Source organism: Lipophrys pholis (genome assembly GCF_963383615.2).
Source record: "Lipophrys pholis genome assembly, chromosome: 6".
NCBI classification, from domain to species: Eukaryota; Metazoa; Chordata; class Actinopteri; order Blenniiformes; family Blenniidae; genus Lipophrys; species Lipophrys pholis.
The window spans coordinates 27,670,397-27,814,575 of record NC_137629.1 but is presented as its reverse complement, the minus strand read 5'-3'; the positions used below and the strand labels follow the sequence as shown (position 1 = coordinate 27,814,575).

Sequence of the window (144,179 nt, the reverse complement as noted above, 5' to 3'; positions counted from 1 at the left end):
GTAACCATCGCTTGTTATTTATGCAGTAGATGTTTGCACCGTGTGAGTAATACTGGCACGAACAACACTGAGACCTGAAGAGGGTTATACTATTAAGATGCTGCAGTGACTTCCGGCTACCTTTTAGTGAAATTACATTGGCGTCATAACAATGCTGTGAAGGCGAGTTTGTGCAAACGTGCATGCTGCAGAAATTGTGAAAGCTGAGGCTTTGAGGCCAGAAGACAAGAGAGAAAAAGAATGGGCCTCAGAGGATTTCAGACAGCACTTATTTAAAAGACCTGTCAGGTTGTTTGATACATGTCCTGTAAAATGTGCAGCGAAAGGATGCGGTGCAAAAACTGTTTTGAGGGAATTTGTGACTTTGAATTGCCTCCAGGACTGAGTGTGAGTGTCTGCTCGTACTGTGACGGACTAGTGAGCTGATGGTGTCCTGCCTTCGCCTACAGTCAGCTGGAATTGGTTCCCTGTCGGAGTTGGTCGAAGAAATGTGCTACGCATGGACAGAAAAACCAGAAGGACTAAGACACCTGGGCTCTGCGTGTCCCCCGTTGGTCACACGCAGCCAGGTCCCTGAGGGGTCTGTGACAAATTGGAAATCTAGACGTTCCTGCAGAAATGAAATCAAGTCATGACTAAGCCCTGTACACACGTTTTCAAGGAGCCCCCTTGGGAAATTATTTTGCAGATCCAAGGACTAAAGTCATATAATTATCCCCGTGTCTTTGAGGTACTTGATTAAACGGGTGTCAAATCAAAGCCTGATAACTGTCTGTATATGAGGACACGTTAGAGCCTGAAATTTAACAACAACCCAAATTGTTATAGAATACAACCTGAAATGTTGGTCAATAATGTAACAAAAGTGCTGAGCTCAAAATGTAAAAAAAAAAAAAAAAAGGTAATAAAACCATAAAATGAAACTGGTCAATAATGTAAAATGATTTAACACAAATCTAAATGTAATCTTAATATGTTTAATGTTTACACTTTTTTTTTTGTAGTGGAGAAATTGATTTCTTCAGAGAACAGAAGACTAGATATGACTAAAGCAACAGCAATCACACACAAATACCATAAACTGTATATAGATACATGTATAAACAAATAATATAAACTTTTACAGTTCATTGTTTCAGTGTTATTCAAATTCAAGCAGTTCAAGTTTAAACCATCAATCATTGACTCACTTTATGATATAATAAAAGTATTACAATATGATGGGAAACATATTTTGCCTGGCCCATAATGCAATATTAAAGGTTTTTCACGTTACAGGTTACATTATTGACCAGTTATTACATTTTATTCTTTTACAATTCGGGTCGTTGTTACATTTCGGGTTGTCGTTATACATCGGTCACGCCGGGACGTGAGTTGACCCTCCAGGGTCAGGATTTCATACTTTTGCTTTCTGTTTATTGTTCTCACTTTCACTTTCGTCCACTAGATGTCAGTTAAAGTCCACAAACCATTTAAAAAAGCTTGAACACTTTACAGGTAGTCGTAGTCGAATGTTTCATTCAAACAGTGAATCTCGATACTGCTATTATCGTCCACCGCTGTCTTTCAGAAGATATTACAATCTCAAAAATGAACAACAGCGTGTAACAAGGTGGAGAGCTACACAACCAAATTTTGTGTAATGTGATTACCTGACTCAGTGTAGTAAGCAGTATCCGAGTAGGACATATTCTGGAATTGTTTTCAGAGGAGAGGAGAAATCATTCATAATCCTACATCAAATAAAAGCAGGGAAAACATGTAGTGTTGATGCGATAATGTATTTCCTATATCGGGGCTACATGGTTGTGCAGTCCTTAGTACTCATAAGCAAGAAGACGCTGGTTCGATTCTGCACTCGTGTGAAGATTGCATGTTCTTCCTCACACCGTCCATCGTGTGATTGCCTGGCAACCTGTTCGGAGAGCAAAATGTCTTTCGCTGAATGTTAGCTGAGATCAGGCAACCCTGAGTTGGATAGATTATTAATAAAAGATGGATTCATGGATCAATGAAAGTTAATTCAAGAAATTAATAGATGTCCACAATTCTACTGAGAAACCACTGGTGCTATTTATGTTTTGTAGTAAGCTCTTGGATTAATGGGAATTAAATAAACAACAATAACAAATAAACCAAACTCAATAATGATTAATAACAGTGATAAAATACACAGAGTCTCTAATCTAATAGCCTAATCCTGAACACCCGACCTGAACAACACATCATTCAAAAGGAGCTGCACAAGTGGTCAGGAACCATATTTCTTGCAAGAAGGCAGGTGCAATGATAACAACAGCCCACTGTGATTATCGCAGATTAATATTTATGAGACCTTTCATGTGGAGACGTGTCTGTGTTGTCTCGTGTTCTGCGCTCCGAAACTAGACGTCTCCCCCGGGACAAAAGAGTGTGTTTGTCCATTTTACAAACAGGTTCTCCTCTCAGAGGAAGACAAGGGGAAGCTTTTAGTGTGTGTGTGTGTGTGTGTGTGTGTGTGTGTGTGTGTGTGTGTGTGTGTGTGTGTGTGTGTGTGTGTGTGTGTGTGTGTGTGTGTGTGTGTGTGTGTGTGTGTGTGTGTGTGTGCAGCTTCTGACAGCAGGCAGAGAAAAGAGAGAAAGAAAAAAAACATTTGTTTGTTTTAATAGGATAAGAGAAATAAACTAGACGTACTCAATGTACTTGATCCCAGGGAGAAAATAAAGTAATTGCACTTCACTTGAACTTGAGTGCAGATGAGTCGTCACCATGGGGACAAAAAGCAGTTTTGCACATGAAAGATTCATTTTTGAAAACTCGCCAACCACATCACAGCTGTTCCAGGTTTGCCATTCCCATGAGAGAAAGTGTGAGGCGGCGTAAAGTACCAGTGCGATCATCTTATACGGAAAATGCATTTATTTATAGAGTTTACTACAAGGATTCCATTTCTGTGTTATACAGAACCACAGTGTGTGTGTGTGTATCCAGATTAGTCTTTTGTGTATGCATCCCCCCCTTTTACCCACCCCTCCATCCTCTCTTTCTCTATTTGTATCCCCGTCAGGACTCCTCTGACATCGATTGATCTCAGTGTGAACACTCTGTTGTGTATCTTTCTCAAACCCCTCATTTCTCTCATCTGTCAAGGGCAAATAGAGACTCACAGAAGTTCTCAATATCCTCATATGCCTCGGGTCTGTGTCCTCTTTCTAAGAAACAATGATGAAAATCTTCTCCGTTCACGCAAAGATTAGAAAGTTAAAATGAAAGAAATGACTTTTAGGGTTATCATTAGATCCACTTTCATGGAGATTTTGGGGAGCAATGAGGGGATGACAAGGCGGACAGTGCAACTGGCTCCATGCCTCCGTCCACATGGGAGTCAATTTCTTTTGAAATGGACCCCGGGAAAATAGACGGGCCGAACATGGCGATCAATCCTGGTTGTGTGTGGCCATGCTGGAGATGCAGTGAGATGGCCGGACTCAACTCTCAATAAAGTGCTTCATCTCAGGATAAAGGGGGTTTCTGTGTTACATCTGCTGCCAGAGGGCCGGCAGCTGGAGCAGAGAGCAGAGAGTTTGCTCACATGGAGAATGCATAGGGAAAAGCCTTGATTATTTAAACCAACTGTAAATCACTGGATTTGCTCTCAACATGTTTTAGCTGTTTTTAGTATTTAAATATTTTTGCCACTGCAGTATACATTATAACATTCATCACAGACACAAATAATCAGATGCACAAAACAGACTTCAACAACTAGCAGGAGAGAAAGACATAATTCTTTACATGCAATGGTTGATTCATGAATACATGATTAGAGGAAAGCAGAGCGAGGCGATTTTTCAAATGAGTACACCAAGGGGGGCAATCATAGGTTTAATTTTGGCTTACTGGATACAAAGGGTAAAAATATATAAAAGTAAAGGAATTTACTGCGATTTTTCCAATGAGATTAACAGCTGTTCCTAAATGGTCTCCGGGGGGGGGTGTCACACAGTTTCAATAAGAGAAGAGGAGATCCCTGTCGTGGAAAGATCAGTAGCACCTATTTGCAACCTGATAGTGACTGAAATGTCTTCAGCATCAGAAGCATAATGTGAGAGTGAGTTTGTGAAAACATGCCGAAGGCTGCAGAAATCATGCAGCCGGAGACGCGACAGGCTTTTACAGACTGAATAGAAACTTTGCGGTAGAGAGGATATTAAGCTATGGTTTTTACGAGTCAAGGTAGATTGAAATATGACCCCTGACCTATAAAGGGTTTGATGTAAAAAAAAATAACTCGACAAATAACTGAGAAAAATCCAAATAAGAGCCACACTTCCCTGTCGAAACAAACCTATGTCGGTTAACTTTTTTTAATCATAATAAAAACTTACAGAGTTTAACATTTTACTCTCTTTTTTTAAAGCAATCATAAAGTTTCCTTTAATATCCCTCTGGTAATTCTTCTTAGCACATATCTAAAGTTAACCTTAACTAGAGTGGGCTGCCGCCAGGGGCCGCCAGGGTGTGAGGCCGGAGCCACACTGGTACAGCCTGTCAGCAGTGGGATTCAAACTTCTAATTCCTAACTTTCCAGCCAATGCTTCCTCATAAATACATGTCATACGCTTCAGTAAAAGACTTATGTGAATGAAAAAATAAAGTCAAACTGCCAGTATAATGTGCATATCTTTCCAACTGAGGTGCAGATAGAAACCTTCAAAAAAAAGTTCACTTTTATCTCCCCAAACTAAATTGGCAGATTCTAAATTCCCGAAGCATAATATCAGTGGGGAAACTCTGTCTGTTCAAGCACGAAGACCAAATATTGTATTAAAAAAAAAAAAAAAAAAGATATCTCTGGAAACTTCTTACTTAATTGGCTGACTCGTAAAGCCGGGCTTCATTGGAGCTTCGGCTCGACTTTTGCGGAGAACAAACACATTTCGGCAGTTAATCTCGAAGTTATGCTGAACAACCGGTGGCTGTTTCATCAAGACGACGGCTCTGTGAGCATAGTGGTATGACCTCAGAAAAAAAAATCTCATTTCTTTACTTTGATATGATGACACTTGAAAAGCGAATGCTGTGAGGTCCCGTCAGAGTGGCATGTCAGCAAGCCTTTGCGGTGACAGCAGGTGTGTGTGTGTGTGTGTGTGTGTGTGTGTGTGTATCCCGGCTGAATGAAGTGGCAGGACTGTGAAACATGCCTCAAGAGGCCGGCATGCTTCGTGAGCATGATTTGATGCATGGAATAAGACTACCTGTTGTGGCAAATCCTCACCTGCCTAATCCGTCGCTGAGGGACTAAAACTGCAGACAGCGTGGGGCCGGTACTGGAACATCGTGGGGGAAGAGTGAGGAAGCATCGTTCGGTGCAGGATTTACCCTCAACACCCAAGAGAAAAGAGACATCTTAAATTTATGAATAGATAAATACTGTTCGCTTCAAAACCTTCTCTGCTGGACACGGGAGTTCTGTTATTTTGCTGACAATTTTTTTTCTTTTTATTTTCTCAGTGGATTGATGATTTGTTTCCACATTTCAAGTTGTGTAAAAGTTGCTGAAATGAAGGAAACTTGAATTCAGGACGGATTCGTCCATTTTCAGGCCAAAGAATATATACAGGTGATTCATCTGATCCCAGATGACAATGGGTGATGCCAGGTTATAGCCTGAACAGATCAGCAATTTAGAAATACACATGCAGAGTCCTTCAATATATTTGTTTGCAGGTTCTGTCTCCGATCGTCACCGGACACTAGCAGTGACGATGAAACTGATGATGATTTTGACGGCATGAGAAAGCGGAAGACATGAAAATAATGGCCATGGGGAATACCATAGAAATAAGGAATAAGGACAGAAAGTGCACAAACAGATCCTTCATTGCGAGGTTATGCATATGCCTCATTTGTATACGTGCATAGAATTTTAAAGGAGAAAACTGAAACTTTTGTCGAGCAGATCAACGTGAAAACCTGATTTTAGTGTCAAACTGTGTTGTAGATCATTCGGCACAACATCAAACTGTCGAGTCAAACCAAGAACAAGCAGTGGAAAGATATAAAAAGTAGACTTGAGAACAGTTCTCGCAGTAGCTGTGGAGCTGTCCCCAACATCTCTGGAAAAACAAACACAGCAACAAAGCTTGAATAAAACAGATTTCCTCAGATGTCCGTTGTTTCCTCTCGCACACTGCTGAGGTTGAGCCAAACTTCGAGGCCTACTTGCCTCACCCTGAATGATCCCATATTGCATGTTTTATGTAACGACAGAACTTTATTCGATCTTAACATTTGACTTCATACATTAATATACAAATGTGAATTGATGTCAAATGTGAAAAAAACCTTTTTGACGCTCACGAGTATGAATCTGAGCCAGGCTCTTCTATACGGCGTTGCGTGTTGGCAGCCCCTGTGAGGTGTTTAGCTGGGATTGGCTCCAGCAACATAAACAATGTATAGATGAATGGATGTTGACATAATAGGAAGATGCATATTTCAGCACAGTAGGTGGCAGTGTCCACCTTTACCTTGCAACTGCTTTCAAATCCCATTGAGAGGAGCACAACCGCTGCTTTATTGCATCTGCTGGGTAATTGCAGCAGTTATTTATCGCTCCAGATGAATCATTTCACGACCATTACGGCATGAAACTGTTTGAAGCAGTCTCTGTCCTCCTCTTTTTATTCTGATACCTAACTGATACCTGCTTCCTGAGAGAGAGACAAAACAGCACACACATCAAACAAGATTTACATTTCGTCAACATGGGGGGGGGGTTTCACTCTGAAATTGAAATCCCAGTATATGAGCGTGAACAGTGAGTCGTCATCGCTGCACTTAATATCAAAGTGTACGCTAGAGTGTCTGGTTGCAAACATTGCAGAGACAAATGCTCACAGCATCCGTCCATCTATTTTATGCAAACTATTGTTGCAGAGCCTGGAGCCCATCGCAGACAGGTGACACCAGACAAAAGAGTGCTTCTCGGGCAAATTGCCAGTCGATCACAGGGAGACAATCAGACGCATCGCCTGCATTCGCACCTACGGACATGTTAGGATTACAAATTAACCACAGATGCATGTGTTTGGACTGTGCGAGGAGGCGCAGAGAGAATAAGAACAACATGGAAAAGCCTCAACCTGGATTACAACCCTCATAATACGCAATTGAACTTGACCCTGACAATTAAAACAAAGAGAAAGCTTATTCTCATTATTTCTTACCGTCAGCCCTCTCACCCTTCTCAATTCCTCTAATCATTGCACAGGTGAGCGCACGTTGTTATATTCTTGGTCTGAAGGGAGACTATGCCTGCAGGAACAATAAATGGACAAATTAGAAAAATATAGAATAATGTGCGACTTGGACATTTCAGGTCAAATGCAACCCATCAGTCCCAATAGCCTCCAACGCCTTGTAAATGCTACATTTATAGGCTGAATATATCACTTTGTCAAGGTTTTGCAGTTTATTATATTTAGCAGAGCATGATGTTTAGTCTGAATCCAGAGCTTCAGGGAGCACAAGACCTCAGAGGAAACAGATGACCTTTGCCTCCTGGCATTCAACTGAGTAAATGAGTTTTAACACTGCAGGAGTTTAAGTGTGTGTGTGTGTGTGTGTGTGTGTGTGTGTGTGTGTGTGTGTGTGTGTGTGTGTGTGTGTGTGTGTGTGTGTGTGTGTGTGTGTGTGTGTGTGTGTGTGTGTGTGTGTGTGTGTGTGTGTGTGTGTGTGTGTGTGTGTGTGTGTGTGTGTGTGTGTGTGTGTTACTGTGTGTGCAGGCTACTGCCTCTGTGAGTCGGATTTAATCATCCCCCCCTTTGGTGTTACCTGCAGCCCTTAACCTTGCAGGACCTCCCCCTTTCTACTGGACTGGATCAAGTTGAGCTTGTATTTATATTGCCCCTCATCATAAATGTCAGCTGCATCCAAACATCCACAAACACAACAATTCTGGATTGATAATAACAACCAGCTTTAGGACTTGGAAATCTCTGTTACAGGCCAGGGCCACCGGGGCAAAAGTAATTACACAATCTGTTTAGGTGTCATCAGCACATAATTTCTGTGGTCGCTCAGACATGAAGGAGACCTTGTGCGTGCGTGTGTGCGCGCGTGTGTGTGTGTGTGTGTGTCTGTGTGTGTTTTCAAGTTTTCAAGTCTTAAAAGCTGCTGTCAAGGTGGTTAAATCTAAAAAGCAATAGGAGATGCTGTCTTTACTTATATTGATTCCAGATGCCCTTGGAAACAATCAGATTGAACACCAATCTGATATAGTGAAGGAAGAAGAATGATGACAGAATGACAGGAGGTCTCTAAAGTTTCTCATAGATAAGAGAAACACTGACCTCTTGCTCTGACCTCAATAATCACACCTGATTATCCAACCCTAACCTTGACGTGACCTTAGTCTTAGAACCACATCGTGACGCTCTAAATTCATGTTAACCGAAGAATAAATTCCATGTGAGATTCATGCTCTGCATATAATCCCTCCCTGAGGTGTTGCTGATATCCACTGTGTGATGCCTGGGGTGCAATGCAGGAGTCTGTGAGGCCTTGCTCGAGGGCTCATATTAATGGGGATTAGGTTGGGGACAATGGCTGGATTTTTTTTTAACGCCAATAAAATTTCTATTAGGGTGCAAACTCATCACGCAAATCTCTATGTCACCGCTGGTCTGAAGTGGTGTGGCGTCCTGCATTTCTGACTGAAATAATATGTTATCTATTTTAACAGTGAGAATTAAAAATCTCTAATCTGTTTCCAAATGCCGGTGTCACTGAAAACAATAGGATGTTAAAGAGACATGAAACAGTTTTCACATTTCGTCACGGTTGCCATTCGTGTTTGTGGCTGGCAGCAGCTGGCAGGCTGAACTCAACTTGTAGCTGACAAGCCACAGGGAGACAATATCAACTATACGGAACGACTGCAGCACTACAAGGAATCCAAGGAAATGATGTTACTGGCAACTCTAATTTGCCCGTAGGTGTAAACGTGAGTGTGTGTGTGTGGTTGTTTGTCTCTCTACGTTCGACAGTCACATAAAGTTGTGTTGAAAATGGATACATGGAGAAACACAAGAGCAACAGCCAGAATAATAAGGCTCTTTAACTAGAAACGCAAACTCATCAGTATTTATCTGTTGCGTGGAAATTGGTGTAACTGCGGCTATGCAGTTTAATGTGAATATTAACCATGGTGTGATTTGTTTTAAGTGGTCTCTACTAAAGTGGATAAAACATGTGCGTTCACACCGGGAATGATGACTATACCTTATTGTCGAAAATTAGCTTGATCAAATCGAAAGTCCTCATAAACTTTGTTGAGTTTAAGCACAAACTGTCGTAGTGAAGGAGCTGATTGATTTCTCACCTTTGGACCAGAAGTGGACCACAAGCAATCTCTTGTTTTATGTGAAAATCAATTTTTACAAAGAGTGTACGAAATCTTTCAGGATTTATTACCCTGTAATTTTTTTTAATCACATTTTCCTCCCATCAGGATTTTGAATTACTGGCTTTTACGACAATAGCCACTCAGAAGCTTTCGTCCAGAGTCCAGACCGACCCTGTTTTGTTGATATCAGTTTTCCCCCTGATTGGAAACTTCAAAATCATTAAAAAGTACACGTCACTGACAAGGGAATATAATTCAAAAGCTATAAAAGTTTTAATTGGCAGTGGTATTTGCACAAACATCTTGATATTTATAGCTGGAGCATCCTCACTGAAATTGGTGGAACTGCACCTTACAACTAAAGACCAACTAGTTCTACCGTAAACAAAGCAGTAATCTTTGCCCTCCATTGGTTAACCACTTGTGAACTCGATGGTATTTCAATATTTCCGATTAAAAAGCAAAACCGGGCAAACCAGGTCTGATATTTAAAAGTTGCTTCAGGTTTCCAGGGCCTGGAGGGCAGCTGCCTCTACTACTACGTCTCTGAAAGCACATGGCCAAGCTTTTCCTCATGCTTAAACTGACACCTGCAGACTGAAGCCCGTGATAACGGCGCAATGAATCAGGCAGTGAAGCAAACTAAAGGCACTACTTGAAGCCCGCGTGGCAGCATAAATCACAAACCTCGGGTAATTATTTTTTTTCTCCCACCATTACTTTGAAAATCAGTACCCTAGGGGTGGTTTTCCTGTCTACAAGTCCTCCATCTTCAACATGCCTAACATTTAGCACCTTCCTCGCCCTGACAATTCAAAGATCTAATCCCATGAAGTGCACCCCCAAGGTTGGCAGAGATGACAGTTTTTGGCAAATCATAAAAATGTAGTGAATGGCTTTATAAGGAGAGAGAGAGAGAGAGAGAGAGAGAGAGAGAGAGAGAGAGAGAGAGAGCGATAGAATAAAGAATGAATAAGGAATGCAATTGAGCATGCAGGAGAAAGACTGACAAATAAAAAAAAAAAGGCAAATGGTTGAGAGAGGAACAAAGGATAAACAACAAGTCAAAACAAATCAGAGGAAAGCTTCTACATGGATCAAACTCCTGTCAGCACTAAGGTCAAGGAGTAGGCTTAGGAAAGATTTGAGGTGCAGTGCTGGGTGATCTTAGAGTGTATCCGGAAGTTTAGAAGAGCACTTGAAAGGTGTGTGTGTGTGTGTGTGTGAGTGTGTGTGTGTAGGGGCACCTGTGCTTGCTGTGTGCTTGTCTGGGGTTGGTTTGTCTTTCCGCAGGCATGTACAGTACGCCGTTTGATTTTCTTTCGTCTGAGGGATACACAGTTCTTTCCGGGCCATTTCACACAACTAAGAGAAACAGGATGAAGGAATGAAGTCATGTGAAGTCTGTTTAGTCTGTTAGGGATGCTCCTTTTCACTCAGTTTTGTGACACACGGCATTCTGGTAAACAAGCGTGATAGTAAACAGTCTGTGGTTGGTGGCAAGGTGGTTACACATGCATTGTTAAATAAACTCTCTGGCTCTTTGTTCATTGGTTCTAGCGCCAACCATGAGGCACCACAATGCTTTTGCGCACATTGTGCCAGCTTTTCTACAAGATGTGTGAGCCATAAGAAAACCCGTCACCACGGCGATCATCAAAAGCAAAAGTCTTTCTTTTCAGCTACAAATAAGTTAATTATTCATATGTAACCCAGGATTCAAATACCAGCCGGGCCTTTCTGTGTGGAGTTTACATGTTCTCCAGTTTCTTCACACAGTCCATAAATATGCATGTGAAGTTAATTGGTGACCCTAAATTGTGTGACTGTGAGTGTGTGGTAGTCTGTCTCTTTGTGTTTGCTCTGTGATGAACTAACAACCGGTCAGTGGGGTACACCTTACCCTCACTCATAGTTAGCTGGGATTGGCTCCAGCACCCCTCAACCTTGAATAGGATATAAGAGGTACAAAACATGGGTAAATGGAGGGTTTTTGTTTTCCCATCAACTGGCCAATGCTCTGCAAGTAATAGTTTTTTCATTATGTTCAATCTTAACACCATCAATGTGAATATTAATGTAGTTAGTGACCTACTCTGTGATCTTTCATTGTCAGGGTGTTTACAAAAGGCAAGATAACAACAAATGGACTTAAGGAGATAATAATAATAATAATAATAATAATAATAATAATAATAATAATAATAAATACTGATAATAAGCAACTATTTATTATAGTTTGAATGTAGAACGTACATTTCTGCTCATTTAAAAGCATTGCATCTTATGGTCAAGTCTAAATGAGTAAATAGATAAATAAATGTTTTAATGATGAAGTTGAAGGAATCTGTTTTTTTTATTGGTCTGGCTGACAATTTATCAGGGATGTGCAAATCAATACAGAGAAATCTATACTTCCAATACCGCACGTATCTGTTTCAGGATCGATTCTTGTGTCAAAAGATCAACATCTATACCCTCACCCCCCCCCCCCCCCCCCACCACCACCACAACCACCTAATTCTGGTTTATTATTTGTTATTTCACAGAAGAAAGTTATTACTTTATTTACAGAAACTATTCTTCACTGCTTGGCAGGACCTACTATGTCTTCGTCCAGTCCGAGTAACGTGAACAGTGATATTAATGCTCCAATTAGTTGTACCAGGATTTCAAAATCAGGAGCTAAAAGGCTTGATGAGGAATACATAGTAGTGCATGTAACTTTGATAGCAGAAATTTAAGATAACAACAACAACAATAATAATAATAATAATGAGAAGCCCACTATTTAAATATTACATTATTTTCTTTATTGCTTTCACATTACACTTAGTGCAACATATTGCTATCTGCATTACCAGCTTTGGTTTCACTTGGTGTCAGATCAGAAAGCAAATCAACGACAGCGAAGCATTAAATTACAGAAATAAATAGATTGTTTACCTGCCAAAGTCTGCTCAATTATAAAGAATCTGAGTGACATTATGATGCATCTGGTGAGAATATCAGTAGCCGAGTGCTCTCTCTCGGAGCTCGGCTGTCTTCATCGGCCCTGCGAGACCGTCTAATATGGAAGGTTTCAAGAATCTCAGTGCTGCATTATGCAAAAGAAAGATGAAGCAAACAACATGACCTTTAAAGCCGTCATCTGAGAACATTTTCTGTCCACGGCCCGGAGTAAACATAACTCAATCAGATTAATACGGAGGTGTGTAGATTGAGACCCGAGACATAACAGGAAATGTAGAAATAACTGCCACTTTAGCAGGGAAAATGACCCAGACGTTTCAGCCTCCACCGAGTGTGATATTTTCTTTGTTGACGTGTGCAGTTTATAAATGAGAGCGGTGCTGGCTAGGTATAAATAGTAAATAGGATGGGCATTGGTTAGTCAAGAAAAACTTGTTCTATAGTTTGGAGAAAAGAAATAGAAATAAACTGACACCAGTACATTATTGTATTCAGTTAAATTTAACTTGAGAGTACATACACATTGCAAATTTCAACCCTGCAGTCTGTGGGTTACATGATGAAAGGATTTAAAGAACAATGTGACCAACAGCAAATTAATATGACAACATACATATTTGCAAGCCTGTTGCCATTTTGCCTGATGATTTTGAAAAGCCCATTATTTCTTATTAAACGCAGTTTTTGCTATCTGCCTTCAGATCCATGCTGTGTTCGACACGTTCCTAGATTATGCCATGATAGGCCCACAAAGACATTAATCATCGGTATGAGCTCAGTGGTGACGCTGTATTTGTCCTCTGGCCTGTGGCAGAGTGTTCGGTTCAACGGTGATTGTTAGAAACTGACTCGTCCCAGCTGACACATGTTGGTTTATACCCAGAAAAAGCAGACAGACCTCAGGCACTGACACATGACATATTGACACAGCCATAACAATAAACAAGTTATTACCGGTCCATGGTCTGTGGAGGACAAAATTGGGAAATGTTCACATAACTCATACAGATGGCACCAGTAAACGCTTAGAAGAACATGGAAGATTTGTCGCTGATTAAAAAGAAAGATAACTGCTTGGCTGCATCACAACGCGTTTTATTTTAGATTAAATTAACTAATTTCTCTCGAATCAAACAAAAGAGTCACAGATAGCGTGACTCTTCAGCCATGCTCGCAGACTTCTGCAGAGTGTAACAACCAGTCATTATTTGAGGCTTTTGGAGCAAAATAAACAGTAATGCTCTAAACTAATGTTGCGTGGCGTTTGTGTTTTGCAGACTGATTTATCAGATGCATCATTCTGTTTTTAATTTTCTTCTATTGTTTGGCCAAGGCACAGAGATTGAAAAGTTATTTGGATAGTTACTCACACAAAGACAAAATGCAGACATTCGTATTTACTTTGGCTTATAAAGATTGTCTTAGCTTAAGCAAATTTCCTTCCTTCCATACATTCATCCATCCATCCTCGATACTATTCGTATTGTGCAGACTTGAACAGGTCTCCAGTTCAACACAGAAAATACACAAAGTGAAATAATCACACGCACATCTTGACAATAGCGTTGTCACTAATTATCACCAATTATCCACAAGCATGCGTTTGGCCCGCGGTAGTAAATCATAGTGCCTGAAGAAAACCCACACATGTAGGTGGAATATGCAAACTATGCACGGAAAGGAAAAGTACTATTTGATTTCTGAATATTAATGTGTTTCTGATAAAAAAAAACATTCCAAATTATATAAGCAGTGTATATATGCATTACACACCTCCAAGAGTTCCAGCTATTAAATCAACCTGACCCTGCTGTTGGTGCAGAAACACATTGAGCTGTACATACATTTGTATTCTTTTACACAAAGAGATAATGAGGGCATTTTATGTGAAAAATACCAACTTTTTGTTGGTAATCTGTAAATCTGTTTGAATTTACAGAAGAATGAAAAAAAGACAGGTTGTTTAACCCCGAAAACAACATTGTGATATTTCAGACTATTATATTATAATGTAAAGAGGCACAGATGAATACACTGACAGTACTAAATAAAGCTGACCTATTTCATATGACGCTGCCTGTAGGTGAATTAAAAATGACCCCATGTTAAGCCAAATGCAAGGGTTGCCTTCATAAAGACAAAAAAGCCTCTTATTTCCCACAATTTAATTTTATAACAACATCTCGAGTTATTTTCTGATGATAAAGTCAGTCAATCTAAATTGGAGACCAAAACTCTGTAGGGAAACTGCAAAACGTGTATCTAATTTAAAAAAAATCGCTTCAAGGAAAATATAAAAAATTCATGCCATTTTGTGAGATTGGCAAGCTGAGTCTCAGGTGTTTAAGAAGGTCATCCGCTAATCCTCATAACTACGATGGTTTGGTTCTTTGTACCTACAAGTTGAATTGTCCTTGAGAAAGACTGTGTATGCCACATTTTTATTAATGGGGGCTGCAGTTCTACAGTGATCAGTGCATGTGAGCCACTACTTTGGTAACACATGAAATATTCAATATATAGACGAAAGAAACAAGGCTGTGAAAACAGTGTTGGCTTTATTATTGTTATTATAATTATTATTTTTTTTTAAACCATTTACCACTTCTCCCTGCAAAGTCAGTAATAGGTTTTCCTTCTCTTCAGCTTTCATATCGGCCTGATCTTCATAAGATCTGTACATGAAGCTGTGCCCTGCGAGACTTGACCTCTTCTAAAACTGCAGCTGGAGCTGACAGATGTGCATGTCATCTAGAAACCTACATGGAAATTGTCTTTTGCTCTGCTGCGTGGAAAAATATATAGTTTGCATTATGCATTATGTAAATGGGGAGACTGAAGGCTGCTTTGCTGTGGAAATGGCTACTGTATTATATTACTCTCATTTTTTTTTCTTAAGGTGTGTGAAAACGGGGCAGGAAATTGTTGTCATGCACTTGTAAGTGATACGACGTTGAGCACAGATAAGCACACCGACTAACTTATCATCTGGCCTAACACGCACGCACGCACGCACGCACGCACGCACGCACGCACGCACGCACGCACGCACGCACGCACGCACGCACGCACGCACGCACGCACGCACGCACGCACGCACGCACGCACGCACGCACGCACGCACGCACGCACGCACGCACGCACGCACGCACACACACACACACACACACACACACACACACACACACACACACACACACACACACACACACACACACACACACACACACACACACACACACACCGACTCAGTCACAATGTCTTGCAAGTTATTCTTTTTAATGTTTTGCAAAAAACACTATATATTTATGTACAGAAACAAAATTATTGTTTCTGCAGTGTATTGCAGTATATCACAGCATTAAACCTTTCTTCCTGCAACAGGGTGACGTTAATCTTCATCATGACGAGAAAATCAAAAAAATTATGCAATTTAGCTGGATTTGCTTTAGCGTGTTTAAATCTGCTAAATATGCTGTTATTTGCGTTGCTCTCATTTTTTTTTTTTAACAATAAAATTACTGCTTTAGACAGAACAACCCATGTTTCACTGTATTGATCTTCCTTCAGATCTGTATGGATTTAAATGTCAGTAAAAGAAAAAAAGTTGACGCGTGAGTTACAGACAAGCAGCCAACAGACCAGTGGAGAGACGTGAAGAAGAAACATTAGTACAGAGAGTGCAGTCGCATATTTGCAATTAGTTCTTCACGGGATATTAGGATTTATATATAAGAAGTGCGTTTGCATGTGTGCAGTCTGCTGGAAGCTGGATGTGCATATTTATTTATTTTTTTTCCCCAGCACCAATGATAACGATGTGATCCAGAGCATTCACCGGCCAGCTGCTGCGGACAATCAGGCAAAACCATCTGAAGCATTCCCAATCAACCATCTGCAGTAATTGTTCAAACAAAGGAGGATATAAGACCACCAGCGGGCTGAGCTAAAGGGAGGAGGGTCTGACAAGACGAGCACACGGTGCAGCAAAGTGATGGGATGCAGCTGAGCTTAAAGGCTCGGAGCTGGCAGAACTAAAACAAATGCTCTCCTAAGCCTCAGTGGGTTTGATCAAAGGAAGACCTCACATTACGTTGTTTTTGCTGATAGCTTATGAGTCGTCTTTCTCTGAGACGGGATGGATGCAAATGTGTACGTGGTCACAGGGATCCAACAATCAACCAAACTGTCTGGTTCGATGACCTCGATGACCTTGAGAATTGAAGCCACCTTAAGTGTCAGTGTCTGAACTATGGTGATTAAGTATATAAATTCAAGTAATCTTTGGCTTCTAGTTTAATGTTTTCAATTGAACAATTATTCAGACTCACACAGGGATCATGGACATGACACTCCTAAAATATTGTTCACACATCATGAGATATCCACTCATTTAAAACAATCTGATTGGGGTTTTTTTTCTTACGATGTGATTTTATTCAGAAAAAATGCAGCTTATGAGGGAATAATCTTGCAGTAGCACAGTTTTGCTAGACCATGAGTTATATTAGATCTGTGACACAGTTGTATGCCTCACATGGCGACATTTAAATTTTGGCTGTGATGAAATGTCAGCTTGCTGAAGAAAGAGGCCAACGCTCGTCCCTTATGGATGTGTCTGCAAGTGGAGAGGACAGCATATTTAAAACTGGTTCAGATCCAACTTCACCATATGTGACCCACAAGGCCTATCCCCACTTCCACTGTGCACTTCACTCGTAATATGTTATCATATAGAGGCGACTCCACAGTGACTGTCCACAAGCTTCTGTACACTAACGAGCCATATCTGTTGAGTTCTGTTTGACTCAGCCAGAATTGGAGCAGGCAAGAAACATTTTCAACTCCAGGTTCATTACGACGAGAATGAGAGCTTTTGCTTTTTATAGAACATCAAAGGTAGATGGGGGATATTGACGTGAAGCCGTGTGGGGTGCTGCAGCCCGGGGATAACAATATCATCATCCTCACTCCCAGGAATCCTGCTGCTCCACACCCGGGACCAGATAGAGAGAATATAAAAGTGGGCGGGTATCCAAGTTCCCTCCCATCTGAAGAAGGCCGACATATTTCTAAAATATTCAGTTCATTCAACGACTTAATGGTGATGAAACATATGTATCACTTGGAAAGCCAGTTACAGATTTTTATTGTATATAGAAATAAAATAGACTATATTGGAGTTGACTAATAAAATATATATATATATATATATATATATATATAAACAAACACATTAAAAATATTTTGAGGCCATACCTGAATGTCTCCTTGATGTTTAGTCTGATTACTTTATGAAAATGAAGCTGTCAAGGACTCATAGGAAAAGTGACGTATAAGCTGTGTTTGTAACGCCTCGTCGAGAGAGGCGACAAAATGCTCTGTGCAACAAAGCCACAAAAGAGTTCAATAATTCATCGGGTTCCAAATAGTTAGACACTTAGTAAAGCAAGAAACGATGTTGCAGAGCTGGAAAACATTCTTCAACAAGTTTCACAAAGAAGCCAATAATGGCTGTAAACACGGCGCTCTGCCAGTTGGTGAGGCATTTGGACAAACGTGGTAAACAAAATTTGGTGTGAATGTTCTCCACACAACCTGCACCGTGTCCAATAGTACACTATAGTCTGCACTAAATGTGTTCCCTGACTCACACAACCTGGCGTGAAGACACAAATACTAGGACAGGGGAATCAGACACAGCTGGAAATAAATAACAACAACAAACTTTTGACAGGTAATCATCATGTTGTGTTGTCAAAAGGATCCAATTTAAAACAAATACCTGTCTCACTCTGGCTATCTCGTGCCCTTCTTTATGAGCAACCATGTCTAACCTGACACGTGGGTCAAAGACAGTTATTTATAGCAGGAGCCTATTTCCAATAAAGTCAACATGTCGACTTGAAATCATCTGCAGCTAATGGGCTTCCATAGGCATGAAAGATGGTTTGATACATATCAAAGATCAAGGAAGACAAGATAGGAGGCAGCTTGATATCAATGATAATGCAGGGCATGGTTTAAATGGTGCCGGCTGTTTCGGTGCCTGGATCAGATACGCACGGATCAAGGAGTCAGCATGGTTCACTTAACAAAATTATCAAGCTGTTTAATTTTGATTATGGTCCTCCTACAGGGAAATATGTATGTTGTGCGTTTAGATAATCAATTATGGTTCAGTCACTTATGCTGTGTTTATGTGCTTCACTGTTCCAAATTCAGACTTTTCTCAATGCCTTTTTGAAAGATACTTCAACAAAGCTCATTTAATGCTTATTTCCGTCAGCAGAATATATATCAACATACACTGATTCTTACGCTATTTTCTATCTGAAACCATAAACTTAAAAAAATGATGCAGGAACTGCTTCTGCTGCTGTTCAGAAACAAAGTCTTGAGTGTATCTCCTTCATACATTAACCTGTGAAAGTGGCTGTAGATGATGATGAAGTGCTCTTTTGAGACACACTCCCCTCCAGCTAAAGCCAAACCCCTCTCTGATTGTTTCATATGAATAGAAGCACTCAATCTTAAGGACAGCTTGGTCTAAACACTGTACTGCGATTGTAAGCCCAGGTCACAGGGACGTGTTTCAGACACACTTCTTACTGAACAGAGCTGTCAAAATGACAGGTAATTGATATGTAAATTATTGTATCCCTTACACACACTTCAAATTAACAAATCAGACCCATTAAAAATACTAATGAGGTGTCTGACATCTCTAAGGATGTAATGTTTCAATTCTCAAAGAGAAACGAATGAGATGAGATGAGATAATGAGTAAATGTATTGAGTGTTTGCTTAAGCATCTTGAGTTACTTGTCATGTTATTCTTCTCCTTCACCACTTAGTATTCATAATCACAGTAGTGAAGAATTTACTGTCAAAGTATTTAACCCTTCATTGGGAAAGTGACTCCCACATTTCTTCTGGGCTTCAAACTGGTAAATTAACAACAATCAGAATACAGAGCGGATGTTAAACACTGAGATGAAGAAGAATATCTCAGTTTGTTGGTTCTGGAATGTGATATGTTGGGGTTGTAGAATATATCAGGGACATTTTAAATGTGTGACAGTTACCTAAACATACTGTTTTGAGGCTGAGTTTAAGAAAACAAACAACCAAACAAAAAAACAAAAAAAACAAAAAAACAAAACATGACTATTATAGTCAGGGTAAAAGCACACAGTCAATGCATTAAACTATTTTGTTTTTAGAATGACATAATAGCCAAAACATCGTCTTTTAAAATAAAGTCAGACATTGAAAACACAGTTGTTCAGCATGAGAAAAGGTTTAGAGTCAACTACACGAAGAGTAGATCTGCATTGCTGTATAAACTATTTCCATGAAGGGTGTGCCGTGTGACTGTTGTCACGTGCAATAAACACATAAGCAATCTTTCTACATTTCCAAACTGACAGTTAAAGTTCTGAGCAGATTTTACTCACCATATGAACAGCCAAGCTTCAGTTTGGTGGATCTTTGCCGTTTGCTCCAGTTGATTTTCAGAGATCAGGTACATCCTATTCACTTCTAATCTGTGAACTCTTGTCATCTGTCTTTGGGTTTGATTTTCCTCCAGTTGGTTTTCCTCCTCCGGTGTTTGGAAGGACTGAGAGCAGGAATGAGTCCAACAGTGGAGCAACTTCTGGATTTGGAAGCCTGAACCTCAGGAAACATCCCAGGATTGTTTGTGAAGCAGAGATGCAACATTTTGAAAGTTCTTCTTCTTTTTTTTTACCCCTTTAAGCAACTGTGACCACAGCACCGCCTAGTGGAGTAATTCTAATACAACATCATGCTCCATATCAACATTAGTGTAAACACAAAGTGTGATGAATAACAAACAAACAAACTCACAAATCTCTCTAAAAAAACAACAACAATAGATCAATGAAATTGGCTAAATCTTATGAAGGAAATCCTAATGAATTTGTTTTTACTATTATTTTGACAGCAACTAACACATAAACAGTACCACTCAAAGAGATAAAGATTATGTTTTTGAGAAATACAAGACAGCGATATAGTCATGCTCATAGTAGCTCTGAACCAGGTGTATGAGCGAGTCTGTGTGCATGAAGATTTTTTGTGAATGGAAAGGGAGAAATATCCATTTTTGTAAAAACCCAGGTACGTGTAAACGTGGCCTAAGCTTCCTGTAAAAACAAAAAAACAAAACAAGAACAGAAACACGTAATACCTGGAGGAGAAAGCCTGAACCTCCAAACAGCCATCCTTCCCACATTTCCTTCAGACCTCCTCTGTGCAGACTGTCCATCAATCCGTCAGCGATAGCGAGAGTATCTTTATGAAACTAACACTCTGTCGTCTCCATAGAGAAAGATGGAAAGGCAGAGATTTCTGCTCAGATTTCCTCAAAGCACCTGGACATATCGCTCTCTTTCAGCAGGACCATCAAGCCTCCGGGGCTCTCCGAGGTGCCAGCGGGTCTTTTGATTGATTCCACCCTGAGAGATTAATCTAGATATTGACTGAGTGCAGTGTGGGTGTTGGAGTGTGTCTGGGTGTTTGAGTCTGAGTGAGAGAGGCGGCCGTGTCTGGTAGAGTCAGAGCCACTGGGCCTGGTGATCTACTGCCTGTTTAGACCCTCATTTCCCAGAGTTCATAGCTCTCTTCCATCAACCTGCGGGCATGAGGCCAAGCTCCCGGTCTCTCATACCACGGTGGTCTAATTCATCCTCACTTAGGAAAGGTAAAGTCAGGCTCCGCGTCTCTCAACAGGTCCAAATGCAGCTCATTTCCTTCACTCCACTGTTTTTCTTATCTGATTTATAGTCTGATGTTGTTGTTGTTGTTGTTTTCTATGCGTCATATATTTAGCAGGAAAGGGGAAAATAGGTCTCAAGCTCTCTGGGGTGTTGCAAAGGTAAAGTAGTTGAAAATGAAGCCAAGGAAAGAAAACAACCCTATTATGAGACACAAGCCACCGCCCACACGCCCACTCACACTGTCAAACTCCCATCTGAAGCCAAATCAGACTCTAATTCCGACAGATTGAAATAAAGCGTCTGCTTTTCACCCGAGCAGATGGTAATGAAATTAGGCTTTTTTGGGGGGGTGGGAGGGTGGGTGTGGATATCATGACACTCTGGGCAGGTACTTCAGGTGCAGCTGGAGCAGGTGTGTGTCGGTGACACGGTGCCAGGGGCTCCATGCAGCTTTGTACTTCATTATATCCAGCTGTGCATTTAAAGCTCTGACACAACTAAACTGCAATGACAGATCTCCGACAAACACATCTGGCCATTCACAGCCGATGACAGATCCGGCCGCATTTTGTAGAGGGGTTAGAAATAATAAGTGAATGTTAATGGTACATTTGGATATATGGGGAAGACTCCAGCTATCCGTGAAGACAAATAGAAGACCAGTTGACCTCGCTTGCATTAGATTAAATTTCCTGGTTTTGTGAAACAGAAAAAGGCAAAATACCGAGAAGAGATATGATATGCTTATAGAAACTCAGCGACTGTGGGTGTGCCCTCCTAATTATTATTTGCACAATTTATTATGTTATTTATGAGTTTAGAGGAAAAGCTATTAAGCCAAATAATGTGGAAATGGGGGAGTGACTCAGAGGGCAGTGGTTTGTGTGCGCGCATTTCCTGAATCATGTACATTTGTACGGTTTATTGAGCTGTCAAATTTACTGCGTTCAATGAGCTATCAAAAGTACATAATTTCATGCCAGCCATGCTCAAGAAGCAGCAGCAGCAGCAGCAGCAGCAAAAATACCAGCAGCAACATTAGCGTCATACAATTCAGTAGGCTTTGCAATAAAGTCATGTCAAAAATGAAGGACCATAAATCTCAGTTGAAATTGGAAAATGTACGAGGGATACCTTTTATATCCCTCGGTAACATCAGCAGCTGCAACGCTGTTTTGTGATTCTATTCAAAGAATGCATGTGTATTGATTGTAATCCACCCTGCCGCTCCTATAGATTACTGCTCCATAGTCTATGCTTAAACAACAGGAACAAAAATGGAAGCTTTGGCAGCGTCTATCGAAAAAACCCTCCATGAAGAGTTTTATAAAGACCAAACATTTCAAATGATTTTCCAAAAGTCTATTCACAGCTGAGCCACTGTCTATTTTGGGAGAGCAGATGGGAGTCCATTACAACCATCTATTGCCTGCTGGTCATAAAAGTATGAATTAGACTTTCACTGTTCTCTGGAGACTGAATCAACCTGACCTTGATTCATTGCGAAGGTGAAAAGGAAGCACTTCGGCCATATCTCTAATGTGTCTGTGAAGTTAAGCAGACGCATTAACTCTGTGTTTTGCGAGCCTTGTCGTTTTGTTTTTTTTCCATCAATCATTCTCACTCACTCAAATGATGAGGCATCAGTCGTCGGTACAACCAACGATATTAACTCCCTGATGAAAACAGGCTTCTGAGTCAAACTGATGGGAAATTTGTGTGGAGTTTATATATTCTCCTGTGCTTGTGGTAGTACTCTGCAATCCCTGAAATACATGGCATGTATGTTGGGTAATTAGTGTCTTTAAAATGTTTTTTTTTCAGGTGATTGTCCTGCACTGACGAGCTGTCGGCTGTCCCCCGCCTTCCTCCTCTGGTGTGGATGTATAAATGTACGATACTCCTCCGAATGATGTGAATCTGAGATATGTGCTTCCTACAAAACCCATATGAGGAACAGAAAAATCATCCCTGAATGTGGACTTTTCAGTTTTTGTAATTAGAGAGTTGTTGTAAGCTACATTAAAGGCTTTAGTGACAAATGACTTAACGAGCTTCACAGGGAGCGCTAATTATTCTGCAATTAGAAATGTAATTACGGGTTGCTCCAACAGCTAGCTGCCTAGCAGTGTGGGAGAGAAGGGAGAGAAAGCACCACGTTTACCAGCCAACTAAACTGTCTCACATGGAAAGGGAGACGGGCCTCCGATCGCGGGCCCACTGTGGAAAGCTGTGGAGCGAAGGCGATGCGGTTTAGTCAGCCTGTAATCCATCAACGCAAACACAACCTGGATTCAGAAAAGCAGAAAAAACAAATTCCAGAGGATGTCGGTGCTGCGCAGTAACGCACAAGCAGGAGAACGTTGTTTTGATGAGGACAGCAGGTTACTTGTTTCAAATAAAGAAGCACAAAATGTCTGTTCCAGAAAAAGTCCAATTTTAGTCTGGACTCAAAAATAAATTACTTTCTTCTCAGAATTCTGCCGGAGGGTCCTACTCCAGTGGTCTGAAATACAGTCATAGACTGTTTTGTGTGACTTTCTGCTCCCGATTGTCTCCGTCTGTCTAAGCAGCCCGGCCTTTCTGTCCCATGTTACCTGTAGCGGCTAGCTAAAGAGCTGTTACTGACCAGACATGGAGGACAAGAGTCATAGTATTCTTCTTTTGATAAAACAACCACATGTAACCTGCAGCCTGTGAAAATTGCTCGCATCATAACTTGCGAGGACGGCCATGCTTACCAAACAGAAGTGACCTGCAAAATAATTGAGCATATTGTTCATGGTTTCAGGGTCAGAGTGGGGATGTGTGCTTGCCAAGCTTGCAGGCACGGTTGGGACCCAGGCAGTAAAGTCCCTTTGTAGTAATGAGGAACTTGTGCCAGTGATGACAGATGAGGTTTAACAGGGTAAAACCCTACTAACCTCACCGTGAGCTCCAAATGACCTGCCAGCCGGTTCACCTCACTGAGCAGCGACACAGTTTGGAGGTCCTGTGAGCATCCCAAAGCACTGGTTGTGCAGGATGTGCTGTTTAAAATATTTATTGTGGATCATCGCTTGATAAGTGTTAAGTTGTTGTCGTGTTGCTTTTAGATTTCTTTCAATGTGAATAATGGTGGGTGATGTACAACTTAGAGTCCAACAGTGTTTTCTGCACACAGGAGAGCAACGGAATGAAGAAAACAAACTTCCAACACTTTGGGGATCAGACTTTTAATTGGACTTAAATTCACATAAATAACATTGGTTCATATATATTTTGTATATTATACAACTTTATATAATATATATTTCCCCCTATGATTTACATTCCTCTCTGGCTAAAATTACCTCTGTTATATCTATGGAAACAGAAAGCATTGCATGAAGGCAAAATTGCTCTTTTTGTGCTGTTTATCAAGGTTCAAATGCCAAAAGGAGAGGAGCGTATTTCTGTTCGAGTTGTAAAAAAACAAAACAAAACAAAAAAAAATAAAGTTTCCCAAGTTACACAAACCAGAAAAGCAAAAAGGAGAATCTATTGCATTGTCTCTAGGGTATTACACTGCACTACAAGGAGTGGGTAGCTATTGAAAATCATTCACCGGTATATATTTATCTGTATTGACTTGTGACACAAAGAAAAGAGCACTGCAAACAGTCGGATATGCACGGCAATGAATGTTTCGTTTCAATGATCCTGTCGTGTCTTTTTTTTCTCCACTGTTAGAAAAAAAAAAAAAAGGACGGTGGGAGGATATGTTTGACTTTCGAAGAAGCATGAAGAAAAGAAAAGAAAAAAATCTATGAATCTGCGGCGAGGTCACGTAATCATGCAGTGACCCGGCCGAGCGGATGGCACAGATGAGTTGAGCCTGTCGGTCCAGATCATAAATCAACACATGAGCGTGTTGAGCGTGTGACCAACGTCGTTTAACAAAAGGGTTGCAAGTCAGGTGACATTCAAAAATAAAACATAATCTAACATGGGAGGTCCAGCGATGTTAGTTCAGATCAGTGGATCATCTTTATCGATTCAAACCATAACGGCTCAATCATTAATGATTGTACCGTCTGAATGCTAAAAGGTTACTCTGTGCTGTATCATGTCAGTTCTTCACTTTGTTACCTTATATTAAAAAAAATAATAATCTAAATTGGTGCGTTTGAAGAAAACATGTTGGAAAATCATTAGATGTCACGTCACGATCAACCAGCACAATCAATCATGGTAGCGAGTTAATGGGTATGAGATTTAAAGTTTTCCATGCCTAGCCTGTCTTACACTGACTTTTTTAACACCCTATCACAAGCGCTCTCTATCTACTTTACCTGCCACGGAGTCTCTTAAATATACATAAACTCTAATATGTATTCGATTGTCTGGATCAGCGCCGCAAGTCGAATATCAAACGAGAGAGAAAGTTTCGCCTCCGCTCGGCATTCAAATCCAAACAAAATACGAACAATGGCATGTTCGCGTCGTTCTCTCAATAGTGATGGAGGACAAAAGAAGGAGAAAATAAAAGATTTGAGGTCACGTTTGTCAGAGACAAATGTTGAGGTGAGTCAGGTGAAATGGTGAACTCTAACGATTTACTGAACTGTGGAATCCTACAATGTATCATGCAATTATCACGACAAAGCCAACCTAACCGGAGCACGTGGTGTGTTGGAGTGTGTGCATGTGTGTGTGTGTGCGCGTGTGTGTGAACAAATCACAGAGGAAAACACAATCATGCCATGACATTTGACACTGCGACAAACAGCAACTTTAAGTGTGTAGTTCCTCCTTCCCTGAAGTGAACTTTTCTTTCTTTTTTTTGTTTTGTTTTTTTAAATAAACCTTTTTTGCTCATCATCATATTACTGTGATAAAATCTCCTGAAACATCATCATATTCATTTCCCTTTTCTAAAGATGATCATTTCACCATATGCTACTGAAAGGCGCAATGGAGCGGGAGCCTGTGCTCAAAGCACAAAAAGGAGTAAAACCTGAAAAAAACAACAAAAAAAACAACAACTTTACAGCAGGGACTTATTGCAAAGTGCTTGGAGTCATCAGACAGTGTGCGAATAAGCACAGAGTTAACAGTGTTTTACTGCAAAGCATGTTTTTCACAATAAACTTAGTTACCATCGTCGATGACTGACTATAAAATATTCTGTAAATATGAGTGAGAAAATAAGTTAACACAACCAGTAGTAGTGCTAGTTGCTGCTTACCCTCCCTATTACAACCCTGCCACCCAGCTCCATCTACTTTTAATACTCATAGAGGGGAAATAGTATTAATCCAAAAGTGCATTATGAATATGTTGCAATTAATAATAAAAGTAAAACATCTTTTTTTTTTTGTCATAAATAACACATATCCTTCTTGTATTCAATAAATCTCTTATTATACAAGTTGAGTAGTCACATGATACAGCTCTACCTCCTGTGATCTTGTTAAAAGAGTAACAGGGAGCAACGTTAAAATCTCCCGAAACCTGGAAGCTCTGTTCCCACAATACAAACAAGGACCGATGGGTCGAACGAGAAGGAAGATCAAGCAAAAACTTTGGCTCTGACGACTTACAGCCACTGAAGGTACTACACATGAACAGGGACGGCAGAGTGCAGCTCAAAACCCGTCGTCTCCTTGACGTAACGTGAGTGACGTTTGTCAAACTCGGCAGAGATAAGTCGAAGGAGATGAGATGATCACTGCCAGGGAATCTGTGTGATGTTCTGCATTATCAAATCTGAATCTGAACCTCAGACTATATCAGCATAATGTATATAATGTAAGTATTGTGTTGAAGTGCAGAAATATGGGGAGGCATTGTTCTGAAACAATAATTTGCATGATTTGATGCAACGCTGTGGCACAGTATGAGTCCTTTCCAGTGAAAGTACCAAAAAAATGATATGGCTACGCTTTATCTCAGATGTGAAATGCAGCCAACCACAAAACTGCTAAACTTTGTTGCACACAGTGAGTTTACAGATTATTTAAGGTGGAATGCGAGCATGGAAAATGAAGTTACAATACTTGAAGTACAATGGAATAAGATTCAGCTGTTTTTTTTTTTTTTTTTTGCATGATCCATCTTTAACTTGCACTTGTGGTTTGCCCCTCAAACTGTGTTTGCAGAAAGAGATTGACAGAAGAGTTCCTGTGCCCAGGCAGCGAGAGAATCACGCTTGCATTTAATGTAGTGCAGCCTGAGGGACTAAAGATCGTCAGCATCCAGTGTTGACTTTCTGAATGGTCTCGTACGGGAATTTTTACAGATTTTTTTTGGCGACATTATAGACTGAGGGTGGAAACTGTTGCAACTCTATGTTGAATGACATTTTTCTGAAATGGTTCTGCAATTTTCAGATGCAGTTTGTCACACGTTGGTGAACTTCTGCTCATAATTGCAACTCGGAGGCTGAACGTCTCTGAAATGCTCCTTTTATGCCAGTCATGTTAGTAACTGGCTGCGAATGAGACCAATACGTTGTCAAACGCCTCAACAATTATTTTGGATTTGAGCAAGTTACTTTTCCTGCCTTTCGTGACCGTCTTTCAACTTTTTCGAGATATGTCGTAGCCATAAAATTTAAATATTCATTCGTTTATTAGTACAGTGTCACAACCTTTAGGTAATTAGGGTTGAAGATCATCATTCATTCTTCCACATATTGCTGAATATTCTGTTATTTTAGTTTTGATCTGCCCATGAGGGGAATGAGTCAATCCCACTGTTCACATGTCGTACCATCGAAACTTTAAATGGCTGATCTGTTCTTTACCTCGGTCTTCTGCCTCGAGTCAAACCAGAAAAAAACAACAACTGAGAAAGGAAGACCTTAAATGGTCGTGAAAACCAGGAGTCCAGCCCCACAATGACAGACCAAATCTCTTTATGTCAGTGACTCCAGGGCATCAGATGATTATATATATATATATATATTTATATATATTTTTTTCACGTTTGCAGTCAATAGACCTTGTTCTATTCACTCATGGTTTTGGAAAAAAAGGCTACAGACAAACAGGACTGACATTTATCCAAACCGGTATGCATAATTCCAACACTTTCTAAATTCATAAGAAAGCAACTTCTTCACTCATGAAGATAAGGGCGGCACTCGGTCGCGCCGCCATCGTCTTTCAGCTCCCGAAAAAACAAAAAACAAAATCAGTCCCAGAAGCAGTCAGTGGCAGGTCTTCATCCCGGTCAGGTACGGCGATTCCTGCCGACACAGGCCCATCTGCTGCTGCTGCTGCTCTTGGAGATCTGACACACCGTCGACAAAATCGGGGACCGGTAGCCCTGAGAGTATCATGACCGACTTGTTCCAGATCATGAACGTGGGTACGACGGGGAGGAGGAAGGAGATTTCGAAGGTGTGAATGTGCTGCGAATTCATGGCGTCATGAAAGGACAGCGAGTTGTTGTCGTAGTCCAGCAGGACGCCCAGCCGCCTCAGCTGCAGACTCGCCTCCACCAGCATCTCCTTACCATCGTGGCGCACCATAAAGTTGTTGTTGCAGCGAGAGAACACCCATGAGGACGAGTTCTTGCCGCTCCATTCATTTTTCGGGGCTGATTTGTAAGCCACGCCGATGGCATACCTGCAGGGAAGGAACATTTTGGAACACATTAGTGATCTGAAACTAGTGTCCTCCTTAATGACTTGCACAGTTAAGCTACCTCATGCTGAGGACACACAAGAAAGGCACAGGCCCTTTGGGTCTTTCCTGCTTGAAGAGGTCTTCTTCACAGCCAATTAGCGAAAAGAATATAATTAGATAAGAGTATAAAGTGTGTGTGTATGAGGGTGTGTGTGCGTGTGTGTGTGTGTGTGTGGGGGGGTCGGTGTTTGCATAACAGCCTAGATTTAAACTCCCAAAAGAAAGATATTTCAGTTTACCACGTCTCCTTGCAGGCTTATATAAGGCACTTGTGTACATCTGTGTTTCTTACCACGTGGATGCTCCGAGCAGCACCTCCCAGTAGTGGCAGCCGCTGTCAATAAAGACGTTACCAGCAGATCCATAGGAGCCCGTGCCGCTGAAACGCTCCGGGGTGTGGCTCTTCTTCAGCGAGCTCTCGTCCTTCTCCATGGTCAGACAGTCATTGGACAGACGGAGCTTCTTGTGGGCTGTCTTTGGGTCCAGTTTGAAGGGTTGACCTAGAAAGAAAGAAAAAAAAAAAAAGACACAAATGAATGCCTCTGTAATAATATCGTTACCAACATGAGATAATAAGCATGTCGACAACAAAGGCTTCATGGTGAAGCACAAAAAATAGTTTTGAGTTCGGTTTTATTAATGAACTCGGTAAATTGTGCTCAACTTTTTGGAATAAGAAAAGTTTGCTGTGGGAAAAAAAAAAGTATGAAATGAAGAGCAGTGGGAGACGTTGGAGATGAGACGCACAGATGTTCAGAGTTAGTAAAAGTACTCACATTGTTAATATAAGAAGTACACATATCAATAAGATTAGGTAAGAGCAGCAATCCAACTTAATTAGCTGAGTAAAAGTAAAAAAGTAGTTCTAAAATATATTCAAGTACGAAAGTAAAAAGTAAAATCTATTATTTTGGACTACATTCTTAAAGTATCCTCATCCTTTTTGTAGTATTGGAGTGGGTTTTTACAAACAATTACAGGCCTACCTTTTTTTTATTTAATTTTTTTAGGTATGAATATCACAGTTTTTACACAAACTATGTGTGCTTCTTTCTCTTTACTATCCTGTTGTACCACTGCAAATTTCTCCACATGCGAGATAAATAAAGGGATATCTTATCTTATCTTAAATGACTGCTTTTAAAGTGCAAAACAACTCTTCTACTGTTTTTCAGTCAGGATTTAAATCCAAACACGGCACTGAAGCTGCACTAAATAAAGTGCGATATTTATGGGAGCGATGACACGTGTAGTGTGAACACCTGAGGACTGTCGACACGCTCACTTCTTTCAAATCAGTCCTTAAACTAGTATTTGCTCAGGCTTTCGTATAAACAATAAATTCCACCTATTTTATGCCTTTCTTATGTACTTTGTCTGAATTTATTTTGGCTCTTTCTAGTTTTATTGCATAACTGCGTGCTCTGTAAAGCACAGGGAATTGCTTTGCATCTGAATGGCGCTATATAGTAAATAACCTTAACTTTCTTACTGCCACTACTCCTACAACCACTATTATTAATATGAATATGAAATAAAGGAAAATTCCATGACAAAGTTTCCTTGTTTATGTTGCATATCAATTTAAGTTATTTCCAGGACGAACACCTCCATATTTTTCAGACAAATGCGGTGCTGTCCACTATTAAATGTAATTGAAAAGCACTTGGTAAACCTGCTCCGTAACCACTGATATGAAATGATGTTGACAGTTGATCTGAGGTCTCGACTATCTCCTGGGGGGGAAAACTTTTAGCTGTTAAACACGCCTCTCTGTTCAGCGGCTCGTCCTTAACTGTGTCTGTCTGCCATTTTGGCTTTATTCTCAGGTGGAAATTTTTTTTTAATAAAAAAGACAGGAGATAGCACGAGATCAAAGAGCTGAGAATAGGAATAAAAAATTTGAGTAAGATTTTAACTTGGAGCAGCGGCAAGAGAAGAAAATAAATAGAGAGTGGGGTGAGGAGTGTTCGCAGAGAACTCACAGGGAGAGACAGAAAAGGAGAATGTTTGAAAATACAAGGGCGCGAGACGGAACTTCAAAGCCTCATACAGCCTTTGGTGAAAACATTTCATAACAGCAGAGGAAGCCACGCGGCATTTTTCCTCTGTGCCTCCAATCACACAGACTTGGAAATTAGCTGAAGGAAATAGCCTTCACTTCCACCACAGTAGGTAGCAGTTGGGGCTATTCAGCGGAAATGCTACTATCCGACTGCAACAATTCAGTTTGCAATGACACCAGTAATTTGGGTGTAATGGGTGGAAAATTGAGAGGGCAAAACTAGGTGAGTGGCAGAAAGAGACGAGCTAAAGAGAGAGTAGGGAAGGAGAAGTTGAGGGGATAATATGAGGCTGAAGATTCAGCATTGGAACCTTTCTCTGCCTCTCAATGTCCACGTGTGTGTGTGTGTGTGTGTGTGTGTGTGTGTGTGTGTGTGTGTGTGTGGAGGCTTCATGGAAGTCAGCCACATCCCTTCCAGACCTGACATTTAACTCTGACACCTCTCATCTCATCTCTCAGCCTCCCTGAGCCTCCCATGGCTTAATGAGCGACACAATGAGGACCCCGACTCCTCCTCCCCTCTCTCTATCTGCCCTTCCCTTCATCTCTCTTCCCTCATTCTTTCATTCTCATCCTCTCTATCCTCTCGCCACTCTCACACACTTCCCTCAAATAATCTGTGTGGTGAGTGTGTGTTACTGCGTGTGGATATGAGACGACGAGGCCAATGTGCTGCTGGCAGCCAATTACATTAATGCGCTCCCTTCTTTGAACTGCTTATCGCTGCCAGCGCAGCCATTTCCAAACACTGGGGCTCTGTCATGCCTTTCCAGGGGATGACTCCTGAGAGCCCGGGCTGGGCCCGGGGTTGGGGAAGGGGAGACACACGTGATGGTAGAGGACAAGCAGACATACACAAACACACATACACATACACACACAGCTTCAATTACAGCCCCAAATGCAGACATACAGTACAATAAATTGCCAAGTACCAATGTTTGGCATCTATGCCGGTACGGCTCTTCTAAAAAGAGGAAGTAGGGCAGACGGCGTTTGTGTTTAACATGTGGCTACTTGGTATGTGAGAACTGGTGTGTACGCACAGTACCTGAGCCTAGTGGGGCACGACAACTATTGAAGTGGGTAAAATGGCTTGTGTAGTAAAATGATCCACTTCTTTATCCAACCAAGGGTCCTGAAGGTGAAGGCGGGTGAATTCAGAGTACAACCCTGGACCGGTCGCCAGTCTATCAATCTCACATACAATTTAACAACAACAATTCACCTAATACCCTGTGATGGACTGAGGACTTGTCCAGGGTTTATACTGCTCTCGCCCATCGTAAGCTGGGATCAGCTCCAGCGCCCCGCGACCCGAGACAGGATAAGCGGTATAGAAGATGGATGAATGAAATTCATCATATACACACGTCTTTAGACTGCGGGAGGACACTCCAAAACCTATACACAACCAGGGAGAACGTGCAAACTCCATCCATAAAGGCTCGGATTCAAACTGGGGATTTTCCTCTCTGTGAGGTGAGACTGCTAATCCCTACTAATCTGTTCAGTCAATTACAGTTGCACATTTTCACACAACCCGACATAAATCCAGGTCTCTGATCATTAAACGCGTTCTTCATGCTCCGTTTTAAAGAACCTGTGAGCAGCACGGCACATTTCCACAAGTACGCCACTCAAATCTGCAGGTACTTCAGATCAATCTCAGTAATTTCATTACATAAGGTCCTTCAGTAGTACTTACCCTAACTGTGATGAAGGATTTTCAATTTTGAGGTATTTTTCTTTTATTCCAGAAACATATAAGAGTAATTCTTCTGCCACTGAGGCTCCCTGGTGTTTTAGATCCGCTATAAAATGAACAGACCTGAGGTCACAGTGAATATACTGGACTGGTGTTTGCTAGGAGCACTCAGAGAACGTGCCAAATGTGATTTCTTGTGGAGCGCTACGCTGTCGGCCTAAAGGAGAAAAGAAGGCATGTGTGGAGCTCCATATTACTGAAAAAAAAAAAAAAAGAAGAAAAAGAATCCAATGTAGAAAAATAAATGTTTACATCTAAGAAAGTTGAGACTCCCTTTCATATCGGCTGTCTCGGGAAATAACACATAAAGTTCACATGAAGTTGACCGTAAAACTGTGTTGATGCTAATTGCTCCCAAAGAGTATCACCACGATAAACACACACATCCAGTTTGCTGTCAGTTCTGATCAAACACACAGTAAAGCGACTGAAACAGCATGTCCTACACAAAAGATTTTTTTTTTGGGGGGGGTTACCGTGATGAGTCGGCGTTCACTCTGCAGTAATACAGTAGTAATTAAAGATATTTCATAGTGCCTGCGGAGACGATAACTGCTCTCTGTTTGCTGCCTCGAAGATGCACGTTGTTAAAGACTTGGAGGTCTTTAATGGAGACTTGTAAAACACTGAAGGAAAAAACTGCATTAAGAATAAAAAGAGAAATAAAAGAGGCTGCTGTTGGGGTTGGGGGGGTGGGGGGTGGGTGGTGGCTTTTATAAGGTGTAATTTTATCCCAACTTCATTCTGCTGGGTTCTTGTTGAAATACTAGCAATGGGACAGCATCTGGGTAATTGACTTTTCTTCAATTCAGTCAATTTTGCTCTGGCTTCTGCGTTTTCCTGGCTCACTTTTTCTTGCAGAGGGATAGACTGAGCTGCCTCTGTAATGAGGGGGATAGAAAGAAAAAGATCCATTTTACTGCATAACCAAACAATTACAGCAGTAGGAGCGGCGGCACCGGGGACACTCTGCTCTCTTGACACACCCTCAGTTCGAACACAATCTTCTATCTTTTCACTGCTTTCTCAATCTCTACTGAACATGCAAAGGCACCGCATGTCATTAAAATGCACAGCGGCACGCCATCGTGGCCTCTGATTGTGTGATTCATATGTAATGTGGTGTGTTACCCAACAGTGCTGACGACTTTCATTCCACTGACATGCAGATCTATTCAGCTGACATCAAAAATGCATCAATCACGGAACATGACCGAGGACAGTCGATGGCACAATGGGAATGTGGAGTGCTCATCAAAACTACCTGACTTGTATTGCTTCTTGCCTTTTGTGCCTTCTTCAAAAATCTTTTTACAGATCTCTGGCAAAAAAACTGAAAAAAATAAAAAATAAAAATCCATGTGTAGTGAAAAGCAAAGACAAACAGCGGTTTTTGATCTCCCTCAGCTTCACCCTTTAATGAACTAGGGAGAGTCTTCAGAGACCAGTGCTAGAAAAAATAATTTCAAGTGAAGCTTCTGGGTCTACTTAGAATTTCACTGTGATTAAGAGGCCATTTTTGGAAAAGGAAGTTTCTCTTGACGGTTCGTTAGAGTAAAAGCATGTGAAAGACTTTTTTTCCTCTACAAGAGCCGCTGTTCAGGGCTCTTAGTTCCGTGCGTAAAACAGATTCATTCATTTAAACAAAGCTACAGTCTCAGTAATTTAGGTCATCTCCTCTTGAGTTAAAAAAAAAAAAAAAGAAGCTCATTAATGCGCTGCAATGCAGGGACACATACACGACATAACAAAGCAGATCTGAAAGAGCTGCTGATCGATATCAAGCTTTCCTTGGTGTGGTACTGAGCTTTCAGCTGTCACATTCAGTGTGTTGCTTGTCATGGGAGAGAAAAAAAATCCCAGCCTAACAGCTTTTTAACCCATCTGAAGCCAACAATTTACCTCCCTTCCCTTGCTGACATTTTCTCAGTGGACTGAATAGAAGGTGGTGGTTTGAGCCAGCAAATGTGAAACAACAGTATTTGTAAAGACTAAAAGAATCACATAACAAAACTTCAGGAATCCACTGCCTTTATTGACTTTCATTACTAAATATCAGGTTTAAAACGGTATGAAGAAGCATCCCATTGATTTCTAAGTGAAGTATGACACCAATAAATGTGCTACAGAATTCATTACAGCTTGTGACAGACTCAGGGAATTTAAACGCCAGATAAACTTCATCCCACAACCGGTGTGCCCCACACTCAAAGTTAACCCTACACTAGTTCTTAACAAATATCATTTACATTTATTGGTAGACTGTTTTAAATGGTCATTCGGTGCATTGACATGTAGGACTAAAGAAGCTTGAAGCCTCTGTGTTGCTCTTTTGTAGTTTTGAACACTTATGAAGATTTCTCATCTCATATATCGAGCCCCCCAAAATTAAAACCATTTTCTTGTTGGTTTTAGTGATATAATCAGGGTTTCTTGCGCAAATAAAAATCTGATTGTCATTTTGACCTTTTCAGTTTTTTACAGGGGAAATGTGTATACTGTTTTTATACACGGTTATTATAATATATGTGTGAATGGTCTTGTAATTTTTAAGGATTTCAGGTGAAGTGAACTTTTGAAAGTTTCAAGTTTATCTACAAATATTCATTAAAGTTGTTTTAAGGTGCATGGCAGGTAGGATATTGGTAATTTAGGCTGTCTCAGAGTATCAGGTAATCTTCTTCATGTAAGCCAAGGAACACTCAATGTTTGTGGGTGTGCCGCCTCTTTTTGACAAAAAAAAACAAAACTGTATTTTTTGGCTCTGGATGGAATGTCAGCTTTCTTGTCGCATGCAGCAGAAATTAAACCCAGCACGTTGTTAATTAGTCTTACCGTAAGCATTAAACAATGAAATGGAAATGATACATCTAAAGTCACTGAGGCTTTGGCAGCAAAATTCACTACACACTGAGATTGTACATAATCTAGATATCCAACGGAAAAAGTACCGTTGTTGTATCAATTTATCTAAATGAAGGAATATCCATTATGTTGCAGTACATCTTCATGTATCTACATCAGAACTTTTTGCACAGCTGCCCAGATTGTAGATCACTTTAAAACCCATCTCTTTTACGCCAGTTAAATTAGACATGCTGGTTTTTCACGGTTCACAACTCAGCAAGTTTTATTTGGTCTTATAAGTTCATTTTATCGTGTTGTATTGTTACTAAGTGAAACACAGCTAGTTTTATACTGTTCATTTGAGCTGTGTTACTTTGATAACAATGAGTTACTTATTTACCCAATAGAGCATGCGGAAAAGATTTCCCTGGAATCAAACCAGGGACACTTAAATACACCCAATGCGGCATACACCACTGTGTCATGTGGTCAACCCCTCCTCTCTGTTTTTATCCTCTCCCTCACCTCTTCCTCACACTTCCAGCCATCTCCTCTCCACCTCCAACTGTTTACTTTAGGGTCTGCGTGGTAGCTTGAGGCCTGTCACCAGAGATGCATGCTGGGTAAATATTATTGCAAGTCCTGTAAAGAGAAGAGAGACGTGTACCCCTGGAGGGAGGGAGGGAGGGAAGGGGGGCACCTTGACATGTGATATTTTCAGCCTGGATTTCAGTGGCTCACCAACCACAGAGGCTAGGATCAGTGAAATAATCAAATACTGTAGGTACACACACGCACACATATATACACACTTGAAAACACACACCCTCTCCGGGGAGCTTGCCGACTCCCCACTTGGTACACACAATATGGATGCCCAGAATAGTTTACCAACAGACTGGTGAAAATTGTAAAGTCAACAGTCCAGTGTTTGACTGTCAGCAAAGTGGCTGCCTGAAGGACGGCCAGCATACATCGAGATCAGCTTTTGTTTGGACACGAACAATGTGCTGACCGAAAATAGAGCCTAGTCCTCGAGAGAAAAACAATGAAGCTGCTAAATAAAGGCCGTATTTAAGGCTGTATTTATGTTGTAGGTACTTGCTCTTCATACTTGAGCTACATAATGACAGAAGCATCTGTTTCACGCAGCCGTAGATCAAAGTGCTGGAGTATGAAAGATGCTGATCGTCGTTGGAATAAACAAAAATACACAATCATGCCTCATTAGAGTAACTTAGAAAGCCTCATGGCGTGAGGTATGTTATATAGATGTGAAAAAAGAGATATTAAACCAGAGCGGATGCTTTGAACATGTACTCTTTGTGAACACAAGGATAAAGAATATTCAACATCCAAAGTTTGCACAGAGTCTGAAAAAGTAAGAAATGTCTTTAAAAAGGTTGTTCTTCGTCTGGGAACATGGGCTGAATTTGTAGCGGGAAGAAACTCACATCTTGTATTTGACTTCCGCCTGCACCCGCAATCAAATCAGACAGTACGAACAGTGCAGCCTGCTTTTTCTGACCAAACCTGACAGCCAGTGGCCTGCAGTGTGGAATAATACTCAGCTCAGAAATGGGAATATACAGATAGGAAAAGAGGCCGTATGATTTCACTGTAAAACCAGTGCACATAAGCGGAATTCTTTGGCCACGCCCAAAGTTTCTTGTTGATGTGACTTTAGTCATGAGACAGACGGCCAATTAAAAAGCATGAACAGGAAACTCAAACTCAAAGAAAATCAAATCTATTGAAAGCTGTGTAAATTAATGTAAAGATCCTGCTCTCTCAGTCACCACTTCAATAAGTTGTGACCACACTGAGCTGTAAAATTTATTCAATTTCATGCCACTAAATGCCTGGAAATACAGTGCTTTTACAACAAATGTAATCATACTGAAATGATTGGATGTTTTTGATTCATAACGGTCTTCATTTTTTGGATTTATAGAGAATAAAGGAAGGGATAAATTATATATTTAAATATTTGAAAATAAACATTACAATGCATGAAAGCCTGTGTTTTAATTAAACCACTGAGTATTTCATGCACACTGAAGAATTGAAAGCAGTAAACCAGACTGGCACAATGTAATTTCACTCACATGTGTGCATCGCTAAAGCCCAGAGACGGTATTATGGGGCAAAAATCAGCGGGCTGAGGTCGCTTATGTCTGCAGACACTCATCCCTGCAAAAAGCTATTTGGTGTCTTCTATTCGCTTGACACTCTCCCTCTCTCACTCTCAATCTGTCACTTTTCATCACCTTGCAGAGTCACTGTCCCTCTGTCGTTCTCCTCCTTCATTCTCAAAGAGAGTCCCGTAGAAACCTGGTCGCAGGGGTAAATGCAGAAATGTGGTCACAGCAATAAAAGGTCACACAGGAGCAGGCACACATGTACCACCCACTCTCTCCTCAACTGCCTTCATCTTCATCATACTTAATTCATGTGTTTTTTTTTTCAAGAAGCTGTGAGTTACTTCACATGTTAGCTGTGAGCATCTAATAGCATGGTGATACTTTTATATACTACAGCATTAGTGCTGCTGCTCCCCTTCAGCCACTCAGGGTTCAATAAGTGGTTTCGTTGGAGTGACCTAAAAAGCCCCTGAAAGCCTCGAGACATGATTTTGAATGTTGTCTCAATCAAGTCAACTGAATTGCATCAGACAGGATGTGAAGCCATTAAAGGGGTACTCCACCGGTGTAGGTTTGCACTTACAGACTGTTTTAAATAAATAAAGATTAAAATCTCTGCATCTCTACATTTTCTTTCGTTCCCTTATCCGGAGGAGTTTCAAAGCTCGGAGGTGAGTTGTACGAGGTTGAGCTCATGTCGTTTCTAGGCACAAGCACAGATGAGAAAAAAGGTCTATATGGGTGTGCTGGGTTAACTGCGGCTCTCTAGATTTCTTTTTGTTTTTTAACGATTAGTTTGTCTGCTCCAAATGACGGCAGCTAAAATGAAGCAATCAATCAGCTTTCATGCGGCTCGCCGTGGAGCTGCAGGAGGGTTTACACAGCATCTTTGTGGAAGACCGATCCAGTGAAAACTCCTTTAATTTCCTCAAGCACCAACATGTCACTCATTCACACGATATATATTAATATCTGAAGATATGCTGAATACTACAACTCCTCAGTGTGCGTGTTGTTTGGCCATCATTTAGCGAGAGGAACGCTTTTAACATAATGCTTCAGTTCAGTGGGGCTAAAATCGCCGTCTCTACTCAGACCAAAAGGTGACGGCATCTTGAGGAGAAAAGCTTTAGCTTTGGGATGAATTGACAGATGGCACAAGATCTGAAAATGGCACCAGACCGAGGGATCATATGCTGTAGCCAGAGGTAACAGAGGACACTGTGCCAGAAGAGGAGCGACTGAGGACACAGTGAAGAAACCGGGAGAGTTTGAAGCCATGACAAGGCGTTATGTTAAAACAGGTATCTCGGCATGGTGTGGGCTCGTGAAGTCATAGAAAACCCCATCCCCAAAATCGCTCCCAGCATTTAAACTCCTTTCAGTACTGACGGCAATACTTAGATTTACTGTAACGCCTCTGTGAGTGGAGTGCAGATTTATTAAGCATGGAATACATAAAACATTGAGTTATACTGCGAACTGTTTTGTCAAAGTCAAACCAAAGAAGGTTTTGATGTTCTGGCAGCATCGCTCCATCGAAAAGAAATAAAGTGCTTACGTTTAGTAACTTCGTTTTTCCAGCAGTTGGGCACTCTTGTGCTACATATTTCAAATTTCCAGGGCAGCAATTTTCATTTTTCAGCAACAAAAATGATTGACAATGCAGTTTCTTTGCTTACCTTTTTGTGTGCGTTAAAGTTTGCGGCTCATTATCTTTGGAAAAGACGTGGCGGTGACGTATGGCTTTCTAGTGTCTACGACTGCTATATGTCACTGAAATATGATGACTTTAAGCTAAACGCCCTGGGAGCTTCTCAACTTAAAAAAAAAAAAAAAAAAAAAAAGACAGCTAAACCTTCCAATCTAACCACAGAGAAAGAGGGACACTCACACAGCAAGGAACAAACGTTTAGTCCTCAAAAGAGTGCTACTCCAATTCATACAGCGTAACAAAAATAAATCTAATAAGCTTGTCAAAGCAAGATAGCTGTGATAAGTTCTGTTGTGACCCATTTAAATCCAAAAACACCACTCTCGCTTCACCAAAACAGAGGAGTGAGGCACTTTAATCTGAATATCAACTCCTGTGACAAAACGAGGGAGGAAAGAGTGGGAGAGGCGAAGAAAGAGGGACAAAGACGTGTAATCGGACCGACACAGAAACACAGGGAGCAGGTGCCAGAACCAAAACCACAAAACCTTAGTCACAGACAGAAATATTAAATGGTCTGTTGTTATTTTGATGGTTCGTCTGAATCATTACAGAGAAAAAGAACGTCGATCAAAGGCTGAGAATCCAGTGTTTCGTTGTGGGTGGACAAGTTTTCTTTCTTCTCCTGCTGCTGATGGCACAGCGACAGGACGGGGAGCCGTGACAGAGAAGAGGAGAGAGCGGGAATTCTCCTTTACAGTTCACATCAGCCCCGCGCAGTATTATGTTGTGTATGCACATTGTGTTAATAATATGCTAAAATATTGTAGGACAACATTGCAGAGGAAAAGCGTGAATGACAACGCATTCACAACAGTTTTCTATCTGGTTGGTTCTATCTGGCTCTAATAGTTTAACAGCTCATGTCCTCAGTTTGATTGCATGTGCAAGAATTCAGCATATATACGGCATCTGACATGAGCCACGACAATTATTTGTTCTAACAAAACGGCGGCAGACCTTTCAGGGAAAAAAAGTGGAACTTTTGTGCTGCTTATTATTTACTTATTGTGAAAGCATTGTACACAGTGTAATGTAATCGATTTAATGTCATCTCTCTGAACCGTCTTCCACCACTTGGCAGCATTTTACATTATTACTTTTTTGCCAAATAAAACTTAATTGAACTGAACTGAAATCCACAAAACCTCAGTCACAGATGAGAATACTCCTCACTTTGTTGTTACTGTGATGAGGCGTCTGAATCATTACAGAAAAAAAGGATCGTCAATCAGAGGCTGAGAAACACTGCTCGTGTTGGTTGTGGGTGGACAAGCTTTTTCCTGCTGGCGGCACAGCTACAGGACGGGAGGAGTGACAGAGTGGGAGTGAATGGAGAGAAAGAGCAGGAATTCGTCTTTAAGGTTTGTGCCACATCAGAACTGCACGGTATAATACAGCGTATACCGTTTGTATAGTCCTGTATTTCAATACAGAGGAGGAATCATAATGGTTACAACCGATTAGGTTTATTCTGGTAGGAGGCTCCTACAGGATGAAAGGTTTCTCAAAAACACAGATTATCATCACCTCCTTGAGTTTGATTGCAAAATATGTGCAAGAAATGAACCTAATTCTGAAAAGTTACCTAAATCATCCTTAGTCACGTCTGACTGTAGAACTACAGTGACAGAGCCTGTAGCTTACTATATGACCAATCTAAATGGATTCGTCATCGTACATGAATACATCCAAACCGTCTGTCACCTTTCAGCAGCATTTTTAATGATTACCTTGTGCCAATAAAACTTTACCGGACTGAAAATGAGGAGAAAGTGAAGGGGAGCACCGGGAAGATAAACCCAAAGAAGAGTGGCTGGGTGATACTTGGATGCTTTTCAAAGTACCAGATGGCAGTGTCATATAGAGATGAAGAACAGGAATGTTGGAGAAGAAGGAGTAATATTTTCTACAGGCCCCCGAACACTAATAACAATATAAATGTGTTGGATTTATACTATGAGCCAAAAAAGGGGAGAAAATGAAAATTATACCTGTGTGTCTTTTTAATGTACAGCATCCTGTTTTAAGTCGTCTAAGGACATAATACTCAAGCATTTTATAAAAAGTGTGATCTGATAGAATGAAACTGAGAAAGTCACACATTCATTAGAAAATGTTTGAAAATGCTGAATCGAATCCACACAGCATTAAATACCGCAAGAAATTCCCATGCTTGTTTTTTAATCCTATTTTCATTAATTATTTGTCAACTTTAATTGCTCAGGAGGAACTTACAAAAAAGCTGAATCCCAAATTAAGACGGCTTCATGCATATTAAACAAATAAAAAACTATCAACCAAAAAGCAATAAAGGTTGATAAACCTTCAGTTTTCTTTGCTTTTAGGTATCAGGTCATTTTTTCCATTGTGGCTTTCTCATGTTTATCTCATCTTTACTCAGCGGGACTTTGTGTGAAAGAAATCCTCATATATTGTCAGAATTCAGTAAGAAAAGCCTCCACTTTGGTTTCCTCTAAGTTTTTTTTTTTTTTTTTAAATCACACTGGCAAGCAGCTGCTTATTTGCACATCTGTGCACTAAAGAATAGCATTATCCCTCATTTGGAGTTATGTTTCAGACCACCTGGCAAATATATGTTCATTTAACTCTGACTGGTCTCGAAAAAAAACTCCTCGGGGAAATTTCTGGATCATTACCTGCTGAATGCTGCATTATGTTCTCAGTGAGTCACTAACTTTTGAAAGGAACTGCACATTTTAAGTGGTAATTGCCCGTATGTTCATCACTCGGAGCCACTCTTTTCACTAATTCATACTGAGTTTGCATTGTCATTTGATCCCTGAGTACTTCATACGCAGCATAATGATCATAGTTGGTTAAGGAGGGGCTGCAGGGTGGAGTAGCAGTCGGATTTCAAACCTCACAGGACAGTTTGAATGTGACTGTCTGTTTCTTCTTCTGTACTGGTGACCTGTCCAGGGCCAGTTAAGAATGGCTCCAACTCATGAATTGCATAAAATCATATGGAAGTGGATGGGTTAAGTTTCTGAGAACTCAATAATAAAATGTATCTATGCTGAATGATAGTCTATTTCCATAAATTCTATATGTTTCCAAATGGACCACCAATAGTTAGATTAATCCAATAGTTTTTTTTTGCAGTTGTAATTCTTCTTGTGCATGCTTTCAAACTGCAGGATGAGCAACAGGTTTTGTGACCGTTTTTCTAAATCGTTACTACCTGCTAATCAGAAACACACAAACCTTTTAAAGCACCAGGGAGAAATATTTAGTGCAACTGCGTGACCCTCCCACTGTTTTCTTTGAACGGTGGAGAAGCGCTCTGGTGCCTCTGAAATGTGCTACACGCATGATAAGAGATTTCTAAAGTCCTTTTTTTTCTTCTTGTTTACTGTAAAAAAATGTAAATAAAAATGGCAGAGTAATATGTAATATGACAGATTCATTGTAACAACTCTACTAATCTTATTTTAAAGAGATTAAACACTATTAAAAACATAGTTAGTGATATTATATGCGAGATGGTATGGCTGTAGTGTTGCCTCTTAGCTGTTTGCATGTTCTTCCTGTACCCGTGAGGGTTTTATTTACACACTCTGGCACACTCCCACAGTACAGACAGTTTAATTAACTGGTGATTCTAAACTGTCCGTGTGTGAGTGTGTGAGTGTGTGTGTGTGTGTGTGTGTGTGTGCTTGTCCCTTTCCATGTTAGCACTGTGATGGACTGGCAGACTCTCCGGGGTGAACGCAGTGCCTCAGCCAATGGGCTTGGCTTCAACCTCCCAACCTTGGTCTGGTCAAAGGAGATAAAGCACGCGGGTGGATGGTTGAATATCATACTACATTTCTGTCAGCAGATCCCCTTTAAGTCCCACACACTAGCGCTTTAAAAGGAAATGTATACTAAATTACTGATTTTAATTGGCCCTTGGCTACCAAAGGAGATGTAGAAAAGCTTTTGTGCTTCAAATGATTTGAATGCATTATAGTGTTTTATGGAAAAAAGAAAAGAAAAGAAGAAGCACATCTCATTCCTTGAATATGGCATTTTGCCACACACACCGTTTTCCCCCAGCCGGGTGTATCCAGATTACTGTTAATCCTAAATACGACAACCAGACTCTTCACAGAAGCTAAGAGGCGACGGCACATCAAATATTTCACTGCATTACTGCTGTAATTTAAGAGTAACTTTAAAATGTTATTCAACACCCATGGGGCAATGTCTTAAATTAGCTATATAACTAAAGGTTTTAACTCATTATGAGCCACAGTTGAGGTTGAGTTATATTTTCATGAAGCAGACTGCAGATATCGGGCATATTAGTATCTTTCCTCTATGGATAATTGTATGCATTTTTTGTCTTCAGTAACTTTACTTTTTCCTATACAGTGCAATTGTAACAGAGACACGGAAGCGTTTCGAAAAAAAAAAAGAAAAAAAGATGAGTTCAATGCTAGGGCATCATTCTGCAGCAGGGAATCCAACTTCAAGAGGGAAATGACAAGGAAAAGAAAATATAAGAAAACACAGACAAGGAGAGACAATGACAATTGAAACTGTATTCACCAAGTAGGAAAAACAACATATATGCAAGGAGGAGGAAGGAATCTGAGAACAGAGGAATAATAAGTGCCAAATAGGAAGATTCTTCAGTGTGTAGAAACTCCCAAAAAACTTTGGTGTTGTTAAAGAAAAGAAATATAAAGGGGACAAAGAGTCTACAGTTCTCCAACAGAAAGACAACAGCAGTGCTGATGTTTGGAGGAGCAGGTTTAAGCTCCGCGAGACCAGAAGTGGTTTAAACGAGTCGAGAGTGAAACACGAGCCTCCATGAGCTGACAGGAGAGGAAAATAAGTAAACCCACGTTCTAAAATTAACCACACGAGCCCAATCCCAAATAACTGAAGGTTCTGGAGCTGTACTGCGCTTCTGGCTACGGGAAACCACGAAACACTGCATGTGAATAGATCACGGATGCAAAAAAGAACACGATTCAGTAACGAGGTTCAGTGGACTCACTGTGCTAACGCAGACAAAAAAGTAGCTTAAACTGTGGTGACAGCGAAGATAAAACAGATTAAATATAGGCATTGTACTTCTACTTGTCCTAAATTTCATTATGCCTAATGCACTCTTATAGTTAACACCAGCGCTTTTATACATTTCATGAGCATGCTTTACTTAAAACACTGCATCCTGTTGACTTCACTAATGTAATGTGCACTAATGGCGCACAAGAGAACTCTGCTGCAAGCTTGAGAAGAAGCAGACGTTTTTAAAATCTAATATTCATCACGAGATTCAATTGAAACTAAATCTATCACTCAAAAAAAAATGAGCAGCAAGAAAACTGAATCAAACTATATGGAACTATGGCGGGAAGCATGTTTCCACTTTGTGCTAGAAGCAGTAATCCATAGTATGTGCTCGGGAGCCATTTAATTTGAAGAAATTACACTTCTATTGTTTTCTTTCATGGAAGATGCAGCATTACCCGAGCACTGCAGATGTTAGAAAAGTTTCAACTACGTTGGATTATCAAAATCGAATCGACAAGGCTGGTAAATATTCAGGAACAGACGGCAAAGTCGTCACATGCGTCTGCACTTACTGTTGGTTTTCAGGCGAGCTGGCTCACTGTTGCGGCTTCCTGCCTGGTTGATAGCCTTGACAAAGAAGATATAACGGGTGCCACTCTGCAAGCCGTGCACCGTGTAGTGGTTCTGCTTGATGTTGGGTACGATCATCCAGCTGTCTGCCGAGTTGTACAAACCTGGCGGAGTCGCACACAAAAAAAAAACAAAAACACACAAACACACACGCAGCGTGAGTAACAGGGGAAAGCAGAGCTACGGCGAGTCCTGCTGAGAATCTTTTTTTAGTGATGTTCAAAGGATCAAAAACTGTTCTCCCCCAAATCTAAACAGAGCAGGATGTTATTTTGCTCCAAAAACCTCAAGTGAGTCATCACTACAATAAGAAGCTCAGAGACCCAAAGGCTCTCAGTGCCATGCAACATTTATGTGTACATACTGATCCATCCCATTACCTTTCCGTCAGGTTTATCATGACAAGCTCCCCCGAGGCGATGTTGTGTACGCGCAAGGCTGAAACTATAAGCCATTAGGAGCATGGTACTCACAGTATGACAACAGGAGTAAGCGCCTCAGGCCAAAAGAGTGTGATCGCCTTTAATGTTCAAATGTATGGAAACGTGGGCAGCGCCAACATGACCCCAGTTGGTGGGCGCTTTGATTCCATGCTGTTTGCGCTATAGTGGGTAAGTAATGCCGCCTGAGCTCTGCCGTCACCTGCTACACGGTCTTTTCAGTCTGTGGGATGGAGCCGACTGTGAGGGATGAAAATAGGAAATTTCAGCTCAGGACCAAGGAAAGGTTCACCGACACTGAGGTGCGTCTTTGGCCCCCGGGCTGTTGTGAATTAACACATAAGCATCACAGCGACTTTCATCTGTGCGCCTGACCCAACACTTTATTATAATTACTACAACTCTATTGACGAAGTGATCATTTCAGGCCGTAAAGACGAAGCATAATTTTGTGTAGAAGGTGAGCACTAAAGATGGCAGAGCTGCTGTGTGTTTCAAATGGATGCTGCAAGAACAAGCTGCGTTGTGGCGCTGCCGCTCATATGCTGAACGTGTTAAAACACAAACAAGGTGTGACGTGTTTCTGCTGGCGCCTCCAAACGCTCTCGTTTGATAAAGATTTAAATGGAGTTGCCACAAGACAGCAGGTGGAGATCAACGTTTTTAGCAGCAGACTGCAAAGCATCCCTCATCCAGACAGACTAACGCGTCACATTTCTGGACGGTGGGAGAAAACTTAAAAAAAAAAAAACCAAAAGCAGGGATTAAACTCTACCAATCGCACTGATGATTAACTTTTTAACATCAATTACAGTATAAATAATGTGACAAATTTCTGTGTCAACACAAATGACATATCTTGCAATCAGCAATTTTTCTTCGACGTCAATACTTGATTGTCTCCTCTTATTCTTAAAATCCCGGCAGGATTACAGCAAAATGAAAACCCTGAGAGGGAGACAGGCTCTCAGGGCCACATTTACCTTGTCCCCTCTGGTGAGGATGCATTGTGAATTATTGAGCAAGATGGCAACACCATGCATAAGTAATGGCTGAAAGTCTGCTTGTAAATATAAATACTTCACAGGACGCAAATAAGGCCTTTAAAAGTGAGGCTGCTTTAAGAATGAATGAGGGATTGAGACTCCTAAAGTTGGCGTGACGGCTTCATTTTTTATCGAAGCTTTTGTGGGAAATAAATTGCAAGGGTTTAAGACAGCGGTAAGCAAAAGTTGAATCTGAGATCACCAGCCTCGCACTGTGCATACATCGACTATTAAGCATGCAAAAGGGATTTCTTTTAGTGGGCTCTTGGAAATGTGTGTGGACTATCCACAGTAGTAAATTTACCTCACTTGTAAGACACATTTTATCACTCCAGAACTCTCCTTGCACTTTATATGATCAGTCACAGCCGCACCGTCACTCACACAGACCAATCGAGATGGCTGCCGGGTAAGGTGCTCACACACTCCGCTCTGAGAGCAACTTAGGGTTCAGTGTCTTTCCAAAAGCACGCCTCGACATACAGCCAGGGCGCGATGGGGGATCAAACAGCCAATATACAGACCGGGAAACAACCTGCTCCACAAACTGAGAAACAACCGCTGCAAATTAAGTCAATGAAATAACCCTGTTGCTGTTCCCCCCCCCACACACACACAGAAAACGCTGCTGTTTCACTGTGACAGCTGTCGCTGTGTCGCTTTGAAATCTGTGCCACCCACCTGCCATCTCGCCTGCTTTCTGTAAAAATTAGGGAAGCTGCAATGTAAGGTGGGCTTTCAAAAGGCGATAGAGGGGAAAGATGAGGGAGCAGGACTTCACGCAGCTTTCCATTTTTAAAGCTTTTGATCTGCGTAGCACCTCTCCCGTTTTCCGCTAAATCAAATTAGGTCAGTACACAGCGATGTGCAATTGCTACTTTTGCCAGTGAAAAAGGGGCTTCCCGACACCAGCTGCAGCACTTTGGAGAGCATTGTGACTTCAAAGTGCGGTGGAGGAGAGAGTGAACGTGCCAGGAGAGAAAGAAATGGGAAACAGTGAGGGAACAGATGAGCTTGTGTCTCGTCTCCAGACAGAAATCCAGTGTGGCTACGTGCCGTTGTGTCTGTACTGATTGTGTCTCAATTCACAGTCACACGGGACAGATGAGGAGGACACGCTGACACACAGTCTCCCGGGATTGGGCTAGGGTTCGTGTTTGATGATGCAATATGGAGTTAATGGTGACGTTTGTGTCTGTCTATGTGTCTGAATGTGAGTATAAATGTGACAGCTGTCTTATGAAAAAAAACAAAAAAAAAAAACAGTTCACATGCTTGTTTTTTGGGGACTTTTATGTAGCTTCAATATTTCACTTCAGGTTTGACTATTTTTCTGCAAAAAAAAAAGCCCAAAAACTAATTCTCATTATCATTTCATCCACCCTCTCTGCAATGATAGATCCTGCTGATGCTGCAACAGATTCCCTGTCGAGACACACATAAAGAGCGATTTTGCCAACCCCTGGGCTGCCCTGACGCCCACGGAGATTCTGCTTCTCACCTGTGATAATCACATTAAATTTCCACCACCAGGCGAGTGTTTATGACTATGCTTGGAAGACAGGTGGCGGGGGCAGACTGCAAGCGCTCATGTGCTTAGCGTGTGAGCTGCCCATATAAAAAGTACAAATTGGCAAAGAAATTGACTGATGTCATGTGGGGGTGAGAGCAGGTGTGAAGAATCTTTTATTTTTTTTTATTCCAGACAGCATAAATACAGCAGAATTTATAATGCTGAGTTGCACAGATAAACTGTGAGATCAATGAGGAGACTATTCAACTACAACTAGTATTAAAAGTATGAAAACCTTTGTTGTAAAAACGCTACCTAACTTACTTTAAAGTGACACTGCATCTATAAGGAACATGCATTTGTGGGATGAGCAGCAGAGCTATGTATGTAGGTCACATCCTACATCCAGGTGATGGAGGAGGAGGAGGAGGAGGAGGAGGAGGAGGAGGAGGTGGTGAAAGATGGCTGGCAGCTCTCGTGTATCAAATGAAAATGTAAAATATGCTTCAATCATCCAATACAAGAAGAAAACAGCAAAGAAAACATGTTTGGCATTGGTAGAGAAGATCCTCTCCTAATGCCCCTTACAAATGTAACGCTATTAAAATGTGTCCTCACAGGGACATTGCTGGACCACAGATGGCACATTTTCGTATTTCAAAAAAAGCTGTAAAAAGAAAACTGAGCTGAAGGTTTGATCTGAAGATCACTGCTAGAGAAAACTTTCTACGACCGAATTTTCACCTGTGATAATCCACGTTCTCCCTGTTGGCAGGGAATTGGTATAGGAGAAGGATGGATGCTTATTGCCTGTATGAAATGTCTGTTTTTAAGAGTCTCAGTGTTGTTTTTCCTTTCAAGTCAAAAATAAAGGAATAACTTTGGCTGTGAATGTAATATATCGACATATTGCTTTTAAATACTGGAATTTAGTTGGCAGATGCATTCTTACACGGGATATTATCAGTTTGAAAGCGACAGCAGCTCCACGGTTGCAGCTCAATATATCGTTATTGTAGCCAGTTTTGACTTTCTGGCATTCCTTTCATTTCATCATGGCACTTGGTTTCACTGGCTGATTCTATTTTCTGCAGCTTTGCTTGGATGATCCTTCAGAGGCAGGGTTCATGAGACCCCACAACCCCACTTCTCCCCGTCGAGGGATGGCCGCGGCTGAAGATGTGGCCAATCGAGAAAAAAAATCAGAAAGACAGGATGGTACTCGAGCGGCAGCATTTAGCCACTTGGAAAGTTGGAGAAAAATACTATGGTGAAAACTCAAGTGGCGTGGCAGACTAAATGGATTTCTCTCTTTCTCAGTTTCTCGTATGAATCTCTGAGGACTCTGTGGCAGCACAGGGCTGAATATCTGAGTCACTCAGTCTATCGCCGCTGAAATGTATCCTGATGTTTTAAATGGCTGGGGCACTCGAGTTGCACGGCGAGATGGAGAAATGTCAGGATACACGAACGGCAGAGAGAAGAGGAGATGATGAAAGGATCAAAGAGGGGCTGAAAAGAGAGGGGCACAGGTGTGTGTGTGTGTGTGTGTGTGTGTGTGTGTGTGTGTGTGTGTGTGTGTGTGTGTGTGTGTGTGTGTGTGTCGGGAGGGTGCGTGCTTGAATGGGCTCGATTATGTACATTAATCACATCCTCCTCGTGTCAATAAGGGGTAATTTTCACCACCCATATCTACCCATTATCCGGTCTGATTGTCACCTGTTCTCCTGTTTATTTCCTCCGCCACAGCTTTTTTTTCCTTCCCCCTTATTTAATGATGAGAGCCAATACAATCCTTCTCAAGAACATTATTTGTGTGTGTCGTCTCCACTTGTTTAGATTGGTTGCAAACCTTTTTTTTCCTTCTTTTTTTTGTGTAATGTATTTCATACTTTAGGAGGAAATATTTACTTATAAGATCTTTAAACACCTGCAAAAGTCTATTTCAGTCAGTTTTTGGAACCTTTAATACCAATATTCAGTTGAAGATGATTTTTTTTATTTTAAGTCGAGCTAATCTCAAAATTCAATCACTAACCCTAACTATGCCGCAGTGGTGAAATAACAGCTTAATAACCTACAAATTCTGGCTTCCCTCGATTTCAATGAAAGAATTAAGATACATCCAGAAAGTTTACTTTTAATGCACCTTTCACAAAAACTAAGGAACCTGAAAATGATTTAGAAAAAAAAACAACACCACAAAATTAACCCTTACAAAGTGTTCTTTGGAGAAACTAATGTATTAGTTTCGGCCTCAAGCATGTCGTCACAAACTCACCATTGCAGTAACACTCAGCTACAAGTATTACTGCCATCTGCTGCTCAGTTTCGAGCCTCAGTGTTGCCTTATTCTTAGCGAAACTGAGAGAACCATTCGTTCTGTTGATAGAACCCTCTTGCAGCCTTGGTTGTGGCCCACAGACTACATGTTTGACACTCCTTCAGTTCTGGATTTACGAGTTGCAAAGACAAATGCCTCCGCTCTGAAAATGATTCCTGCTATTAAAAATTGCGCCTCCATATGGAACAAGGGAAACTCTCAGAGAGAAACTATTCATCATGGTAGCACTTAGGCAGATTAGGCTGGTTAAACTCTGACAGACAAGCTCGAAGAGAAAAAGGCCTGTAAAATGAACCTTATATAAATAATGGGGTTTTTACAGCTCTGAGACACAATAAAATGGTTATGGTACAGGGATAAATGACAGTTTTAAAAGGGCAGCTATAATTTTAGATCATCATTTTTTGTGTCTACAGTATTTTCACATGCTTAAAGTGAGATCAGGCATTCACAATGCGACTTTATCTGAAGCATCCCCTGGTGTTAAGAGTGGTCTGTGTATGTCCTATTTTTATAATGAGTAGTTTTGATAACTCAGCTCTGTAAATACGAGCATGGAGGACAACAAAAGACCAGAGCTGGACAGAAAAATCTGGGTTATACATCACAGCATGTGTAGAACATTGTTCAAAAGTATGTTAAAATAACTCCAACTCTAAAACTACTAATGATTTCTTATTTCTCTTTGTAAAATGTTAAAAGTGGTCGGTGTGAGAGTTGCGTTTGTGGCGATTCTGGGCTTGTGCATGCAAGGATGTGCAGATCTGTGGAGGATAATCAACAACAATATGATATGATAAACCATGCATAATTCATGCCAAAGACAATCCTGAAGAAAACAAATGTGCTCTGTATTTCTATATTATATATCACTACATGGCTGTTGGTGAACCACATCAAAACAAACTAAATATTTCAGGCAAGTTGCATATCTTGGTATATCAAAACATGGGTCAACAAAGCATGTTGTTCAACAGTAAGGTTTTTACTTTCTGTTAATCAATATCTGTGTGTGTGTGTGTGTGTGTGTGTGTGTGTGTGTGTGTGTGTGTGTGTGTGTGTGTGTGTGTGTGTGTGTGTGTGTGTGTGTGTGTGTGACTTACTGATGAAATTCGTCTGGCCGGTGTAGATGGTGTACTGCAGTTCATAGGAGGTGACGCTGAACTCATCCTCTGACGTCCAGTGAACGGTAATGGTGTCATGGGAGGCGGTGCACAGCTCGTCTCTTATGGATGGCGGGTTGGGAGCTAAATGATAAGGAAACGACAAGACAGCATAAAATATAGTCTGTGAATGGTCATAAACAGGGTGCAATTTGCTGGTAGGAATGGGAGGGTGATGAAATCCATCTCCCCTGCATAGAGATTAAAGCTACTTGACCGACAGACCTGATCGAAAAACATCAATTAATTTTGTAAACATCTAAGTAAAGTCGAGCCGTCAAAGTAGAAGGTGTAGTAAGTCTCTGCAAATGCATCTGTTACATTTACGATGCTGCTGCCTTTAACTTTTCTCTACAATAAATATACCAAAGTCATAACTTTGTCAAAAACATCCTTTTTAAAGTTTTAATCATAAATTGCACCCTATTCCTAAAGAATCTGTTTAATTAGAATTTTTTCTCAGAATCGTGAGTTATATTACACAAATTCATGTCCAGTAATATACTATCTATACTTCACATTTACTGTTTCGTAATCTTGCATCGTATTCTTATCGATAGAAGATTTTTTTCATGTCACATAACTCATAACCATAACTTGGTCGATTTGCAAAATCGTAATTTGCCCCCAAAAAACATCAAATTGAATAAAAATAACAAGGGTTGTTTTTTCTCCATGACAACAGCAGGGACGGGCAACAATTCAAAATGTATTTAATACTGTAATTACAGGGTACATGAAGTTCACATGTGGTTCAAATGAGGTTTATCTTCCTGTAACCTGGAAAACATTTATTCGATTTATTTTTGACACACACATGCAGTCCAGAGCTGCCAGCTGCCCATGCTTGTTGTACTTGTTATTATCTCGATTAGATCACACACATTTCCACAGCAGCCACAGAGAGAGAGACACTCGATTTACCTGTGAGGTAATCTAGTCCTTCCAGAATCTTCTTCTCTCGGGAGAAGTCCAGGGCAAAGTTGTCAAACGCCTCATTCAAGTTGACATCCGGAATGAGTACCTGGGAGGAGGCTGTCGCCATGGCAACCCTGCAGAGTGGTCAACACATGGGGGCCAGCAGAGGAAATGTCAGCAGACGGGTAAAGAAGTGAGGTTATTAAAGGGAAGGAGAAGACGGTAGACGAGGTGATGCATTGCAAAGAGGCAGGAAGGGGAAGAGGTGAGAAAATGATAAGGACACAAAGAGAAGGAAGTGAAGGAATATAAAGAAAGACAATGACTTTCACAACAAAGCACGCGAGAGGAAAGCATAGCAACCTGGCGTGGCTTGTTATACAAGGTGCCTGCACTGCGCCCCATACGGGCTCTATCTCGGTGTTGTCAAAACAGACAGACCGGACGCACACTAACTCCTCGGTCTTTGTGGAAACTTGTGTCTGTTTCTGCTTTGAGCGTCAGCGAGTCGTCTGTAGCGGGAGTGAACCGCAACCACAGTGCTTGGCAGGGCAACACGGCAGAGCCGAGCGAGAGCACGGCACTCGTCCTCAAGACTTTTGTTCCTCGGTGAAGATAAACCGTTCGTCGATAAAGTGCTCAGCTCAGGTGGTGAAAAAAACTAAACAAAACAAAAAAAAAAACGTGGAACCAGAGGCCGATAAATGCTGCTATGCCAGCTGACGTCTTGCGGAAAGAAGCAGAACAGAAAGCTGCCGGCTTGCGGGCGGAGGAATGGATGAGTGCTTTAGTGAAGGTGGAAACGAAATTGCAGGTCTTGTCCTTTAATGGTTTGGAAGAACGATCGCAGAAGCTCAGGACATTTGCTGTAAAGCTTATTTTTCACAAGCTGTCATTTGAATGAATTCCAAAAGAAACGTTACAAAGCTAAAAGTAGAAAACTAATACCAAACAAAACTGTACCATCGAGACACCTATTTTAATGCTTGTGCACAGTAGAGTCCATGTTCAAGTGATGCCAGAGGGAAAACGACAAATGAATGGCGCAGACACCATCTCCTGCGTGTGATGAGAATAACTTTAATATGCAGCCAGCGACATATCTATGCAGCTGGATATATTTTCAACCACTATTTTTAGGCAGAAGAACCATAACAAAAGTTTTGTGACTCTACCTCGGGACCCAAGGGTCATCATCATCATTACATCTTATGTCAGGTTAGGGAGGGTGTACTAACCACTTCCTTTTAGATTCTAAGAATTCAAATTTTTCTTTCTCTAAATATAGTAAAAATAAAAATCATGCCCTTTGATTGGATTTTACTTGAGGGCGACTTGTCGACTTTTAATAGATCAAATGAAGTGATATCAGTCCGTTGCTGGTGTAAGTGGAAAAGAGTTAAAAAAAATAAATAAATACATCTGAAATACGTATACGACTGTTTTTTGGATAGTACTGTGTGTGTCTACATGTATATAGCTCACCGTTCTGCTACGTTCCTGGCGGTCTGGAGGAAGCGAGCGTGGTCGTTCTCCTTCAAGCTCTGTTCAGCCTGAGTGATGAGGGCACTGGAGCGCTCCAGACACTGGCGGCAGTTTGCAATCTGCTGAGCCAACTTGCGCAGTTTCATCACCTAGAACAAACACAGCCACGGCATACGTTGAGATACTGTTACACACACACGATTTATATTCATTTTTACCACCTGAACCTTGAAGGTCTGTGTTTTGAGAGCGCGTTCACCGTTTCATTCAGAGATTAGGAGACGGGAACCAACACCAGCGTCACATTACCTTGTAAAAGTTTCCCGAACGCAACTACCTCACTCTCTGATAATGCACGAGCCTTTGATTTCCACTTCCAAAACTCAAGACAAAAGTAAGTTCTGTGGCGTTTCATGTTCATCTTGTGTGACTGAAAATAACTTTCTATTTGCTCGGGGCAACTCAGGATCCTTCCACAGCTCCAATACAGGAAAGATCCTCTAATACTTCTCCAGCTCCTAATGCAGCTAAACTGTACTTCAACAAATTAAGTTTGAGGTATTCATGCAGTTACTATAATCAAAATATATATCAAAAACTCAACACAATACAAGAACTCTTTGCTGCAAATTACTGAATTTGCCGCTATGTTGGTATCCTCTGGTAGAAGCTTTTTAATGCAGAACACCAACATGAGAACAGAAACAGCGAGGACATTGTAGTTTGTAGAGTTGATGAAACGACAGAAAAACCCTCTATAAGGATGTTGCTTCATACTCAGCTATCCCTAAAATTGCAGCCTTAACTCCCGTGAAGCTTTAACCTGGGATGTAACGACTCCGCACGCGCTCAATAATAAACCTGCAGATCACCTACACAAGCACAATCAGAGAAAAAGTAATGAGTACGCATGTACAGAAAAAAGGAGGGAAAGGAAGACACAATGGATGTAACAGAGGAGAGAGTCATAATTATGAGTTGAAAAGAGCCCATTGTGTCTTTATTCTCACATTGACCTCATGAACTTTCCGCTCAAAAGGGCTGAGATGAATAGGCTTGTTGTTTCTTTCTTTCTTTCTTTCTGTTTTATATTTTTTTGCAGTAACAGGCAGAGTGTGACATAAAGCAGGACACATTTCCAAGTAGGTTTGTGAAACAGCACAATTTGGGGAAGAAAAGTTTTGTACAGATCGAACAGAAATGTTTTTGCATGTCAACTAAACCACACTGGACTGAGTCAGACTACTAAACTGTATTACGGTACAATCAACCCAAGACTGTTTTAGTCAGACGAGCACAAATCCGTTCCTTTTAAATCAGACCCAGGTTACAAAATGTATATTTTTCCAAAGTGACCTTCACTGTGAATGGTCAACTTGCATTTCAAGCCCTGCAGTGTGAACGGAGCCTATTACTTACAAATGTGTCCTAATTTCAATCACCAACACCCAAGGCACATATGACTGGCCTGCGGGTGTGCTTCAGCGTAATTCTGTTTGAGCATAGAGAAGTCTTTCATTGCTAGTTTGGAATTAAGGTGATCTATTTATTTTTTATTGCGGCTCATAAGAGTGATTCTGGAAAGGTTTGCTGAAACTCTCCACAGCAAATAAAAACAGGCCGCCTGCAAGTCCCAAGACTATCAGCAAGAGCTGAGTTGTAAAATAAAACACCGGCTTTGGAGCAGGCAGCATTTCAACAACACAGATTAAATGAAGTTAAAAAAAGAAAGTAAGAAAAAACAAACAAACAAACAAACAGTAAAGCTGAGTTGCTTCATCATTCGACAACAAAACAGTTAAGAAAAAGAGGATGAATGAACTAAAAAGTAGAACCATTTAAAACTTACAGTGCTCTTAAAGGATTAGTCATTTCTGTGTGATTTTACCAAACAGGCCTTACTTCAGTTAAGATTTCATGAGAGAAAAAAGAAAAGCACACACAGTGGGTGGACGCTGGTGGAGAGCTCGCCATGGAAAGCTCTCAAAGAATCAAACGGTGTCTAATGTCCAGTTGCGTTCAGTCGGTGGGAAAACAGCGGCGCTATAGAAGTGGGTCTAAGCTGAAGACTTAATGGACTTTCCAATTGACGTCTCAGTCGCTCTTCCACTAAGTCCACCATAATCTGTTGTCACTGTAAATGACATTTGAGCTGGTTGTTGTCTGCACAGAGGCGGGAGGCGAGGTGGATTTAATGGATGGGTTATTTGGCAACATATGCTACAAACAGCAATTTTCAAGATGATTACTTCTCTCCTGCAGAATAATGGACAATATGGCTCAGACCTGTGTGAGCGTCTCACCTTGTGTGAAGGCCTTTTCATCTCAAGTTGAAACTGAAGAGTCTTTAATCATTGTGTGAAGATATAGCAGTCAGTATATTACTTTTTTTTTTAAAGTAACCATGTGTGGTTCCATAACCCATAATCTCACAGGCTTAAAACTCTCAAAACGAAACAATACATTTTCATTTATTCCAAAAAGTTGCAACATGTTTGAAATTCTTTTGCTTCTTTTAGTCTAATTAATATTCATTTTAAATACACTTATTTAACTTTTGAAATCAATTCCTTACAATCAACCAGTTAAAGAATGTAGAAATACAATAAAAACTACTTTTTTTAACATAAAAAAAGTACATTTCTCTATGATAGCCTCCTTTCATAAAAGACTGTAAAAGATTTATGTTTATGAAATTCAAAAATCACTGCATCCTGTTTTTGTCTGGGTGGCATGGTGGAGCAGTGCTTTTTATATCTGTGCATTTCTCCATCCATCTACCTCTTTATAAGGTCTGTCATGATACACCGGGACTGGAGATATTAGTGGACTTAACTCATAAAATGCTTAATCTGGTGTAACAAATGCACATATAATAACATTGTGTAAATGATGTTTTGCCATCTGAACACAATGTGTGCACTGTGCTTAATTAGGTATAAGACACTGGTTTTCTGAAAACAAATGCGTCTGCCTTAAGCCCGTTCGTCTACTGTCACCCACTTCACTGCTGGTGTTTCAAACGTGTTTTTTCTGCTTCGGCCGCTTGAAGACAAAAGCTATAAATGACTCCAACAGAAGAGGTAATTGTCAGGCTACTATAAAGACAGCCTTCTGGAGGCATCCAAACAAATACGTGACATATTATTTTACTAGGAAGTCTCTATAAGCCGAACGTTAGAAAACGCAGGCAAACGTGACATAAGAGGCTGTCAAAGACAAAGTGCCTTTAAAAGACGTGACAAAACAAAAAAAAAAAGGGGATTGGAGTCGTTAATCCTCGAGGCCTCCTCACGAGTTTAGAAAGTTTTGTGAACGCGAATGGAAGACATGCAGTCATATGATTAAAAACACTCACACGCACCAGGCTAAGAGAATAGTGTGTTTTGTTTTGTGCGGGAAGAGATTAAGCATGAGTGCCGAGTCTCCTTCGCGAGGTACAGAGCTTGTTAGGAGGAGGTGAGAGACAGAAAATGGGAGCACCTTTCACAGCTCTGCTCACCATGATGAAGCCTGAATAATCCTGTTATTCTGTGGCAGAGTCACCTCTGAACATTTTCCTCTCCGGTCCTCGACAAGAAAAACGCACCAGCAGTTTGTTCAAAATGCATAAAAGGAGCTGCTTTTATAACACTGTGTCTGTACAAAATACTAATATTCCCTTTCCCTGCTACTCTTCTAACAAACTCGTGGTATTTTATTATGAGCTTCTGTTTTTACTTTCACGGCTCTATCTTCTGCCAGACTCTCAGGAGAACAAGCTATGCTTTTTGTTTGCAATCACTGCGGACACTCTGACATACTTCCTCGCACACGCACACACACACACGCACACGCACACACAGGAAATCTTTCATCACTGGACAAAGCTCTTTTGCAGCCTCAGAGGTTCCCTCGCAGCCACTTAAAACTTCACCTCTGAGACTCTCTGCTCCGATAGGGACAACCACCCACACACACATAAACACATGTACTCCCGTACACCTACACACATGACCGTCTGCACAGGAAGCCCTGGGTTCTCTCTGAAACAGCAACCGCGGGGTCAGAACCGTCTTTCCTGCCATCTCGGATTCTTTCCACACACGCGGCCGACATGTGGGAACGGCAGCTCTTCCTCCCTCATTTGTTTTTCCCATTTAGTCCTATGAAGCCTGCATGTGAAGTGTGTTTGGATAAACAAGTGGGCAACTACAGAAGCGGCAAAGCAAATATATTCAGTCCACGGCACTGCTCCCCCTCGTACTTACTCTTGAGGAGGAAAACCACAGTGGAGTGTTCAAATTGGGCTTTTCTCGCCGTATCAAAAGGAAACATGACATCAGTCTTTGAATTGTAAACCGGAGTAAAATTAATTAATCAATGTGCTATTAATTCAGTGCAGCACTGTGTAGTGGGTTCGCAGAAATTTGCATTTTCTCTATGTGTGGTTTTATTTTAGGTCCCTCTGCTTCCTACCACAGTATGAAGAGGTGCGATTCTGGAGAAGAGTAATAGTTTCTGAGTGTGAATGTCTGGAAAAAGTTTGTGTTGTTTATGAATGCATCTGTTTTGAATGGATTTGAGAAGCATCCATCCATCCATCCATCAATCCATCAATCCATCAATCTCTGAAACTTTCTATTATAACTCTACATTATAGAGTAATGAAGTGCTCACATGGTTTGCTTGTCAAATTTAAGATTTCCAGTGATGCTCTGATGGTCCGGATTGTGCAATAAAGTCGGAGGGCATCCTGGGAGTAATTTACCTTGGACTCTTTGATCTTCACTGCGATGATCTGTTTTCTCTGCCGGATGATCTCCACTAACTCGTCGCACTCCTCAACCAGCTTAGCTTCGTGCATGGCCGTGTTTACCTAGAGAGAGAAGCAATTCAACATGAACAAACAAATAAGAAAAACACATTCGCTGGCTCGCTTGCAAACCCGAGGCATGCATGCTAACGCAAATATGAATCTTAATCTGAAGATCAGAACACCAAGTTGACGTTTCTGCTGTGTATCTCACGTTTGTTTTGTATTTGTGTAAACAAACAACAACATGTTTGACATGCATTTCTTCTATCTTGCTCTTTATTTGGGAAGAGCTTTGTTAGATTTCTTGATTGGCAGCAAGGACAAGTCATATCACATCGCAAACATGTCATTTCATTTTATATTTCATTATGCATTCTGCACACCAGGGGAAAAAAAAAAAAGGCCTCAAGCAACATTGGCACCTGGATTAAAAACCACTTGGTATGAGCAAAACAGAGATAAGTGATTTGAAACTCGTTAATTGTGTCCCAGGAAAGACCACGAATAGATATGTTATGTAAACCACACATTGATCCAGAGGCAAGAAACAGGAAGTAGGAGACATACGAGCATCTGATGCACAGTTTGGTCCAATAGTTTCTGGGCAAAGTAAGAATGTATATTGGGTTTGATGATGATGCATTTGTGAAAGATGTTCTGTTCCCTGCTGGAGGGGAAGTCCCTCACACCTCATGAACATGAGCATAATGCTGTTGGACTTTAAAGCGCAACGTGTTTTTGCATGTATTTTATATAAATAAATAAATATGTTAAACAGTGAGACAGTTAAGATTTGTTTGAACACTCAGATCTTCATTAAACAGAACCCATGAATGGTCTGTGAAAACAATCACCAATTCACTGGCGAAATATGCTTACGCCAAGCCAATTTAATAGACTCTGCGATTATTTTAGGACCAAAGTTGCCAAGGCAACTCATCATCACTTCACAGTTTGAGGCCAACACTCTCCGAGCAGCCAGCTTTCAGTTTGTGTGGGTAGGTGTTACAGTAACATTAAGAGTGTTTGCTGAATTGCAACATAAACCTGCACCGACAGGTCTGCCAATTGCTAAAGACACTTAACACCACACTAAAAAAGCTGCTAAAACACTTATGGCAGGAGTTCAAATGTTAAAAAATAAATAAATAAATAAGTGCTCCGATTTCTCCTCACTAGCAAAGTGCAGAAAGCCAACTCTGCATTTCAGACAATCACCGATGTTTCTTGATGACATTTGGCTCGTTGCTTTCAGAGGAAGGATGGTTGACCACTGTGCTAAGCGTTCGCGGTTCCACCGGAAAAGGTAATGCGAAAGCACACAGAGGTTTGAATGGGAAACTACACATGTCTGAATGACGCTTCACCTCATGTCAAACACTGGAGTTGCACTTTGAGTGATTTCACAGTAGATGTGTTTTTTTGTGTCTGTGTGGATTTTCCATTCACTGTGATCACAACCGAGATGTATAACTCTAAATGTTTTATAACAACTATACACAATGTGGCTCTGCACTCACCGAGTAATAAAGCTTGTGTCACTCCAGCTAGAGCAAAAGCCACTATTGTGTCTATGAAAGCCAATTCAAACCATCACAGCCCCATATATTTACGGCAGAATACCCAGAAATGAAGCATCCCGTCACGGTGACAGTGGGAAGCTTTCGCTCAAACAGACAAACTGAGTTCACCAGAACAAGCAGACTCCCAGTGAGAAATTTGCCAACACTTCAAGTGAAGACTCACCATCAGTGACACTTTTCAAAAGCCACAATACAGAAAATGTATTCAAAAAAAAAAAAAAAAAAAAATCACAAAGCCACACTGTTGCTTGGGCTGAATCACTGGGCGCCGCAGTGTTTGTTTCACAAAGAGTGACGGAGGGCTGTTTTCTGCAGTAAAACCAAACAGAAACACGACACAGTACACAGCAAGGAGGCGACACTGTTGAACTGATACAAAGGTGATTTATCAATCAAACATTATGGTAAAGTCATTATGATTGAAAGATTTCAGTGTTCAGATCCAAATTTTTGTTAGTTTCAATGCTCACAACCACGGCCTAGTGAGAGATCAGCGTGTTTATTTGTTAGTATAATTAGAATGACTTATCAGTATAAAAGACTTTACAAAGAAACGTAGCAGCATAATTCCTGTGAATTACTGCATCAGGTTAGGAAAACACTATTTTAATCATGAGGAAGACTGCTGACTCGACATTTTAATACATTTTCTTTGAGATAGACTTGCGTCTTTGAGATACTACAGTTAAATGAACTTTCACACAGGTGATAGTTTGGTGCGAGCTTCGACTCTCGCATCTTATGTTCCATCTCATTTTGATTAGATTTGATTGAAAAATCTTACAGGGTTGTTAAACGGTCACGTTGAAGAATATGAAATTACTCTGCATAACAAACATGCTCCCCTCATCACTTCCAAAAGTTGATTAAAATACGACAACGACCACTTAAGCCTCATTTACTCGCACACTCACTCATAAACTCACTGGTTTGAGGACGCTCATCAGTGATTGATTCTCAGACCTCTTAACCAGACTTGACCATCACGGCAGGCTTTTTTTAAACTAAAACTGTAGCCAACTGTAATCAAAATCCCCTAAACAACTACTGACCTTTAAACAGCCCCGTGGTGGGGGGGGTTTTATTGCACATGTGCACAATTAGAAACAACCCTTGATTCCGAATATTCATCTTCCGCCTCGGGTAACAGCAGAATCACTGCAGCCGCACACAATCACAGCCAATCAGAAACACACTGCCCCGCAGCAGAGTTACACAAACTACCTCGTCTGTCCAACGTCTCCTCTTTCACTTCACTCAAAGCGAATGAAGCGAGTGCAGCGAAATCGTGATAAGACGTCATAGGAAGATGTCAGGAAGTGTAACAAAAGATTTGGGTTTCATTTGGGCTTGCTACAGCCTGTAGGAACCCCTCGAAGTTCTGCCCCAGCTCTTCAAAACAACACGAAAACAGGTACACAGGAAATCATTTCCCTTTTCCAGGACCCGACCACATCCTCGTGTCTCAAGTTTCTTGATCCTAGAATCACCCACAATTACCCCCGATAAACATTGTTCCCAAAACCTGCTTATTACAAGTGACAATGTACTTGATTTTATGTATCAACGCTTGGAAATGTAGTCGCATCTTGCAACACTGTACAGCTCATGTTGGACAATTTGGTGAAAAGCGGAGACGGATAAGGTCGAGTTGTTTTGCTCACGTCAGTAGGAGAGAGAGTAGCTGTGAAGCAGAAATGAGGCCGAGGATGGAGGTGAAGGGAGAGAGGAAAAGAAGAAGGCCAGAAAGGAGGTTAATGCATTTCAGTGAGGGAAAACATGCAGGTGGTGCAGATAAAAAAAAAAACAAGAATCACTCTAAAAAGGATAAATGTTTCTTCAAAAAAACAAAAAACAAATAAAGAATAAAGAAGAATTTATGTATCTTATTAATGACAACCTATTTTCACAGCTTACGCTGTCTCGGAATAAAAAATAATAAAAAAATAGGTTCAATAAAATTCAAAAATACACATTATAATAAGCAGCGGCAATTCTGTTTTACTAAAAATGAAAAACAACAATCAAACTAAATTTCCCAACTAAGCATTGTTACACTAACTAATAAGTGATTGCACACATTTCCAAGCACACGTTCAAAAATGTTGAGACAGCGGTCTTTTTGAACTTTATTCTAACCAACCTCACACTTTAATACTCGGTGTGATCCACCTGGAATGACTAGTATTTGCATGCATGATGCGTTGCTGGTTGTCATCTTGCGATATGTTGGGACGTGATCCAGCAACCACCACAGCTGAGATGAAAAGAATTACTCTTTGGTGAAAAGATGTGAGGAAAACTAACAGCTGGCCGGGATGACGAAACACTATTGTCCCTCAACATCACAAAGCAATCTGGATTTCACATCAGTTTTATGCCTTTTCCTCATCTCCAACTGGTATTTTTGATCATTAAGGAGAGAAATTAGACAATATGATGGCGCTTGTTTGAATTGTATTTGTTTCTGTTCACAGAAATTTAATTGTGGTAATGTTGATAATGTTAAGTGTTACAGATCTCCGTTTGTAAGAGCTGTAAATGATCCCATCTACACCATTAGGATTGATGTGTTGCCCATTTATTGTAATCAGACACCAGAACAAATAACAAAAGAGTGCAAATTATTACAAATCGACAAAGAGTCTTCATATTTTCTCAAGTGAAAGTGGAAGGCGCTCAAAGCAAACATTCTCCGATCCATCAGATTAACTTCAGGGAAAGCATTATGTCAAGATTAAATAATATTTTCAGGTAAGAGCAATAAGTGGTAAACTATACATGTATTTTTTTTTTTTTTTACCAGCTTCATTTGCCCGACAGTGAAGTTCAACACCACCCTGTTGTTACAGCAAAGAATAGTTTCTTGCTGCGTGGGGCCAAGCCGAGCGCCAATCATCCACATGTTGTCAATCAAGCAGAGGTGAATTAACTTCCAATGAGTTTGCGCTCCATACATTTCCCTGATATTGTCATTCACCAGTGTGATCTCACACTGGGCGGTGATTTTGAGAAAATCTGTTGAGTCCCGAGAACAAGCTAAACCGTGCCAGTTTAATGATGCTCATTCAGTTCACAAAATACCATGTGCATCTGTCGCGAGCGCCCTCACAGCTGCATCTCCATAATAACATCACAAACACTGGCAAATGCTGCAAAATTATCCGCCCACCAAGACATAACAAATCCCAACCATTTTCTTTAACCGAAAGTCTCTACAAATTGTTCTATTAAGCGAGCATTGTTCACACCCACACTGCTTTATTTGTTTGGTCCAGATCCCAAAGTTGTATTTGCCACATGATTATTGTGGAAACTGCATATCCTGATTTATAGGAAGTGGAGGTCTATCTTTAAGGCTACATAAATGGGACACCAGTACAGTTTAATTCATTAAAAACAAAAATGTTTTAAAATCCTTGCTCTGGTGATTTCCAAAGGAATGCTTGCTCATTCATATTTTTAGGAGGATGACTTACAGTAAAAGAAAAGGGACAAAATCTGATTTATGGCACAACAATCAATGAATCCAATCTTGTGGCCTTCCAATTCAAATGTAGGTCAACTTCACAAACTGGGCGAGTCGACCTGCACTGAAGATGTGCGTCTGGTAAATGAGCAGGGGGTCGTCCTCCTTCAACTTTCAAATGTGGGTTTCTAGATCTCAGCGGGACAAGTGGCGTTCAGCCACACAAGATTGAGCAATAACAGGTCTGTGATGCCCTTAGCTGTCCGGGGCTGCATGCACGCCACACTGAGTGGATAGGTGTGTGTCTATCCTTCGCCAAGAGGTGTGGGTAACCCACTGTCCCCCACTGAATGATATTGCTTTGAATTGATATACATTTGAGCCTGTACTGTTCTATATTCTACTATACCAGAGTCTTATTGTACAAATGAAAATACCTTTTGACATAGTATAATAAGAAAAATGTCACACAGTTACTGTAATCGTATAACTATAAATCCCATCCGCGAACAATATCTACAGAATTAGGAATTTAAAATGTATTGATGAATAAAAGGCCGTGAAACAGGCTCTCTGTGGTGTTTGTTCAGTCGGTTCTGGGTTGAGGTACAAACATGCTGAGCTCAGTGAAGAAGCCTCGAAATATAGCTGGATAGTTAAACAGCTCAGCTTCTTAGAATTCTACACTCAAATGAAAAGATATTTTCTGTAATTACATCATGTGAGCAAGAATGACTGACGTAGAGGGTACTTTGATGTGATTTACAGCCTGCCCCGAGTGCACAAACACGATTACATATTTCATTTTTACAACTTGTGCGAGTATCTCTGTGATTCTTTTCCAACTGAACTAATCTGAAATCTATTGGATCTTTGAAAAGTACTCATTAAAAACAAGTGATTCTCTACATTCACATTAGCTCAGCGATGGTATATCCTCTACTAGGTTTTAATGAGAGTGAACACAAGTATTAGTTTCCAGAAAATTACAGAGACATTTGTGAAAGAGAAATAACATCTGGACTGATCGATTCAGACCACATCCAGTCATCCATGTGCTGGAACATGTGGACATGTGTGGCTGCTACTGCAGCTCAACCACCGACAATGTTTCGCTTCCAAAATGTGCGACTCCTGCCATTTTGAGTCTCACCGCAAACTTGGCGGGGACTCGTCCAGGTTCAGAACAGCTGTTTAACCCTGTGCTGACACCAAAACTCTCACATCTTGAATCAATTGAATGCTCTTTCCATTTCCATTCGCCTCAGTTCCCTCCTCTTCTTCTTCTTCTTTTCTTTTTTTTCTTGGTCTGCCTCTTTGACTGGGTCTGTCAGCTTCTTACTGACCACTTCACATTCTCTGTCCGTCTCTTTCTCGGTCTCTCTATGCCCCTTTGCCTCCCTTTTCTCTGATATGATGCCCCCATACTGATGCAAGATTCATTCTGACAGCTTTATCTCTGGAGCTGTCTACATGTTTTCAGATATTTCACAGAGCTTTATGACACTGAGCTATAGAGTGAAAGAAAAGGCAACTGTGAGGCATATATAATGGAGGATGTGTCAGAAATTGGGTGATGATTGGAAACGCTTCACAGGCTTAATAAGGTGACAAAGTCAGACCTTTTAAATCCCCATTAGGACAACTTTCTGTGTGTAAATACACTCTATATTTGTGGCTCAAAATTTTCAACCAAAACATCAACCAGCATTCATCAAATATTCATGTGCACTAAAGGTTCACTTCCTAAAGAATACATTAATGACAAAAACTAAAGTTTTTGCCAACTTAATTTAGCTTCAACCTGCTTATTAACCAAGTTATTGCTCTTACTTTTTTGGTCCAATCTGCTCTGGACTCGGTATAATTTTTAATCACTTACCATAAAACTATTGGAGAGACATTTATGATTCCCTGGTGATTCCACCAAATGACTTTGGTGATCTTCTGCTTCAGTCCCACCAGCAAACTGACATTTTAGTTGTTATTTAAATATCTCTTTAACTATCACATTGATTGCTCTGAAATTTGGCGCAGACATTAATTTTTCCCTGATGAACTTTGGTTCTCAATTTATTTTTTAATGACCTGCATAAGGTCAAAAACTACTAAGTTTGAATACTTCAGCTTTTTGGGCACGCACTGAAAATACTTAGATTGGTGGAATGAAAATCGATGTGAAATGATTAAATGATGTTCAATCGTGCTTTCCAGCCATCCATCAAACCTGGTTTATCATAGGTTCAGAGTGTCACACACAATCATGGACCTCTCTGGTGAATTTAGAATAAATTTAAAAGAAAAAACAACCACAAATATACACAGGTGGAACATGCAAACCTCACACAGAAAGGCTCAACCCAAACCGAGGATCTCCTCACTGTGAGTCAAGAGTGTTAACCCCTTAAACTCTGTGCGACCCTTTTAAAGTGTCTTGAGGAATCGTCATCAGTCATGGCTGCATTTATTTCAGAAAGCTGCTCCGACAGACTCTTTTCTTATCTCTATATCATCTGTCACTTGACTAAAAAGTTTCAGAAATAAAAGACGAACTTGGCATAATGACACAAACAGAAACCTTTCACAAATATACAGATTTATAAAACACGGCGTGGGCATCTGTTAAAAGCGCGAACACACAGTAATGACTCCATAGGAGCAAAAATATTCATCTGTTTATCAGTAATCCACTGCATGGATGTTTTCATCTTGAGGTAAAAGCGGAACTCCCTTAACATTATAAAAATATTATAGCAAAGACAAACAACACCGACGGACTGTTCAATCTCCTTGATGCCTGAGCTGAAAGGTAAAGATCGGCGAGACGAGACCCAAAACAAAGGATTAGGCAGCATTACTTCCATCTCCACGCTGCGGATTCATATTCCGCACACAGCAGGATCAGCGTCAGTGTACACACATCGAGACGGGTCCTGGCTAATGACTTGCAGCTCACTGTTTAATCAGTAGACATTCATGTCTGAAGGTTTAAACCCACTCGGCTTCTGTCTGAGGTGATTTTTTTCTTTTTTCTGGAAACACATTTTTCAGCGGCCTCCTCAAACAATGCTAACGCCACATTAGCTCTGTCTAGACGACGCTTCCCCACTATGAGCCAGACAACCTACGCATTATTAGCAAGTCCCCTCTTATTAAAGCTGCCAGCGAACCGGCGTCCCGTTGCAACACCATCTCAACACGATGCCGCGATGGGGAGCTGAGCCACGACGTCAGCGAGGACAAACACAGAGAACGAAAGTAGGACAGACAGAGTGAGAAGCTCATCAACTCTCAAACTGCGGGACGATTTCAGAGAAAACGGCGAGAACTTTACAACACTCAAGTCTCCAATCTCGACGGCATTGGCCTTTGAGGGGGTATTATTGCAAGTGTGGAAGAGAGAGGAGGCTTTTTTGGGAATTACATGGAAATGTGCACAAAACTTGTACAACGGTAACAAAAGAATCAGTGCGTGCATCCTCCGAGATGTCCGTTTGAAGAACAGAGTAAAGAAACTTTTACTACGACTAAATAAAAATGACGGCTGCCATGGGGTTTACTATTAAACTTTCAAAATGAAGCAGAAAACGAGGGATTTTGCTTTTGTGAACAGTGAAGGACCAGGTGTTCTGTCAGGCTCTCTAAAAGGCTTTTAATTAAAACGGCCTTGTATGAATGATGCCACAATATGTTCAACTATCGGTATAGGTTTCACTCAAACTATTCATTTAGATCCAACTGTCACTATATTTCAATATCAAAGAGATTTTGCGCCTCAACTAATGTCTCTTCACCGCTGACAATCAATATTCAAGCAACACAAATAAGTTCAAATGCCAGGTATCATCTTCTCTCCCCGCTGCGAGTCGTTCTGAATGTTCCTAAGAACCAAAAAAAAAAATCCTACACCAAATATTGTTAAGCTCGAGGCCTCCGAAGGAAGAAGCATCCTCCACATGATCAAGTCTGTGCATCTTCTCCGAGAGTGAAGAAAGATATCTTTCCAAAGCGCACCCCTGGAGAACAGCTCCGCCGCTGCGCGTGCTGACACACTGGAAGCTGATTCACACTGTGTTTGATCATATCTTCGGCACCAATACAGTATGATGCAAACAAGGAGAAGAGGAATCCAGGTCAAGCTCAAAGCTCTTCGGAGATTTATTATTTTGCACACACTCTTCTCTCTGCACTAAAACTCCCACTTCTTAAATTCTCTTTTTGTGTTGCATTGCATTATTGCTGAGCGTTTTATTTCCGCCCGTGTGTTTCGGTCCGAGAGACCATAGGTTGTCACGCTAACAGTCTCGCCCTTTTTACCTCTCTCTTGGCTTGCCCTCTCAACCCTGGCTTTCTCTTTTATCTCCCATGTTCCTTTGCGGCCCTTTCTCCTCCATTGTCTTTACATTTTCACCTCTTTCCAACATCCAAGTCCTTCTGCCACTCCGAGAGAGCCACTGTGTGTAATGTGAATTCGCCTGAAAACATTTCAGCCTCTCATCCATCAAGTAAATAATTTAACTAGACTTTTGACACTGGGATCACACGACAGGGCAGCTCTGACTGAGTACAAATATAGTACAAAAACATATAGTTTTTTTTAATAATTGCTTAAGAATCAATGAAGCGCGATCTCCCCCATTCCATTGCTTCTCATTACTCTTTGATGATTAACTGATGAGATTCTGATTTTGTTGTCGTTGGCAGTTGCACAACACTCCTATGCAGGCAAAGACAAACAAAGACAGATTTTTTTTCATAGGGTTCATGCACTGTTGACGAGCAGTTTTCACCTAATGAATCCCACTGTGATCATTTCATTTTGATTGGGTGAGCGGCTCTATGACTTGCTGTTCACGGACCTCAGAGTGACTCAGAGAAAATAGGAGTCACGCCTGGCTAATAAGAAATGAACTACACACAGAGTGATGACAGCAATAAAATGTATTTGTCCTCCGTATCCATTAATGTCAAATCACACAGAGAAATGATTGTGTTCATTATGCGCGGGCGTGCTCCAACACAAAAAATGCAATTTGTGTGTGTGTGTGTGTGTGTGTGTGTGTGTGTGTGTGTGTGTGTGTGTGTGTGTGTGTGTGTGTGTGTGTGTGAGATCTATTGGAAGCACACTACACTTGAGGTGGAGGGCAGCTGTACTGGTTTCACATGCAGTTTTGGTGCAAACATCACAACTCGGCTAAGGGTGAGGGTGATATTTAGGGTCAGGAGCTACTTATCGTATCAATTTGATGGAAAAGTCATGCAAAACAAGTGCCACAAGTCTGTGTGTATGCACCCAAAACCTGTAGGCATACTACACCATCGGGACAGGACTTTCCTTTTACGCTCCAAAAAGCAAGGCTTAAGCTGTTTTTTCATGTATTTTAAGGGGTTAAGATATGGCTTTCGGGCAAAGGTTAGTTCAATTATTACACGCAAGTGAAGGTGAATCACTCAGTAAAGTTAAAGGGCTGGGGAACTACAATACGGCAAAGGAAATGCCCTACAAAACAAGTATGCGTGTTTATTCATGCTCATATCGGTGATGATTAATCATCAAGAAAACACTTTACAGCTTCTTCCCACTCTAGTTCAATTCATAACATAAGCCTGAATAAAAAAAGGTCAACAGTGACAAGGCAAATCGAGATCTAATTTCTCTACATGTGGGTACGGGTTCACTCCGGGAGACTGAAGTGCAAACATTTCTTGAAGGTTGTCACTAAATCAAATCGGGTGAGGTGTGACTCATCACAAGCTGACAAGTCAAATAAAGCTTCCACGTCAAAGATATACGCCGCTTGACAGATAATCTCATCTGACTTGACCGGGGGGCATAAATTTCTTATCCGGGTGGTGCCAGTGGGAATTAAACTGTTGCAGCGGTAATTCATCCTAACCTAATTCAGCACAGTGAGACTAATCGGACACTACATTCAGAGGGAAGATCTCGCTGTGTTACAGGTTACATTTGATACTTTGCGGAGGCACAATCTGAATACATGGCACAGTGAAAGTATTACCTGTAGCTGTTAGGTCCCTAAAAAATGGAACAGGACATAAGATCGAGTAGTTGTAGCAGCTTTGGTAAAGTGGACACTCCTGTGTGTAGGAATTACATAACCGCACTTGCGAACGGTTTGAAAAGTGAATCGCTGCTGGGTGCTATTAAAGCTCATCTTGAGACTGGAGAGCCACTACCTGCAAAGGAAAAGGTCGGCGACACTCCAGCTCGTATCCAATGTTTTTGTTTTAAGGATTGTTGTATCAGCCTCACGACTGATACTTAAAAAAAAAAAAGGATCTGCACATTTCAGGAGCTACTTTGACACATTTTAACCGTATTTCGGGGTGATTTAGGTGCAGTGAATGGGGGTGAACTCAGCTTGCAGAAGAAGGCAGTTGCATCAGTAAAGAAGCTGAGAAAAACAGACACAGACATAGACACTTGATATGTTTAAAATTAATAGGTGCCTCACGTAACCCCACCTAAAAACTCAACATGTAATCCTTTGAGTCATCAATAATGGAGTGTGCCTGTTTCTGGTATACTTTCTTTAAGATCTTAGTTCATAAAATATGCTGAAACAGTACTGGAACCCTCAAAAGAGCACAATGAGTTGCTAAAATTCACTTTCAATGTTTCAATATTTCATCAGAAGCTGGTGAGGGAACTGAGAGAATGGAGCTCCAATTGTACTGCTTGCGCAAACAGTCATGATCCAGAGAAATAAATAAACCAAAGCTTATGGTAACCTCTGCGATCTGACAGGAGAGCTAAATTCTGTCAACAAACGCAAGCAGATTTCAGTTTAATGTGCATTTCTACTTATCTGGCGTTCCTCCGGTTAACAATATATAGCAACCCAAATAGTGTCCCCTTGTATTTGAGCCTGACTTATCACAATTTAGTTATAAATAAGTATGCTTTTCTTTTTCTTTTATTCAACAAAGCTAAAAACTTGAATCTAAGGAATGTGTTGCATACCTCAACCTGCTGACAGATCTGGATGAGCTTGGCCATTTGGTTCTCCAGCTCACTGTTCCTCTTCACCAGGTTGGTCAGGTTGTTCTCCAGAGTTTGCTTCAGGAGGAGAAACCAAGGATAGAAGAGGAAAGACCAAGAAACAAGGAAACAAAATGAATACATGTTACGGGACTGTGCATTTACACTTTTACTCTTGATCTAAAACTGTAGTGAAAGGGGGATTCATTATCAATATGTGAATAAGTAGTTATGGTTGTCATCCATGTGAGATCACATGATGTTTTTTAAAGAATTCTTCTATTAAAATATTGATGTCACATCAGTGCCTGGGTGTCATGTGAATAACTACTCAGTACTGATTCACATGTGTTCTACAATAATAATGAACCCTACGGGGCTTGCATATGTTAAAGACATACACTGTAAGTTTATGCCCCAGCCTGTTCACTCGTGGAACTGCATTATTTATCAAACTATATTAAGAACAGATGATAAATACCGACTTTAGTTCTCACTAATGGGAGTTCTCAAGACGTTAGTGATGCATTACTTTGAGATACTAAGAGTGGAATTTATGAAAGAAAATCATAAGCATAATCAGCATAATCATCATGATAACAAAAAGGAAAATCATAATAAAAAAATACGTGGGGTTTAAAACAAATTGCATATTTCATTAAAAACACAGATTAGAACCAAATGCAATGCAAATGTAATGAAGACAAATTCAAATTCTGAAATGACCTTTTATGAGAAACCATAGAGTAACAGGTATGACTGCTGCAGGCTTACACACAATCACCTCCCCCTGTTGACATCATTTAAATCCCAACAGCCATTACCAATATAACCTTTTCACATGAGGAAGTCCAACGATCAACCTCACGTGAGGCAAGACAAGAAGCTCTGCTTCAATTGGATTTCAATATTATCGTTTGACATGCTTTGTCCAGTCTGCTGATGAGGAAGATAGATCTTATTGATATACTGAGATGAAGAGTCAATGCTTCGACCAGAGGGTGTGTTAGAGCCTTAATTATCCCTGGGAAATTGAACCCTGGGTATACCAATAATGCTTTGTTTAAGATGTAATTGCAATCAATTCGACATAAAATATCACCGGCAAATGGTTCTGATGTAAAGGCTACATATAAAATCCTAGAAAACTGAGCAATGTCACTGAACCGTGTAAGTAAAAGGATCAAATGCTACAAAGGCCTATGAGCAAAAACATTCAACACAATATTCCTAGTAAATATTATATGGAATGGATTAACAGGAGAGACAAAGTTCCCTATAACTGTAAAACATTGTGCTTTCTTTTATAAACATAACTCATTTCCTTCACAAATTTGTTGAGTACTGAGATATTGCCCAAAACCTTAATTTTTTTTTTTTTTTAATTAAGACAAACACCAGAGAAAAAATATCAGGTATGCAGTAATGTATCACTTCCTCCAAATCAACTGAAACAAAGCTGTCTTCTTCATGATAAGACACCAGATTCATAATGCAAATACTTCAAACTAAATAAAACAAACTCTTCATCCATCTATTGCTGTTATTCTTTAAAGCCTTGAAAACAGAAATAACACTAAACAAAAGCCCTCTGATGATTAACCTTCACTACTAACTTTCATGATCAAACACTCAATTACAATTAATTTAACACGACTGCTTGGCAGATGCAAAACAAAGGATGCACGCACGCACGCACACATGAATAAATTCACTCAAAATGCATATACATTACAAAAGATGAAGACGGCAACAAACAAATGGGAAGCCAGAAACAGAAGTGCCTTTCAAAGGGAGCAAATCAATGTTGGTGGCGACGGGCACCAAAACAACAACGTTTGCAGCTGCGGGGAGAACAAAGCAGCAGACAAGCGGCGGGCGTTTGAAGCAACTCCGCTCATGCATGTGGAGGGGAGGCGGGCTGGACAAGCACCTGGCCACGACTCTGACTTTACCGCCGTCTGTCAGTCCTGTCTACCGGGCCTCCGTTGTGCTCCCCACTATCTCCTCTACCGTCACTCAACTTGATTTATTCTGTCTGCTTGTTGTGTGTGTGTGTGTGTGTGTGTGTGTGTGTGTGTGTGTGTGACTTTGCACCCAACTAATTATTTATCCACCTGCTTATCTCACTTTCCGCATCTCCTTCCTTATCCAACCAGGTGTCTGCCTCCGTGTTTGTCTGTCCCTCTGCGTCCCATCACCGGCAGCAAAGGAGGGGGAGGGCGGGAGTGAAGGGTGGGGTAGGGTGGGGAGGTGGTGGTGGTGGTGTTGGGGGAGTGGGGGGGGGGTGTTGGTAAAAGGCAGCCAGGGAACTCACCGCAGCGCTTGTCTTTGAAGCCTCCATTACCGCATCTGACACTCTGCCCGGGCTCACCTGATAAGCCTACGAACACACACATACACCTACATAAGTGCACACATAAACACACACACACACGCACACGCACACACGAGCCTGATCGCATACGGCTCCAGCCACCTAAAAGCTCAGCAAATGAAGAGAAGAACTGCGTCCTGAGTAAGTTGTCGCAAACATTTGTTTGTTGGGCGGCTTGTACAAGGACTTGAATGCAGATGAGACGCCTCACAGTGTCTGTTGATATTGGCTCCCATGAAACTCGTCCTGGAGTCGCATTTCTGGGACCAACACTCCATTGTTGTGTCGCACCCTTCTCTGCATGCGAGTGTTTGTGTATGAGGGAGTTTGAAGTGGAACATCAGTGAGTGGGGACAGATGGGTCATTAATTAGCAAGCTGGAGATGAAGATGATTAATACATCAGAACACAACTGCCCCCCAAGAGACCGTGGGGAAACAAACTCCCATGTCCTCTACCTACATGCATGCATGTCTGCCTGTGTCAGTGTGTGAGACTCAGTGGGGATCTGCATGTAAACAGCTTTGACATATTTGAGCATGCATATTGTCAGAAATGTGCTTTTTTTTTTTTTTTTTATTGTATGCCAATGACATTAATATTTTGGTCAGTGAATAAATTCACAAAAAAATTATTCATTCAAGTGCTTTGTGACCTCTAAGAGTTTGCTGTGTGTGTGTGTGTGTGTGTGTGTGTGTGTGTGTGTGTGTGTGTGTGTGTGTGTGTGTGTGTGTGTGTGTGTGTGTGTGTGTGTGTGTGCAGTTTGGGTTCTGCCCGAGTTGCGTTGGCACTCCCGTGGCCTCAGCAGGACGAGTGGCAGAGAAAGAGAGGGAGGCGAAGCGACTGTCAATAACAAACTCATTAACACACACAACAGACAGCAAAGATGGCTGGAACCACTCAGAGATGGTGAGCTGGAGCAGAAGAAAACAAATGGGATTACAGAAAAACGTGGATGAATGGGGAGGGATGGAGGCAAAAAAGAAAGAAAAAAAAAAAAAAAAGGTCAGATGGGAGGGGATAGGTTGCCAGCAAGTGTTGGATGGATGGTAACATGCAGGAAGAGACTAACTGAAAGGTCATCTAAACCAGGATGGGATTTTCAAACAATATGATGACTTATTCGGTCAGAATTAATCCGATTCGATAGCATCTTGCTTTTCATAATTGTTACACAGTGTCGGGTCAAATGTGTCAAGGAGAGAAACATTGCCTCCTCCACTACTGAGTAAAAATGGGTCACATTGGGACACGTGAACAAGCTGTGTTAGTCTTTGTTGGCTTTACTCATTTGCAGTAACTGGGTGTAGATAATTAACTCAATATCTGTAAAGCTTTAATCAATATCATGTCTAAGATCTTAGAATATTTTCAGGATAACTCGAAACAGCCAATAACACACCCTTGGTTTAAATTGTTGAGATGGGCTGTAATCTCTTACCAATACCAACATCAGGGTACACAGTATGAAATAACTCGCTGTACATGTTGAATGTGAAATATGGGGTTTAAAATATAGCAGATACAGAGAGAAAAAAAAGCCAAATAAATTATAGTGGGCGTACGTGGAGTGAGGAGAAAACTGATGACAAATGGATAAAGGTACAAAGAATGTTTCAGTTGCTTGAAGCATGTGATGGTGCTTGCTGGTGTAGGCAGGGTTATTAGCACAAGATAATATCTTCCATTCATTGACTCAGCTTTAGACGCCATGTCATGAGAGTGGATGAAGAGAGTGTGACAGAAATGAAGGGGGGGTAGGGGGGTTTGATGGGATGAAAATAGGCCCAAGTCCTGTGCTGAGTTTACTTGCAGTCTGGCCAACCCTTCAAATCAGTCTTCATTTGGTCGCATTCAGCTCCTCTCTCTTCCCGTATTATCTGTCTTTCTGCCATTCACTTGCCGTCTCTCCCTTCCATGGTGTGTTTCCTCTGCTGCTAACCTGACTTTTTGTCTCCTCTCTTGTTCTGCTCGCGCTCCTTCAGTCCTTATTCTGTCCGTCCCGGCACAGTTACCAACTGCAGCTGCTGACAGCCCATCATCACGGGTTAGATCAACACCCCCTCATATGACATCATTGTGTTTAGGGGCTCCTGGGTTTCATTCCTTTACAGATGATCCATTTCTCTCAGGACACGTCCCTATTTATATTGCACAAGCGAGACTGAAACGGAGGAGTTTCAAGAGAAAAAAAAAAAGAAGACACCTCTTTCTTACAGCAGACTTGCATGTGATGAAGGGTGGAGTGAACACACATTTGAAGAGCCTGCTGTCACTGCTCAGACTCCACGACGCAGGTCCTCACATTTTACTGCTAAACAATAACGTTACAATTATTTTGCACGAAAACGTAAATAAAACTACAAATGTGTTTACAAACTGACAGTCCAAAGATTATTTAAGTGTTTAACTAAATCGGAAATGGTAAAGATGAAGATGAAGATTAATAATGAAGCCAAATATCAAGTGTGCTACAAAACAACCCCAAGTGAGTTAGTCGGCACTTTTATCTTTTCCCTTGTTGATGTTCAATAATTAAATACGAGAAGTCGGAAGCAGTGACAAAAGTGAACAAAATGTTATCAAATTTAAAACATTTTATAGAAACCAAACTCTTCTGTATAGGAACAATTGGAACGTGGTGAGATGACATCTTCCAGTAGCTGAATATCGGCCTTGCTACAACTTAACGAGAGAAAAAAATAAATAAAAAAATGCAACTACCAACACAACAAAAATGGAACAGAATACCCTGAAGTCAAGTATCGCACTTCAAAGTCTTTTCTTTTAATTAATTCAGGATCGTCCCCCATGTACAAGAGAAACAAGACACTGAGAAAGACAGAAATGAAGGCAAGAGAAAGAGGGAGAGATTAAACTTGAGAAAGAATCGAACAAGCTCACTTTACAGCTGTTGTTAACAAGAGGCTTTTCAGAGTTGGAACATGTCAGTAACATAAGCCTTCTGGGAAACAGTTTTTGTGTGAGGATAATATTCCATAGGGCAAAACTCTGGAGACCCAACGAATTGTAGCAGGATAATAAACAGGGACTCATACTTGTCTTATTATCCATTGGCTGAGGTCCAATTAGTGAGACCGAAATGTTCACACTTTTTATTCATATCTTTTAATGAAATAGCACCACATGTGTGCATTTCACCGTTTACCATCTTGAACCAAGTGGGTGTCAATAAATGCGACTTCATTGTCCATCTGGCAACTTGATATCACGAAGACAATATGTGTTGTGGTAAATACAGGCCATTGTCTCTCGGAGTGTTGCTGTGAATAAGATGCCAGAAATGCTTGCCCTCCAAATGAACTCCTGCGACCTTCATGCTCCAAGTGACCGTGTGAACCTTCTACAGATCTCAAATTATCCTCAGTGCAGCAATGAATGGAAGCAGAAAGCTACAAGATGTTTGCTTTTGTTTGTTGGTAAATCCAGAAGGAAGCTATGAGAGGGTAAAGAAGGACCAGTCATTACAGGCCTCTGCTTTATGAATTCTAATCACTTTTTTATTTTCCAGTTAAGGCTTATTATAAAATAAAGCTGACACAAATCCAATATTAAATCAAGTTTTTATCCATATGAGGGGGTTCAGATGAAGAAAGGTCTGCAGGTTTGAAGAGGACTGATGAACTGTCATGACTACTGCAGAAGCAGCGAGGAGGACAGACACAAGCTGCCATTTCATTTTGGTTTGTCAGACTCTTTGATATCCAATGTGTCTGTGTGAGCTTTTAGCTCCCCAATTATTGGTTTGGGTCAGTAACTGAATGAGCCAGGACTATTAAAAATGTGCAGAGTACACATGGAGAATTAAAACACAGACACAGACACACACACACAGACACACACACAAGAAATGAATGTCACAGAATAACACTGACTGATCTCCTCTCCCTTTGTGAGACACTTTCATATCAGATTGCAGACACTGTGTTATTTAAATGTAAAGACAGGGGGATTTAATACTGAGGATTAGGGGCTGGACTGAGATAAAGTGGGGTTAGTAGAAACAGTGATATGGTTGAATTGGCTTAGGGAGATCTTTCAGTTTCATTTCAATCGGCCTACTCTGGATTTTTTTGGTTGAGCAGTGCAATGGGTTCTGATGGACTAACACTGATGAAGAAAAATAAAACACACACAGACACACAGACACAGACACACAGACACAGACACAGACACAGACACACACACACACACACACACACACACACACACACACACACACACACACACACACACACACACACACACACACACACACACACACACACACACACACACACACACACACACACACACACACACACACACACACACACACACACACACACACACACACACACAGAGCGTAAGCGGCTTGACTGGTATGCAGCATCGCCAGTGTGTTTGCTTGCCCACTTAAAACACTAATTGTGTTGTGTGCTAATTGAGTATACTATACAAATGAGCTTAGAGACATAGTTGACCAATCCAAAGAAATATTCAAACTCAAAAGAAGAAGAAATAAAAAAGTAATGAAACACAAGCTAATCCTACAAATAACATGATCACATCTGTTAACTTTAATGTGCATGAACAATGATTAATATAACTGTATTTCTATATGCGGCATGGGTGTATAGCAACAAAAATATCTGCTGTGCGAATCAGCTTTGTGTACACTGGCTTCAGCCCCCCATGAACCCGGTTTGGATAATATATTTATATAGTTGTGAACTGAAAGCATCTGATAAATAAAGATGCCAAAAAAAAAAAAGAGGTGCTTTCTTTACGATTCTGGCTTCCTTTCTTAAGTAATGACTCTTAAGCTGGAGTCATTTCTGCTGAAAACCACATAATTAACTGTCAATCATGTGATAGTATCTGAAGGTCTGTGGATTACAAAATGTCATGGCAACTGATAAACAAATCTAACAACTTAAGCAAAACTTCAAGGGCATCTTCGAAATTACGTTTTTTCTCTCCAATGTGACTGTAGTTAAGCAGCGTCTATAAGATACACAGAAAAGATGATAAACTCACGCCTGGAAAGGTTATGCTCCAACACAAATGCATGAGAGAAACTCATTTCGAATAGACCGGTCTGTATTAAAAGGCTTGTTCAGTCAGACAAAAATTATAAAAAATTAATAAATACCCTTTATTGATATATTTAATGGTTGAAAAGGATCGACCCACGAGTACTGAGGTCCGCAACCTCCGAGATTTGAGTTGCTTTAGCCATTATTTGTCTTGTGATGGACTGGCGGCCTGTTCAGGCTGTAACTTGCCTTTGCTTTATTGATGAAATGTTGAATAAGAAAAAACTGAATGCAACTCATCTCAAAGACAAAACGCTCACATGAAACAATAAATATGGAAATTATAGACTTTACAAAGACTCTGCATAAGTCTAAATTGAAACATGACCGAAGCTGTTTCATCTCTTATTTGAGTGCAGCGTGTGTGTTCAAACTACGTCTGCTCTCATTTATATTTGAAGAACCTCCATTCCACGGTCCCAGAGCTGATGGTATATCGTAAATCAGCAGGTATGAGTGGGTCTTTAAAATTGTTTCATCAGCTGAGTTGTTTGCTGTGCAGCTCAGAGAAAATCCGTGTTACCCACATGCAGCCTCATCCGCAGCAGATGATATCATTAGGCCGCCGCTCCTAACTGTGAGAAAGATAAGAAATATTCCTGTCCTCGAGACTCGAGCGCGTCGCCGACCGCTGGGACTCCTGATTGAAGGCCTTATCGTCATCGGCTTGGCTGCTTTGTGGAGATAGAGGGCGGAGCAGAGCTTTGATAGAGGAGCAACAGGACTCTGAACGAAGCATCAATATTTAAAGCAGTTTACACTTTATGTCCAATACGGACGGGGCTAAAACCAGAAAGCCAGAGACGGCAGCTCTGCAACGACCACGATAGTCACAAGACAGCCAAGGTCGTCTGACTTAATGCGTTTTTGGATATCGAGGTCACCCATCTGATGTGCATATCTGGCTGTGTTTTCTTGCTCTGTATGCTTTACCCACAGATAACTGTCCAAACAATGGCACTGTGGAATTAAATCAAGATATGTCTGTGTTGGTACAATGCAGGTAATACTCACACATATTGAAATACAACACCTCAGTGCTTTTGCTTCTGATAACGCACGTGACAAACACGCGATAGCTAAGACAATAACGACATTAAAACAAGAAAAGAAACCGCAAAAACTAAGGCAGCATCTACGCCTATTCATTGCGGTAAGCTCGGCTTAACAAATCCGAGTTCTATCCCTAAAGAGCACGGAGATATTAAATTGATATTGATCTACTCTCCTCACTCGACAGCTAAAAGCAAATCATAGAATTCTTTTGAAGACCCGACGGGTTTACACTAATATGTTTCACATCTTCTATTTGTGATTGACAGCAAAATGACTGAGTCACGAGGGGAGCTGCTCTTTGAACCAAAAAACGGAGGTTCAGTTTCTCGAAGCAATGAGCACGAGCTTCAGTGAACTGCCCTCGAGCAAAGCAGCAAAAAATACCTGCTGCCTCTGAAGCTCTGTTCTTATACCTACACTTTACTGACCTCCCCAAAAAAACTGGAAGTGCACAGTCCTTTCTCAATTTTAGTTTTTTTTTTAAAGAAACCAGTTTCAGAAGAAACGGCTGTGCTCCTATGGCTTCATCAACAAAAGGTTGGCAAGCCGGGTATTCTTTTCTCCACACATTGAGTCAACTCTATTGTTCTCAACGAAACCATCAAACCGTGTACTTGTAACATTTGACTACATAAAACAAGCACTTCTGCTTTCTGTTCCCTGTTGCAGGACTAATTTCTTTGGTAAAATGCAGCATTCAAACAAGGCACATGAGACGTTTGAGACGCAGGCAAGCTTGTATTTTGCATAACTTGTTAGGAAACACCTGTTCTTCACGCTAACCTCCCAACCACATGAGCTTCATATAACAGTCTGTAGTATGATTGATTTTACTTTCACCCTGGAAATTGATTTACATATTAATCAACCAACATGCCTTGTTAGATCATGCAAGGAATATCAGATTAGTTGAAAGGAAAGAAAGAAAGAAAGAAAGAAAGAAAGAAAGAAGATTTAGAGAGCTGCATAACAAGAAAAGTCGCATGGAGCCTCATTTCATTGGCTGTAATACAATTATATAGCAGCTGGCTCGCTGGTTTATTCACATGACACAGTTATTTGTTTGCCTTATTTTGTAAAATGCAATAACAGAGGGAGCAGCGTGTTGGGCTTGAGTCATCCTGAATGAGAGAAACCCAGAGGCCATTGCTTGGTGCCGTTTTGTTTTTAAAGACTCCAAATTAAAGCTCCAAAAAGAAAAAAAAAGAAAAAGAAAAAACAAAGTCCAAAACAAAACCCAAGCATCAATTTTTTGACCTGCTGCTAAATTTCTACTAATTTGGATTGGATACAGAGGCTTCGCTTTTCCTGTTTGAATTAGTTCTGTCTGAGGGCTTCACAGATCATTTCTTGAATCTTGTTTTTCTGTTTTTAATTGTTGACACATTCGACCTCTGCAGACACATAAATAAACAAATTGCAGGAACACGAGCATGACAGTCCTCATTAGTTAAAATGTTTATTTGCATAGTGTAGAAACATTTTGAAGAATGAAAAGTGAAAAGCCAATAACACATCACCCACAGGGAGCCTCACATATGTGCTGCATTTACATGCTGGGAGATTATAAGATGAGCACAAAAAAGAATGTGTGCAGATGTACTGTATGCTAAGAAACCTACAGGCAATCCAACTGGATGGCAGGCTGAGGCATGGAGATTTGGGATATTTTGCAGTTAAAAAATAATGTGGCTGCATGCACCAGTGTAAAAATACCCCATGCTGTTTCCCCGTCTCGCTGCAACCGCTGGCTTTCAGAAGCAATTCAGTATCAGCTCAGCACTGTTAGATTGGCTGCAGGAATTTCACCCGGCCATCTTTTTGCTTTATTAAATACAATCTGGATGTGCTTCTGATTAAGCAGTATAATCCTATTTGATCTCCAGCGCTGTGCAAAAAGTTAGCAGAGAAGTGAGATAACCACAGCCGTCAGCGAAGCATTGGTGAGCTGATCCAAAAGAATGCTGCGCTCAAACCAAGGTGTTGTTCTCACTAAATCTCCCCTAAAGCCTTTAAGCACCGAGGCACCCACCCAAAGTGAGAAAGGGAGAAATACTTGTGGAAAAGTCAAATACTTCACATTTCCATGGAGGTGACAAATATCTACCGGGGACTTTGTGTTGCTCTGAAGTTGATGTGATTTTGCAGCTGAAGCCGTGACCAGGTAAAGAAATAATGCTGATTTCTGTATTCGGGCATAAATTTGTTCTAATAGGTTTTACTGAGGAAAAACAAGTTAATTGCCATCTTCTCAGTGCACATTTTCAACACTCAATAGAAATAATAAACTAACTATACAAACGCTGTAAATACTAATGAGCTGCTTTAACATTTTCCGCATACTTTGAACATTTGATGTCATCTTGGATTAGCATCTCTGGTTCGTTGCCTCCACATTATGCTCGCTGTCTCGTACGGGTTTGATCTCAAAAGGAAAAGCCACGGGGAAACACTGAGAGGAACCAACTGTCTTCTTACTGCCTTGAGAAACTGAGATTGAGTACCATGAACGGTTTGCCTGTGAAAACACGATGAATAACTGACATGACAGTTGTGAAGTTTTCATCATGGCCCCGCAGCTTTAAGAGTCCTTTGCGGTGTTTTACCATATCACTCATGGCAAAGTGACACATCACATAATCTCACTTCCAACACATGGGCCTCGGTGCATTCACGCTCGTGGAAAATTCATGCTCGTTTCACAAACACTGGGCGTGCAGGGTTTTCTGGTTGAGCTGGTACATGCAACTAAGACCTATTTCCCTCGTCTCAGACGGGGCTTACTTGGAGATGCAACCAGACGCAGAAGTAATTTTGCAGGAGGGGGACTCACTCCGATTACAATCAGCATCACGTTCTCGACGGTCGTCGTTTTTTTCTCATCGTTGCAGCCTGCTTTTCACTTGATATGGACGCATGTGCCAGCAAATCTGCCAGATATTCCTCGTTTCCCACCCTCCTCAGACATGCGGCAGTATAATTGGAGTAAACTTTTCCGGAAGCGTGCTTACATTCCATCACCTTTTTTTTCAAAACATTTGAGGCTGCATTATCCTTATCTAGCAGGAGCTCCACCCTCCAAAGGAGTGACCTGTCAGGAGGTTTTAAGTAGTGTGGTGTGATCCCTCTCTGTCTGTGCTGCATGCCAATACAAGTAAAAGGCTAAGAAAGCTATTTCTGGTGTCCTGATTCTTCCTTGATGTTTTCGAGTCCACAGTGTTTTTAGTGGAAAAACAAATCGGCATCACCGAGAGTCAATTAATCCAATGAATGGATTAACTGACTTGACGGATCTCCAGGTGAAGTGAGTTTTAAATCTGGGAATGTTGTTGTTATTTGATAAAGAAAAAGCTATGGATGTGGTCCCAGATGGAACAATTGAGAGGTGCTTGGTTCCCCTGTTGTATACAGGACTGATTAGGAATGGACAGATTTGGAGAAGAAATCTCGACAAGTTATCAAGTGAGGTTTCTGAAATTGATTGACTCAGGGCCGTCAAACTAAGAGGAAGACTTTGAAAGTGACCCACCTGCCTTGGGGAGTCCTTCCTCACCTGTATTACAGAAACAGCGAAAAGCTGTGATATTCGACAAGAGAGGTGTGATAATGATTATTACCGGCTACGATATTGGATGAAGAAAATCTATAAACATATGATCAATCATTTCTGCACAGAATACTACTGTCTATTAAAAGTAAGTTGTGAAAAATTGTTTTGACTTGTAAATGATAAATTATATTTCAGTATGTTGCATTTTAAGTTCACCTATAAAAGTTATACACTGAAGTTGGAATTAAGTTAGATTGAAGGTTTAAACTCAATTAAATTCAAGTTACACTAAGAGTTCAATTAAAAGCTAAAGTTTGCATTAGGAACAATATTCCTAGTGTATCTTAGTGTACAATGCTGCTTATTTCGTGTCTTATTTTCGCTTGTTTACTTTCGTGTTGTCTTCAGACCTGTGAAGGGAGGGATGTAGTATCGTTATGTAGAGGGAGCGCTCGGCTTCAAAGGTATTTAACCTATCAAGAAGTTTATATATAAACATCCTGTGCCATGTGATCCCTCTCTGTCTGTGCTGCATGCTAATACCAGCAAAACATAATGTTAAAGAATAAAATCAATGCCCCTCTGATCAAATAAAATGATGACGTTGAACCAACTAATTTGGCTCAGGCTTAATATATGTATATATGGTGCACAGGGAACTAAACAGGTGTTACTCTTGTCTGATAATAAAGTGAATATGAGGCTACATTTTGAATGAGCTTATGAAATCTGGACAGTAAAAGACTTAAGTAATAAGTACATTTCCTAATCTGGTGAATCCTGATTTCTTACATTTCGATTGTGGGGTCAGACTTTGGTGTGTGCAACATAAAATCATGCAACAATGGTTTTACGCTGCCGTTACTCATTGTGTAATAGTCTTGAGGAGATTTTCAAGGAACACTTTGGGCCTTGCATCCATTACTTACTATTAATGGTTATTCAATACAGTATTTTTTTCCTCTTAAAGTATAATATCTCTACAGAAATGAAATAATATCCGCTTTGTTGACAGCTGAATCCTAACCTGTGGGTTTGCTGGAGGCTTGTTGGGTAAAAACGAGGGCTTGTCATTTAAATCGCGAGTTAAGATGAACGAATCATGTTGAATGTCAACACGGCGGAATCCCTAAAGTTTATCGTTGAAATTCCCTGCACCAACAGTTTGCCGTTTCTCCCTTGCCACTTCCGATTGCTCATTCCTGCCTCACCACAATGTCAGCTGTCGCCCTCCTCATTTCTACTCGAACTGTGACCTTCATCTTCTTGTCTTCAGCCTCTTCATTCTGCCTTTCCTCACTGTAAAAACTAAATAACAGTGACAACAACAGTGCTGTCGCTAAGACTTAATACCGTCTCTCTTTCCCAGTTTATACTGAGCGGGTTTTATTGTGACAGTTGCCTGAAGATACAGAGTGGAAATGACTGAGCGGCTTGGCTACCGCTGCAAAAACCAGCCCGATTTGAAATGACGTATTCTATCTGCTCTTTAATAATTGACGGTCGACAAATTAATCTGCAGCTTCTTTGGTCTCTGTCATTTCGGAGCTCGATACTGCTGTGCGCGTCAACTTTTTAAACCTTCAGCCACACAACAGGAACAATAATCTGGCGTGACTGACACTCTCCCAGCTAAAATCTTTACATTTGTCAGCTCCCGGTAAAACCCATGGAGAAGTTCATCTGGGCTCATGGGCCACAAGAAATGAGGGCTGGTTCTGCAAGCGTGTGATAAGGTTATGAGCAACCCAGTAAGTTGATTTTCTTTTTGGGTCAGGTGGTTCAGAGGCAGAGAAGACCTCATTTTTTTTTTACAAACATACAGGACTGCTGCTATGTTATTCGGAGCCTAACGTGCTCGAGAGAGGCACAGGTGAAGGTGCGTGTAGAAATTTAACTTGAGGTGCTGTTGTGTGCCAGAGGGCATCCGAGTGCAAAAATAGCGTATCATTGTCTGAGTCATGATATGTGTTGGAACCCCCCCCCACACACACACACACGCACACACACACACACACACACAAAAACAGAGGAGCAGAAGGTCCACATATATAGCATCTGTGATTCGAAGTTCCATTTACCGCAGCAAGAAATTGCCTCGAAAAAGTGATTTCTAATACATTTATTTTTTCTCAACTGATCTCAGTGCGGCTTTAATTCAGTCAGCTTCAAATTTACTTCTCCATTTCATTTCTTCCACATTAAAAACACTGCTCGACAGCAACCCTTTTGTTTTTTTTTGTTTTGTTTAAAGTAGTTAATAGTGTGATTTGATTGCTACACAGCTAATTGAATGGTTTGAGTGAGCTGTGGATTTCAGGGAATAAATACTTAAAACTCAGTACATAACCACAAAAGGGGAATAAAATTGTAAAAACTGAGTTAAAAATGGAAACAGCAGCTTTATGCTGGCTGCAGTTTCAGTGGTGTTGAATGTGATAGCAGATAATGCCGTCCAGAGACCCATTTGAGACAAACAGCGAGGTTTTCACCGTGAGCGTTTTATCCTGGCAGCCACAGTGTGACCCCCCCACACCCCACCACCAACTGGGCCCCGCAGGCTTCCAGACACAGAATGGAAAAGGACCCCAACTCTCATTTGGCCAATCTGCTGTAGGCAATAACAAATTGGACAAACCTGTATAAAGACTAAATGCACACTGACAAAAAAGAAAACACACCGTCCTCCTCTCTTTCAGGTGAAGTGGCAGTGGTCAGTGACAAGACCATGTGTCTTTATTAGCTTCGAAGCAGCTCGGTCCACTCTGACAAATGAACTTACTCACTCCGGCGTGCGTGCAGGGATTTACTCGATCTCCTCTGTACTTCGCCATATCTAATTGGAAAGACCATGCCCCGAAAGCAGGCCAGTAAATCATGTCTCTATTATGTATTTATAGATGAGGTTGTGTAACTCTAGTGCTGATGGCAGCTACATAACATCTATATGTGACACTTGTTACCATGCCAGCTGCTGGCAGGGTGCCCAACAAATGAGACAGACACCACAGTATGATGAGCATGAGGAGAACGAGACGGGATAAGCAAGATGATGCAGAGAGAGAGAGAGAGAGAGAGAGAGAGAGAGAGAGAGAGAGAGAGAGATTGATAACAGCAATGAAAACTGTGATCATCCCATTCATTAATGCATTCATCTTCTATACCACTTTGGCAAAAGATGGTTTGACAAATGGTTTGGTCACCATTCCATCTGTGAGCACTCCGGCATACATAAAGCTACTTCCTCAGACGTACTGCTTTTACCCCGACGGGGACATGTTGCAACATATGGACTGTTATGCTTGGACTCCAACCTCCAACAGCCTTGAGGAAATAGAAATCACATAACCTTATCTTGTGTCTCAGCTTCACTGGTATGCATTCCTGATTTGGCCAGACACCAGAGTCGTAGTTCGAGGAACGGCTCTGGACAGCGTCTGCGATGGGCTCACCACTCATAGGAGAGACACATTCCCCGCGTTCCTGCAATTCTGCACGGTTGGCTTTCTGCCGCAGATCTCTGGCACAGACATTCCTCTCTGTGCGACTCCCTGTGGAGTTGAACTTCCTGTGCGTAACGTTAGCCAAACAGAAACTTCCTGGGCTCGCACTGTGGAGCAATGGCGCCAAAACTGGGTGTGTATAGAACACGTGAACCCTGGTGGCTTTTTTTAATATGCACCACATCTATCCTAGCCCTTCAAGTGAACTTATTCCCTGGTGTGGTGTGGAGAAGCTGATTGGAGCTCCATATAGTTCAGGAGCGCAACAAAAGTTAAACTAAAGCAGAACAAACTGGCTGCATTAAAGATAAATCTACACAAAAAGGCTATTTTAGTGAAATGTTCCCATGGCAGTTGCGTTATAGTACAATGAAGGCCTTGGTAATGAAAAAAAAAAAATGGATTCGTTTATCAGCTTTTATGAGTCTGACAACAGTTGTATACCAAGCGGAAAGCACTAAATGAGACGTATAGAAATGTCTAGAAGACACTCTGAACCAATCAAATACCCACAACAAATGGAGGGGGAAAAAAAACTATTTTGAGTGTCTGTGATGTATACTATTAAACCATGAAACATTAATCTTTATATTAGAGGTGTTCAAAGCTGGTCCTGGGGGGGCCCAGGCCGAAAATGACCACGGTTGGACAACCACTTTTTTATTTCATAGATTTTATCTGAATAAATGAACGCTGTCTCCATGTTTGTATTGTATGCATGACCTCAGGCACATATGTGGCTGTTTCTGTGTGGCGCTTTGGCAGAGGACAGGGTGCTGACTGCTGCTGTCACCACCGCACAAACCGGAGAGGAGAGGTGATGTGTCCCTTTTTAGAAGCTATAAAAGAGGCCCTGCATGCTATTAAGCATGCATCAGTGGCCTGCTTTCCCATCGGCTTTAAGAGGGGGACATCGGGCCACGGCTCTGTTAACCGGCGTTCACAGTCATAACTCAAGTTTGCAAAAGGTAGATCATGGCCCCCGTTGTCTTGCCACTTCTCCCCGTTGGGAGATTGGGGTAGAACACCTGCTCAAAACCTTGCAGGCCAAAATGATTTGTACATCTCGTATTAAACTCTCCAACTCTGCTTGACTGCCAGTTCTCCTCGGAGCAAATCATGCTTCACTGGAAGCTGAGAATTTGAGCAGTTGAGAATGATATCCCTGACCTGATGAATCTCTGTTTCATATTCACGACCAAAAGCTGAATTTTCTCTCTTTTTTTTTTTTTTCCTGGTTCAGCAAACTTTAAGGTAAATTCATGAAAGTCATATATTTGTGCCCGACAATAGTTTCTTCTTTGGTGAGTGAGTCTTGTACATGTGTTTTTCAATATCTTCTTTATGGCTAAATTACCACATTGTTGAATGTAAAATGATCACAACACATTTATATCATTACAATTAACATCTTCCTCCTTTCATTAAAATAAATCAAAAACAGAAAAAGAGAAAACAAATGCTTTAATCCTTATCTATTCAAAAGCTTCATATGAAATATCACACGACATCAAATTTACTTGGTGCATGGTGCGCCTAACGTGTTTCAGGAGATTGTATTATAACACGTACGCCTGCGTCACCATGTCGGAGGCTTTTGCTTGTGTTGCGCATCCGCATTTGTTTTGACGGTTCAGATGCATGTCTAGGGAAGGAAACAATTCATGGGAAAGGAATGCACCGAGCAACCTTCTTTCCTCAGACTGGTCATGAATGAGAAAAATGTGAGAAGCTGAAACTCTTCTCGGCGGCCCTGACAGCACACGGTGAAAATGACAAATACTCCCCCTTTTTGATAGTCCTCAAGACTTTTCACACCGTAAAACACGGAACCAGTTAATAGACAACAAAACAAAGATAGTGTTGAAAAAAAAATAAAGAAGCAATGATTGATTGGTTAGTGCTATTATACACATTAACAACTCTTGCATGGAGTATTGTTGAATGATTAAATCAGAGAAACTTTACCATTCAAGAACTCGCTCTTGTGGCGTAATCTCAGAGCATTCATATGTGTCTCCTGCGCCAGCGTCTTCACTTGGCATGGGGAGTAAAGTTGATAGATCAGATTGATTAGCAGCCGGGGTGAACGGTGTTGATCCAGTTTGATAACTTCATTAAAACGTCCGTGAAGATTTGTTTGCATCTTATGTGAACGTGACTTGACGATGCGAAAATGGTGCATTTCAGTGTGAAACTTGTAACACCCAGTCCACACTCAAACTAGAGTTTGACCCTCCTCATGATATCTATTCTATTTTTATTTCTTAACAGTGAAACCGAGTGGCTGACAGTCACTTCTCGACAATAGTTAATGGCACGGTGGGAAACAAACAGTGGATGGCCTCCCTGCTGTCAGGGCCTGAGTGGCCGCTTAGTGACTCACTCGCATATCGTCGCTTTAATCCTTTCATGGCCGTGTTTTATCAGGCCGAGGTGAGGTAAAGACACTGTTGGTGATACTTATTAGAATAACTGTGCTAATAATTATAGTTACAGTTATGTAATTGGAGTATAGAATACAGGGGTAAACAGCAGCATCTGGTCAGTTTGGATGTTTGATGACAAAATATTTGCTGCCTATAAATCACAAAATATAGATTTTTGTTTTTTCATGTGTTGTTTTCCCTTGTCTGGCAAAATAGCAAATACTACGAAAGTGCCAAAAAATGCAGTTTCTTTCAAAAATATCAACCTTCAACCAACTTCACCGGCAGTTCCACTGCTTCCACAATTCAACTTGAAAAAAAAAATCGAATTTCTAAATAAAGACTGTCCATAGAGGATAGTAGGAACAATAGTTGGTGCTCCTACAGACAAATTCCATTGAATATCTGCCAATATTCTTGTTTTAGCAACACTGGACCTCCTCATTTCACTTGTTCCTTTCGTCGAAGCGACACAATTTTAAACTAAAAACAACTGATTCATGAGTGACTGGCCTTCACGGAGAACTCATTTTTCACTGTCACTGTAGAGGGACTGCTTAAGTGTGAAGCACTGCGTAGCCTTGTGTTGGCAGGATAAGAAGCGCTGCTTCAGTGAAATGAAACCAAAACAAACGGGCAAACAAAAATGACAGGACGTTAAACCAAGCGTGATTCTAAAGTGGATTTTCAAGATTGCTTTCTCACCAACTAAAGCAGTGGTGCGTATTATGGCCTACATCCAGTTTTGGTCATTTGCCGCTTAGAACATCCAGTGTCATTGAAGTCTTCAGCAAGCAAGTGAAACAGAAAAGTTGAATTTAACATTTCAAGATGTCTCAGCAGAGAAGCTGCTTAAATGGAAAATGACTGTGCTCGAGCCAAATCTGAAGTGGACAGAGATACTGTATAAAATCTGCACTACATAATATAATGATGATGCAAAAGAAATGTGTAGCATGTACAATTTGATGGAAAACACATAAAGTGAGACTTAATTTTTAGGTATCAAAGTTGCAGATCGTTCATTTCTTCCTGCAAACATAAATTATTGCAAATAGGCTGATCTCAGTCCAACAGTCCTACATTTTTTCTCTATTTCTGCACTGCTTTTTATATAATATATTTGACTTTTTAAATGGTAATTGCTTCAGCATATATACTACTGAGCTGGTAGCCTTGTATTTCTGTTATTTCTTCCTGTACAATAAGTTCATCATCTGTCTTTCTTCACTAAAATCACATGAAAATGTTCATGAGAGCTGAAGGCTCACACAGTGTGGGTTATAAAAATGCCAAGTAACTCAAAAGGGAATATATATATACATTAAACAAAACCTCAAAATTAAATGTGAAACTTAGCCCGGCTAACTCATTGGTTGTAGGGATCCAGTAAAAATACACGAATAGAACTAATTTCCTGCAAAAAATTTTATATTGACCACTGTTTTCTGAGTGCACCTCGGAGAATACCAAGCACAGAGCTATTTTAAGTTTGGGGATGAATCGGAGCTCCTGGTCGTCCTCGGGCCAGTGGAGACGTGCCGTTCATCTCAAACTGGTGTCATTAGTTCAATCTAAGTATCTTCCCAGAAGCAGCACACAGTTCCTGCCTGGCAGCCTTACAGGAGCACACTGACTCCATCACATAGACAGCGCAGCCAAAAAGGAAGTGTGTATACAGCCACTGAAACCCCACAACCAAGGAGGACATAAACAGAGATTGAGCGTCTTTGTGTGTGTGTACATGTGTTGACATAAATACTACATCACATTGTATAAATGTGTATGAAGCGATTAAAGTCAGAAGCTGGATGCTGACATTCCAGATTCAGTACAAATATTCCTGTTATGCTTTGCTGTCTTGTATATTGTTCTACGGCAACATGCCTCAAAAGAAAAAAAAACCCCAAAACAAACAAAAGTCTTTAAAATTAGTCACCCACATCAAGTTCTTACGTTTTTACAAATCCCTCTGGCATGGCTAAAATGCAATTTTTTAAAAAATCAAACTTCATGATGTTTTTAGATTGCGCGCCATCATCAGTTTTTCCAACAGTATCCCTCCTTTCCTCTCACATAAGTGTGATCTGAGCCACGGATTGTCGCAGATTAATATCAGGAAGCGCTTACTCATCATATATCACAGGCAAATAATGTGGCTCTATGCAAAAGGCTGAAATCAGAGTGCGGGGAAACCGGTGCAGCACAACATCAGCACGAGCAGATGACTTCCCAACGTTGATTAAAGTGTAAATCCTCTTATGTTGAAGTGTCTCGCTGCCAGCCATCTGACTAAAATACATAAATGCTAATGCGTTTTATGATCCGTCATCAATCCATACAAATAACTCTACCTGCCCATGTAACTAAATAAAGCTGTTAATTTGAGGAGTAGAAACAACATGCGGAAAACTCCAACATACGAGGGTGAAGAAGAACACGCGTGTGTTTGTGCAGCTGGAGCCAAAAGAGATCCAGAAGTTGTATTTATCAACTGCTTAGTTAAAATGATTCCCGTTAAGTGCCAAAAGTGTCAGAGGCTCAGCTTAGCTTTGCTATGCTGTCAGCTTCTTACAGCTTTACCCTAAAATACACACAAGCCTTCAAGTGCTTGAGTTCCAGTTTTAAGCCTTGTACAAGGCATGAAAATATATTTTAAAAAACGTGGCAGAAAACTGGTGAAAAAAAGGCAGAGTATAATTAACTTTTTTTTTTACGCGTATAACCAGTGTATTTTATCGGGCCATTTTTATGTGAAAAAGTGAAAAGAAATACCTGATAAACTAATTCTAAGACAGTATAACCAAACAAATGCTTTCCTTCAGGCTTGCAGATAAAGCACATGACTGCAGGATGTGTAAAACATACAGTGCAAGTTGCAAATCTTAAATGTAATCTGCACACTATGCCCAACTCTTTATCGTACAGATATATTTTCAGATAAATAGTACTTACTATAGTAGAGCTACTTCAGTATTTCACATGTGCAATGTAACAGTGAGTGTCAGTGCCACACCACAGCTGCCTGAACTGTGAACAGCAAAAATCCCGCCGATGTGACTCCTATAGTTGTTTTATAGCAGAAATGTCAGAACGCGCAGCCATTCACAGATGGAAAATTGACATTCACAGACACTGAATTGAATGAATACATCCTGACATCCCTTTGTAATATAAACACAAAACTAAAGAAGGGGAATAATTTTGGATTTTATCTTGCCTCTGCCGTGTGTTTCATCACCGCTGACTCTTTCAAAGTCGACATATAAGTTGTGCATATGCATGAAGAAGTCGCTGCAAGTAACTCAATAAGCATCATTTATAACCCACTGAATTTTATGACGGGCTGGCGTGACGTGCATTCACAACACATGCATGATGCATTGACAGGTGTGCTCGGCTGCACAGGGAAGTGTCGTCTCGAACACAAAGGCCCGCCGATGCAGAGTAACTGACGAGCATGCTAATGCACATAGGAAGAGCAGTGGTGCTCAGACACGCTAAAAGCTTTCTACTACAGCCTTGAGATTCCCTCGGCATCACTAAGTGTGCTCTCGCTCACACTATCCCCCACATCGAGCCACAACTCCTTATGGCGTCACATACTCCTCAGATGTTCCCTATAGTGTTTGCTCGGACACACCTGCACGAGCTGGCAGGTACAAACACACACCTATAAACACGTCAAAGCAGCACACACACACACACACACACACACACACACACACACACACACACACACACACACACACACACACACACACACACACACACACACACACACACACACACACACACACACACACACACACACACACACACACACACACACACACACACACACACACACACACACACACACACACACACACACACAGGAGGGCCGAGTCTCTCCCTGTTCTCAACAACACACTGCTGTGCATGTGGGTTTGTGGGCGACTGAGGGCGGACAGGAGTGGCGCTACCTAAAAACAAGACAGTCTGGCCAGAGGCCAAATGAAGGAAAGGGAGGAGAGAGCTAAACCGCGAGACAGAACCCAGGTGGGAAGGATATTATTTGTCTGCATGCATGCCAAACCAGAGAGCTATCACAGCAGGGTGAGAATACAGCAATGGAGGCAGTGAAAGTCTTTGTATGAAGGATTAATAAGACATTAAGTGTGCACATACATTCAAGAGGAGAACTTGAAAATCTCCTTTCAAAACAGTCTGATATCTGGTCAACAATCAGATTAGTGGAGCTAAACTCATTCTGTGTGTCTATGGGATAGGAGAGTCATAAAGTTGTGCTGAGCTTGTGTGTATTTAATAAAATGCTCATGGACGTGCGTTGCGTGCGCATGCTCAGGCACACATGCTCAAAGCTCGCCTCTGGATTAAGCAAAGCAAAATGGGTGTAAATACAGTCTGACTGGAGTCAGCAGCAGAAGCAGACATGGAAAAAGTTAAGACAGCCCCTTAAGGAGCTTAGGTTGGGGGGAAACGCAAAAGATATGAGGGGTGAGGGGGGTGAATGAGGAACACAGTGGGTATAAATGGAAAAAAAAAGCAGGGCTAGAGGGACTAAAGAAACTGAAGTTAGAGAGCAAAATGATGGGGGTGGGGGTGGATGACTTACGATGACATGCCTCTTCTTAAACCGGAATTAATCCAGTAATCACTTGGATACCTTGTGCAAACATGATCATTCACAACGGAATCTCATCTGGTGAATGTGTGAAACCTGGACGCCTGTCAAGACCTCAGAGACACACGCGCACGCAAGCACACACGCGAGTGACAACAAAATCCTAATGCTTTAGGGTCAGCACACATGTGATGGCCCCGGGAGTTGAAGAGCCGGAATCTTCTAAGTCTTTCTGCTGCTTTTTTGCTCGAGTCACCCTCAGTGTCACAAGTGTCAGCTCAGCTATAGGCTTTGCTACCATGTCAGCTCATTAGAACTTGATGCCGAAGCACAAACACTTCAAACCCTCAAGAGGCTGAAAATGGAGTCCCAGCAGAAGGAAGAAGTTTTATCCATATGATTTGATCCCTTCATCATCATTCCTCCATTTTTTTTTCTTCTTCTTTCTGCCTATTTCACACTACTCCACCAGGTTCCATGTGCAACAGGCATATTCTAACACCACATAAAAATAGTACATCTGTCAATGGTCTTGATCAACACAATTGAAAGACAGAATTTCACCCAGTCAATCCTTAAGAAAAGAGCTCTGGAGGCAAAACTGTTTCTCTCCAGCAACCAGGTTATCACTGTGTTGGTGGTCTAAACACACATATGCTTGCAGGCAGCAATTTGGCTCACCAGAGTGTGCAGGATTAGTTGTTGACAGTTTCGACAAGCAATTCAGAGAAGTATTCCACCACAAGCAATACAAATACAGTTCAGGTTTTTTCTTTTTTCTTTTATGGCTGTTCAGATATACATTACCAATGCCGCTGCACTTTAGCATAACCTCCACCTTATGAGTCCCAGTTTAAAGTGTAAAAACACCAAACTGCCTTCACAATGTGTCACCTGCTTCAGGAATCTGCATTATCCTGGAGGAAACGGTGAATGTCTGGGTTTATTTGCACTTTCTAGGTGTCTGCCCTGAGCCAAACGTAGGCAAAGGTAATGCTGGTGCCTTCAGCTAAGTATTCACTGCACAGACATGAAAGCACTCTTTATATATTCTCAGGAAGAAAAGGTTCTTCAAGTCCTTCATAACATAAATGCACAATAAAAATGGAGAAATGCAGGAATTAGACATTTTGCCGCAACACTTTTGCAATCATGCATTAAAATGAACTTGATTTGACCTGCTTTGGTGTCCCCGGTCATGACTGATGTGCTAAATGTTTCACCGACAGTGCTGTAATTTTACACTTTTTCACCTGTCAATGTTCACATAGCACACGTACAACCAAAATCATGTGGTTTGAGCCCACTTCTTTATTTGGGTTTTAAATACCACGGGAACTGCAATAATGAACCAAATAAGAGATGGTTACAAAGTGGCAGGTGATGAGGTATTCACACCTGCAGCTGAATGCATCTTAGTACTGAGAAAATTTGTTGAATCTGATTGTGCGAAAACAAAAAAATCTAGAGGAGGTGCAGTCTTTTAAGCATATCAAAGTAAAATAGTATTACTGAGGCATACCAATTATAAGACACCAATGTCTGTGGTTGTGAGCAAAGAGCTCTGCTTAACAGCTGCCTGGGGAATTGACTTACTTCTCTGCAGTTTCAGCTGTGCCATATTCTCTCTTTAACAGTGCTGGCACTTGTTGGCTTTTTTTTGCTCTTGAAATATCCACCCTTCTTGCCCAGGGGAAGCTTACCTTCCCCCTTTAATGCGAGAAAAATCATTTAGTGCCAGTGTAGCTCCGAGGGTACACAGCAGACAGAGGAAATAATGGGGAGGGTAATCCAGGGGAAGTTAAAGAAGTCAAAGATCAAACAAAGTGAGGTAGGGGTCAAACAGGAATATAGATTTTGTAAAAAATAGCTTGAAGTGACCAGCTACAAAAGCTCACTGGGGCACTGCAACAGACCGGGTTAAAAAAAAAAAAAAAAAAGCGTAGATTGATTGAAAACCATTATTACATATAAAAAAAGAAACTGAAATAAATGAGTGGAAGACTCTTCCCCTCTCTGACCTACATCACATGATTAGCTATGCGCAAATAGGACCTCATCTCCTCTGCTTGCCACGAATGAGGAGAAGATTAAAAGTTATAGCTGCTGCTGCCACTGGTGAGCTGAGCTGGAGCTTGGAATGGGCTTGGTCTCCTCCTAGATTTGGGGTAGATTGGGGATTTCAAAGTCAAACAAGTTCAAAGCCTTGGCTGGGGAACGTTCAAAAGAACCACAGCCAGCCATGAAGTGGAGAGGAAAGGCGGGGGGGCAGCGAACTACTTACAGTAAACTCTCCCACAGCCTGAAGAGGCTGAGGTGGCCAACAGTAGTGAAAATGAACCCAGCACTCGCATGGGGGAAGGTCACAGAAAGGTGGTACACAACTGAAGGTGGCAGTCAAAGTTTTGATGACGCAAACCGTGAATAATAGACTATGTAGGGTTGCGTTTAGAAGGAAGGTCTGCGTTGTTGGGAAGACTGCAGCCGTTTCGCCGCGTTCTCCTCACAGACCTGCTGAAATCCATTTCTGTTACACGTGAAGTGTTAACAATGTCTCCTGAACAGTTGCTAACATATTCTTCCTCCCACACCGAGTGACGCAAAGAGCAACTGAACGACCATTAAAGTACACCCAAGCATTTCTTTGTGGAACGACACCGTCTACAAACCTACACATGAGCCACACTTCTGTCCATTTGTAAGAGAGAAAGACTCCAAACCATTACATGTTAGTACACATGTACATAAACAGCCAGCAGTGTCACTGAAGCAGACAACGTTCGTAACATTTACCCATTCCAGAACAAGGGTGAAGTTATTTCTAGCACTTGATCTCTGAGCGAGAATCAGTTAATCAAAAATTAATGTCCAGGCACCGTGTTTCAGTAACTGCACTCACACTGCAACACTGTGACTTCTTATTCCGGTTCTGCTTTTGTTTGGCTTCCTTTAGAGAGACAAACACAACATCAAAGAGAAAAGGGACAGTTTGTGGAGCACTGCCTCCCTCATCTCTGACACTGCATGCACCAGAATATCTTAACAACCTTCTCGATGGAAAACTATAATGACACCAAAATACTTTCATTAAATCCAATGTAGCCTGCACGATGGTTTAATGAGCTTACTGAAATGCACATTGGAAATCCCATCATTATCCAATTTCTGGAGTTATCAAATTATTCAACTGCTCGTGCATGATGCACTACTCTTTATAAGATAAAGACACTTGTTGGTGGGCTTCATGTAGTTGATTTATATCTGCACGTGTCAAAAGTCTTGAGTCACTTCCACCAAAGGACACAGCCACAATGTAATCAAAAGACAATAAACATGATGTGCAGCAGCAGAAAGTAAATGAAGCCACTTCTGAGGGAGACAAAATTCATGTCAAGTGACATGAAAAACTTCAATACGGGTACTACCAAGACCACAGGTATCGCCACGTTCAACAAGTCAAGACCAGATGCTTTGAATAGAACGTGTCAAAATGTAAGTACATGCTCTGAAAGAAATCCAATGTTGGGCTAAAACATGGAAACCAGTTTTTTGATTACTGCCGAAGTGCTGCCGATTTTTTGGGGAATTTATAATCATGTAACCAATGTCGTCTGGGTATGGACTGCGGCAACCCACAGCTCCTTGCATGTGAAGTAACGTTTAACTATGAATCGTATGGGTTAAATATGCCGAAATAACTTCCCCAGGGGGATCAATCAAGTATGTTTTCTTTCTAAAGTTGTTTGTTTGAGTCGCTGAAAATTGCACCTGGTCATTTCTATGTTGAATCAAAACTCGTTCATACTGTGACTGCAGTCAGGTTTCTATAGGAGACTCTGATCTGAGGTTAAAAGAAAAAAGAAAAGAAATTCAGTTTGATGCTTCGAGAAGTACAAACATAAAAAGGCAGATAACCATATGTGTACATATGCTCAACACGGTCTCATGATAAACGTTTCTAAGCCAACTGATGCTGGGCTGACTGCTTTAGGCCTTTAGTGATGGAATTAGCTCAAGCTAGTGCCTTTCTCTGTTGTTTTTCACCCTGATTCAGCAGTCCTGGTCTTTATGCAGAGCCTCTAAAAGCTCAGTGGCCACAGGGAATGCCAGCTCATCGACTATTATAATGACGGCCCTCCCTATTGGTCTCATCTCTTTCTGCACTTCTCACCAATACACCATTCCAATTCTCTCTCTCTCTCCCTCTCTGTAATCTGTCTTTCTATCCTTCTTGTTGAACAAAGGCTGGTTGTGTGTGATGCAATTTTGGTGGTACTGAAAGTTCAGTGTCAACAGAAATGTCCATTCCCAAGGCAGGAATGGATGGATTAAAGATTTTGCTGTTGAGCAAACTGCAAACAAATGTACCATGATGAATCTTGCAGAATGCGTCTTAGAATGGCTTTGTTAGGACTGGAATAGCTTCAAAAACTCGGCAGTAAATCATCATTATGTTTCAAGTAAAATTGCTTGCAAGCGGTGACTTACCGTTACTTCCACTAACACCAGTTTAACAACACAGACATAAACAAGAGGAGGCACGTCAAAGCTGCTGTTGTTGATCTTAACACATGCTCTGTGAAATGAAGACGGCGTGGACTCACCTTGAGCTTGTCAAAGCGCTCGGTGAGCGAGGACACCTGGTGCTCTCTGTGGCGTCCCACCAGCTTGCAGAGGGCACAGATGAGCTGGTCGTCCACCAAGCAGTACATGTTGACCTTCTCGTTCTCGTGCTCCAGGCAGGTCAGACCGCGGATGTGGGTGTCCGGCAGGGGCTCCACCAGGCGGTGACTTGTGAAGGGCTTCTTGTTTGGGTGTGTCGCACGCAGGCATCGGTCACAGTACGATACCTCACATGTGACGCACGTCTTGACGGCCTCGCGAGGCGGATCCTGTTCGCAGAACTGGCAGCTGATGCGCGGATCCATTTTTGCAACCACAGCCGGGCTGTGGTTGGCGTTGGTGTGGTTGGCGTGATTGTGGGAGTGGCTCGAAGTGGCAGGGCTGCCCCGGGCGCTGCCTCCACTCGTGCCACCGCCGCCGCCAATCGTTCCAGCTATTGTACCGCTAATGGTTGCGGTGTAGGGCCGCTGCGGCTGCAGGCGGCGGCTCTCAGTGGGAGAATTGGGGCCAGAAAGGGAGGCCTTTTGAAAGCGGTCAATGATGTTCTGCAGCGTCACATTGCGCTTAAGGCCCTCCAGGCCGCGGTGATTCAGCGTGATGACGTAACGACAGGTGGGGCACTGAAAGGCCGAGATAGATTCGAGGGGCTTGCTGGTGGAGCAGTGAGACACCAGGATGCGATGGGCACAGTTGAAACAAAGGCTGTGGGCGCAGGGTAAGAGCAGGGGATCTTCAAACAACTCCAGGCAGATCGGGCAGGTCAGCTCAGACTCCAGTGTTTCCATCTTCAGTTGAACCAATCTAAAGGTGACATCAAATCCCACAGAAGCTGGCCAATTACCTGAGTGGGAAAAAAAAAGAAATATATGTACTCACAGTTAGATAGGTCCCTAATTAATATTGAATTAAATTTATTCTTGGGATTTTTCTCCCGTGCAGATTTCAGCAGATAATATTCACACCTCAGGAGACACTGATTTAAATTGAGATGGGCAAACCTGCAAAGTGCACAAACATACATGCTCTCTTACATTATTATAGATGACCCGCTCTGCTTGTATAACTGTGGATACTGTTTGTTGCAGCCTTCAAGACATGATTTCTCTTTGGAGAAAAAAACAGGAGGGAATAGACAGAGGTTGGCTGAATAATATCCAAGAAGTAAAAATCAATGTGGAGGAAAGACTATCAGAAAAATAAAGAGCATAGAATGGTGGAAACCTGCAGAAAAAGACACGCTGGTTCTTACCTTTACATTTTTTATAAGATCAGGTTCACTTATCGAGCAATAAATTTTAACTTTTAAAACCTGATCCCAACAGCAATTTCACGCAGGAAAGTGAACACATGGCCCGAGCTAAACAAGAAAATTGATTTCAGATGATCCCCTCGTTCTCCAAGCCCACAAAATCCCGGCACCTTGCAGCGCTGCATTTCAAGCTGTCTACCCTGGGTGGCCTTAAAATCACCGACATGAAAAATCAGTAATAAAACCCTTCACCCACCCCACACCCATCCTGCTGATTCAGTGGCACAGGCACATTTTGCAGCAGCTCTACATCTTTTAAAAGAAACAAAGCAGACACCGTGAAACGGCAGTTTTAAACTGGACGACCCCCAGCAGCCGACAGTGACAATTTCATTAAGCGAGGCTACTTCTGAAAAACGGCTGCTCTCTCCCTCTGTGCCACTCATGCAGAATTAAATGACTACTCTGTTGTTAGTGGTTATTACTAATTAAAACACTAAAATAAATGCTATAACAAAAAAACCCAGCCAATAAAAAGGAAAGGGGACATTTTCCAGATGGTTTAGAAACGCAAAGACTTTCTTTGAAAGTAAAACAAATAGTACAGACTGTTATCAACTTCAATGAATAATCAGTTTCATGGAACGAAAAATTTAAATAAAAATTACATTATATTTTACACCAATTCATCCAATTCAAAGTCGCAGGATGCTGAAACCTATCCTAGCAGCCTATAGGTGAAGACCGATGTGTACGCCCACAGATAGAACATGTAAACTCCAGAAAGGCGCCCAACCGGAGAGACGAGAGTCCTCGGCCCCAAATCCAACATGTGACAATTTACCGATCCAGGAAATGGAAACTTCAACATGAAGCAGTGTTACTTTTGGTTCCTCTCCATTTGAATCAACGCCAGAAAACACATCTTTGATTATTCCGGGAAAAAAAAGATAATTTTGATTAAATGAGAACATTTGTAAAACTTGGATCAAAATGTTTTTTTAATACTATTTGTAGAACATGCTTTTGCAAGCAACCCACCGTGTTGGTTATTCTTGGCTCAGGGAGTGAGTGTGCACAGAGGATGATTATATAGAACTGCAATTTTTCCCCCCCCGACGGTTGTTTTTATATTGACTTTCCAACATCCCTCGTTGCAGTTTGTTTAGTGTGTCGGCTTGGCCACACGGTGCTCTAGTGGTGAGCACTCTCGCCTCACTACCAACCGAAGCTGATGCATGGATGAATGTATTGACTGTCTCACAGTGGGAAAAAAAATTAATTAAAGGGATTGTCACATATGGCAAAGATAGTGTGCAGCTCCTCATATAAAAAAAAAGATTGATTGTTGATTTTCCCTCAGTGAAATGAGCATCTTGCCCTGACGATTCGTCCAAGAGCTCTTGAAACTTTTGTATTGTGTATTGTGAGTTTGGGTCATGACCTCAATCAAATCAGCCTGACTCTGAAAAACAAGATTCACAACCTAACGCCAAAACATCATGCCGTGCTGACTCATTCTGACGTTGCATTTTGCAGAATGTTTGTGAAACATTACAACACTACCCTGATACAGTAATATGCACTGATGATGAAGCAGCACTTAAGACATTACAGCACTTGCAAAGGTCCTTTGTAAAAAGACAGACAAACAACTGAAGGGGTTAAACTCCTCCCTCCTGCTCCAAAAACAATGCCTTCACGCTGAGCTGTGTTCAAAGCAAACATGATTCAAGCAGTAGTTATGATGCTTGGTAAAAGCACTCAGCTGAAGAAAGCAGTTATATGCATACTGCAGCTTCATTACAAAAATTCATTATCTGAAAGGACACACACACAAAAAAAAAAAGCCCTTGGCCAGTCATGCAGATATTATGCTGATAAAAAGCAAAAGGCATTACGTTTCATTGCGTGTGTTGGAGACTTATTGGAGTATATGTTTTGGGTGTTTGCAGGGTGTACGTGAGCACACGCACATAATATCCTCCACCAATATTCACCTTGGTTTCCATTTATCAGATGCTTTATGTGGTTGTTATCACACAACCAGTCCGTGCTCGGGATAAAGAGCAGGGAGCCACCACTGAGAGAGCCGAGTCCTGCTTCATCACGCCGACAATAAGTCTAATTTATCTCCACTGTATCAGATGGTTGATAACAAGAGGCAGACAAATGGAAATAACCTGAGACATAGGCCATGGATGGAGGTGATGAGAGGAGGTGAAAGCAGCTTTTAGAAGCTTTTGACAACAGACAAGGTCACTGGGCCCCTCACTAATGATGCTTAAGCTACAAATTAGACTTAATTTACCACATAAACCTCTAACGTCTGCCACCAGTTGAAAAAAACTGATTTATATATATATATAAAATTTAAATGATCCCACTTTTAAATGTTGCTTTTCGCTGTTACTTACATTTCACTTATGGTCGAACCTTCTTGAGTTTGTTGAATGTAAACTATAAACTGTAGCTGAAAGAATCGCTTAATTTTGATAAACATTTATATTTAAACTGTCCACTTGTCAAAATTTGACAAACAAATTCAAGAATGTCAGACAATTCTGCTTTTTTCCTAAATACGATTTTGTTGCAAAAATAATTCTTGTGAATTTCTCAAAAATCTGTATACCATACAACTTTTTGACTGAATGTACCAGACTAGGAAAAACTCAGAACAACATGCAGTTTTTAAATAAATAATGTCCAATTCCAGCATTGAGTGAATTAGCAGTCCCACTTTGCTCCCTAGGACGGAGCTCAACTGCTGCTTCTGCTGATGTTAATGTGACTGTGTTTAACAGAGCGTGGTGTTATAATTAACACCAAGCTTTAACACACCATCAACAGCCCCATTAAGCTTTAGCAGTGTCACTCTGGGGAAACAATGCAGGCTATGATGGGAGCCACTTAGGGATTCACTCGTGAGCTTCATGGTAAAGGCGTTGGGTCTGCAGGCCAGCAGGTCTGCACTGACACACTGATACACACACACACACACACACGAGCACACGAGCACACACAGCCTGAGCTTTCCATTTTACAAGCACAAACTCTTTATGTCTCATATCATCTGCCATTCCTGTTAAGGTGAAGTGCCCCATCTGGAAGGGGAACAGTTTGAGCCAGCGCTGGGAGAAAACACACAACAGCAAACACACACACACACACACACACACACACACACACACACACACACACACACACACACACACACACACACACACACACACACACACACACACACACACACACACACACACACACACACACACACACACACACACACACACACACACACACACACACACACACACACACACACACACACACACACACACACACACACACACACACACACACACACACACACTGACGCCAGACTTTAGTCAGACCCAAAGCAAAGCAGATGAAAAAAGATGACTGACATTTCATTGGTCTGTCTGAAGAATCCAGACAAATCATTTTCTATAAGTCCACATTTCCCCGAACAATTCAGACACAAAAAATTGTATCGGATTATGTTTTACCTTTGCACAGCAGTTGCGTTTGTTTATGACTCCATATCGATCTGGCGTTTATGCGAATGCCGGTTCAACAGGTCGATTAATTGTGGCAGCAGTTGTAATGAGTTTAACTAACAATGTATTAGACATGACCTTGGGGAAACGTCCCTAAATAGAAAACACTGCTGCCACACTTTCTGCCAGCTCGCAATCTTGCGCGTCTTCAAACAATGAAAGCATGTGTTTATTTAAAAAGCAGAGTCCGCTGAGTGGAGTGTTGCGTGCGCGTGAATTCACTTTGTTGGAGCGCGCATCAGTGCGGAGACGCAACATCAGAGGGACAAAGATGATTATCCCTGTATAAACAATCTAATGGTAAAAACCAAATTGCTCCCTCCTGACTTGTTGTTGCACAGCTGCAAAACCAAAACGATCTTAATGGACACTTGACAGTGTGGGGATGAAGCGAAAACAGTGGAAACACATCACCATCCAGGACCCTGTGGGCTGAAGACACAAGTATAGTCCCACTGCACCTGTCACAGTACTGTAATACTTCAAAAGAATATTGTCCGAAGCAAACAGCCTAATTTTGGTACGTAGAGATAATTATCACTACAAATTGTGCTTGGTATAGTGAAGTGAATTGGAATGAATAATGAACAAATATATATATATATATATATATATATATATATATATATATATATGTTTTAATCCATAATTCTTACTTCTTGGTATTAGATGGAAAATGTCAAATTGTAATTAAACTGGGTTGCATTGCTGTTGAAGGTAAGGCAGGGCAACTATAAACTACAATTTCAAAATAGTAATTTCAATAATCACTGTCAGGAACAAACGTCTCTTTAAAACTGAAAGAACAAGCAGGATCCATTTATTCCTCAAAATATCATTATCAGCAATTATTGAAATGCTCAATATCTGTCACTTCCATGAAGGCACAGTAATTCCAAATAATGAGATATTCAAATCCAAAACCAATCAAATTCAGAAAGCACGTTAATGACGAGTTCTTCTTTATTTATTTATTTTCAATCGTAGGGACGACTTGAAACTGGTGAGAACGTGCTCACGCTGACTGGACATGAGTTATGAAAGCGTCTGGCTTCAAAAGACACGGAGAGAGGTTCAAACAGACACAGATGTTAGACATTTATCAAACAGACCTGTTCCCTCTTGAGGGGAGCAGAATAAAAGATTAGTTGTAGAAAAAAATTCTACACTCCAGTTCGAGGTGGCTCGTACAGGTAGTCACCACAAGTTAATGCATTTCCACAAAAGACATGCCAATAATGTATGCGCCCAAACATACGCAGTGAGCGGCACTCTGAGCCGTTGCCCAGCACTCCAGTACCAGCTGTCGTCATTAGCGGCAACTGGCTGTGTATCAGGGCAGTGACAATCTGCAGTGAATCCTTACTTTTATGGTAGGATTGACAGTATGTACCACCCAGCAGCCCACAATCCCCCACACAATTCCTCAATCTGCACTCCCACCTCCCGTCGGTATGCACCTTAAATCTATCCATCTTGCCAGAGGCTGTCAATCACAGGCTTATCGTGGTGAAGGAAGAGGAGCAGAAAATCACATGGTTGAGGGTTTAAAAGGCTCCAGAGAGCAAGGAGACACATACGACAGCGCCACGGGTTTGGTGATCTTCCTTCAGCAGGGGCTTAGGAAAATAAATCCCGCGACACTTTCATGTTTATCCCTGTGGGACTTTAGCACGAGGGCAAAACAAAAAAAAAATTAAACAAATAAATGTTTTCTTCCGTTTCTGGATAACAATGCTATCAGTTGTCACAAACAAACAAAAAAATTAAATAAAAAATTGAAGTCAAGTGCGATCTGTATAAAAAGTGTGAATGGAACAAAAGTGAGCCGTTACTCTGTAGACATACGGGCTGAATATGTTCTGAAAATGGTGAAGTGATTTTCCTTTGATGATTTAACTTTAAAAGATTACATCACACAGAGATCTCAACCTATATCTGAACTGAACTCATATTTCATGAGAGAGCAATAAGACAAAAAAATAAATAAAATCACATCACAGTACTTTTATTATATAAATGTTTAGATATCTTGGAAAATATGTTTATTGGTGTTTATGAGAAAAAACTAGAAACACTAACACTGAGAGATGCCAGTTTAGCTTGACTGGTATTACAATGGACATTAGATAATATGAATCAATCCATTTCTGTTTCTGTTTGGCTGATTTGCCACTGAGGCCAGAGCTAAATGAAGACACACGTTATTAAACTGACAGGTCCGGCCTGTCGCACGTGTGTGTGTGTGTGTGTGTGTGTGTGTGTGTGTGTGTGTGTGTGTGTGTGTGTGTGTGACCTCGATCTGCTCTGGACCTGCTGTAACGCAGCGCAAATTTCACTGAAGCCGCCATCCGCGCAAAAGGTTAAAGATGCTAATGATGAACGAAAGGCTCCGTCTGCTTTCTTGTTCAACAATAAAACATTACCAATTAAATAAAACTGCCCGGGGAGAAAATTATGGAAAAAAAATGGAGAAGATTTGATTTCTCTCTTTTTGGCTCTCAAGACTGAATTTCCCACCGAAACAAAGATCTTCCATTCATGACTTCATGAGGTAACCAAATCGACCTGGAGCCAACCCCGCATGCCTCCACATAGAAAAGCTGACTTGTTTGTGGGACATTAAATCACAAACCTTCACGTGTTTCACTGACGGTACAGAGCCCCATTAAGGCTGCGCGCATTAAAATGAGTAATAAAAAAACTGCCTGACAAAGTACGGCTCTATGAGCGCTTTCATTAGCAGCAGTGTTAGCAAACATAACTCTCGAGCCCTTTCCTTGGCATTTAGTCTAATCACCTCAGCCGAGTATTCAAACTACAGAGAAACAAGACTTTGTTTGAATGGAATCAGTGGAATGCAGCAGACTTAGTGGATTGAAATGTTGACATTTTGGAGGGCAATTAATTTTAGCAATCGGGGTATAATATACCCACAAGCATTAGACGCATGTCAGGAACGGGCAATGCTGAGTTTTGCCAGACAACAAGAGAAACTAGAGAAACACTGTGGTTTTGCCGAGAGGAAACTGGACAGCATTTAAGTGGGGGACGGACCAGCCAGTAATTCATAACACACCAAAAAGCCGACATAGGATTATATAAGCGAGGTCAAGCCGCACATGGAGCTGTCTCCCGGGATAAGGTTCGCCTTCTTGTACATTCAAAACTCATCAGGGTTCCTCTGGTCACTGGACTGTTTTCCTTCGCATTTTCATCTCATCTTCCTCAACTCTTGCTCTTCTTCCCACTTTGACTTACTCATTTCTTCCTCTCTACTCCTCCTCCCTCTATTTTAGCAGCAGACCTCAGTGTAGGATGGTTTCATCCAATATATGCTTCCTATTCATAGAACATAAACACTAATGCAGCCAAGCTGCAGTTTCCATTCCACATCCAGCACAGTTCAGCAGATTGGCATAAGTCTATCCTCTTCACAGGTACACCGGAGACCGCCACTATTACATTTATATAACTCCACATCACCTTTTTTAGATTTCCTGCTGATGATCTGGATTTTTGCACAAATTCCGCACCTTAACAAACCACATTAAATAAATGTGAATTCTTGTCACAATTCACATTAATAATAATGAAGTTCTGTCACTTGATCTATTCAACAGTAACACCTTCGGATAGACTTCAGGGTCAGCTTGCATTTTTCAACCCCTTTAATTGAGTTTGTCTGAGTCAGCAGACTGGGTCTCATTGCACCAGTTAGCGTTCACACTTCCTGGTTAACCCGCGTTTGCACTCGATGGGGGGAGCGTGGCCCGGGACTCCCGGGACAAGTTCCCCTTGCTTTGCCTCACTTCATCTCGTAGAAACACCAATTATCATATAACCTATAGCAGTGCAAGGAATTCTGCAGAAATCCCATTAACATAGAGTTGGTGAAGTCACTGACGTATTTGCTTCCTTTTACATGATTATCACAGTACTCTATCACGTTCTATCCTATTTTTATGTACTTTCTTTATAAAGAAAAAACAATGACTGAGTGAACGTACATAAAGTCTTAGGGTTAGTTTACAGTGTTTTTTTTTCTGTATAACAGCAGTACTGCTGATGGCTCCATTGTGTGAAGGACACTTGATGATGCAAGACATGGAAAATAAATGAGACAATCAATTTTTGTCGAGTGTAAGGTCAAGCAAGACTTGCTAATTGGTTTAATACCTTTTCACATGAAAGCGGACTAAAATGAGATTTTCACAGAGCGGTGACAGTGAAAAGAACACACCTCCTCTCCTTTACCCCCTACTTAATACTTCCGCCTGTTACAGCACGGCAGCCTGCGGGTAATAAAGTTAATACTGCCAGACGTCGTCTCATCAGCTCTCTGAGGCTCCGTCGCTGTGGTGGAGAGTCTTATCAGGCCTCAACACAATGCTGTAGCTGCTATGCCCCTGCCTCACTTCACGCTGGCTCCATTATTCATGTGCATTTGCTCAGGTGAGAACAAACCCAGGATCAAAAGTTGGCAGAACAGCTTATTAGATATTTAGACGTGACTGAGAATGCTGGGGGAGGCGAAGTATGGAGGGGGGGGGGGGGGGGGGGGGGGGTAACAGCAGTACTGCTAAACAGCCAAAAGAAGCAAAACTATAATTAGTAGCCCGGCTTAAAACCCAGTGCTAAGACTTTTAGGTGCAAACTAGCGACCCTGACACTCAGGCCTGCCAGACTTGTAATGGGAAAAGTGGCAAATGCAAAGCAATTCCTGTCTAAACTTCTCCTCTATATTGAGAAATAGAATAATAATAATGACGTTTTCACCTTCATAAGGCTGAGTAACATATTGAAAGTCAGATCAAAATTGTACACAATCTCAGACAAGGAATTCTGTTTTAATTCCCTGTGACTAACCTCCACATGATTCCACAGTATACCTGCAGGAATAACAATTCCCCTGCATGCACTCGTGAAACTAAACTGACTGTAAGACAAGCGAACGAAAAAGCACACTCTGCAGAACTTGAGAAATCTGCTGTTATTCCATTCAGATAACAAAACTTGCTTTTTACTGACACTTGACATCAATTCAGCCTCAATTTTTCTATATTTTCATCCCACCCTCTGTGTGTATATAGAAGTGCACAAGAGCATGTACCAAGTTAATGGCTTACCTTTTACTAGAATTTTCTATAAATATGCAAATCTACCCCACAACGTGTGAAAAAGCAATCTACATAGCCCGCAAATGGCACTCTGAGCTTCCAAAAAGAGGATCTTTTCAGCGGGAAATTGCATACTCTGCCCCTGTACACCTATATGAGCCTGGAAAGGCTGTCAAGAAAACAATGGCCCTGTGTATGAGGATAGATGATGTATTGGTGAAAAGTTTTCCCATGGTGAAAAACAGCTGACAACTTTAAATGCATAGTCTTTGTTTTCCAAATGAGCAAGGCAAATGATCCATAAGGCGTCAGCCATTTTATCAATTGCTTGCCAAACAGTATTAGTAAATGCTGTTATCCATGCCTGGTTTATCGATTCTAGAGATGTTGAACAGCCAGTTCGATTCTGTGGTTTTAGTGCACAATGACTGCTGGCATGACAGCTAGCCTTATTAAGATAAAAACAATAATAATAATAATAATCAACAACATGGAATCGTCTGCTTGAAAAATAAAGGACGTGGGGCTTTTATCCTTATCACCGCAGTCATTTTGCAAGATAAAGTCCCAAATTTTTCAGGAAGATAAAAAGCATGCCCTTGCGTCTGCAGATTGTGCCTGTGTGCAGCGATAAGACTGAGATAAAGGAAGACATAGAGCCAAACAGAAGATGTCTTGGTGGTGAAAGTGTGTGTGTGTGTGTGTTCCCGTGTATGTGTTACCTCACGTACATGCTGTTTCCCCAAATCTGCCTACACCGGCAGCCGGGGTAACATCTTCCAAACTGTCTGTGCCGCCTGCCAGCCAAGGGAAATACATTTATACGCTTGATACAAAAGATAGTACTGATGAAAGACTTGTTGGAGTTGTCTCGGCTGAATCATCCGTAACCCCATTACATGCAGACGAAGCAACTAACCTCGTTTCGGGATGACTCCGTCTTCCTCTTTCCCCCACTCTTAGTGGAGGTGGAGGAGAAAAAAAAAAAGTGTTTAATGAGAAAATGAAATCGATGATTTCATATCTTAAAGATGGATTTTCCATCCCGATATATGCTCCCTTGGTGGAAAGTCTTACTTCCACACCATGTGCAGCAAGTCGTGCGCCCAGATGAAACATGGGCTGCATGTACGCGGATACAGAGGGATTAAAACTGGACTGCAGTGAACTGTGAGCAAAAGCCATTAAACATCAGCTTTCTTGCTTTAAGTACAGGATTCACCTTGGGTTAAAGTCCGTGCACCCCACCCCACCCCAACATAATACATCCTGAACAGCCATTTGCCTCTTCCACTGCAGCAGAAGATACCATTAATAAAGCAGGAGGTGTTTGTGAAGTGTCAGTGGGCGGCCCAGTAATTCATGGTGTCTGAGCGTCAAGAGAGAAGAAGAGATAGAGAGATAAAGAAAAAATATGGAAGTATTTCAAAAGAGATGGGGGGGAGGTTGGAACCACAAGGAGGTCAAGCGAAATCAGGACAAAAATAGATCACCCATGAGAGAAAAACCGAGAGAGCAACAAAGTCATAAAGAGGTGGGAGACCTCGTCATCAATGTGACCCCAGGGAGGGGGTTCCTGTCCTCTATCTCCACCTACAAAGCACAAACCTTCTATTTATACAACTCTGTAATGTTTGGCATTTCCTTGAATGGCGGTGGGGGGTGGTGGGGTAAGCTATTGTTTTCTCTGACTGCAGTTTGATCAGCCCAGCGTGCTCCGTGTATTCAAATGTCAGCAGCTCATAGTGCTGTTTGTTCAATTAGCTGTACATACCTACAATAAATAACCATTTGTTCCTTCTCAAGATGGAAAACCTTATTTTCACAGTCGAGAAAAAAAAACCCATGCATTTCACAGCACAATGAGGGAGCTCAGGCAGCCATGATGGAATTTTCTCACCTTTTGTGAAATATTGATGTGAAATATGTTGCAGGTCGCTGGTGTGAAAATCATAACACAACTGTTAAAAGGAACATTTGAGCCGACTGATCACAGCTGTGGCAACAACGACCTCGCAGTGACATGCAATATAATTGTTGCCAACTTATTTTCATTGTGGGAAAGTCTCTCTAAACCTAAGTAGCAATTTAACTGACAAAGATGTAAACTTCTAAAATGCTACGTGATGATTATTTGTACGAGATACTTGAGAAGTACCAGTTATTTGTATTTATTTTTTCACATTTACAAAGTGGTGGTAATTGACAACACCCAAGTGCATTTTCTGTAACAACATACGTAAATAAAAATGGTTCAATTAACATAAATTGGATGAAAGCAAAGCTATGTGAGCCGGAATGTAAATATTCTGATGCGAAAGTCTCGTAAAAAGGGTCCATTTACAAAGAACTGCTTCTCACACACTCTCTAAAATATTCTGAATAATGTGTTTGTGAAAACAAAAAGCCTTTTCCCCTCCAAGCTGCAACCTCACCACCAAAGCTGACACAAATCAATACGTTGTTAGTTAAACAATAGCTGCTCAGCACTGCCGGCATTTTAAAAATAGCCGGTCCCCGGGGCACTGCAAAAACCAAAGAGAATAATTGTGAAGGTTAACAATGCCTACTGCTATATCAATATTGAGCTGAACTGATGGCCTGGAGAGTGACAAAAGAAACGAGTCAAAGGGCTTTTTGCTGGAAGCAGGTTCACAAGGACTCCGACTCAAATCAGTCTGGATAAAATGATTCTTATTTTAAGCCACTAACAGTGTTAAAATATAACGTCCTGGAGGCAGTGACAGTTCATCGATGCTTTGTGGAAAGCCTTGTGAGAAAAATCAGAGCGGTAATTGATCACTGTCTTATCAACAAGCACGGGAAGAAAAAACGTTTATCAAAGATTGCCGGCTGGGTGAGGAAGAGTGCATGAAGTAAAGGAGTATATCTGTGAAAGAGGGCATGAGTCAGATGGGGGAGCCCCCCCCCCCCCCCTCCCCTCCCTGCGTAACTTGTTGTCTTTGCCCTCTGATCTGTGTAGCTATTAACTCTCTCCAGGTTTCTCCAAATATCCTTGAAGCTCAAAAATCTTTTTTCATGCTTCTTCCTGTTTACACCCACCCTCTCGATGTGTCCCTTTATAGTTAATTCTCTCTCCCTGCCTGGATTTTCCACACTCAATCCCTCTATTTTTATCACCGCACCAGCATCCTGGCTCGTACCGGTGAGTAGAGATGTTCCCTTCAACAGGCAACACACCTCTTGCTGAATGGCCAAGGGAAAAAAAATTCCAATCCTTCTAATACAGCAATATATAAATATACAAAAAAAAAAAAAACAAGGTCACAACTTCATGCTATTTTGATGTTATGCAAACTTGAGAACTTCTGTAATATAAGTAGATAATTTATTCAAAATGAAAATCACTGCCTAACCTAGAAAGTGCCCATCCAGCAGGTCAAACCACTCCCAGCGCCACTCGCTGAGGAGAACCGCACACGTCCACAAAGCTCCATGTCTCCGGCTTCCTGCCGGGAGGGGGTGTGGTGCGCTCTGCCCAACAGAGAGAGGCTTCTGAGGTGGACAGCATGACATCAGAGCTGGACCTGATCTCTGTCTCCTGGTGCCAGCAGGTGAGATCATGGGAAGTGTGCATCATGGTAGGAGTGCACACAGACAGCTGGCCGTTAACTGGCGGGGCTGAAGGTTGGCCAGCTCCTCAGCTCAGCTGCTGCTGCTCGACCGAGGAGGGAGTCCCTCAGACGGAGTTCAGGCCAGGATCCCATCTATAGTTTGTTATACGCATGGAATTTGTTCAATAGATTGCAATGGCTCGAGGTTTTCCTAAATTGCATTCAGAACTGCCACTCCATCAAAAGTTTCACCAGTATTCTGGGAACACATGGCATAGCGTGGGAAACCCCAGGAGATCCTCCTTTAAACACAACAGGAATAAGTTGAGTAGCTCTAAAGCAATAAAGAAAGATGGCCGTGGTCAGCATGTCCACCAGAGGACAGAAGTCAATGGCCTGATAGAGGCTGCTTGTGTAGGATCTTTAGAATTTGTGTAACCACTGACGAAGCAGAGCAGTCAGCGCATAAACACCATCATTCACTGAAATGACCATTGGAGCGTTTTGCCCTTTTTCTGGGGGGAAAAGTCGACCATGCTCCCACTTTGAGCACAAGGTCACATGATTGGTGTTTTTATCTGCCTATTTAAATATGAAAAATGATGACACCATATTTAATGCCCATAAAAGTGACAAATAGACACATTTGGGGCATGCTCGGCAACCCTTGTTGCAAATAACACATTACATTTTAGTGCTGTAGGTCTGAATAGTGTATGAGACGTGTCAACAAGGTTTTACAACAAACAAGAGAGAAATATATGCAATTTATGACACATTTACAAGCTGTAAATCAGTAGTCTTCGACTGGTCTTGCTTTGGGACCCACAAGTACCCCTCAATGTAGAGCCACGACTAAAATCAAGAGAAATATTCAACCTTTCAACCTGTAACAGTTGAATCTAAAAGTATGCCAACACAAAAACAAGCTCCATGGTAAACGACTCATGAGTAGAGGATTCAGAGAGGGAAATATTAATTTTTACGATCAATTAACTGTATTTTATTTTAAGTCAAACCTCTTCTCTTCAGTAACTTCGCTTTTTTTACCACCTTAACTGTGTTATAATGCACCAATGTGTAATAAAATCTTTACTGAGATGGAGTTTGTTTGTTTAATTTCGAACAAAACAGTTTAAAACTGTAGGCCGACATGTGATTTCAGTTTTGATTCCAACACCTCGTTGCACTAAACGCAAATATTTTGTCTTGTTTGGTTTTTCAATATAATAAAAATCATATATCATGTACATGTACACTATACATGATTAGCATATTAAAAAAACTTAAATCCACCTACTGGTAAAGAGCTTGAATAGACAACGTTACATTGATTTTTATTTTAACATATTGCCCAGGCAAAACCCCACAACCCCCTAAAAATGACCCAGTGACCCACTTTTGGGTTGTTGAGAATCACTGCTTTGAAATATGTACAGTTTTGCTTTGTTTTACAGTTTTATGACAAAATGTATCACAAATAAATGGCACATAATGCTATTAATCTGTAAGTCTTTGATAGAATTACCTTTAAAATACTTTCAAAAAGTCTGCAAATTAGAAATTTCAACAATATTTGGGTGAGTGCTTTGTAAACTTGTTACAAATTTGTTCTAAAAACTTGAAAGCCCAGTTTATTTGTTTGGTTGACGCCCTCAGAGGATGATCTCTCTTGAGAGAAATAGCTGTAGGCTGAACTCGACAGCAAACAGCAGCACTGCAGCTCTGAGTGGTTAAATACTGACTAAATTAAATGAAAAGTAATTCACCTCAAACCCAAAACAGCATCTATCGATCCTTGCCACGCCACAGTCGGTAATATTATAGACAGTGGAGCGGAGTACCGACCTGCAGCATAAACAACCAAGAGCATCTTTCCAGCACATATTGCAGCAGCGTCACACAACTGTACCCGACCTGTGGGACAAAGAAAGCAGCTTTCTTAATAGCTGGTTTCATTTTGTTTTAAAAGCACTGTACCCGAACAGCGTTTCAGATAGTCGCTTTTCCCTGAAAGGAGCATCGCACTAAAGAGGATGTTCTCCGCTGCTGGAGATGCTTACATTTACAACAACACAGTGGAGCTCTCGCCGTGGCACCGGCACACACACACACACACACAGACACACAGACAGGCAAGCTTAATGCCCAACCAGCACAAGCAAAACAGCACATAAACGGTGTTTTTAGCCAGGAGGAGAAAGTCAAGCAATGGGGTGCCGCGCATGAGTCCTGTCTCCTGATCGACATTCAGCGCGAGTACATCTGCGAGACAAGCTATGCCTCTGTTGGCAGGGACCTTCATTGCATTCAGAGCAATGAAGAGATCAAAAGAGTCTGGAGACAAAAACAGGAGGCAATCTGTCACACCACACATCCATCCATGCTATGTTTGCCTCGACTCTCACATTCGTTCCCTTGATCAACGCCATACCACACGGAGACCATTTCTTCTAATGAATGATCCCCAGTCAGACCTGGCAATCTGTTACTTTCATTCAGACGCTCGACTTTTCAGAACTAATTACCCCCACCTTCACGGGCGCATTTTATGCCTGATTTCACCTTTATTGTGCTCAATGCAACTAAAACTAGGCGCACTTGCAAGGTACAAAAGATTGATCTGCTCTTTTGTTCAATCAATATAAATAATATGAAGAAATCCACCTGCTGTAAAAGAATAAGTGGCCAATAGTAAATAGCTTCCCAAGCATATCAAACCATTATAACAAACGAGTTTCATCTTGAGAATAGGCCCCATTTTTCATTCTCAATTGAACGGCAAGCCCTTCGTCTTACACAGGAGCTTGTTAGGGCCCTGCTGTTTCAGCCTGTGCTCACATTTTTCAGTGAATGTCGCTGCTGATTTCTACTGAGTTTTGTTTCAGCTTTTGTCCAAATTCTCTGCACAACATACGACAAGCTGGCAGGCATTCAAAAATGATGACCATGAATAGACGTAATCCTCCCATCACGTTTGTATTCATCCTAAAGACTGTCTTGGGCATTATTACTGAAATGAAGAGGAAAAAAGTCCAAAAGGCATTTCATCCAACAACAATAAGCCCTAACCTGAAACGTAAAACTCTTATTTGGCTTTTCTCAGCTCTGTATTTAGACAAACAAGACAGCTGAGGCTAAAAACTTGAGAGTACATCCTTTTATTGGAAAAAAAGAAATCTCATCTGCACCTCCAGATGATTTATTTAGAGTGTTAAGAAGAATTACTTGATCTTCTGTGGTCTAGATTTGCTGGAGAGAGCTGGAAGCACCGTGACAAATGGCGAGGCGCGCAGCAGAGGGCAGAGCGTTATAAACATCAGGGGTCCGGATGCACCGCTTTGCTCGGCGTGCGTCTGAATTCGTGCGGCTCCGGCGGCCACTTGCTCCTGCTACGGGATGACGTCCGGTGCAAGTAAGTATATTCAAAGCATCTGTGACCCCTTCAGACCTTTCGTGCAGCTTCATCAAGTTATGAGTTAGGATTTGGAGGATGACTGGTTTGACAGCACTCATTTCCAATGCGATGAGCACAATGTCTCATTGGAGGCGTAGCGTTTGTGCACTTTTGACATCCTCATGTGTGAGAGGCACAGGATAATGTATAAACTGATAACCACTTCATCGGCCACTCGACTGATTTTCAGAAAAGGCTGACAAAGGTAGAAGACAAATAGAAGTATTTTAACATCACACCTCTATTTCTGTTTCCTTCTGTGATATAAACTATTGAGCTGTGTTAAAAGTCACTTCTTAAGGTGAAGATAATGTTGTCACTGCAGATATCCAAAATAATAGATTATTATTTAATTCTTATTCTATTAATCGTCACCTTTCTCCTGAGCTGCACTGTGTTATATCAGCAATACAGCACAAAGCTTATATAATGAAGGGAATGACTGTTATCTGACATCGGAAATAAAAATCCTAACATTTACTATAACCTGACCCATTTTATTCAGTCTGCCAGTTAAGAAACTCAAAGCCTGAATTTTTCACCTGCTCTTTTTTAGTAAATAGACCAAATCTTTTTTCACAGCAGGTCACACAAAGTAGGCTAATAGCAGGTAAAGCCGACAACAGTGAGCTTTGTGATCCGCTTTGAAGCAGTGACGGGGAACAACACCCACTTCTCCTAGGAGGTAAAGCGCGAGCAGAATGGAAGGAGATGGGTGAAAAACGAGAGGCATCAAGAATGACAGGAAAGGAAGGGAGGAGGAGGAGGAGGAGGATGAGAAAGAGAGATGGCACAGGAAAACAAACCTAAAGATAGAAAGACTGCCAGGAAAGCAACTGTATGACATTTAGAGGTATAAGTAGCAGCCTGGAGCTCTGACTCTGCGCTCGCCTGCTTGCCACAGAGGCATACATGACTGTGCTGATGTGTAATCAGCCTGATGAGCCTTGTACTGTAATGACATGCGACACTCAGCTTCAAGGCTGCAAGGGAAACCAGAATGGAGTAAACTACTACTAATAAAATCACTGCACGCTTACAGGCTGCGCAGGGCGGTGGATTGGAGTTGTACTTTCAGGCAAACTTCTCATGTTTGGCTAAAACTCCTGGCGCAGGGACCGAGACGGGGAGAGAGAGAGCGAGAGAGATGCAGTCTGTCAATGTGGAATTTGTGATTCAGCAAAGAGGTGTTGATTTCAGGAAAGGTTACAGCTGAATAACACGCAGGAAACTACTATTTTCACGGCAGACATCCACCTCGTGACAACAGTGCTGACCTTCTCTCCCAACGCCACCCGGCTTTTCCTCAGCATACAGAGGTATTCAAAGCAGCCCAACAACAAGCAGGTTTTTTTTTTCTCCCACAGTCAGCTGAGCTCAGCAGGATCACCAGAACTCAGCCGGGACCAACGTTTGGCTTTTCAGCTCCGCATCAGGCAAATGATGTGTGGTGACACCTCAACACTCTGACTCTGTGCACTTTCGTCATGATTTAATAGAGTACTGTGACAGATCATTAATTGTGGGGCACCAGCACATTTCCACACTACATTTAGCCATATGATGTATGAATAGGATGCAGCACAGCGACAAACAGATCAGGGTGTAGGTTCCTTCAAAGATTCTGCGACTGAATATTAAAAACTCACACAATTTAAAGTATTGCTGCTTCTGCTTTTTCAGCTCAAAGTATGTCTGAGATTGATACTATGAGGTTTCCAATAGGGGGTAAAATCCTCAATGTGCACTACTCAATCAAATAAAAAATTAATCAAATGAACAAATTGCCGACATAAAAATCAAAAATTAATAATACAGTAAAAAGAATATAACGATCATGTGCGTAACATTGGTGGTGGAACTAAACATTGCCTCAGTTTCCACCGGCGACTTCAAAACAAACAATGGAAAATACAATTCCCCAATACAACAAATGGACATACTGTTACCGTCTTTGGCTAGAATAATACCACAAACAACCAAATGTGTCTGATGGCTCTCGGATGGATTTCCTCGCACGTGAAAGCAGAATTAACCTGCCCAAGTTTGAGCCAGCCTACCTCACACATGTTCACGCGCGTTTGATTCAACTCCTTTCAAGAGGAAGATTTAGAGCAAACACGAGAAAATCCCAGAGGATAGTGGCAAAAAAAAAAGAAGAAAAAAAAAGAAAAGAAGAAGAAGAAGAAGCCACCGGTTCCCGTGTGCGTTCCTTCGGACCGACACAGACACCTCCGGGGAGGGCTTTCAGACACCTACCAGCTTTACATGCCCAACACTCTTTTCTTCTGACATCTTGAAAGTAGCCCGAAATAAATTCGGAAGAAAACACAGGACGGGGGGTGGAAGTGAAGGAGGAGCGGAGGGGGCTGAAGGAGGGCTCCTCTCCGCGTCTGATCCAAAAAGGCGCAGCGCGGCGCGGCGCAAAAAAAGAAAAACCCACAGGAGCCCGGCGCGTCCAGGCAGCTCCGCTGGCGACTGCTCCCAGGCAAGAGGGATATTCAACTTTGGGAAAACGAGAGAAGTGAAGAGGCGAGAGGGGGAGGGAGAGAGAGAGAGAGAGAGAGAGAGAGAGAGAGAGAGAGAGAGAGAGAGAGAGAGAGAGAGCGAGAGAGAGCGAGAGCGAGAGGCACAATCACAGGAAAGCGGCTCCTCCTACCCATACAATACAAAACGCAACAGCCAGCATATGGACGCGTCGGTGCGTTAAACTGCGCAGCTCCGGGCGCAAACTGTAAAGCCACAAAAACACGCACCTCAACACGTCACTATTACACATATTCCATTGGATAATCACATTTTCGTCGTAAATCAATAATGACGGGCTACTCTATGAAATCAAACTTCTTTTGATGCAACTCTCAAATGTAAAAAAGGAGGTCATACAATGAGGTCAAAGCCAGTTTAATTCAGCTTTAAAGACAGTTACAGACGGCAGCAGCAGTTTGCCAGCCCAGATGATGACGGATTAATAGCTACTACCACTCTTCATTTTCATATTCTGGGAAATGATGCAACACTGGGTAATAAAAAGAGGCTGGAGATATTAAATATCCCGTATTGTTCATCATTATCTATAAGTAAAACAGGGAGGTACAACAGTTCAGCTCACAAAAAAAGGCCCACAGGCTACAATTAGAATATTCATAGATTTAAACTTGAACAAAAGTGGTTAATAATGGTGATATCACACTTTAATTTCCTGGATTAATTACGTGAGGGTCTATGTGCCTGTGTGAGAGACTGTGGAGTAAACCCTGTGTTTTAGTATGCGTGTAATACTCCAATATTACACTTCTGTCTCTTGGGTTACTCATGGTAAGTCCCACAAATTTTTACTGCACATTTTTATAATATATCTGCAAGATAACACACATATTTCAGACATATTCGACTTAATATTCCAGAGGGCAGCCTTTGCCTTCCTTCCTTGGAGGTAGGTGAGCTGTCTGTGCCTGCAGATGTGTGCCCTGCTGCTTTGCTATCTGTCTGTGTGCCTGGAAACAATGCGTAGGTTAAGAGGTTTTGCAGAGCAGGCTCCTCGAGCCGGCTGTCTGCTCTCTCCCAGCCGTGTCCTGCTCCTGTTTGACCCTGCACTGCTTGTAAATACCGTTTCATCTCTGTGAATCGCTCTCTGCATTGAGGCCACATACCAGCTCTGCCCCATAACAACAGAAACACGCAAGAAATTATTCAGAGTTCTGTAATATTGATTCAAAAGCGGTGCTGTGCTTTGTAAATATACTTCATCACATATAAGTTCGGCTTCTTGTACAAAGCTAAGAAACACAGAGTTGACGGAGTGACGTTGTTTCCAAGGCGAGTTCAAAGGAGGCTTTGAAGATGCATTTCTGACTTTTGCCCCCCCACAAGGTGTTTCTCATCATGTTACGGACCGTGTCACACACATTTAAGTATTTTCCTCTTTGACAAGTGCAGCAGCATCTGCGTATTTCCACTATAACAACCAGTAAAAGTTGGCAAGGTTTTTGATCGTATAAAGAAAGCATGTAATAGGTACAATAAAGGGAAAACGATCGGTTGCACGCGATGGTTTCGGACAAAAGGGAGGCCGTTTCCACAGAGCAGACAAAGGTGTGGCCCAACAAGCAGGTGTGTCCTTGTGGAAGATACCATAGAGCCCGTCTGTTTAGTTTACTATTCACTATATATTCAAGTCTGACTTTAATATACTGGGTATGCAAACACATATGTCCCATGTCTTTTCTTGTTATGTTAACCGTTTGTGGCCACTCCATTTGCTTTAACCCCGTCTTCCTGTGTTGGAGAGATGTTGACCTCAGAGAGTGTAAACCATTCCACTGATCTACTCTGCACTCCGAGGTGGTCTCGATCTGTCATCTATCTGCTGACTCGACTTCTGATGGGAGACACGGGAATGCACTATGGCGCTCACCTGATTTTGCCAAACAAACCGGCCAAATGTTATTTTAGTTTGATTACAGGAACAAAAATGGAAGACTGGATGCACAAAAATATATTAAATAAATGAACACTCTCATGTAGTCTGAAGAAGCTACAAGTGGCTATTACTTTAATTCCCTGTGGGGGTATTTCAAATTTTAATAGGTCTTTTACCCTTTGAGCCTGACAGAATGGTTGGCTGATTGACTGCACAGACTAAGCCTGGATTCGGCCCCAGGCATCCATCAGCCCTGTCTTCTCTTACTGACCACGTAGAGGTCTGCATTTTGTGTCAATGGGAGTCTCCTCCTCTGAAAGCAGCTTCAGCATTTGGCACTCTAAATGAACCGAGCAATTAGTGGGTTGGACAAAGTTAATGTACATTGTGTGCAGGTTGTTTTTCTCCGAGCAACGATTGGTCAGGAAATTGCTTGATGATGATGTTCTTTCTTTTTCTTTACTATGAGTCACCATGACTCACTTTATATAAATCATAGTCACAATTTATAAGAAAAACTGAATTAGAAAATACACAACTGAGGGACTGAGGTTCAGACGAAAACATGACGCTTTTTTGCTGCCATAGTAAATGTACTTGAGCCTGTCATTACACTTACATGACACACTCCTCCTACTGCACACGGGTGATAATGACTGAAGTACCACACTCTCACATGTCTGTTGTCAAAGATCCCACTAAAAGCTACATGTGTGCTGTCATGTTTTGCTGCCACCATTGCAGTTCACACAGCATTCCATTAAAACTACCTTTGCCAAAATGTAGTTACCTTGGGCCAAAGAAATTTAAACAGAATGCATGATGGACAGCTGTGCTGATGTAAACTATGTAACATCAACAGCAATACCTGATTGAAACACAAACCAAAGCATTTTGAAATAGGGGACCTGTTTTTTTTTTTTTTTTTTTTACTTTGTATGAAAAAAATACAGCTTGTATATTGTTTAAAAGTGTAAAAACCTGTCATCCGTGTGCATATTATTTGCAACCTGGTGCAATGATATGGCAATTCCTGTATTCGGTCAGTGTAGACTGTGCTGACAAGGAAGAAGTAAAAATACATACTGACCTTTTTTACTTTTCTTCAATAAACCTAAATTATATGCACAGATTCTTACAAATATTCACAATTACAGTAAAATAAATATCTCAAGTACAATTCTAGGTTCCTGAATCATTTACAAGGAATCATTTTCAATAGTGAAGTCACTATTGGACTTCAGGGATTAGTAAATAACTGCAATTGAAATTATTCTTCAAAACTAAAAGACTGAATCAAAGCCCTGCGGGTACAAACAGATGTAATCATTTTATGTTAACCCTGGACTCCAAAAACCTGACGGTGCTAACTTCACTGCATTTATCGGACTGCACTAAAATAAAGCCGGCTTCCTTTGAAAACTGTGAATTCATATGAAAGCTAAAGGGCCGGTGACAGAATGAGGACAGACTGGAGGACTGAGGCCGTTGTGGACAGTAAACACACTCGTCACTGGAGACTTGCCCTCGCCATTGTGCCGCTGTGGCCGGGGCATTGGGGATAATACATATCAAATTACCATAATCCGTATTACTTAATAATGCAAGTAGGTGCTCAGGTCTGTGTGCATGTGTGAGACACATAATTACGCATTATTGTGCTTTTCAAAGTGTAGACTTACACAGCAAAATCATGAGCACCAGCAAACAGCGTTTGTCCAGAGGAAACGCATTCAGCTCCTCTCTTTGTCTCTTTTCTGAAGCAGCCCACAGCTCATCAGGGACGTATTGTACAGCACCAGCCTGTCTGCGTACTGCAGCAACACAGTGATTGGGAAAAATCAACTCACAAAGACATAACAAAAAAAAAAAAAAAAAAACTTTGTCTCTTTTCTGAACATAGGAATCTGGGGCTGAAACCTCGTGAGAGCGATGCAGCGCTGATTGTGTTGTGTAACTGCATACGTGCCTCGCTATCTCAGCATGTGCAACTCAAAAACTGTGACAATCATTTGTTTTAAATGCAATGAATATTAGTCACTGTAGTTCTGATTACACCCGCTCGCTCTTAATACTGTACGGTGCACGTTTCAAGCGGTTTCCCTTTCACGTGGCAATGATTATGTGAGAAGCCTCACAACTTAAACAGAATAATAGATGTATTTTGCAGCCATTTTCCTCCCATTAAAAAAAATAGAGCCTGCATTAGCAGATCAATAAACACTCAGAGGGCAACAGCATAGATGTCCCGGCGTGCATGTGGCACCGCGTCTTTGTGTCATCGTCTTTCCATTAGTCTCACCACCTCATATCTGATGTTAAGAGTAAAGCTGCAAATCTGCTGTTTTCCCCGCCATCAGACGAAACCACAATTCATCTGTGACACAACAATTGGCTGACATTATAAACCAGTTTTACAACTTCTTTATATGGAGAAGTTTGGCCACTGTGGATTTCTGAATATTACCTTTTTAATGCTTCCAGTCCCGAGGGACTGTTCAGAGTGCAGGTGAACACTCTGTGCAGTTTTTCTGGTGAACTACAAGAGAATACAGCGTCACCTGCGAATACTGCTTTAAGCAGAAGAGCATTTGGTGTCGATTTCGGAGGCGTTTAGACAGCTCACAGCTTAGATTTGTGTTAGATTTGAGGCCTTCACCTGGTGTGAGAAGACTAGACGTGAGCAGGAAGTATAAACCAAACTGAAGTCGCCATTGTCTAATAAAATAATGATGTGTTCTTTGAATGGCACCAGCTGTGTTTGTGTGCGTGTGTTTACTCAGCCGAGAGAACACCCAGACTTTCTTATCATGGTCACATTGACTTTTTTCACCCTCTGACTCCACGCTAAGACAGGCTGGAGCCCAACGCAGGCAGCTCATGGACACGGAGCGAGCTCTGAGGAGTACAGTGTTTGTTTCTCCCGAAAGAGAAGAGAGCGAGGGAGAAAAAACACACAACAACCAACAGCACATTTGTTACAAGGTCACTTTGGAGGACAACGATCTGTGAGAGGTGGGCTTCCTATTCACCAACAGAACAAAACCTATTCACGATACCATATTGTTCAACATTGTAGGACACAAGAAATGGGTCAGATTCCGATTGAAATCACTCAAATAGACCTAGAAAAACCATCACACTGACTGCATTTGACCTTTGTATGCAACTGTAAGCCCGGAGAAAGCGTTTCAGTGGGTTTTTATAATCATCTAACACCATTTGGCATGATTACAGAGTTTATTTCGGCAGTAATTGCATATTTTCAACCTTATTTATATTAGATAATATGGCGATTACTGAATTCAGACACATTTGAGGAACCTCAGTGAGATCAGTCTGCATATCCAATTTATCAGAAACAGCTGGATGCTTGATGGATAGAGACGGCTGCTTTAAACCCAAAATCCATCTGCAAATGTGTGGAGGAGGAAAAAAAAGAAACGACAGAACTATATCAGAATGTGTCACGGAAATCAATGGACTTTATTTACATATTACAATTTACTGCTTTAGCTGTCTCAATGAGCTCTACGTGATCATGCACACGCACACGTGCGCCAGTAGCGATGGCTGACGAGTGAAAAGTCAAAAAGTGGGAACGAGAGCAACAACTCCCACAAAACCCAATAACAACCACTCTCTCTTCAAGCCAAACCAATGTGTCATGGCAGTGCCGCCAACGCTTGTGTAACGTTATCAGACAAGCTTTCACATTAACGTGGCCATCTGAAACCTCTTAAAAGGAATCTGGAGTCACATCCAGCTTTAGCGGAGTGTTTCCATAATGTCACGTTCATGATAGCTGCTTGAGTGGCTGCCGGGCTCTGGAGCACGCTGCCGTCTAAGTCTGTTGGATCAGAGATTTTTTTTTATTTCTTCACCATTCGGTGATGCAACAAGTTAAATTTTGGTTCATCATCATACTGGTGGCTTGCAAGCCCAGACAATCCCACAGTTAGCAGAGGGCTTTGTTTCCACAGGCTTGAGAATGACTTGTTTGTTTGTGCTGCCATTAATTTCACATACAGCACCACTGGGACGGGAAGGCATTACTTCTTTACAGTTAGTGGCTCCCACAAGGGTTTTACATTACTTGTGCACAGACGTCTGTCACAAACCCATTACCATTATGCATTTTACTTTTTACTGACCCAGTGAAGCATGAAAGCAGCTTTACAATCTCGGACCGAAACAGTATTTGCCAGGAAGACGAGCACAGAAAACAACAGATTTATCGCACCAAATGGCCTCAGTAGGTAAAATAAAAAGCTGATTGTACAAATTTATCGGTGCTAGATTATTTTCAGGCAGCCCTGGAGCATTACTTAGGAATTAGTTCAAGTCAAGTGATCAAATGTAAATAAGGAAATGATTTTCTATTATTCTGGGTTAAACTGCACTGTAAATGTACATATAAACATTTTTAGCACAAGTGAAATCCACGTATTTATAGTTAGACTAACATCCAGGTAATGCTGCTGCACACATATAGAGAAGTCTGACTGAAACTGTCCGGGTTTTGTGTTTGGCACATGTGCTAAAGCTCCAGGCCAAATCCTGACTCAGAGCGGAACAGCATGTAAAAGTGTAAACAGAAGCAAGCTGACCACAGACTGTAAACATTGTGCATTTTTTTTTTTTGCGTGGCAGTTCGTTACTGATGATCGTTGGGATCTATGACGTGCGCATCTAGTAGTCCAATTTAATGGTTCAATCAAGCTTCTGAACTGCACATGGGAATACACCCACTGGGGGCCAGAATGTTATAGTCAGAACCTTAGATCTCTTAACAAAATAGCACATTTAATAATCAAATTCCCTGGAAATTCACGTAATCTACAACAGCAAGCTGGTTTAAGTGCTGTCATTTGTAACATCAAGTGGCACTTTTTATAAGAGGCCTTCAAAAGACATTAGAAACTGGAGTGCCGCGCAGTATGGGCCAGTTCCATGGTGAATATGGTAAATTATTTAAATTGACAATCTCACATTTCCTGGATACCATGGGACTGTTTAGGATTACAGACACTTGGAATTGGCTCAGTCATTTTTATCTTTGTCACACTGGATCAATAGGGCCCTCCTGCTAAGCACTTCTAATTTCATTTCCCCAATGGCAAAGACCTTGCGCTTTCTTTATAAAGCTGTTTGCTAAAACCTATAATTGGGCACATACCATCAGCTCCTGTCTTGTTTTTCTCTATGGAGAGCTCCATTGTGTAGAAAAGTATTTTTCTGATTCTTAGAAGTGAAGTGAAGTGCAGGCCTGCTCTGAGGACACTAATGATGACAGATGAATGACAGACTGACATGGCAGCCTGTTTCCTTATATAGACCAGACAGTGCAGTGCGGGGAATTAGTAGAGAGTGGATAATAGTACTTATTATTGGTTAAAAAAGCGTGTGTGTTTACGTCACGACTGCAGCAAGAAGCAGACGACTGAAGTGGCAGACGATAGAAAGCCTGAGAGGAAGATGAGAGACATAAAAATCAAAAACACGGAGGAGGGAAATGGAGGAATATGGGTCAGACAGAGAAAGACAGGGAAAGCTCAATGTAAATCAGAATGTGTAAACATGTACAGGCCTAATCTCATTATCCCTCATCCTCCTGGGCCTGTGATCAGATGCTTGATTAAAGCAGGAGATGAAAGAGAAGAGGTAGAGGACAGAGAGGGAGGTACGAGGGAAGGAAAGGAAATTAAAAATGCCCAAGACGGTTTGAGTATCTCAAATAGAAGAAGTGAACTCCAACCGAGACAAAGTATGACGTTCAGATTCCAGAGAATACAGTGTAAGGTACACTGCAGGAGCTGTGCAGACTTCATTAGCATTAAATAGATGCACAGCAATGTGGAAAAAGGAATAAAACAAACAGAAAGCTTTTGATAGACGTGGACACTGTTGATGATTGTGTAATATTTGGATTAAAATGTGTGATTATTACTGAGAATTATGTACACATGGATTAAATGGATGAGATCAATGCAAATAATATGCACAAGACGAGAAGGACTAGCGCACTTTCTAGTATCGGCATGACCATATTTAATTTCTACATCCATCCTATAGTTGTGTTTTAAAGCATTTTATACCCAAAAAAAAATAAAAAGAAATTTTATACTTTGATGTGCATTCTAGAGTGATTGTAAAGCTGCAAATCATAGAAAATGCTCAATTCATACCTGTACCCTTCGTAGCATGACTGCACGTGAGGAGAAAACCGACGGGATGAACACTCAAGCTCAAAGCAAAACAGATGTACTGTGCGACAGAGCCACCAGAGAATACACAGAGAGACCTTCTCATTTCCTACAGAGAATATGGAAGGAATAATGTTCATATTTAATTTAAACTTGAACTTCCAGTTGATCAATTCCTTCTCTCTCCATCCTTTTCCGTCCTCCTTCACACTAAATGTTTAAAAGTTTCAGATCAAAGTGAAGCCAGTCTGCACATGTGACCTGAATTTCATCTGTAACTTTAATAATGAAACATATGAAGAGGAGTGTCATTACTTCTGATTGTAAAAATATGGACAGTATGTTATTTATACCACATAAATGAGCCACTGGAAACTCTCATATTCTCCTTAATTTGATATTCTACATAGATTGCATGTCCTATTCACTTTCTTTTTACAGTATTGCATAATGCTGGGGTCAGCAGCAGATGACATTTTTTCATTATTTTTTTTAAAGAGATGTAAGGCAACTCTGGGTTTGAGGCACTTTTATCTGGGATGCACATCCTGCACATAATACTACGAGTACGTTAAAGGCTGTGGTGCGATGAGCCTAAAAGATAAGCTTTTGGCTGTTTTGAGGTCATTTGATCTTAAGAAGCTTTGAAAGGAGGGTGTGATAAAGTCACCAGAGGCCCAGTGGAAAACTATGTGGTCTCGATTTTCAGGTCATTGTGTCGCACTTTAGTTTTGTGCTTCACTGGGAACTGAAACGTAGATGACGTAGATGATACGGAAGTTATACATTTGTGCATCGTTATACTAAATACATCAATATAAGATAACCAGCGGAGGACCGAAAGCATTTCAAAATAATAATGGTCAGAAATTAACAATTCAACATTGGTTGAACACAAACAAACACAATTATCATTTTGAGTTGCAATGGAATATACTCTCGTGTGTGTATATGAGTGATGAGTATCTTTTTGTTTGAGTGATGATCTGTTTGTTTTATCCCTCTATTTTATGACGCACAGATGGGTTTATACTTTCTAATCCTGTTGTACTGGCTACAATGACAATAAAGTTTCTAATCTATTCTATTCTGATTTATCATTTTTATTTCATTATGATTTAATTTTTTTTTTTTATTTAAAACTCTCTGCAGTCAATTTATGCCTCCAATCATCAAAAAACACCAGACGCATTTTATCTTGTGTAACAAACACAAAACATCCTGATCTTCATGTCCCATTTTCCAAATGTTTCAATCATTACCGGATAACTTCACCTAAATTTGAATGGCAACTCCCTCAACTCTGATATGTGAGAGCCATTAATCAGTCGGTTGTAACATCATCAGATATTTCTGATATTGAAATCCATCCAATGCCAGCCGATGCTAAATACTGCTACTCAAGTATTAGTCCAGCTTCCTGAGAATAAAAACACAACTGGAGGTCTACAGAGCTCTGAACATCTCAGATTATCTGCTTTAGGAACAACCTGGATTGCTCAGGTTGTCTGGGAAGAGAAAGAACATTTGATCCAGAGTTAGAACCGCACATGGAGAATCGAATTTAGTTTTTATGCACCAAAAGTTTGGAAAAAGCTACTTTGATTGCATTTACTCTTTTTAGTCCTTTTATTTTGTTTGACATTGTCCTGTTCTAAATTTGATGTTTTTGTCGTTCAGTGTTTTTACAAACATCTCATAGCTGCATAAAGAACTGTGGACAGCATGTGAATTAAAAAACAAAACAAACTCAAAGACTTCAGTAAGAGAATAATTAACGCTGGAAATTATCAGCTAATCTGAGAAAAAAAAAAAACATAAGTTACATCCTCCATCTTCTCTGTTGTGGTGCTTTAGGGCAGATAAGAAAGCGTCAATTTGTACATTTCTTTTAAGCTTAACGATCCAAAGACTGATCTGACTTGCTTTTTGACTGCATGATGTCTGCCGGCTGACTATTTTCCAAATACAAATATCAGCTTAGTGCTTTGAATCTCTTTATTCCATTTTCATTTTAATGTCAAGGGGAAGAGGCATCACACATGCGTATGCTAAATAATACAGTATTTGTGTTATAAATAGCTTGAATCTGCAGAAATAGTTGCAGGAATGGAGCATTAGCATGAGCCAGAACACACTTTGCATTATTAGGATACCTAGCTTTTATTAACAATGCAAATAGAGGTATGGATTAGGATTATTGTCGCATCCCACGTATAGGAATTAAAAGAAGTGATAAAGAATTGACAAACCGTCCTTAAGGATAAAATAAATGCCTTGTGACTGGAGTTATTTCCCAGTGATTTCCGCATACCACTAGCAGAGAAGATCTATAAATCTCATTGGAATGTGTCAGATTTTTACTTACGACACGGAAACTGTCCCAGTGCAGCAAATTTTACATTGACGGATTCTTTTTTTTTTTTTTTCTTTCCCACAGAGTAAAAAATTTACACTGAAAATTAAATCAAACGCTTCGAGTTATTGAGCGTGGGCCAATAATTCAGTGACATTTTACACTTGAAAAACTTTCTCATATTCATCCTTGCTGTTAGAGCAGACACCATGAAATAGCCTATAAAGGACCTTTAAAGGTGTTGTCAAAACAAAGGCTGTAGCCCGCACTAAAAGTCCACGATGAGAGTTACGGTAACTGTAGTCACCTCAAATAATGCCTTCACTTTGGATTCAAATGGTTCTCCTGTCCCGACCTTCTTCTCTAATCAGTCTTGACATATCAATTCTCCCTGGCTCGACTTTGTAGGTTTGCTTTACTACCTGACCATGTACAGTACCTTCACAGTTCAGCATCTTTCCTACCGACTCTTCGATCCGTTATTGTCTTCGCATCTTACCGTCATCGCAAGTACCCCTCTTTCCCCTCCCCCGTTCCTTCTCCTCGGTCAGAGGAGCAGCAGAGCTCTTCATCAAGCAGATGTCAGACATCTGTCACAGCGCGGACCCGTCTCGACATGATGGATTTTTGGCCCACCTGCATCTTTTGTAATGACCAACTGTCAGTTGTTTTACTGCCCGCACTGCCTCTGCCTAGTATCTCCCGTCACGGAGGCTCCCAGAGGCTAAATCTCTCAGCTCAGGCCTACAGTGCATTATCTAGCTTGTCTTCGGAGAAGATTTATGTAGGTACACTCTAGAAGTAGCCTGCCTTTCCTACAATCACAGATGAGATTGCCTTCAAGGATTTTAAAGGAAACAAATGGTTTGCATTTTGACGTCGAATGGAATATCTCCTTTGCACTTAAGGACTTTAATTAGTTCCAGGCAATGAGTTTGCTGACAGAAACTAATAAATGTGTGTTTGGATTTGCGAGCAGGATGTCGTGTTTTGATTGGGCTTAGGAACAGCTTGTAAAACAGTAGCTGAAGCCCCAGACTGTGTTGAGCAGAATGAGATGACATACATATAATACTCTGAAAAGACATCATTCCAGAGTGTCAAGTCAATCTGTTTTTAACCTGCTACTTGTACCAATTAATCGGAGAGGAACAGAAGTTTATTCTATGATAAGCTCAATCTATCTATCTATTACTCTCACAAGTCCATATGGTTTGAAGTTTGCAGTCACAACTTGTCCCAATTGTTGTGGATCCTTATTCCTTCCTTTAAGATAATTCAGGGTAGGACATTAGCATTCATCGCCGGCCAAGCGCAGGTAAATTCATGAAGGAGTCTTTGATGTAGATCATCACACACACCACAGGTGCAGGTTGGCAATTTGGCGTTGAAATGTCAAAAGAAGGTGAAATGCATATCCAAGGAAAAAGGAGACTGCAGCCGAGCAAATAATGGTGAATGTACTTTTCAGAAATGTCCATGCCATTTGGTAAATAAAGACCCTTCAGCGATTAATTAATGTCTTTGCAGATCAGTGTTGTGTTTAGTGTGTTAGCTCTCTGGACCTCGCAGTAGTCTCCTTTTCAACAGATTACTATGCTTTTCACTGGTGACTGATCTTCCACGTCAGAGCGTCACATAAACACGCTCATGAAGGATTGAGCTCTTGAGGAAAAATGTGTAATTGCACATCAGTCTCAATACGTTTAGAAAAGTGAAAAAGCGCTGCAATGACAGAAAACACTTTAGCACGGAGAAACAAATGTTGTCCCTCATTTATTTGCCATTAGGCTATCGTCTTTCTTTGGATTATTACTGTTTGAATACATGGTCGGTTAGGTTTGGTCTATTCATTTGAGCTTTTCCATGTCTTCCATCCAGTTCACTATGTTGGCAAAATAACACTTTTTACACAGCTGGGTTGTTGTGGTATTTTACACAATCATCTGAATACAAGTCACAGAGACACGATGAAGGAGGCTTTGTGCTGCCTCCGTGGAGCCATCCTAAACAGCTCCAGCAGAGGAAAAGAGGTAAAATGGTGAAACCAGGTAAGAATTCACACACGCTCTGATATTTCATGTATAAAAGAAAAAAAAAACTCACACATGAGGGAGTTTTATGTTCCTTTTTGCAGACTCTCTGTAAACAGAGCTTAATGTGCGAATAAAGGTTATATATTTTCAAGTTAACATGAACTGTGAAGCACTCTCAAAGTTATTTACCATGACAAGGTGAAATGTTCAACGTCTCTATATGTTATTCGGACAAGGTTTATATGCTTTTAGGCTCCTTCACAGTCCTGGTTCCAATGAAACAACTTGTTTGGATTGTAACAAACTGATGATTTGAACCTGAAACCTGTCCTGACTGGGCACTGAAGTGGAACAAGACATTTAAATTTCACCTTGAGGAATAATGTTCAGTGGATTTTGTTTGGGGGAACAAGATGTTACTTCTTCAACAAGACTCAGACCTCAGTGTGACTCCAAGGCATCAGATGATGAAAACATGTCGGGAACACATTCAAAAACTCCTTTATGTCCCGTGGCGGCCTCGGGAGTGAGTGAGGATGTATAAGACAAGCTTCAAACTGGAGAAAAGGTGGAAGAAAGGACATTCCCTGCCTTTTCCATTCACCTGGAAGTCAGGCTCCTTCAATGCTACACAAAAGTGTGGTGGAGTTTCCACATCTGGAGTCTTCTTACCGTCTCGCTGCGTTTTGTTGCCATTTGACTTTGTTAACCTCATCCTCAGACTCTTACTTCCTCTTCTCCTTCACTTGCTCTCTTTCTTCCCATCCGCCTGGCAGGGACAACAGAGTGCCCACCGAGAGCTCCGATGCAGCAGAAGGCATCTTTGAAAGCGAGCTCTGGCTACAAACCTTTCATCTAGTGCTATACCTGGCCAAGGCAGGCGGCGGGGTTCCTCGCCTACACCAGAGGGGGGAGGAGGGATGAGACAGGAAGAGAGGAAAGGAAATGAAATGGGGGGGGGGGGAGAAGGCAAATAAAACCTTGCCTCAAAAGTATTAATAATCTATTGATGCATTTGCCAGGCCGGGAAAAAAAAAAAAAGGAGGTAAATGAAGAGGAGTGACAAACTGACAAAAGAGGAACAAGAGTGAGAGAAGTGAAGGGGGAGAGAAAGTGGAGCAGAATGAAAAGAGATGGAGGACTCCTGTGGCTCGTAGAAGGCTGCCTATTTACAAAGATCCTTGTGATGCAGTTACTTAGATCTCATTTCATTACCGTCCAAGGCTAAAGTCTAAATGACAAACTGCTGGAATCTGCTTCAGAGAGGCGTCATTTCACCTGTTGATGTGATGAAAGAAACAACATAAGTGACGCAACAACCTCTAGATATGCGTCCTGGGGATTATTAGGTGTGAAATTATCAATATAAAAAAATAGATGACTATAGCGTTTTAAACTTGGAAGGTCGACAAATATTATGACAAAGTGTATGAAAGCATTAAAAGAGTGCTTGTTCATTGAAGGTTTAAAGTCACCTCTACATGGAAAATTCTAATCATGGGAAGACTTGTATACAAGTATATTTTGAAAATATCTACCTTGAATAGAAGATAGATTTTACTTAATTATTAAACTTATCTTAATAAATCTCTTACCTTATTTATTATACTTTTCATTATTTGTTTTAATACATTTCTTTATATTCTTCTAAAGCTTTAAGGTATTTCTTTTATTCTGTATTTCATTAATTTATTTTGTTTCTTTGTAAAGCACTGTGTATTGCCTTGTGTTTGAATGGTGCTTTATAAATAAATTTGCCTTGCCTTAATGTACCTTTAAATAAACTATTAAAAACAATATTAACCAACACAGTGTAACAACCTGAAATTCCTTGATAAAAAGCAGAATCTGAACTGTTTTACTTTTTGCTTTTCACTTGCATATTCTCAAAGAATAACTGATGAAAGTCGCTGCCAGCTTTCAATGCTGCATCTCCTGCTGTTCAGTGTTATGTTATGTCTGGTAAATCTTAAAAAAAAAAAAAAAAAAAAAAAAAACCCAACTGTGATTCCAAATGGACAAATTAAGAAAAGCAGTTATTTTTGGGAGAAAACTCTGAAATCATCACTGGGGGTCGGATTTCTAACCTCTGGGCCACAGACTGTATGTGTAACGCCTTCTTGATGGGCAAACACTGGGTGCTTGAAGAGAGCGTGGCCGTGACGGCGGCAAGGCAAGTTGAAAGAGAAGTTAATGTGCGTTTTTCCGAGTGTCAATGTGTGCAAAACTCTCCTGAAACCTTTTGCTAAAAAAACAGGCTGCATGTTTCTTTTGGTGGGACACATAATAACTCAAAGGCCTCCCATTGACAGCGACTGTCTATAGCCGTGAAGGACTGCGAGTTTGACAAATGGATTCTCTCCTAGTTGTCTCTACCTGGTTCTGCATGGGGGAAATCAGGCAGAGGTGCTGCAAGGCAAGTCTGTCCTTAGTCCTTAATGTTTTGTCTGGGAGAAGAGACAAGGATCATTACTGAGTCAGAACGTGTGGTTAAGGCTGACAAACTGTTGTTTACTCCAGACACCTCCAGCCCTCTCAATTGTCTGTATTACTAAGGAGAAAATGGAAATTTGTCTTTTAAGTTGGCAGGTATTTAAAGTGATCTGTGATCTCTTCTTGAGAGGCCAGTCATTAAAAACAATCAATGCTTGCCAATAAACCAAATTCTGGGTTCAGTAGCTCAAAATGAGCCTCAGTTTGTCCCTTTTAATGGCTTTTCTTTCCCAGATTCTGTTCCACCTCCCTTCATGTATCAAAGTCAACCTTGACCAAGTTCATATTTAATGCAAATGCGGCACATTAAGAGACAAACACTATATTCATGGGAAATATAACTCCGACTTCAAAGAAAGTTTTCAGTCCTCCATTAGGAAAAGCAACGAATATACACTATTTCTAAGAGTCAAGGTTTCATTATTTAGCCTGGATTAGGCACAAACAACAACCGCTGTGTCTTTATGAAACGTACAGCGCTGCAACAGTAAACTGCAAAAAAACCATAACAAGATACTTGATTTGTTGAAAGAGGGAAGATAGCTTTTTAAAAATATAGAGACATTTGTGAAATGTGATAATTTTTTTCTTTCTATAAATTATGAAGAAAAGCCTCTACATTATGACCAAAGGGGCCATTAAGGGAGTTAAACAAAACAAAACCTGCGAGTGGGACCTACATTTGTAGTTCAGTTCATTTAATGCTTTTCCTCACCAACACTGAGACTTTGCAGGAGAGAGCCGCACACGCACTCAGGCTGTACGTAATGAAGCCACAATGCTTCTTCCTCACAAACATGCATTTGGAGGGCAGCGTCCTCATTCTCCAACGGTGGTTAGAGGCTGCAGCTCCAGGTTGGAGGCTGCAGAGGAAAAAGCCAGGGGAGGGATGTTAAAAGTCTGGAGGCTGAGGGAAAAGAGCTGACAAGGCCTTGGACTTCAGGTTTACAGTCTAAAAAGTGCATTATGTTTCCACTTAGTGAGGAGGAGTGTGCGGGCTGCCAGGCTGTGGGACATGGCAGCTTAACTAAGCAAACCATTCAGGACATGAACAAAGATATCTTCCAAAACAAGTTCATACAGTGATGTAAATCAGTGTTGCGCTCAGAATTTGGTCTATGTGCATTTGAAACGGATTACATCTGATTTATAAATATGGAATAATCGCACAGTCTCTCCTATCCTCACCTCCGTTATGCACTTAAATGTTAGCGCAGCAATGTTCCCTGCTCAGAGGCCAAATCGAAACAGGCAGCATTTGTTTGACAAAAAAAGTAAGTCAAGTATGGGCATGAAATAATAAACAGGTATTGGTCTACATTATACCACCACCCGGTTATAACGCTGGCATGGAGCCGGCAGAGAAAAGAGTTAAAGATGGAGAGAGAGACAGAAAGATCTTGGAGAGCAGAGTTAAAAATAGAGCATGAAGTGGGAGAGAGAGTGAGGAAGCAGAGGGTGGTGGAGGGGACGGTAGCAGGATGAGTGGGGTGGGTGGTGGTGGTGGTGGTGGAGGGGTACCTGTGGGCTGGAGGCAGCCTCATTAGCAATTAGCAGCCCGACTGTGGACGTCGGTGGGATGGAGACGAGACGAGAGAGAGAGAGAGAGAGGGACAGAAAGAGAGAGCGAGCAGGAGCCCAGGACTGGCTATGAAAGATGAATAGGGATTGTGACAAATGAGAGAAAAGGATGAAGTGAGGTAAATATCCGATGACAGACAATGAGCGAAAAAAAGGAGAAGAGGGGAGGGCTTCAGGGAGGTAATGAGAAAACAAGTCAGATTAGCATGAAACCCATGTCAGAGTAGAAAACAGACAATGATTTCACAGTAGGCTGCAGATAGAAGCAATGACGAGCCACACACACACACACACACACACACACACACACACACACACACACACACACACACACACACACACACACACACACACACACACACACACACACACACACACACACACACACACACACACACACACACACACACACACACACACACACACACACACACACACACACACACACACACACACACACACACACACACACACACACACACACACACACACAGCACTGGTGAGGATCCCATAAATAATCTGTCAAACAGCTACAATTTTATGGACACAATCCCGCCATATGAAATAATGCATTGTGTCATGGCGTGTTGCCGACTATCACACAAGCTGTCCCTCATATATAAAAGTAGCCTTGACGCTTCCTGCTTTGCTCTTCTTTGAGATGAATGAACTGTAAGAAAGTAACTGTCACACAGAGAGACACACTCTGTTCTTTCAATTCATTCCAATGGCGCCTTTAATAAGTGTCTGAAAACACACATTTGTTCTCTCTCCTGCTTACTTTTTCTAAAATGGCCATCCACTCAATAGTTCACTCACCACTGAGACACAAATTGGAATTTCGGATGCTTGGTGATCGTCTTCATTTTTCATTGTCACCGTCAGTCTGGCCTTGGTAAAATGCAACACGCCGCAAACGTGGAGGCCGTTAGCCCGAAAAACATGTTGAGGCCACGAACACAACTTCATTTGCTCCACTGCACTCTGTATTGAAGAGTTTGTCAGCAGAAAGACGAGTTTTATCCATTATGACTACTTTCTTGACTGAGCGTTAGACACTTATGCCATCAGTTTCCATCCGTCCATCTTCTGTGCTGCTCTATCCAACTTAAGCTCACAGGGTGATGGAGCCCAAGCAGCCGACTAAGGGCGGATAAGTCACCAGGTCATCAAAGGGCAAAAACAGGAAGAAACACACTCATGTTCACAACTCCTGTAACTTTGAAGTGACAAACTCACCTCAAGTACGTTTTTAGGCAATAACTGGACAATTTTTCACTCGTTGCTTTCTAAATTAAAGCGGTAATGGAAGTACTAATAGAAACAATACACATGAAAAGAAACTAAAACGCAAGGAGGCTGGTTTGTTTTGAAATGTCTAAACAGTTAAAAAAAATAAAATAAATGCTTTGGTCACAGGTTTGGTCAGAGGATGTTTCCGGTGTTACATTAGTAAACAACAATGATTCAAGAGAGATATGGCCTGAGAGGGGCTGCAGATAAATATTGACGCCGCAGCAGGCAGCTGAGAAGATGCGACAGGAAACAAGGAGCAGGAGACACGCCAGCGTGGAGAAGCGTTGTTTACTTCAAGGCCAGCCAGGTTCTCACTCTTTTTGTGTCGAGTGGGAAATAATCTGAGAGAAGTGAGCACATGATCCATCATTTGCTTTGTTTACAATCTTTTTGTTTCCAGCTGGTTGAGGAGGAATTCCAGTGAGTCACCAACAACTGGCGGAGAGAAAGACTCTGACTCAGCTGTACTGATGAAAACCTTCAGATTTCAGAGGTTTACAACTGAGACAGAGAGCACTATGTAAGAGTCTCGATTAATGTTTTATGTATATTGTTATGCCTGAAGATCTTAATGCTCGTGGAGCTCACAAGACTTTTCTAATGTAATAGAACATGCAAACCGTGCACGCAAAGTCCAACCAGGACTATTTGTCACTATGAAGCATGAAACCAGCCTGGGGAACGATGAGTCACGTTAAATTAAAAACTGTAAGCTGTGATAAAGGCTGATTTGTTAGCATCCATGAGCATATATTGTCTTTGTGGTACTAAAATAACGAGAATCAGAGTTACATAATTGCACATTTTTATCCACTTAAATGTCAGGATCATTTGATGCAGCCTAAATAATGAATTGTGGCTACAAATCACTCTGAAAGCGTTCATTAATTTTCAATACAACTCATTATTTAGCATAACAAATTAACGGGAGGTGCGCTCACAAAAACCGACATTAATTATGGATGAAGTAGCTGCTTGCTGCCAATCTCTCATTTTCCTCTGTTGTCCACCATCTCTTTCTCTTGACGTGCATCAGCGCGCCATGATTGGCGTTATTGTTCACCTAATAGGAGACATTGAAGAGAGAAGGGGGCCTGTCAATAGCCCACAAAGTGGTACTACAAGCGCTTCTTCTCAAAACGAATGCCAGACGAGTAATAATCGCCTCGAATCCAAGAAATATAGAAAGAGCCAAACTATTTTACGGAAATTTGTTTTGAGGGCTTCTATTTTTGTTCAGTACTGTTCAGACAGATGCTGAAGGTGAAGATACCAGTCTAATTGTAGAAGGAATAAACATTTAAAAAATTTTTTATGAAAATCCCTCAGTGCTTTAAGTAAATGTAATGCAATAAGGACAAATCTCAAGAAAAAAAAAAAAAAAGTCTATCAACATGCAGTGTGTTGCTTTTTTGCTCCGCACCCATCGTTATTATGGGCGGTACGTCTCAGGATATCTGTCAAAGCAGGTGCGTTTTGTTTAAATCTTTCGGTAAGATGCTCGAAAATGTCAGGAGGAGCGAGAGCAGAGCCAGACCCCGACTGAAAACTTTTTATTATTCTTTCTCTCGACTTGGTCCAGACCGTTACACTGCAACACATAACACTGCTCGAAAATGTGCGTTTCGAATATGCATTGTCAGAGAGGAACACGATTCAACAGCTAATTGCATGCACTTGTTGTCACTTGCAGCAAGTGTGTGGTTGGTGTCAGCTAACATCAACATCTAATTCTGAAGTGTGAGATTAGTGTTTATACAGGCGCATATCAAGCATCTGCTCCAGCTTCATAATGACAGCTGAGAATAGCCCATTTCAGTTGTCATATCACTTAGCAGCTATAAACTCAAATTATTCGCTATTGGCGACACAGAATGTTGGATTTACACAATTGATGCGGATTAATAAGTCGCTTTTATACCATGCCAACACATTTAGTGCCATGCATTTCGCGCATAAAATCAAGGGTGTAAAGAATTTTACTGATCAAATAGATGTTTCAGCCACCTAAGATGAAAAAGGATTCAAAAGTGTTTTGTCTTTAATAAGAAGCCAAAGGAACATCTGTCATCTGTCAAACATGAAGCAGTGAGTTACTCGTATTCAAAGATTCTCTGGTGCAAAGCAAGCAAAACTTTTGATTCTCCTATAAACAGACTCTGCCTGTGCACCTTGAATTTCTCAACAGATTTTATGTTGAGGATAAATTTTTAATGCGCTCTTTTCAATTGGAGAGAAGGTGATGTTCTGCTATGAGCCTTTGTTCGTGGAATGTTTTTCAGCTAAACGTCAAACTGAAGCTTCAAGGTCTCTGCAGAGGTAATAATGTGCACCTTCGTTGATGTAAGGGAATCTCTGCAACACCTTATTCACCCTCAACAGCGGAATTAAATCAGATTGAAGTCACAGTTGTACATCGACGAGCAGTGTTTGCGTTTTCTTGGGGGGGGGGGGGGGGGGTTCTGTCCTGTGAGCTCAGTTTTTATTCTCGCATGTCGTTATGATGTTGCCTCACTCATGTAGTCCGTTTCCTCTATTTCCTGTACCGTCCTGTAGGATCTCCGTGTTGTGAAGCTGGAAAGCTTGTGATGTGTGTTTCCATCGAATTCTGCAGTGTTTGAATCGGCTTGCTTTCTGATGTCAACCTGTTTGTTTGTTGCTCTCGTGAGGCTGGACCTGCTCAATCTTTATTTCTGGTAGAACACACACACACACATGCACATAAATGGCTTTTTATGTTGTGTCAAGAAATTTGCCCACAATAAGTTATCTTCATTAAGCTAAAACTACAAATATAGCAACAGTTTTGATTTGGCCAACATGTTTTTTTTGCTATAATGCCTTCCTGACACAATCAGTCCGGGGTTAGGAGAGCAGCTCAGGGACCCACACCATGACGATGAGTAAATAGTAAAAACTGAAGCAGTAGAATAAAACTACAGGCATATAAGAACATAAAAAAAGAGATGTAAGTGAGCTACAAACAGTAAGACATGTGAAACATGTACCACTCGTATTAAAAAAAATGCCCTTCACAGCAACCTCAGACTTTTTTTAAAGGCTAAACGGCATGGTTTTGTGACAGGTTAAAATTATTTATGGAAAACCTTTTTTTCTCCTGTACAATCTATATGATAATTTAGATCATCACAGAGAACGCATTACTGAGCAGTGACATACACCCATCCATTTTCATTTGCCTATTCGGAGCTGGCTGGTAATGGCAGCAGCCGAAGCAATTTAGTCCAGCTGTTTCTTTATTCTGCATAGTCTTCCATCTTCCTACGAGAAATAATGAAGCATTCCCACGACAGATGTGATATGTAATTTCTCGGCCTTCTTCTGGGGTCTGTTATCAGTTGGATGTGCCAGCAGAGCCTCAAAAAAGAACCCCGGGGTAGGGTTGGGGGGGGGGTCTTTATCAGAGGGTCAAACAACCTCAGCTGACGCTCAAAGTTTATAAAACACAGAGTTAAGGTCACAGAACTAAAACATGTGAAAGGTGGATGTATTCTTTAATTGTTAATTTTTTTTTAAGAACATAAGCCCCTGCATGCATTGAGTGAGAGTGGAACATTTGGCTCCTCTGAATAGAAGCAGGCGTGGCAATGAAAACAAGAGGCACATCAATAGGAGGGGTTATGTCACTCTACTCAGAAACAGGTTTGTCACCAGTCTGCAAACACCATAACAGTAGAGCTTCCTCTCCCTTCCAGTTTTACCTTCTTTTTTTTTTTTCCACTCACTTTTCTCTTCCTCTCTCACATGGACTTTCCACAAGTTGTGACACCGGCCTACCTGTCTCTTCCTGTGGGAGTCAAAAAGAGGAAAATCAGGAGGACGTCCACAAAATAAAAAACAACTTTACGCTTAAAATATCTCATGTATTCCCTGAGCTGGAGCGTATTTAGGGTCTGTGGCGGATCCTGAATATGTTCTGTTACGGAGATGGACAGTGACTTTATTTTAGCCCAGAATCCAATTGGAACAGTTCCATTCATCAACATTCATGCTTTTGGCGCAGGATTTTCGGAGACACAACCGCGGACCCTGCCGTCCTTTAACAACGAGTATTTTCCAGGCCTCGTTAACCTCAGTGTCTTTTCTTAGTTTTACCTATAAGTGCCTAGGATTATAGGATTTTACTACTGCGCTGCAACCCTCTCAGGTCAGCCAGTCTTTTAAAAACAACCAACTTACCCTTGGTGCGGTTCTGTCTCGCTTCTGGATGCCGTCAGCCGTCGGATTCCGACAGTTGGGGAGACCACCAGTCCCGGAAAAGGAGCTTAGGTCTCACCTAGTGAGCCTGCCACGGCCGTGGTCTTTCTGCTGATCTCCGCGTCTGTCGGAATCCTCAGGCGTTGTTGGCATCCGGCTCGAAGGACCACCAAGTAAAAAATGCAAAAGATGACTCAAATCGTTTATATCTTCAATGTAGAATAAATGACACTGAGCGGGTCATTAAGAATAATCTGTCTTTTATTTCCATCTTGCCATTTCTGTAATTATCCCTACAGGTGATACGTGGATTTCTTCAAATTCAACTGTCATCTGATGGAGGCACCGCTTCAAAGCTACGAGTCTTAAAAAGGTGACAGAAAATGTGTGGGTTTTCCAACAAGGGAAAAGGATGTGAGAAAACCCTGTATAACGAACATGCGGAGCAGTAAAATGGCACAATATATGACTCATGCCAGCATGTTTTGGAAGAGAGGTTCGACCCTATTGGTGAAGTTGATTTCAAATGTGATATTCTAAACAGAAATGCATTGTACTCATTCTTATCTAAAAACACAAACAAAAACCATGCTGGGTATCATCCCCATTTATAGATTTATAACCCTTATTGTTAGTATTATACAGATGAAAACTGAAAAGAACAGGAGAGAAGTGGGCAGCATAAAGACAAAAACAATTATATAATGAATTAAATATCAATTTCTTAGTGCTGATATTTTCAGAATTTTCAATTTGTGTGTTTTTAATAATTTCAGTGATTTTCAATCACTTCAATCTGTATATTTCCAGAGAAACATTTATAGTGAGGTAGCTTCAGGCTGGGCCTCTTCTCATATCGGACAACTGTATGTCTCTGTATCTTTACCTGTTTAACACAAGTTAAATAGGTAAAGATACGGTATAATGTTTGTAGACAGACAGTATAAATGACATACAGTATGTCTTTTATACTAAAAATATAGTATGTCTTCCAGACACATGACACCTCAGTAGAAAAAAGCTGAAGGTGAGACCCTCAGTCCCTCCTCTGCCTCATTGCAGTGTCAGAAATTTACAAGTAAAGATTAAACCACTACCTCACTAATGTTCTCAAGTTAGTTCAGGAAATATCTAAAAACATTCATGGAGGATTGCAATTCCCTTGCATGAGTCACAGGGCTTTCCAAATATGTAGTTTTATACTCATTGTGGATATCATAAACTGATATTGAAGCCTTCTCACGTTGGGCAAATCATGCAAATGTCGAGCAAGAATTCAAGTGAAAATGGTTTCAATTTGAATATTTCTCCTGCATTTTTTTGTCTCCTACTAGTCGCAATTTATCACAGCCCGATGAGACAAGGTCTTAAGACCATTGCATAGAGTCAAGTCTACACAATCATGAATTCATTCCATTAAAAATGTATAGAATATACAGTAAATCTGCATAGTAATTGAGAGGGAAAATGATTTCAAAACAACACTGAAAGAGTAATTGCTAAACATGCCACGTCTCCCATTACATGTCACTCGTATGCTGCCACATGCATTACTCTGGAAAAGATAGCCGAGCACTAATTCCAGCACTCAGATCTACAGATGAATGTTAATGACCGCCGGAACTCACTCGGTAACACCACAATCCTCTAGTGCTGAAGCGAAACTTGTACAAAAACAGTCCGACACCATCCCTTACTCCCCCCCGACTGGTTTACAGCTGCAGGTGAGGACTTCTTGGTCTGGTGCCCATTCAATTTTGACACATACCATTAAACATTTGACCGATGCCCTTTCCATCTTGATGAAATTAAGATGGCTTTGTTTTCGAGGTCATCGCAAATCAACCATTAATATGCCAAAAGGGGAGCGCGGCACACCGATAGATGTCGGTGGTGCAACGTACACAGGCTAATGAGTTTTGAACACCGCTGACACAGTTTGGCTCAAACAAAACAGGAAGGACAAGAGTGATGACGAGTTCACTACATTCAATTATCCCGTCTGTGCAGAGGCTACTGCGAGTGCTACAGTCCAGCATCTCGCATTTTTCAAATAAGACAGTAAATTACCTGCCAGTGCCTTGATGGAACAGAGGACACCAAAAGCCAGATAATGTCAGTGCCGCAGAAGATAAGTGCTTGGATTATTTTCTTTGTTCGACTTAGCATTCACTAGACGTAAAGCTGCTGTTACACTATTTGTAAGATAATCGCTTTGCTGCATATGTGTTTGGGCTGACGCTGTGTCAAAACGGCGAACACCAAAAATAGTTTGTCGTGGCTTCACGCAAACAAGCAAAACAGCCAAAACAGCTAAAATTACCAATGGAATGGATAAAACTGCTCAAAGTTACTAAAATGTTACAGCATGACTCGCTAAAGTCTAACGTTATGAGCTGTATTATCCTCATTTTAAAGGTCAAACGTGTTTTGTGGCTTCAGACCTTTTTTTTTCTTCCCCTTCATTGATATAAAGGTGTCATAAAGTTTGCGGAGCCGAATAGCAGGCAAACAAACTTTTCAAGCCACGGGGCGACTATTTTACAACGCAGGGCGTTGGCCACCTCTTCCAGAATTAGTTACACACACACACACACACACACACACACACACACACACACACACACACACACACACACACACACACACACACACACACACACACACACACACACACACACACACACACACACACACACACACACACACACACACACACACACACACACACACACACACACACACACACACACACACACACACACACACACACACACACACACACACACACACACACACACACACACACACACACACACACACACACACACACACACACACACACACACACACACACACACAGATGTGTGTGCATGCTTATTACCAGCTGCTCCACAACACACATTAGCCGCTTTGTGTCGGCAGTGAAACTCTCACACGTCCTTGCCACGTTTCCTCGTATGACCTCATTCACAACAGGACACAAACACTGTACGTCAGCCGTCAGCTCTTTTCCCAGCAGGGGGCCAGCAGTAACAGGTCTTTTTTTTTCTTCCTTCAAGCACCACTAGAAACCGCGCTTGTGTTTCAGCCATTCTGTAATGTGCACCGCTCTCAGAGGAGATGGCACAAAGTTTAGAAGCACGGAGTGATATATGTTAAATAATTGAAAGAGCAAAGTTTCAGCTCAGTTCCTGTCTTCCAACACTATCTCCAGTCTCATTTCTCTTTCTTGGGTTACATGCTTGGACCACAGACAATTTACAGACTTGGATTTATACCGAGAGACAGAATTCAGAAGGTTTTGCACTCCTGGATTGACTGGATTTGGACGCACAGTGGGCAGACCTCTGTTTTACTTAACTGCGCTTGTGGCCCATTACCGGCCCTCTCTGTGATGAGGTGCCATCTCTGGCCAGTTCTCAGTCCCACCGCAGAATGCTCAATAAGGTGGAACCTTTCCTCCTAATGACTGTCGACTTTCTTCCTCAGTAGGATGCACTTTTAATTATCAGCTCCAAGGCTCTCTCTGGCATGTGTACTCAGAGGACAGGTCGTGCCTTTTAACCAAGAACCTCCAACTTTTGCAGAGTTGGCTGAAAGTCAATCAGTCAAAATGTGTTAGCGTCGCTGAATTTGCCTACACAGCAGCATAACTGCATTAGCCCTTTCGTGGCGGTGCCATCTTTAGCCTTGCCGCTCCACTAATAGGGTGCTGCTGAGACAGCCCTCGTTTCAAGAGGAGCCGAGTGTCCTGACAAAGCCAACAACTATGGCATATGACGTACGAGATGTCATGCAAGCTTTGATCGAAATCTGTGGGTAACTATTCCCAGTATAGCATGTGGTACGAGGAGGGAGAAAATCCTCTGCCATATTTCTATTCTGTCTTGCAGCAGCATGACCCTGAACAGTCAGAGAAGAGCAGCCCCGATGCTAAATTGACCCCGAGAAAGCATGAATCACTGTACACAGATGACACAGTCGGTTGGATTACTGCGTAGTGTTACACGGGAACCTGTGAGCACACAAACCCGAAAACCATCACGTTCCCATGTAATACTACACCATCAACAATGAGATAATAACACAGTGACGGATCCTATCAGAATCTGTCAGCCGTGTGCAAAAGGCCCCTTTTCGAACAAATAGGAGCATAATGAAGCTGTACAAACAGAGCGCTTTGTTTACCTCACTGCAGAATGTGCATATTTTGCCTGTTTTTGCGGTTCACCCAAAGAGACAGTAACAATAGCTGCCTACCAAACAGCTACAGTATGTCTCTCCCCCTGTTCAAGCTCTTTCCGACAGAGCCATCCATTGATTGTGTTTTCATTCTGCAGTTTTTCAGTGAAGCCTGTATTAATAGGAGTTATGAAATTAATCCGTTTCTAACTACGGCACTGGATAATTCACCGTTTTAAAAAGTTACATGATCATGTATTAATCAAATGTCAACCGTGGGATAATTTTCTGTATATCAAAGAAAGGAATAGATCTCCTTGTCCCAGCATAACTACTTGTGATTATTTCATGTTGTTGATCTTGAAAAATGTCTAAAAAGATTTTTTTACCAATATCTTTTCTTGAGGTTGAG

General features: G+C 41.3%; 1 protein-coding gene across 1 annotated transcript; it reads right to left on the bottom strand.

Annotated features, from left to right (window-relative positions):
• Nucleotides 1–24,319: 24,319 nt before the first annotated feature.
• Nucleotides 24,320–117,250, bottom strand: mid2 (midline 2). The gene is made up of 11 exons (XM_080465623.1): nucleotides 117,233–117,250; nucleotides 97,973–98,832; nucleotides 73,045–73,110; nucleotides 70,710–70,805; nucleotides 58,625–58,732; nucleotides 53,875–54,023; nucleotides 52,396–52,523; nucleotides 51,412–51,555; nucleotides 44,908–45,069; nucleotides 29,059–29,266; nucleotides 24,320–28,706 (listed from the first exon to the last, which is right to left on the bottom strand). The coding sequence occupies exons 2-11, from the start codon at nucleotides 98,774–98,776 to the stop codon at nucleotides 28,286–28,288; spliced, it is 2,286 nt and encodes a 761-aa protein (XP_080321749.1). The 5' UTR covers nucleotides 98,777–98,832; nucleotides 117,233–117,250; the 3' UTR covers nucleotides 24,320–28,285.
• Nucleotides 117,251–144,179: the final 26,929 nt, after the last annotated feature.

What these genes read in the sequence shown, in the direction of transcription:
- mid2 (XM_080465623.1), bottom strand. Translation starts at nt 98,776, where the DNA reads ATGGAAACACTGGAGTCTGAGCTGACCTGCCCGATCTGCCTGGAGTTG. An exon ending in AGCTCGCCTGAAAACCAACA is followed by an intron (nt 29,267 to 44,907) that starts GTAAGTGCAGAC and finishes CTTTCTTTCTAG; the next exon opens with GTCAACCCTTCAAACTGGAC. An exon ending in CTGCTCGGAGCATCCACGTG is followed by an intron (nt 28,707 to 29,058) that starts GTAAGAAACACA and finishes CCTTCCCTGCAG; the next exon opens with GTATGCCATCGGCGTGGCTT.